At 43.3% G+C, this 144,179-nt stretch overlaps 5 protein-coding genes across 7 annotated transcripts; 2 read left to right on the plus strand and 3 right to left on the minus strand.

Moving 5' to 3' along the window:
• Window positions 1-367: 367 nt before the first annotated feature.
• LOC139422134 (dynein axonemal light chain 4-like) lies at window positions 368-3,368 on the minus strand. Its single transcript, XM_071173286.1, has 4 exons — window positions 3,236-3,368; window positions 2,571-2,654; window positions 2,371-2,454; window positions 368-1,897 (listed from the first exon to the last, which is right to left on the minus strand). Exons 2-4 carry the CDS (start codon window positions 2,640-2,642, stop codon window positions 1,733-1,735), a joined length of 321 nt encoding a protein of 106 aa, XP_071029387.1. The 5' UTR covers window positions 2,643-2,654; window positions 3,236-3,368; the 3' UTR covers window positions 368-1,732.
• Window positions 3,369-16,438: 13,070 nt separating this feature from the next.
• On the minus strand, window positions 16,439-24,735 carry LOC139421046 (neuronal pentraxin-2-like). Of its 2 annotated transcripts, XM_071171539.1 has the most exons (6): window positions 23,960-24,735; window positions 20,179-20,229; window positions 19,914-20,115; window positions 19,259-19,500; window positions 18,387-18,566; window positions 16,439-18,086 (listed from the first exon to the last, which is right to left on the minus strand). In XM_071171539.1, exons 1-6 carry the CDS (start codon window positions 24,626-24,628, stop codon window positions 17,844-17,846), a joined length of 1,587 nt encoding a protein of 528 aa, XP_071027640.1. In that variant the 5' UTR covers window positions 24,629-24,735; the 3' UTR covers window positions 16,439-17,843. The 2 variants fall into 2 exon arrangements, with proteins under 2 accessions (XP_071027640.1, XP_071027639.1); XM_071171538.1 differs by having other exon boundaries at window positions 19,914-20,229.
• A 21,231-nt stretch (window positions 24,736-45,966) lies between these two features.
• LOC139422135 (BAR/IMD domain-containing adapter protein 2-like 2) lies at window positions 45,967-62,451 on the plus strand. The gene is made up of 13 exons (XM_071173287.1): window positions 45,967-46,071; window positions 46,364-46,439; window positions 47,130-47,216; window positions 55,623-55,684; window positions 55,984-56,055; window positions 56,740-56,820; window positions 57,162-57,287; window positions 57,742-57,931; window positions 58,194-58,413; window positions 58,693-58,758; window positions 58,891-59,059; window positions 59,611-59,654; window positions 62,373-62,451. Exons 1-13 carry the CDS (start codon window positions 46,018-46,020, stop codon window positions 62,449-62,451), a joined length of 1,326 nt encoding a protein of 441 aa, XP_071029388.1. The 5' UTR covers window positions 45,967-46,017.
• Window positions 62,452-66,427: 3,976 nt separating this feature from the next.
• Window positions 66,428-108,571, minus strand: LOC139421047 (parvalbumin-7-like). 2 transcript variants are annotated; one of them, XM_071171541.1, is made up of 5 exons: window positions 108,455-108,571; window positions 69,380-69,448; window positions 67,495-67,627; window positions 67,137-67,246; window positions 66,428-67,013 (listed from the first exon to the last, which is right to left on the minus strand). In XM_071171541.1, the coding sequence occupies exons 2-5, from the start codon at window positions 69,438-69,440 to the stop codon at window positions 66,988-66,990; spliced, it is 330 nt and encodes a 109-aa protein (XP_071027642.1). In that variant the 5' UTR covers window positions 69,441-69,448; window positions 108,455-108,571; the 3' UTR covers window positions 66,428-66,987. The 2 variants fall into 2 exon arrangements, with proteins under 2 accessions (XP_071027642.1, XP_071027641.1); XM_071171540.1 differs by lacking the exon at window positions 108,455-108,571 and adding an exon at window positions 77,878-78,165.
• Window positions 108,572-128,817: 20,246 nt separating this feature from the next.
• On the plus strand, window positions 128,818-141,117 carry LOC139421048 (cytokine receptor common subunit beta-like). The gene is made up of 13 exons (XM_071171542.1): window positions 128,818-129,150; window positions 129,429-129,558; window positions 129,688-129,848; window positions 130,040-130,194; window positions 133,735-133,879; window positions 134,217-134,352; window positions 134,543-134,697; window positions 135,091-135,224; window positions 135,417-135,600; window positions 136,424-136,520; window positions 137,210-137,279; window positions 137,951-138,060; window positions 138,152-141,117. The coding sequence occupies exons 1-13, from the start codon at window positions 129,000-129,002 to the stop codon at window positions 138,945-138,947; spliced, it is 2,424 nt and encodes an 807-aa protein (XP_071027643.1). The 5' UTR covers window positions 128,818-128,999; the 3' UTR covers window positions 138,948-141,117.
• Window positions 141,118-144,179: the final 3,062 nt, after the last annotated feature.

Below are 144,179 nucleotides of genomic sequence, written 5' to 3' on the forward strand. Positions count from 1 at the left end.
AATGTCAGTCTCTCGATGTGCAAAACTGATAGAGACATACCCCAAGCGACTTACAGCTGTAATCGCAGCAAAAGGTGGCGCTACAAAGTATTAACTTAGGGGGGCTAAATAATTTTGCAGTTTGTCAGTTTTTGATTTGTTAAAAAAGTTTGAAATATCCAATAAATGTCGTTCCACTTCATGATTGTGTCCCACTTGTTGTTGATTCTTCACAAAAAAATACAGTTTTATATCTTTATGTTTGAAGCCTGAAATGTGGCAAAAGGTTGCAAAGTTCAAGGGGGCCAAATACTTTCGCAAGGCATTGTATAAATCCCCGGTCCACATACTGTCATTCACTTTCAACAAACAACACCCAAAATCGGAAGATTTGAAAAAACTCTATTTTTTTAATCACTTTCAGGAATAATTTCATGTTCAATGAATTTATGCAAACACACAGTGTTGAAGTGAAAACAACAATACAACGCATCAGTGTTATGGTACCTGGTGACATCCACAGTTGGCAACATAAAGGTTTCTATGTGGCAATGAGACTGCATGCCTAGGTTGATATTCATTGAAATGCAATGCCTAGGCCTAGAGAGGCAGAATAGCTCATGTAATATCATCAGTTGTGATACAAATTCAGAACAACGACACCTATCCATGACATTCTTATAACAGTGGTGTGACAGAAAATAACAATTTCAACAATAAGTTCTTTCATAAAAAGCCCATGACGATCCTATACAAAATCAGATTCCATCTTCACATTCAAATTCAAGTATTTACTGTACATTGAGAGGATATAAAAGTCCCTGTGCTATCTTATCAGTTATAGGAGGAGTAGAGACACAGACAGGGGTGGCTTATGGGACTCATGTCTGAAAGGTGAAGACTAAAGCTATACTACTAAAGACAGAGATAAAAAAGATATATATCTAGAGAGGATTGGAGAACAGAGATTGTGTGAATTGAGAGCAACAAGAATCTAGAGAGAGGATTGGAGAACAGAGATGGTGTGAATTGAGAGCAACAAGAATCTAGAGAGAGGATTAGAGAAACAGAGTGTGTGAAATGAGAGCAATAAGAACGACTGAGAGAGGGTGTGTGCTTGTGTAAGGATGTTTTTCAGCAGATGGCATGGCAGCCCACCGAGACGACAGTGTGCCAACGTACAGGCGGTGTGGAGGAAAGACATGGAGCTGCATTTTTTTTTCTTCTCCAAAGGTGAGCATGAGGAGATGATGAGAACACGCATGCCGCCTCGAGTTAAAGAAGTAGAGCAGAAAGTAATAGGGAAAGAGAGTGCAAGTGTTTCAGCCCCACTGAATTCCATCAGTAGGATAGTAGGAGAGACATGCAGTGAACTCACTGTTCTGTAGAAACTATCACATCTGTATACAGATAAGACTTGGTCATTTTCATACTGTATGTGCACACACAAGTCAAGAGTGTGACATGCTGATATTGAATACAATATATCAAGAGTGACTTAGCCTAATCAATCAATGACGTAAGGGACATCACACACGCTCGCAAACACGTGTACACACACACCCCCTCCATTCCCACCACACATACACGATCAGTAAATGACAAAGAAAAAGACTGCATAGCTCAGAGATGGGTGAATCATCCAGGATGTGTATATAAATATATAAACACACTCGTTAGGTAGAGACAGACTGGATGGGAGGGGTGTGTGTGTGTAGCCTGTGTGTGTTTTGTGTGAGCGCCTGTGTGTGTGCTAAGCGCACTTCCACACACACACGGCCAGGCTGCCTCCAAAGAACATGTAGAGCAGGTTCTTGACCTCGTGTGTCACCTCGAAGCCAAAGCCCTCCCCGATCACCACGTGCCACGAGCTGCCAAACTTTTTATCCATCGACTCCTTGATCATCTTCGCCGCATTCTGAAACGGAGAGAGCGAGAGAGAGGTTAGAGAACATACAGAAACCAAATCTGAAGCTGTAAATGTAAATTTTCATGCAAATTTTTCATCAATTCACGATGTTAGCGAAAATTCAGAGTTAAACGCACAGATGTTTAAAGTTATGGGATCCGGCCAATAATAACTGGACCCACTGGGGGTAGAACACTTATCCATAACAAGCACCTGAGGACAGGAACGAGGGATCCGTTTGGAATCGGACCTTTGAGGGAGGAAAGGAAGTGATGGAGGGGGTAAAATACAAAGGGGAGGAGGAGAGAGAGACAACCAGTGTTCTAGTCCAGATGGACACACAGGGTTGCTGGCATGAGTGGTGAGGCAGGCTGACACAATGCCTGACTGGCTGAGTGGGTGGATTAAAGCAATAGTGAGTGTGCTGTAATAATCTTGTTGAACAGTGTGTGTACAGACAGACAGACAGACAGAGTCCTGACCTCATTGTTGGTGGCAAACTTCTCACAGGCTGTGACACACAGTTCCATCGTTTCCACTCTCATCTCCTCTGGCATGTCTGTGTGCTGTGAAGAAATCAGAACAATACATTACAACACTCACCATTTACTCCACGAAACCCAGTCACAAAGCCTGTACTTGTGAACCACATATGTGTCACAGCAGCAAGACTCTGTCTCACCCTGATGAGTGGGAAGCTGTGGAGCCTCTTGTAATCAGCCTCCTCCTTCTTGCTCTCTGTTGTCTCTGCCATTCCCCTCTCCTTCTACAGAGAAAACACACTCACATTTGAATGGAAGCATTAGCCTTCGGGCCACAATGTTTGTCAAGTACTAGCTATGAGAAAAGGCTGAACTTAAGAGACGCTCCTAGTCCTGCTCACTTCGTCTTCTTCTATCCATGACAACACAAGCAAGGAATGTAGTGACTGCAGGGTAGGTCACTATGGCCAGGAAAGTGACGTGCATGACATTGTCAAGCATATTTAGGCAATTATCAAAAATGGGTGAAAGGTGTCCACAGGGTTGACTAGCTAACGTTAGCTAGCTAGCTAGTAACGGTAGTCTTTATTCGTGTAACGTTAGCTATGACAGCCAACTTTAACAGGTAGCTACCTAACTAGACATCTTACTAAAGTATCTGCCTTACTAAAGTATCTGCCTAACTAGCAAACTGTAACGTTAGCTAGTTAGTTATCTTGTGTGGGTTGTTGTCTTGCCTTCTCACTAACGTTCTCTTAGTTGCAACCATTGCACGCCGTTATGAGCCATTCTTCTTTGAAATGTACTTGATTATGGCTAGCAAGTTAACTAAATAGCTAGCTAGATAACCTAGCTAGCTACTTACCTCTGGCTAGTTTATCAGGAGAAGCTTGGTCCATTTATTGTTGACATGGAAACATGTCGGCCATAGCAACCGCTTCTTTCGTCCCGCTCTCCTTCTTCTCCTTGTGCGTTTCCGGCAGACTAGACTCTGTCTTGCGTATTGCTACCATTCTCAGGTCGGAGTGCGAATTACATATTCAAATATGTAATAGCCTCACACCCGTAGCAGGCCGGTGGAATGGAGAAACGACAGAAGCTTCCTTGCTATTTCGCTCTACCTCTCATTTGAGCCCAAAATCGTTACAAGCGAAAATGTGTTTATCACTCAGCCAACTAACAGAGAAAAAGTGATCCTATCCTCAGCATACCGCCTGCAACAGGACATGCTTCACTGTCTCTACCTCCCCAGAACTCACACTTCCAATCTGGGGGTTTACCCACTAACAATGACCCAAACTTAGCCTTGTCAACAGAACCCCATCCCTCATTTTACTCCCCAGGTATACCTATGACCCTCCTCACAGAATTCTGGATAGAGAAAAAAATACCTTCCCTGCTGCTCTCTCTCCCACTCACGTTGTCACTCCTGGGTCAACCCCTCCACTATGATGCCCCTACATTCCATCCCCCCCTAACAGGACCACCACATCTACCTCCTCCTTCTTCAGAGCTGCCTTCTCTACCTTATTTGCAGCAAGGCTCAGTGTAACATGGCAGTGTTGCCATTGTTTACAAAAGTGTTTCTTTGTAATGTCGAAATAGACATGTCTTCAACACCCATATCACACACTCACAAACTGTAAATATATGTGCTTATGTTGTACTAGCAATTGGTGAGAGAGAGCCTCAAATATCACATTCAATTGTACATATCCACTGTATACATGAACCGCAGCAAAGTTGGTTCCTGTTTCAATCACATCTTTGGTCATGTTCTCGTGGGTCAAACAAAAACACCCTAATGATTGGTTGACAATAGAGCTTCGCCCAATGCATGCAATGGCTGCAGGATGAAGTTGGTGAAGAGCAACTGAAGACATTTGCAGTCGACTGCAGTCATAACTTCATGACCTTTGGTCACATGCTTTTTGTAAAGTTCATGCAGTTGTTGCGTAAGTCTCACAATTTCTATCCCCATAATGCAAGGCTTGACAAAAGTGATCTGCTCGAATGCACTCACTCTTTTCAAAACACTTCGATACAGCTACAACTAAAAGTGATTTTCGTAGCAGGTTAGGAGAACATTTTCACTGAACCCTAACTCTTTTCCTAACCTTAACCTAATTATCCTACTCTGTTGAATAAATTATCCTGACCTGCTCCATAAGTTCTCCTAACCTGCTATGAAAAAGTCACTTCCGGACGTAGCTGTATCAAAATGGCAAGGAAAGAGTGGCCGTGTTTGAGCAGACCACATTTGTCAAGTCGGTTACCATCATTGCATTATGGGGTTATAATAGTTGTCGACTGCATGAACTTTACAAAAATCACTTGATCAACAGCAACTTCATCCTGCAGCCATCACCTGCATTGTGGGAGGCTCTATTGTCAACCAATCATTAGGGTGTTTTTGTTTGACACACACGAACGTGACCGAAGATGTGACTGAAACCGAAACCAACTTTGCCACAAATCATGAATACAGTCGATTATGTACAAATTAATGTGATATGAGTCTCTCTCTGTCACCAATTGATTGTACAATGTACACACATACAGTTGAAGTCGGAAGTTTACATACACTTTAGCCAAATATATTTAAACCCCGTTTTTCACAATTCCTGACAATTAATCCTAGTAAAAATGTCCTGTCTTAGGTCAGTTAGGATCACCACTTTATTTAAGAATGTGAAATGTCAGAATAATAGCAGAGAGAATGATTTATTTCAGCTTATATTTCTTTCATCACATTCCCAGTGGATCAGAAGTGTACATACACTCAATTAATATTTGGTAGCATTGCCTTTAAATTGTTTACCTTGGGTCAAATGTTTTGGGTAGCCTTCCACAAGCTTCCCACAATAAGTTGGGTGAATTTTGGCCCATTCGTCCTGACAGAGCTGGTGTAACTGAGTCAGGTTTGTAGACCTCCTTGCTCGCACACGCTTTTTCAGTTCTGCCCACAAATTGTCTATAGGATTGAGGTCAGGGCTTTGTGATGGACACTCCAATACTTTGACTTTGTTGTCCTTAAGCCATTTTGCCACAACTTTGGAAGTATGCTTGGGGTCATTGTCCATTTGGAAGACCCATTTGCGACCAAGCTTTAACTTCCTGAGATGTTGCTTCAATATATCCACATAATTTTCCTACCTCATGATGCCATCTATTTTGTGAAGTGCACCAGTCCCTCCTGCAGCAAAGAACACCCACAACATTATGCTGCAACCCCTGTGCTTCACGGTTGGGATGGTGTTCTTCGGCTTGCAAGCCTCCCCCTTTTTCCTCCAAACATAACAATGGCCAAACAGTTCTATTTTTGTTTCACCAGACCAGAGGACATTTCTCCAAAAAGTACGATCTTTGTCCCCATGTGCAGTTGCAAACCGTAGTCTGGCTTTTTTTATGGTGGTTTTGGAGCAGTGGCCTCATCCTTGCTGAGCGGCCTTTCAGGTTATGTCGATATAGGACTCGTTTTTACTGTGGATATAGATACTTTTGTACCTGTTTCTTCCAGCATCTTCACAAGGTCCTTTGCTGTTGTTCTGGGATTGATTTGCACTTTTTGCACCAAAGTACGTTTAGCTCTAGGAGACAGAACACATCTCCTTCCTGAGCAGTATGACGGCTGCGTGGTCCCATGGTGTTTATACTTGTGTACTATTGTTTGTACAGATGAATGTGGTACCTTCAGGCATTTGGAAATTGCTCCCAAGGATGAACCAGACTTGTGGAGGTCTACAATTTATTCTGAGGTCTTGGCTGATTTCATTTGATTTTCCCATGATGTCAAGCAAAGAGGCACTGAGTTTGAAGGTAGGCCTTGAAATACATCCACAGGTACACCCTCAATTGACTCAAATGATGTCAATCAGCCTATCAGAAGTTTCTAAAGCCATGACATACTTTTCTGGAATTTTCCAAGCTGTTTAAAGGCACAGTCAACTTAGTGTATGTAAACAATTGTTGACAAATTACTTGTGTCATGCACAAAATAGATGTCCTAACCGACTTGTCAAAACAATAGTTTGTTAACAAGAAATTAGTGGAGTGGTTGAAAAACAAGGTTTAATGACTCCAACCTAAGTGTATGTAAACTTCCGACTTCAACTGTCTCTATTTTCAAGTTTGTGATATGGGGGTTGGAGAAATGTTTATTATAATAAACAATGGCAACATTGACTTGTTGCACTGAGCTTTGCTGTTGGAAAACCACATCAGTACCCGACTGTCGGCTGCCGCAGATTAACCTCCCCCTACTTCACTCGACTTACAGTTGGTTGCTTGCACCTTACCGATCAAACTAGCCCAGTGTTTCTCTTTCATTCCATAGAGGAACGAGCAAGTGAGGGTATAACTTCTGGAAATAACTTCCATGAAATCCACAACTAATTGTATTCACTGTAGTCTCTAGTCAACAATGAAAACAGTTGTTAATGTCCAAAAAATGTACAACCATTGAATCTATATGTTTTGACCAAGACAGTTTATAATCTAAGGTAACACCAAGTAATTTGGTCTGCTCAATTTGTTCAACAGCCACACCATTTATTACCAGATTCAGCTGTGGTCTAGAACTTAGGGAATGATTTGCACCAAATACAATGCTCTTAGTTATGGAGATGTTCAGGACCAGTTTATTACTAAAACAGACTGCAACTCTTTGTTAAAGGTTTAAGTGATTACATTAGCTGTGGTTGCTGATTTGTATATGGTTGAATCATCAGCATACAATGGACACACATGCTTTGTTTAATGCCAGTGGCAGGCCATTGGTAAAAATAGAAAAGAGTAGAAGACCTAGAGAGCTGCCCTGCGGTACACCACACTTTTGAATTATGTTTGAATTAGAAAAACTTCCTTAAAAAAATCTCTGAGTTCTATTAGATAGATAGCTACAGTGGGGCAAAAAAGTATTTAGTCAGCCACCAATTGTGCAAGTTCTCCCACTTAAAAAAATGAGAGAGGCCTGTAATTTTCATCATAGGTACACTTCAACTATGACAGACAAAATTAGAAAAAAAATCCAGAAAATCACATTGTAGGATTTTTAATGAATTTATTTGCAAATTATAGTGGAAAATAAGTATTTGGTCACCTACAAACAAGCAAGATTTCTGGTCTCTCACAGACCTGTAACTTCTTCTTTAAGAGGCTCCTCTGTCCTCCACTCGTTACCTGTATTAATGGCACCTGTTTGAACTTGTTATCAGAATAAAAGACACCTGTCCACAACCTCAAACAGTCACACTCCAAACTCCACTATGGCCAAGACCAAAGAGCTGTCAAAGGACACCAGAAACAAAATTGTAGACCTGCACCAGGCTGGGAAGACTGAATCTGCAATAGGTAAGCAGCTTGGTTTGAAGAAATCAACTGTGGGAGCAATTATTAGGAAATGGAAGACATACAAGACCACTGATAATCTCCCTCGATCTGGGGCTCCACGCAAGATCTCACCCCGGGGGGTCAAAATGATCCCAAAAACGGTGAGCAAAAATCCCAGAACCACACGGGGGGACCTAGTGAATGACCTGCAGAGAGCTGGGACCAAAGTAACAAAGCCTACCATCAGTAACACACTACGCCGCCAGGGACTCAAATCCTACAGTTTTTGTTAAAAACTCAACTCGTCGTGTTTGGAGGACAAAGAATGCTGAGTTGCATCCAAAGAACACCTACCTACTGTGAAGCATGGGGTTGGAAACATCATGCTTTGGGGCTGTTTTTCTGCAAAGGGACCAGGACGACTGATCCGTGTAAAGGAAAGAATGAATCGGGCCATGTATCATGAGATTTTGAGTGAAAACCTCCTTCAATCAGCGAGGGCATTGAAGATGAAATGTGGCTGGGTCTTCCAGCATGACAATGATCCCAAACACACCGCCCGGGCAACAAAGGAGTGGCTTCGTAAGAAGCATTTCAAGGTCCTGGAGTGGCCTAGCCAATCTCCAGATCTCAACCCCATAGAAAATGTTTGGAGTTGAAAGTCCGTGTTGCCTAGCAACAGCCCCAAAACATCACTGCTCTAGAGGAGATCTGCATGGAGGAATGGGTCAAAATACCAGCAACAGTGTGTGAAAACCTTGTGAAGACTTACAGAATATGTTTGACCTCTGTCATTGCCAACAAAGGGTATATAACAAAGTATTGAGTTAAACTTTTGATATTGACCAAATACTTATTTTCCACCATAATTTGCAAATAAATTCATTAAAAATCCTACAATGTGATTTTCTGGATTTTGTTTTCTCATTTTGTCTGTCATAGTTGAAGTGTACCTATGATGAAAATTACAGGCCTCTCTCATCTTTTTAAGTGGAGGAACTTGCACAATTGGTGGCTGACTAAATACTGTTTTGCCCCACTGTATGAATCCACAATATGGTCGAGGTTGAAAAGCCATAACACATTAAAAAAATATATATCAAAGGCTGCACTGAAGTCTAACTGGACAGCTCCCACAATCTTCTTATTATCAATTTCTTTCAACCAATCCTCAGTCATTTGTGTCAGTGCAGTACATGTTGAGTGCCCTTCTCATTAAGCATGCTGAAAGTCTGTTTTTTTTTTACAGAGAAATACCATTGTATTTGGTCAATCACAATTTTTTTTGGGGGGGGGGGGATCGTCGGACGAGGCCACAGTGTCCCCCGAACCAACCCCTGTCTCAGTCTCCAGTATCTATGCTGCAATAGTCTATGTGCTGGGGGGCTAGGGTCAGTCTGTTATATCTAACGTAATTCTCTTGTCTTATCTGGTGTCCTGTGTGATTTTTAGTACAGTATGCTCCAGTTTCAACTGTTCTGCCTGCGGCTAGGGAACCCTGACCTGTTCACCGGATGTGCTACCTTATCCCGGACCTGCTGTTTTCAAATCTCTCTCTGCCACACCTGCTGTCTCGACCTCTGAATGCTCAGCTATGAAAAGCCAATTGCAATTTACTCCTGAGATACAGACCTGTTGCACCCTCTAAAACCACAGATTATTATTTGATCTTGCTGGTCATCTATGAATGTTTGAGCATCTTGAAGAACAATCTGGCCTTAAATGGCCATGTACTCCTAAAGTACTCCTAAAGTCTCCATCCGACACAGCCAGAAGAGGACTGGCAACCCCTCACGGCCTGGTTCCTCTCTAGGCTTCTTCCTAGGTTCCTGCCTTTTTAGGGAGTTTTTCCTAGCCACTGTGCTTCTACACTGTGCTTCTACATCTGCCTTGCTCGCTGTTTGGGGTTTTAGGCTGGGTTTCTGTATAGCACTTTGTGACATCTGCTGATGTAAAAAGGTCTTTATAAATACATTTGATTGATTGATAGTGTATGTAAGCAATGTCCCCACGTGCTCTGGCAGCTTTCATGGCTGGGATCAGTTTGATTTGATTTGATCAGTTCATCCCTCTTCTGGCACACAGCTTCAGGATAGTCATTGTTGATAAAGACGTGCTGTATGTTCCTCTCAAGTTCTTGGCTGTTTCCAAAGCAGCTACCTTGTCGTTGAACCTCAGGAACTTGACCACTATCGGCCTGGGCCTGTCACCTGGGGTGGTGGTGGTGTTTCCAGTCCTGTGGGGGCACTCCACCTCAATCATCCTGTGGTCCATATTCAGTTTTTCCGAGATAATTTCCCTCACTTTGTCCTCAGACTCCATCCAGGTTTCATGTGGAGATTCTGCAATTCCGTGTTGTTCCGCCTTGATTGTCCCTCAAGATAATCAGATTTCTCTGTCATTGTTATCATGGATTCACATACAGAATTGATGTCCACTCTCAATGACTTTGCTGTCATATTGCCGTTCTCCTGTTTAAACTCATCGAGCTGACCCTGGGAGAACTGCAAACTGTTCTTCAGGTCCTGGAACTCTCTGTCAGGTCATCCATTATTTTATTAGTTGACTCCCAGTATTTGGGCACAGCTATTTTCTTGTTGTTGTAACAACTCTTTTTGTTAATTTAAAATATCCTTAATTTAGGTTACGTTGTTACTCCTCGCAGTTCCAGACAGGGCAGGTCACAGGGAAGATTGGAAATAACAACAACAAATAGCAGAGATCTAGACAGCCACAAGCCCGGGTCAATCCACAGTCCCAGCCACAATGGCTAACCGCATTGCGGGCTGCGTTTTAGCCCTCAAGAAAACCCAGCTAGCTTGATAGGCAACTAGCTAGCAGCTAGGCTAGCTGCTACACCAAGCAGCTCCTCAGACCCTGCCTTGGTCAGCAGGATAACTGGACAGTTAGTAGCTGTCCCAGAAACTGATGCCAACAGCGTGACGGGAAGCTAGCTAGTAACCAAACTTTAAAACATTTCCATTATGCTTAATTCTATGTAAAAAACATGTTTATTTTTCTGCATATCTAAGCATACCTTTCAAGGTGTCTGTATCCTCCTGACTGGTGGATATTTATTTCAAGAAACTAAATATGCTTAGCTGCATCTCTGCCAAAATCTCGGTAAAATACTGAAGGAGTGTAAATCTTTTTCAGTAGATTTAGTAATGTCTTACTTTTCTAAAGTCAACTAACCTTTAGAGCAGGCATGCCAGCTAAAATAGTTAGTCAAGCTAGCTACTCTAACTTGATTGATAGCCTAAAAATGGCTTCTTGGTAGCTAGTTATGAGGTTGGGAGATCGGGAACCTGTCTGGGCTAGCTAAAGCCAACTTCATAAAATTGCTAGGTGGCTAGTATCATTACAAGTCTTCATGCTCTCTTGAGAACCTTGATGATCTAGTAATGGAGTCAGTCGGCAGTGGTGAGCGCTCTGAAGTTGAGCCAGTTGAGGATGTAGTGGGTCTACCTGCAGCATCAGGTGTGGTAGAGACTTCCAGCGTTTGCCCTGAGAGTCTTACCAAAGTTGATTTTGGACCGGTAGGAGTGAGATTTTTGGAAAGAGTGGATTCCTACTTTTTGTCCGACCCGTATGTTGTGTCAAGTTGGGTAAAAGACAAACTGGAAATGGTTACATCTGTGAAAGTTTTGAGAAGTGGAATTGTTGAGATTTTTGTGTATCTGCCTCCCAGAGGAAGTGGGTGCTTCGCTGCTTTGCTCTCCGGAGCAGCTCCGGAGCAGGGTGCCGCTAAACAGGGTGCTCAGTGGGGCAAAGTGGAGTGTAGAGGTGGATCAAATGAAAAGGAATATTCCTAGTGTTTGTGACACCCACCTTTAAATGTGATGTGGACCCGGTGGTAATGATGAGACTAAGAATACCCTGTCTGCCTTGTTGAGCTATGACGCAGAGTTTCTACCTGCCCTGTGAGAGAGAGACAGGTTGAGATTGTTAGAATTTGAGTGGGGAAGAAAGTTTCCTATGCTGAAGCAGTGAGGGTGAGTGAGTCGACTGAAGAGAGAGCGCCAGAGAAGAGTCATTATAGTGAGGTTGGATTTTTGCATTTATAGCCATGGTGATCAACTGCACTGATGGAGCGGAAATCACAGAAGATAGATGTGGTAGTTGCAGCAGCAGAGGAATATTATGGTGTGAGAGATTTTAGTGCAGAAGATCTACAGAAAGTTTTGAGAGGAGGTATTCCATCCTCCCAGGCTGACAATCTGGTGTAGGATCGTTTAGGGCCAAAGTAATGGGATGGGGTGCTGGGGTTTTGCTATTCTGTATAGGTGCAGGGTTACATGGTAGTGGGATGGGGTGGTAGGTTAGTGGTATGGTGTATAGGTGCAGGGTTACATGGTAGTGGGATGGGGTGGTAGGGTATGATGTATACTGTAGGTGCAGGGTTACATGGTAGTGGGATGGGGTGGTAGGTTAGTGGTATGGTGTATAGGTGCAGGGTTACATGGTAGTGGGATGGGGATGGGGTGGTAGGTTATGGTGTATACTGTAGGTGCAGGGTTACATGGTAGTGGGATGGGGTGGTAGGTTAGTGGTATGGTGTATGAATGCAGGGTTACATGGTAGTGGGATTTAAGTTGTCCCATTCCCCTTTTCCTTTTTCCGCTCTCCGACCTGCGAAAGGCACGAATACACAGTCCAGCATAATATAGTCTGCCGGAGAACCAAACGAAGAAGAATGGTTGTGAATTTCAGCCATATTCATAAATGTATACAGTGATTCTTTGTAGTAAAAGCTATATATTATTTTATCATCCTGTGTTGTGTTTTTCCATATCCTGTACCCATCTCAGGTTTCCATTGACCCTGCCCTATTCAAGCACCTGTGGCTTGAAGAAAGGGCTTCAAACTGATGCTGTGTGTGTGTGTGTATGTGTGTGTGTGTGTGTGTGTGTGTGTGTGTGTGTGTGTGTGTGTGTGTGTGTGTGTGTGTGTGTGTGTGTGTGTGTGTGTGTGTGTGTGTGTGTGTGTGTGTGTGTGTTTACAATTCAGTGTGTTTAGAGCAGTGGTGTTTTAAATTGAGCCTGTGGCGTGTGTCCTGGACAGCACAAGATGTGACTGGCAGCAGTGTGAGGGTTTGTGTGTCAGTGAGTAACAGGATGGTCACTAAGTAGCCTAACACACACATAGTAGCTAATCTGCACACAACGTCCAAATACATGCAATCACATGTAGAACATGCACAGTGAAAATCAGTTAATATAATTTCCTATTCATGTGTTATAGCCACCATCTAAGGCTGACATTATGATCAATCATTTGGAAACTGGGGGAGATGTAGTAGGTTATTAATTGACACAGAGACGAAAAGAAAGGAAATACACAGTACTCACATTCGAAATAGACTTTACTTTTGGCCATTTGAGCTTTTCGGGCTGTGCATTTCAAAACCAGTGAAGACAAGGACATAATCACACATAGAGTATACCAACTTTGACAGGAAAAGAGAGGAAAAAGACAAAGATGCCAAATTTGCCTAAACATCGACCTACACAAAAACCTGTTAAAAAATACAGGTAATTCAAAGAGTAATTTTCCAAACACCGGCTATAAGACATTGTTTGGTTAATCAAGATCTGGCTTATTCATTTTCTAAGCTGTACAGTTTGCCACAACATCACATAGACCATAGAAGTGCAGACATAAGCCGAACAAACCAGAGGCAGGCAAAACACTGATCAGACTGCAAAATGATGTTGGAATCATAACTTCAGCAGAGAAATGAATAGACATTTATTTTAATATGGGTAAAGATACCCGGACAGGCACTTGCCACTAAGTCATAACCAGGGACAGCGACAGTGACGTGCGGTCAGGGTAGGCAGTGTGAAGATGAATGAAAAAAAATAACAAAGGAAAAATAAATAAATATAAATGTTATCAATAATTTACAAAATTCTGCATGATCAAATAGATGTCAGTACTAGTACTGCTACTTCCCAAATTTGCAGTGGTCTGGTACAAAATGTACAAGGAGGCCAGGGGAAAGGCAACCTCACCGTGTACCTTTCTCCAGCACTTCAAACACCAAACTCAATGAAAGGCATTGGCATGATTTGCACATTCGTGTTTCTACCTTATACTGCCAGCTAACGGATGCCGAAAGGCAGGCAGAGAGCTTTGCAAGAGGATAGTCAGAGCTCGCCCCTGCCTACGGATGTCACACACATTATCTGCTGCCTTTTGGTGGTTATATTCATTTGACTTCTAGCTAAAGTCAGCTGATTAGGATGGCTAACACATTGCATCTGAAATAGTTTTTGAGCGAAACGGTGTGAAGACCAACACCTGAGTTTAGGGACCGGCATCTAAAGAAGGGACAGAAAGTAACACGCTCATTTCAATCTGAGTGGTATCAACAGAAAGACTGGCTCTGTGGCTGCAATGCTAGCAGCCGGCTCTACTGCTTCCCCTGCCTGCTGCTCTCCACCAGCGACAGTTTGTGGCCAAGAGTCGGTTACTGCGACTTGCACAATTTGCCTATGAAAAACCTGTCTCACCTCCAAAGCCAGATAGCTCTTAAGACATTTGGCAGCTGGCGGATAGATCTGGCATTGAATGAACAACGGAGATTGAACATCAGCATGCACAACGCAAAGGTCAAAGAGAACCGGGAGATTTTGAAAGCCCTAGCTAATTGATGTTACAGCATGCTACCTAAGGTAAACAGAAGTTGGCATTTTGCAGCAACGATGACAGTGCCAGCACATCAAACAGGCCTAGGTGCCTCTACGTGGAACTATTCCATTCCTTTATTGAATATTTTTTTTACAGTATGGTGGAAATGACAAGATTATGTTATAATGCTGTTTTTGCATCAAATGGTTGCAACATAATAAGGGGTTGTTAGAATGCTCATCTGTGTGTTCTACTGAGGATGGGCCTCTGGAAGATTTGCAATGTCTTTGGGGATACCGCATTCCAGAGCATGAGTTAATGTTCCTGTTCTATATGGTACCAGGGAGACATGGCTCCAGTATGGAGTTGGGGGGGGGGGGGGGGGGGGGGGGGGGGGGCAAACACTGGTCTCTACACAATGAGTTCTCATGATTTTACGGCAGATACTGTCTGCTGTGAATTATAAGTGTCTTTCATACAAATCTTAACCTTGTGACACATTCCATACACCTGTTGTGTGTCATGCAGACTGAAGGATTATGGATTTTGCTATAAAATGCCGTGGCTCAAACCAGCTCGTTGAGTTCTCAGTGATCACCTCCAGGGGAGATTACCAACCAGCTCCATTACTGCACTAATTAAATAATAAAGTTTGATTGTTTTGAAGAAATCTTAAAAGTTTTGATTACAATAATTCCACCACACCAGTTAGCAACCCATCTAGAGACCGCCACCGTGTTTCCTTTTTGCTCATGACCTATGATTGAATATTCAAGGATACTGATGCGCTCTCCCGTGTTCTGCAGAACAAATGGATGGATATGGGTGTCTGCCATACCCAGATCAGTGACACAATGAATGCACTGGGACGGCAGTGACACGACTTTGATCGTTTCAATGAGCGATTCGAGCAGAAATGCAATGATCTGGGCCTAGCACTTAATTTCCTTGGCCTCGAGGACTGCAAAAAGTGTGAAACAATGTCACAAAAATTTGACACCAGCAAACAAGAGCCTGTCTAAATATGGCCAAGTACTTTTGTTAGACTTAAGGCTGATCTTGTCAGATTGTACAGTTCACAAATGGTACTGGACAGCTCCTCAGCTTTTTGTTCCAGCGTGACCTAACACAGACTGTCACAAGGCAACAAAGTCACTGCAGCTGGTCCTCACCACACCAGCCACAGCAGCATCCATTGAGAAGTCATTTTCTGCGCTGATACAGATAAAGACATACAGTCGAAAGCCAGAGCGATCAAGGACCACTCTCACCCCTTGCCATCATCTCCATGGCATTGAGACCAAGAGACTTTGAAAACTGAGTGCCAACAGGGAGGAGTTTTACAGTTCAGTCACTGACGTTTTTACCCAGAAGGATAGACAAATGTATTTTGTTTACAGGTAAACAGCAGCGCTGTCTACTGTTATGACATTATATGTCTAATGACATTACATGACATTACATGTCTATCACATAGCCCAGAGATGTGAAAGTATACATCTCAGTCAGTAGTGCTGACTACTAGGCATTTTGTGTGTGTCGCGCTGTCTACAAGTAGACCTACTCGCTAGCATTTGGGTCGCTGTCTGTGGTGCTGAAAGTCGCCTGTTCGTGCAGGGCTGTTGTGTGGGGCACAAGCGATGACAGCCCATGAAAGAGTGTCGAATGATTGCGCCGCCTATCTGCTGCTGTTTGATGGTTGGTCGTGGTTGTTTGATGGTTATCTTTGTGATCGTGTCATACCGATAAACACAGCTTTTATTCAATGTGCCTACCCGGCCTCAGACCTCACCGCATGTCACAAGGTGTCGAAGATCAAGGGGGATTCCATACATTGAATTATATATGGGTGTGCATTGATACATAACGACGCATTTAAACCCATTGTTATTTCTATGACTTTTTACGTTGAATATAAAGGCATTATATAAATAACACAGTTTATACATTTCGGTACAACTTGGTACCAATACCTATTCTGGTGGTCTAGAAAGTATCAAACCTTGTGCTCTACCTTATTGTGCAACAAAGTTAGCCAATAAGCTTGAGTAATACCACTGACAAAGTCTAAGACATATTTTCTGGATCAATTCAAGCCACACATTCACATTACTGGGTACAGTTATTGAATTTAAATGAGGTCATATCTATATATCTGTAGTTCTTATTAGTCATAGGGAATGATTAGCCGTGCCGCACTACTAAGATACAGACGATTTATACAAATGTTAACGAGAAGGAATATGAAAAGAGAGACCGTAAGAATGCTGTTTTGAAGCGAGTTGATACAAAAAAAAATAATAATTTAACAAACCAATGCAATACAGACACGGTTGTGTGTTCTTAATGTCTGCATATAAAATGCTGTATAAAATCATAATGTACACTTGAGTTATCCCCTTCCGTTAGACACAAGTCAGAGGATAGAGAAAGCTATAGATACCCAATTTTTTAGCTCCTATTGAGAAAACAAAATGGGCTCCTAGGGCCTAGTGCCTTGCCACAGACCAAGTCCAAAGTAGCAGTTCAAATGTAGACGTAGGTATGGCTAGCCTACCCACTCTCTGTCCTGTAGCTCTGAATAAACTTCACCAACAATAGATGTAAAACATAGATGAATAAAACATGCAAAGCAGAACAACATTTCCCCTTGAGGGATAAATAGTCTTTATGAGTAGTTACGAAACCAGTGTTACTCCCACTTCTAACAATGTGCTTCATTCCCCTATTCCCCGACTCCCTTTCACCCGAGCTCCACCCGCCAATTTACTTCACAAATTCACAAATGCACAATATACTGAACGTTGCAGATAGAAATGTGATGAATAGAGCTCACATGATTCCTTATTAATCGACATGTCAGTTAGGCATTCCTGCTGTTCTACATAACAAGTCGTTCAGGTAGAAATACGTTACCTCCGCAGTGTTTTTGCCCTACTGAACACAGCTCAGGGCTCTCAGTCTCAAAGTAGAAATGCTGATGAAAGATCAGCTTTGCCTATTAGATCATAATAAATAAGATTACATGTATAATATGACATGTACAGTTCTACTTATGGCTGGGAATTGCCAGGGATCTCACGACTGTTATCACAATACTTAGGTGACAATACGATATGTATTGTGATTCTCACAATTCTATATGTATTTTGATTCGATACTGCGATTTTATTGCAATTTGATGTTCCAAAGATATTGCTCTCAAAATGTCTGCTGCAGAGAGACAAGAGAGCATGAGAAATGAGTTTTGACCAGTCATGGAAATAAAAGCATTGAAAACATGTTGCCTCACTATTTAAAAAGAAGATGGAGAGCAACAAAAAAACAGATTTTTGACGCAGGCATAGCTGACTAGCTCTAGGTAACGCTACCTAGCAACAATAACACAAAATATTGCTATAATATCGTCCAAAATAGTATTGCGATATGTAACTGTATTGATTTTTCCTCGATCACTAGTCCTACTCTGAGACGCTTTGTGAATAAGGTCCCTGGCTCCCTTCCCCTCACAGTGAGGTGTTGATGCGTTTAGCAGCGCAGGGCTCCCTGGGCACCTTGATGGCTCCTCCGAACACCTCTACTTCCCGGTTGGTCCAGGGGGCCACATTGCCCTTTGGCTGGGGGCCGTGCTGGCTGCAGTGGGCCAGGCTGGACACCTCGCTGGGGGTCAGGACCCGCTCCCATAAGTTCCACTGGGATAGCTCCCCCACCAGGGCCTGGGACGAGTCAAAACGTCCGCCCAGAGTGTCCTACAGGCAGAAGGAGGTGGAGGAGTGAAAGGGGTGAAAAGAAGAAGGGATGTTTCAGAGTTTGGTCTAGTGGTAACTCCGGACTTGGTATTGCCCTGAGAGACTGGGGTTTGATCTTCAAGTCCCCCACTTCAACTCTGCATGTTCCTATCATCTGCCCCCTTTCATTTCACCCCTGGGTCTATATCTCAATGAACAATAAGATATGTTCTCCTTTAAAAACAACAGGTCTATGCCGTTGCTGTCTCTTCCACCAATCACTCCTGACCTCACCAAAATACCAACCCCTCCAAGTCTTACTTGTTCCTGCCCCAGGATGAGGACTCCACCAGGCCTGATGTGGTGCCAGGCTGCCAGGCCCTGCCCCTCTCCTCTCAGCTTGCCCCCCTGGTAGGCCTGCCACGCCCCGCCTCTCTGGCTCCAGCTTACACAGATGTGGTGCCAGCTGCCCCGGGACAGGTTCAGAGGTAACTCTGCCGCCTAGGGGTGGGAGGACAACAGTGCGGGTTAGTATGAGTGTTAGTGCTATACTGCAGGTAATGCAGTGATACCGCATACTATATTAGAGTGCAAATTAAGTATTTCAAATAGCAACAACAGCAAATCAATGGACAATCAATCATACGATGAAGTGGTTCTTAGTACTGACCCTTAACCATGTGTTGTACAGAGTATCCTAGACTAAAACTCAATATTATGTTAGATAAAATAGAGTGCTTTTAAAGTGCTGATATCTTGATGCTTAACACACTGTGTGGAGTATTCCTCCTGGAATACATTAAGGCAATCATTTTATTACAGTAACATTTGGGGACTGCAGCATTACTTTCTCAAAGGCACTTCCTCAAGGGCACAGCCAGCTAGGTAGCTCTCTATGCCTTCCAGGCATTGTATTACCATAGTGACATCATGCAAATCTACACTATACTCCCAGCTCTAGCCTAAACGGTGCTTTGTCTTTGTCCCAAATGGCATCCAATTCCCTATGTAGTGCAATACTTTTGACCATGGCTCCGGTCAAAAGTAGTGCACTGCATAGGGAATAGAGTGCCATTTTGGTCGTAGACATCATTCCACAGTAGGCTCCCAGGTACTGTTATAGCTACAGCTTAAATTGTGCTGTGTCTAACTCAGCGTGCCCTAAAATACTGCTACTCTGTTTCCTCCATTACCTTGTCATTAATGAGCAGCTCCACAGGGGTGTGCATGCCCTGCAGCAGAACTAGCTCATTGGGCTGCTCCGCCACAGCGTAGGAGAAAGGGGTGCCGATGCCCCCCTCGGCGGGTCTCAGCCAGAGGCACACGGTGAAGGCACGCAGCTCAGGGATGGGGTGCTGTACCACCGCGTACATATAGTTGGTACGTGTTGGGAAGGACAGCTTGTAGCCCTCGAGGTAGGTGTACTCTGAGAGTCCTGGGGTAAGGAGGTATGGGTGGAGAAATAGAGAGGGAGGGAAAGAGTATTTGAGTATGAGGTAATTCGGTAGGGGGAATATTGAATAAACTTCTCTTATTAGGACTTTGTACTGTCTTTTGGGGGTTTATGCAATGGCTACATCACACATTTGACTTCCTTCCTGCCCCCAGGATATCTCATCTCTGTTCTATGATACTTCCACTTGGATTTTTTTTCTTATTCTGTGTCATAATGTGTTGAAGTCATCTTCATAGATTGATAATAAGTTACCTTTCAGGTAGATCATTTATGGTTCATTGTCCCCGACTTGTAACCTCCCCCACCATATCAATTAATGTCATTCAGGTATGAGTATCACTCATAACCATTGATCTTCTCTTACATCTAACCCTCTGCCCCTCCTCTCTCACCCTCCTCCAGGCCAGCGATGCGGTGGTGTAGGGAGTTGATCCCCTGGTCAATCTCCTGCCTGTGTCTTTGGGATTCCTTTCGCAGGGCCTTCCTCTCCTTCTCCAGGAGTTCCAGCTTCCTCTCAAGCTCTCCCTCCAGATCCTCCATCCGTGGCCACTGCTCTGGTCCATCCCCTGTCCGGGCCTGCCCCACTAGCCCTGCCTCACCCCAACGATCAGGGGCCTCAGAGAGCCCACCACCACCTGCCCCTCTTGAAGTCACCGCAGTTGCTGCATCCGTGTGGTTGTGAGAGAGCGCCAGCGGTCCGATATCTGACTTCATGGGAGGGAGTGTGGGAGAGAGGGAGTGTGGGAGAGAGGGAGTGTGGGAGGGAAGGAGTGTGGGAGGGAGGGATTCCAGTGCAGTGGAGGTATACAATTGATCAATTATGTCGTACAATAGTAAAATCATGCAAAATGTAGCCTACACAATTGCAAAGCAGGTGAAATATATTTACATGCGCGCCGCACACACAGCCTTGTTTCAGAGGAATATCATCTGCAGGCAGCAGGAGTGTGCAGCTGTCAACTGGTTTTATCATGGAGCAGCTCACAGAAGAAGGACATCGGTAGCCGGTAGGGTAGGACAGACGTTTCAACATATCTACTAGTAAATGCTAACTAAGGCAACAATGGGTATGTAAACCAGGTATTGAAAAAGTTTGGTACGAAGTCTTGGTTTTGTAGATTATTTGTGATGTGCAATGCAGTCATCATGAGCTGTTTGCATCGGGGGCATAGGCATGAGTGGGCCTGGGTGGACCCATCCCCTGGCCCATCCCACCCAATCAGATTGAGCAAAAACAGAAAAATAATACATTATTATTACAAAAAACACAGTTCCACTCACCAGATGATGATCATTTGAAAGAACCCTTTCCTGCAGTCAATGACCAAAAGCACCCTCGTTGGCCTCATGGGTGGAATGCTATTAATATTTGTCCTAATTTCATAATTAATGAAGTTTTTTTTTTTTTTTTTTTACTACAATCCGGTGTTTCTATGTCAAACAGCTTTGTTATATTTCAGTCTTCTGTGGTGTACATACAGTAAAGTGTAATATCGGGATGCAAACTAAACATTTTATACATTTCAACTCTATTTCTGACATGGTACAGGTTTTTTATTTCATTTGTACGTTTTGACAATGTGTATAGGTGTATACTTTTGTTTCAAAGTAGATTTGTTTGACTACCAAGAATCCCTCTGTGTGACCCTGATTAAGCCCACTGCAGTAAAAGGCTAACTTCTTGTTGAAAGTTATTCTTGAAAATGGAGAATCTCCCGTGTGGCGCATCGGTCAACGGTACTGCATCTCAGTGCTAGAGGTGTCACTACAGACCTTAGTTCGATTCCAGGCTCTATCACAACCGGACATGATTAGGTGTGCCATAGGGCGGCACACAATTGGCCCAGCGTTGTCCGGGTTAGGGGCTGGCCGGGGTAGGCTGTCATAGTAAATAAGAATGTGAATAAGAACTGACTTGCCTAGTTAAATCAAATAAAACATTTGCAACAACATCTTCTTCGATAACAGCTGCTGAAAATTAGTCTACAACAAAAGCTAGACTGTGTGAAAACTATTGCTTGCTATTGCGCGTTGGCCTGTGAGAAGAGAACGTTTTTTGTTAAAACGATCCCACCGATTACAAGTCAAAATGTGACTGGTTGATTCCACTGTCACTCCAAAATGTTGCCCTAATACAGTTGAATGGCGGATGCCTTCTATCTAGGTTCTGATGGCCTAGCCAATGGCTGACTTAGCTAGCCCCAGAGATGACCAAAGAAAAATCCTGATTGAATATGTTTTTCTCTTCAGTGTTAACCCTTTCCTTTCCAACAAAAATTGAAGAGAAATAAATCAGAACATAATTGAAAATAATAATACAAATTTGAATTATTGTTGTTATTATTATTTTATAAATCCTTTGCCCTTCTCTGAAGGTGTAGAAGGCCCCCATTGTTCTTCACTGTGTTTGGATTAGTAATAATTTGTAGAGTGGCTCTATTTGCCCTCAGCATGCATTTTTTTCACCATTCTGAACTCAACACTGGAAGCCAGTTCGGTTTTCAGAGCTGCACTCACACTGTTTAATGTGCTGTGATTAATGTGGGCCTTCGTGTTAGATAAGCACTCTAATCTCTGGAGTTCGTTTTATTTTTTATTATGCATAATCAATTATGTGCAGCGAAAAACAGAAAAAAGTGCTGGGAAAACAAATAATTAAAAGTCCGCTCAGTCATTAGTCAGCTGAGAAAAAACACTACAACTGCAGCAAAACTAAGTGCAGTCAAATAGACACACAGACAATGCCACGTCTTATTTACAGTGAGGCACATGCTGTAAGTTACACACAGAGCAGTGGTTCTCAACATGAGGTACTAGTACCCGTGGAGGTACCTCACCTTTCCACATGTAGTAAATGTGTTATTCTTTGTTAAGATCAGTTCCAACGTGACTGGAGGTTCAGTGACCAAAGATGGTTGGGAACCACTGATACAGAGGTACACCACTGATACAGTATAACAGTAGTGTGCTAGGCAGAAGCTGCAAAAATAATATGATGGTCTCTGCTCTTGACAAATATAGGTAACTGGTCGGATGAATATTTTATGATATTTTCTCCAGAAGAAATGGTGTTGTACATCACATGTTGCTAGGCAGCTATAAAGCAGCTTCGTATTACTCTACCCTCCCCTCCCTCCTCCACCCCTCCTCTTCTCCTCCCCTGGGTTAGTCATAGTGGGAAGCAGAGGTGGCTGGAACAACACATTCTCCTGTGTCTGTAGATGTTTTGGGGTTTCCATTAATCAAACTGGCTAAATTTAACTTGAGTTGTGAAGCAGGTTGAGAAGACATTGTAATGGTGCAATAGCCACAAATGATACCAAAATATGTTAATAGATTTTGGTGAAGTAACTGATTGGTTCCTCAACATTGTTTTGAACTCTAATAAGCTATTGCTAAGACGAATATAATGCATCTAATCAATTTTAATGTAATGCATCTAATCAATTTTCAGGGACAATAAGTTAAAGACATTGATATACAGGTAACTGCCAAAATAAAGGAAACACTTGAGTAAATGAGGGATATAAAGTATATTGAATGCAGGTGATTCCACACAGGTGTGGATCCTGAGTTAATTAAGCAATTAACATCCCATGCTTAGGGTCATGCATAAAAATGCCCAGTGGTCCATTATTTGAAGTCCTTGCTATCCGGGATCCTTGGGACTTTGACATTAACCCCTTGAAGTTGAAATTTAAAATGGTTTAGGTCAGGGTTAAGTTCAGGGTTAGGTAAGGGTTATGGTAAAGTTAGGGCTATGGTAAGGTTAGGGTTTAGGATAGGGACGTCCCAAGGATTCCGGATAGCACTAACCATTATTTTAACCATGTCTACAAAAATAGATCTCAGTGACTTTGAAAGATGGAGGCTCAAAGGAGCATACGAAGTTTAAAGTGTGTGTGTGTGTGTGTGTGTGTGTGTGTGTGTGGTGTGTGTGTGTGTGTGTGTGTGTGTGTGTGTGTGTGCGTGCGTGCGTGCGTGCGTGCGTGCGTGCGTGCGTGCCATCAGATGTCAACCCTTTGGAACACTTATGGGAGATTCTGGAGCGTCCAACAGAGTTCTGGGCACTTGTATAATCTATGCCAAGACTCACTGGCAGCTTGCGGTGGTCCAACGCTTTATGATGGTGTTTCCTTTATTTTGGCAGTTACCTGTAGGTGGTCATCTAACCTGTTCCTGATTTCTATTAACTGGAAATGGTCTCAATTAAACAGTAAAACCACGTAGCCACACCCACACGGACATACTGCCATCAGATACTTGAGTAGAAATTCAGAGTGAGTGCTATCGAGGTCTGCCAAGCACGAGAGGGTCAGAATTAGCCTATTCACTGCTTTATTTACAGATAAGATAACAGTTCGTTTAAAATAAAGATATGTGATAGTGGAATTCAACACCAACATACATGACACATGTTTCTCCCATTCCCCCTTACCTCCAGTTTCTCTATGCGGTCTTTCATCTGAACGATAGCCTGTTCCAGCTCGCCTACAGCCTGGGCGGTGAGCAGCTGTGCCACAGACGACGACGGAGCACTGTCCCGGACCATGAGCCGGCCCTCATCTACCCTCTTACCTCCCCAGAGCCCCGCGCTACTCTCCGGTACTCTACGCCCCTCTATCCCGCTCTCACACTCCGAAAGCTTGCCTGACAGATCCCTAATGGTCCGCTGGTCGGTGATAATCTGGTCCTTCTGCTGGAGAACTGTCTGTTTGAGTTCCTCTGCCGTGGTGCGGAGGTATCCCCAGTCCTCACCCGCGAACAGCGACGGGTCGTCGGCTTGTTGCTGAAAGTTTTTGGGGTTGCATTCTCCGGCGGGGACTGGGGTGCAGATAAGTCTGCTAACCTGCCTTGTTCCACCAATGCCGTCTGAGCCGCTGGGGACGTGGAAGAAAGTGGGCGCTTCTCCGTCCTGCGTTTCAGAACCATGGAGAGCGCCCAGTGGACCCGCTCGCGCCACGGAGCCCCCGGGGAAAGTCTGCTGCACTCCAGCGTCCGGAGACTGGGACTGGTTGTCTGCCACAGGCTGCTGCTGAGATTCGGCAGCGGAGCCGGTATGGACCGCGGCGATGATGCAGATGACTGCTCCAACGAAGGCCACCATCCCGGCGGCCAAGATGATAACGATGAACTTCAGGTTGGCGGCGTCAGAAATCAATAGTTATGAGAAAAACACATAGGATTTGTCTATCTAGTTCAACAACACTGAAAAAGCGCAGTCTGAGTCTAAAAAAAAATTGGCAGATCAAAAGATCCGTGAAGATATCACGAAAGACGCATCTTATGGCGTTGCTAGGCTATTAGTCAATACATAGGCTATGTTCCACTTCATTTAATAATTCGGCTATAATGAGTACAGCTACTTGATCCAACCGTTTCTATCTCATCCCTCTGTTCTTTGGCTTCAGTGTTGTTCGGCTTCTTTATCTCGTTATCACAAGGACAACCAGAGAGAGCGGGAGAGAGTGTGAGAGGGAGAGAGAGAGAGAGAGAGAGAAAGAGAGAGAGAAAGAGAGAGAGAGAGAGAGATAGAAAGAGAGAGAGATAGACAACCAGAGAGAGAGAGCGAGAAAGAGAGAGCGAGAGAGAGCGCAACAGCATGCAAGTCAATATCAAGAGACGGGAACGGGAGATGGTAAGAATGATATGAGACGGTGTCTCGTGTCACACAAAATGTAGATCGAGATTACAATAATTCAACAGTTTGTGGTTTAATAACAATATAGTGATAAGCATTCGATTTGTTTGTGCTTTTCATATGCTGTGATCGCTTGATGGTATGTATTTATGGCGAGGAATGCATAACCTAAATAACAAAACAGGACAACCCGTGGTACTGTAGTATCCTAGGGAATCACGCTCGTACAGCGGGTTCTCATCGTTCTCGTCAGGGACGATAGCACACAATCTAGCGTGCGCCCCTATTAGTCAAATACAAGGTTCACGGGAGAAAGGAAGACTGATGGTGTTTGTGTTGTGAGCGTTGGTGCAGGATAACGAGAAAGCGTGATAAACCCTATCAACCCGATCATAACCATGAGATCATTCCTAGCACGACCGGGTCATTTTTAGAAAAGGCAATCTCAGCTAAACACAGCACATAGGTGCAGAGTGTATGTGTGTGTGTGTGTGTGTGTGTGTGTGTGTGTGTGTGTGTGTGTGTGTGTGTGTGTGTGTGTGTGTGTGTGTGTGTGTGTGTGTGTGAGCGCGCTCTCTCACATAAGTGACTGCAAACGGAGATTGTGGTGAGAGAAGAGAGAAGAAAATGGCCTAGACTCGAAGTGCGCCAACACTAGGCTCTGGGTTCGCATAATAGAAGAATAGTAAAATAGGCTGACGTTGGCTCTTTCTCAGAGATCGAGGTTGAAGGTGAATTCAGATTAAAAAGAGTCAGAAAGGGGGATAAATTCTATGGATTTTTATTTTATTTTTTTTATTTTACCTTTATTTAACCAGGCAAGTCAGTTAAGAACAAATTCTTATTTTCAATGACGGCCTGGGAACAGTGGGTTAACTGCCTGTTCAGGGGCAGAACGACAGATTTGTACCTTGTCAGCTCGGGGGTTTTGAACTCGCAACCTTCCGGTTACTAGTCCAACGCTCTAACCACTAGGCTACCCTGCCGATGACAGCCCAACAGTAACGGGGCATGAATCCGTTTTACATTTGATCATTTCCATTAATAGATCTCAAATATGAAGTATTCTAGGCTACAGATTATCCATTAACAAATACATAGTTTGCCTGAATCCAGTCCAGGAGAGTTCAGAGGGTTCATTGGATCACCACAGGTGATGCATGCAATGACAATATAAGCATACAGCTGTGGCATCACATTGCAGTATTTATTAAACCACATCACCATTTAGATTTGGATACAATCCCTTACGGCAAAGCACATGATTTCACATGTAATGGATTTGAACTCACCAATTTGTTTTTTGAACACTTCATATATGACATTTCGAATATGAAAACATATGTGAATATGTGACATTTCACATGTGAATATGTGTTTTTGGAACACTTCATGTGACAACAAAAATGTGTCGTTATGATACACACAGTGCTTTTCACATACAGTGTTTTCAACTTACATATAAGTCAGTGGTGTAAAGTACTTAAGTAAAAATACTTTAAAGTACTACTTAAGTAGTTTTTTGGGGTATCTGTACTTTACTTTACTAGTAGTATGTTTGACTACTTTTACTTTTACTTTACTACATTCCTTTGGAAAATAATCAGCTTTTTACTCCAAAGATTTTCTCGTTACATTTTGAATGCTTAGCAGTACAGGAAAATTCAAATATTTTTTTGTAGAAATGTCCTCTGGTCTGATGAAAAAAGAAAGAAAAAGTTTGGCCATAATGACCATCGTTATGTTTGGAGGAAAAAGGGGGAGGCTTGCAACCTTCTGGACAGTCTTCGACCAGCCGCCCGAGGGTAGAGCAGCGGGTGTTTCACCTGAGGCAGGGGATGAGGAGCGCCCAGGAGTTCGCACTGGAATTTCGCACCTTGGCCGCCGGAGCGGGATGGAGCGACAGGGCCCTCATCGACCACTACCATTGCAGCCTGCGCGAGGATGTATGTTGGGAGTTGGCCTGCAGGGATACCAATCTTATCTTCGACCAGCTGGTGGACATGTCCATTCGGCTGGATAACCTGCTGGTCACCCACGGACGTCCAGAGAGGGCTCTGTCGATTCTATTTCTCAGCACCACCATTCCGGTGCCTATGGAGCTGGGAGGTGCTGCGCACAGGAAGACCGGAGGAGGCGCTTTCACATGTTCCATCTGTGGCCGCAGAGGTCACACTGCTGGTCGGTGCCGTGTTGTCTCCTCTAGGGTTCGAGGCAGCAGGCAGGGCACTCTGGCGTCACCCCAGGTGAGAAGGCACCATTCTCACCCAGAGCCCTCTGTTGCACACATGTTTTTGTTTGTTACTTTTCCTGAGTTTTCCCCGCATTCCCAGCACAAGGCGCTCGTCAATTCAGTTTAGGGATTCCCATCGTTCCCGTGGATGTGCCCTTCCCCGTTCACGCCTTAGATAGTCGACTATTAGGGTCAGGGTTGATTAGGGAGGTCACCGCTCCTATGGGCATGGTGACGCAGGGGGGTCATACGGAGAGAATTAGGCTCTTTATTGTTTACTCTCCTGCATTTCCCGTGGTACTGGGCCTACCCTGGTTAACTTGTCATAACCCCACTGTTTCTTAGTCACAGAGGGCTCTCACAGGGTCGTCGCGAGAATGCTCAGGTAAGTGTTTAGGGGTTTCCATTGGTGCCACTACGGTGGAGAGTCGAGACCAGGTCTCCACCGTGCGCATTCCCCCTGAATATGCTGATTTGGCTCTCGCCTTCTCTAAAAAGAAAGCGACTCAATTACCACCTCATCGACGGGGCGATTGTGCGATAGATCTCCTGGTAGGCGCTGCATTTCCCAGGAGTCACGTGTATCCCCTCTCACAGGCGGAGGTGGAGGCTATAGAAACATATGTCTCCGAATCCCTGCGTCAGGGGTACATTCGGTCCTCCACTTCACCCACCTCCTTGAGTTTCTTTTTTGTGAAGAAGAAGGAGGGGGGGTCTGCGCCCGTGCATTGACTATCGGGGTCTGAATCAGATCACCGTGAGGTATAGTTACCAGCTACTGCTCATAGCCACAGTGATAGAGTCAATGCATGGGGCGTGCTTCTTCACCAAACTAGATCTCAGGAGCGCTTATAATCTGGTGCATATCCGGGAGGGAGATGAGTGGAAGATGGCTTTCAGTAACACCTCTGGGCACTATGAGTACCTCGTCATGCCGTACGGGTTGATGAATGCTCCATCAGTCTTCCAAGCCTTTGTAGACAAGATTTTCAGGGACCTGCACGGGCAGGTTGTAGTGGTGTATATTGATGACATTCTGACATAGGGTATCGCATTTCCACCTCAGGGGTGGAGATGGAGAGTGACCGCATGCGTAATTGTCCAACTTCCACCACGGTAAAGGAGGTGCAGCGGTTCTTAAGGTTTGCCAACTACTACCGGAGGTTTATCCGAGGTTTTGGTCAGGTAGCGGCTCCCAATACCTCACTGCTTTAGAGGGCCCGGTGCGCTTGCAGTGGACAGCTGAGGCGGACAGGGCTTTAGGTCACCTGAGGGCTCTGTTTGCCTCGGCTCCCGTGCTGGCTCATCCTGATCCCTCCTTGGCATTCATAGTGGAGGTGGACTCGTCCGAGGCTAGGATAGGAGCTGTGCTCTCTCAGCGCTCGGGCATGCCACCGAAGCTCTGTCCCTGTGCTTTCTTCTCGAGGAAGCTCAGCCCCGCGGAGCGAAACTATGACGTGGGGGACCGGGAGTTGTTGGCTGTCGTCAAGGCTTTGAAGGTGTGGAGACATTGGCTTCAGGAGGCTAATCAACCTTTTCTCATCTGGACTGACCACCGCAATCTGGAGTACATCCGGGCGGCGAGGAGACTGAACCCTCGCCAGGCAAGGTGGACCATGTTTTTCACCCATTTTGTTTTCACCCTTTCTTACAGACCAGGTTCCCAGAACGAGAAAGCAGGCGCACTGTCCCGGCTGTATGACACAGAGGAGCGGCCAATGGATCCCACTCCCATACTCCCGGCCTCCTGCCTGGTGGCGCCGGTAGTGTGGGAGCTGGACGCGGACATTGAGTGGGCGTTGCGTAGAGAGCCCGCTCCCCTCCAGTGTCCTGCTGGGTGTCTGTACGTTCCTGGGCGTCTGCTGTCCGTGACCGGCTGATCTATTGGGCCCACACGTCACCCTCTTCTGGTCATCCAGGCATCGGTCGGACGGTGCGCTGTCTGAGCGGGAAGTACTGGTGGCCCACTTTGGCTAAGGACGTGAGGGTTTATGTTTCTTCCTGTTCAGTGTACACCCAGTGTAAGGCCCCTAGGCACCTGCCCAGAGGTAAGTTACACCCCTTACCCGTTCCACAGCGGCCATGGTCACATATGTCGATCGATTTCCTGATCGATCTTCCCCCATCACAGGGAAACACCACAATCCTGGTCGTTGTGGATCGTTTCTCTAAGTCCTGCCGTCTCCTCCCTCTGCCCGGTCTCCCTACGGCCCTACAGACTGCGGAGGCCTTTTTTACGCACATCTTCCTGCACTATGGAGTGCCTGAGGATATAGTGCCTGATCGAGGCCCCCAGTTCACTTCAAGGGTCTGGAACGTCTGGGGGTCTCGGTCAGCCTTACCTCAGATTTTCACACCGAGAGTAACGGGCAGGTGGAGAGAGTAAACCAGGATGTGGTTAGGTTTCTGAGGTCCTATTGCCAGGACCGGCCGGGGGAGTGGGTAGCGTTCGTGCCCTGGGCAGAGATGGCCCAGAACTCGCTCCGCCACTCCTCCACTAACCTCTCCCCCTTTCAGTGTGTATTGGGGTATCAGCCGGTTCTGGCTCCTGCCAGAAAGTTGGCGCAGACCGTCACTGTAGTGAGACGGCTCTCAACCCAAAACCTGCCCCTCCGCCTGCCCTGCCAGAAGTTGGATCCGCGGTTTGTGGGGGCATTTAAAGTCCTGAGGAGAGTGAACAAGGTTTGTTACAGATTACAGCTTCCCCCCGATTACCGCATTAACCCCTCATTCCATGTGTCTCTCCTTAGGCCGGTGGTGGTTGGCCCGCTCCAGGAGTCTGAGATGTGGGAGGTTCCTCCGCCCCCTCGATGCCTTCAGTACCTCGTGGACTGGGAGGGGTAGGGTCCGGGGGAGAGATGCTGGGTTCTGGTGGAGGACGTGTTGGATCCTTCCCTGCTGCGAGAGTTCCACCGCCTCCATCCGGATCTCCCTGCGCATTGTCCTCCGGGTCGTCCCCGAGGCTGGTGTCAACGCACAGCTGGAGCCGCGCATCGGGGGGGAGTACTGTCACTGTTGATGCCTCCCTTTGTTCGGGCGGTGCTCGGCAGTTGACGTCGCCGGTCTTCTAGCCAACGTTGATCCATTTTCTATTTTCCATTTGTCTTGTCTTGTTTTCCCACACACCTGGTTCTCATTTCCCTCATTATGTGTTGTGTATTTAACCCTCTGTTACCCCCAAGTATGTGTGTGGTATTGTTTATTCTGTTTCATGTTATGCGCACGTTAGTTTGTTGCGCTGTTGTTATTTCGTGTTCACTTTGCCGTGTACTTTTGGTTCGCCTAAATAAAAGGCTCCGTTGGCAACCTAATATCTGCTCTCCTGCACCTGACTCCCTTACAGCCGTTTACGCATACCTGACAGTGGGAAGCTTGTGGAAGGCTACCCGAAACGTTTGACCCGAGTTAAAAAATTTAAAGGCAATGCTACCAAATACTGAGTGTATGTAAACTTCTGACCCACTGGGAATGTGAAGAATGAAAATATATGTGAAATAAATCATTATCTCTACTATTATTCTGACATTTCATATTCTTAAAATAAAGTGGTGGTCCTAACTGACCTAAGACAGGGAATTTACTTGAATTAAATGTCAGGAATTGTGAAAAACTGAGTTTAAAGGTGTATGTAAACGTCCGACTTCAAGTGTATATCCTACCAACTGGACATGACAAACTGTAATATCTTATGTTTCACTGAGTCGTGGCTGAACGACAACATGAATAACATACAGCTGACGGGTTATACACTGCATCAGCAGGATAGAACAGCAGCCTCTGGTAAGACAAGCGGTGGCAGTCTATGTATATTTGTAGACAACAGCTGTTGTACGATATCTATGGAAGTCTCGAGGGTTTGCTCGCCTAAGGTAGAGTATCTCATGATAAGCTGTAGACCACACTATCTTCCAAGAGAGTTTTCATCTGCATTTTTTGTAGCTGTCTACGTACCACCACAGACAGATGCTGGCACTAAGACTGCACTCAATGAGCTGTATACCGCCATAAGCAAACAAGAAAATGCTCATCCAGAGGTGGCGCTCCTAGTGTCCGGGGACTTTAATGCAGGGAAACTTAAATCTGTTTGACCTAATTTCTATCAACATGTAAATGTGCAACCAGAGGGAAAACAAAACTCTATACCACCTTTACTCCACAAACAGAGACACGTGCAAAGCTCTCCCTTGCCCTCAAGTTGGCAAATCTGACCATAATTCTACCCTCCTGATTCCTGCTTACAGGCAACAATTAAAGCAGGAAGCACCAGTGACTCAGTCAATAAAAAAGTGGTCAGATTAAGCAGATGCTAAGCTACAGGACTGTTTTGCTACAACAGACTGGAATATGCTCTGGGATTCTTCCAATGGCATCGAGGAGTACACCACATCAGTCACTGGATTCATCAATAAGTGCATCGATGATGTCGTCTCCACAGTGACTGTACGTACATACTCCAATCAGAACATCATTCCACATTTGAAATTTCACTTGCACATGATTTGCCTAGCGGTTCAAGCGTTGGACTAGTAACTGAAAGGTCGTTGGTTTGAATAACTGAGTCAACAAGGTGAAAAATATGTTGATGTGTCCTTGAGCAAGGTGTGAAATGTTTCAAAAACACTTTTTCACATGGAATATCACGTTTTCCAAAAACATATGATTTCAGTTGAATGGTATATCACATGTTGAAATGTTGCATGCCCAAGTTGTCACATTTCTTTAAAATGAGATCATGTTCTCACATGTTGCCACGTGCAGTTTCATGTTATCACATGTTGCTTCACATGTTGTCACATGTTATTTCACTAACTTCACACAAGAATTCATGTGGTTTTTCCATAAGGGATTACATGCATCATAAAAAAAAGAAACATCCTCTCACTGCCAACTGCGCTTATTTTCAGCAAACTTAACATGTATAAATATTTCTAGGAACATAAGATTCAACAACTGAGACATAAACGGAACCATTTCCACAGACATGTGACTAACATAAATGGAATAATGTGTCCCTGAACAAAGGGGGGGTCAAAATCAAAAGTTACAGTCTGTAGCTGCTGCATTAAATACTGCAGTGCATCTCCTCCTCATGGACTGCACCAGATTTGCCAGTTCTTGCTGTGAGATGTTACCCCACTCCTCCACCAAGGCACCTGCAAGTTGCCACACATTTCTGGGGGGAATGGCCCTAGCCCTCACCCTCTGATCCAACAGGTCCCAGACGTGCTCAGTGAGATTGAGATCTGGGCTCTTCGATGGCCATGACATTCCTGTCTTGCAGGAAATCACGCGCAGAACGAGCAGTATGGCTGGTGGCATTGTCATGCTGGAAGGTCATGTCAGGATGAGCCTGCAGGAAGGGTACCACATAATTGCCTGCAATGACAACAAGCTCAGTCCGATGATGCTGTGACACACCACCCCAGACCATGACAGACCCTCCAACTCCAAATCGATCCCGCTCCAGAGTACAGGCCTCGTTGTAATGCTCATTCCTTTGACGATAAACACAAATCCAACCATCACCCCTGGTGAGACAAAACCGTCACTCATCAGTGAAGAGCACGTTTTGCCAGTCCTGTCTGGTCCAGCGACAGTGGGTTTGTGCCCATAGGCGATGTTGTTGCCGGTGATGTCTGGTGAGGACCTGCCTGACAAAAGGCCTACAAGCCCTCAGTCCAGCCTCTCTCAGTCTATTAAGGACAGTCTGAGCACTGATGGAGAAATTGTGCGTTCCTGGTGTAACTCGGGCAGTTGTTGCCATCCTGTACCTGTCCCGCAGGTGTGATGTTCGGATGTACCAATCCTGTGCAGGTGTTGTTACATGTGGTCTGCCACTGTGAGGACGATCAGCTGTCTGTCCTGTCTCCCTGTAGCGCTGTCTTAGGCGTCTCACAGTACCGACATTGCAATTTATTGCCCTGGCCACATCTACAGTCTTCATGCCTCTTTGCAGCATGCCTAAGGCACGTTCACGGAGATGAGCAGGGACCCTGGGCATCTTTCTTTTGCTGTTTTTCATAGTCAGTAGAAAGGCATCTTTAGTGTCTTAAGTTTTCATAACTGTGACCTTAATTGCCTACCGTTTGTAAGCTATTAGTGTCTTAACAACCATTCCACAGGTGCATGGTTATTAATTGTTTATGGTTCATTGCACATGCATGTGAAACATTGTTTAAACCCTTTACATTGAAGATCTGTGAAGAAATTTGGATTTTTACAAATGATCTTTGAAAGACAGGGTCCTGAAAAAATGGACATGTATTTTTTTACTGAGTTTAGTTATATGTATTGTTGCTGCAAAGACCTATATCTGTAGGCAGCCTTTAGGGTTCCATTGAAACTGTGAAGGGTTTTAGTGTAGGGCAGGGGTGGGAAAACCTTTTGGCTCGAGGGCCACATCGGGATTTTGAAATTCAACGGAGGACCACATTTTTTGGGGGACTAATTGTTTGTTAAAATCTATTTGTGGGATCCTCCCGAGTGGCGCAGCAGTCTAAGGCACTGCTATATTATTTGCTGCTGCAAAGATCTATATCTGTAGGCAGCCTTTAGGGTTCCATTCAAACTGTGAAGGGTTTTAGTGTAAGGCAGGGGTGGGAAAACCTTTTGGCTCGAGGGCCACATCGGGATTTTGAAATGGAGGGCCACATTTTTGGGGGGACTAATTGTTTGTTAAAATCATTATTTTTATTTTTTTTATGTCTCGCAAGCCGTATTGAAGTGCCCGGCAGGCCATACTTTGCCCCGCCCTTGGTGTAGGGTATGCTACAGCGCCGCTGCGAGAGAGTCAATGATGTTTAAAATTCCAGTCATGTCTCCGGTGGTTTTATGGTGCCACCTAGTGTACAAAGAGCCATCAGACAGACAGACCATGATTACTGCGCCACTAGTTTTATGAGAGCTCAAGGGCCTTCTCTCTCGCTCTCTCACTTTCTCACTTTCTCTCTCTCCCCCACTTTCAGCTTTCTCTCTCTGTGTCAGACCTCTTTCTCGCTCAGTTCTCTCTCTTCTCTTTCCCTTCTGTTGTTTCTTTAACTCTCTCCATCTCTCTTTCTCTCATTATATCTCTCTCTGCCCCTCAACTATATCTCTCTCTGCCCCTCTCAACTTCTCCCCACCCTTTCCCACCGACATCTTTCTTTCTTTCCTTTCCTCTGATTTTTAAAATCATGTTACTTAGATTTTAAGACAATCGAACAACCTCCTGGAAAATACACACATAATCAACATGTACACATGAACTATTTACATGAAACTGTACCTTATAGTTTACTGAAGAAAGGCCTAGTACTACACTACCTGTAAACAAAAGTGAGTTATAACTAAATATCAAATTTACAACAAAATGTATAGTCAACTTTGTAAATACAATTCAGGGATGGCCACAACTGCTCTTGAGAAGCTACAGGTTTATGCAGGCTTTTTTTGTTCAAGCCCAGTTCTACCACACCTGATTATACTATTATTGGTCTCAGTGAACAGCTGAGTAGTAGAATCAGGTGTTGTAGCACTGCTTGATCAGAAAAGCCTGCATAACGCTGTGGATCATCAAGAACAATGTTGATAACTCCTGTCATCATCAGCATGTCCAGTTAAATAGGCCAGACAGTCCATATAAATAGTGTCAAGTTGATGTGCTTATAACAATGGTTAGCGTCACCGTCTTTGGAACTGAGGACACAGTTTGACCATTCTCTTTAGTGTATAGTTTTAATTGGCTCTTAAAAGAGCCTTTGGTTTCGTGGACTGGCAGGCAAGAGGCAGTGAGTGGGCTGGTATGTACTACTGCATCCGTCTCGCAAGAACGGAGGAGAGACCAGCTCTCAGACTCTCAAGGAAGGAAGAGGTCGTTGCCCTCATCCATGAGATTCACGCCATCCCTACAGTACTGCCCAGTGAAACAGTGCTGTATGGCAGAGTAGCGGATTGTGGACATGCGCCTGGAAGCTTTTGTTGCACAATGTCTTTGTTGTTCATTCACTCAGTACTGATTGAACGTGTATTTATCTTGCTTGCTCAAAAATAAATTGTCTTAGACAGTTGATGTGTTGAAAACAGCATCATTTCAGTTAGGTCATATATAGATTTAGCTCTAACCAGGTTAGCAAGCATAGCGTTTTCTTTAAACTGCGCTCAGATTCGGTTGCACTAGCACGTTTTAACTGGGTGCACGTGTGGCAAATTCAGATTTTTGGGAACACACTGAAAAGTAATTTGACACTATTGATCAGTCAGTGCAAATTTGGATTATAATGACAGGAAGACAATTGCATTGAGAGGAGGGCGCGTACTGAATCAATGCATAGGGTAAGGTCTGTAACGTTAGCTAATGTTAAATGAGCAAGCAGGTGTTATGTTATAAGTTGAAATCTGGTTGTACATGTAACGTTAGCAAGCAAGCCAATTTTACTTTATGGAGTAGTTAACGTTAGATGAGCAATGCCCATTGCACAATGTATTATAAATGAGCTGTGTGGCAGTTTTCCAAAATTTGGTGTTGACTATGAACTTTACTTAGCTATGCTATGTGGAATATTGTGGGATATAGCTAGCTAAGTTATGGTCAACATTGAGTTTTTGCTAGTTAGCTAACTGACTATAGCAGGCAAGGACATTTAGCTAGCTTATCTGTTTGTTTACACAGATGACTTCAGCCTTATAAAACACCTTCCCAGGAAAAATATAGGTAGGTAGCTTTCCTCGCTTGTTGGTTAGCAAGCTAGCCAACATTAGTTCTCATCTGACAGGTAATTTATGCTGTGGTATAACGTTATGTTAGCTAGTTATCTAATGTTACAGCTGCTGGCTGGCTAGCTAACTAACATTAACTAATCAAAACAAAACCACATTCAGCTCACTAATAACAACCAACCCATTTTTCATGTTTGACAATTATCTGTGTGCATTTATTGATTAACCTAATCTTGAATACCAATCTATAGTAGTTTAGGTTTGTCCTCAACCACTTCTTATCATGGCTGGCTGCCTGGCTGGTAGAGGCGGCGACCTGTTTGTGTTGGCAAGTTGCTGAGCACTCTGAGATTCAGCTAAAAATATATTTTAGCATTGATTAGAAATGTTACAAAAAGTTAGCACATCATTGTTTTCTAATCGAAGGAAATGTGCACGTGATAAATGATACATTTCATAAAAACTGTTGCACCTACAAACTTAGCCTATTGTTTAAATTCAATGGTCACTTTATGGACGCTATAGTCTCGTTTTTAATCCGACTTCTAGAATTTGAGCTAGGTAGCCACAAGAAATACTCAATTGCTAATGACAATGTTTAAAAAATCTGGTATGTGGTTGTCCTAAAAGTAACTAGAAATCGCTAAATGACGTCATCGCCTACTTTGCATAATTGGCCAAGTGCATGTAATTGTGATGGATGCTGTGGGAGAGACTAAACGTGAGTAAAACAACACCCTAAATATGTTTAGAACTACAAATGAACTTTCTTCTGTTGATTCTTGTTTTTTTTTTAATGTCACAATTCCAACCCTCCTCCTTTATCAGGGCTTGGGACTGGCAAAAGTGACCCAAAAGAGACACTCTGCCACTATTATAGTCCACTATTTTTTTTGTTTTTTTGTTTTCTTAATTTTGTTTGGTTTTTAACCTTATGGTCCACTTAGGAGCCTACAACAAGTCACAGTAAAACATTAACATGTTTAACCCATAACATTTTTTGTTTGTTTTTTGTATACAATCTACATTAACAATCTAAATGAACCAAAAAGAGACAATAGAAAAAACTGTCAATGGCAATGTGAGAAAATTATGGTAACAAGTCTGGCCCTAATTCAGGTTAATAGTTTTTTTTCCAGACCCCCCCTCCACACACACACAGGCTGTGCTGGCTCACAGAAAGAGTGGGTCATCGTCATTTTGGTCAAGGCTCTCTATGGCAGGTTCAGCAACTGAGGGAGCTGACTTAAATGAGTAAGCAGCTAATGTGCCAAAATCAGCACCAAATCATTATCAGGCAGCTGGTGCTCATAGCAAGCCTCACCAGACAGCTTCAGTCCATATCGAATGTACAGGATGGAGTTAAGGGTCTGCAAGGACATCCGATTTCTAAGTTTGCTTTTTACCACACTCGTCTGGCTGAATACTCTCTCGACTTCAGCATTCGAGTGTGGCAAGGACAACACAGACACAGCAGCCATGGCAAGTTTTTGAAACGGGTTGATATCAGCTGCATCCCTGAACTTCCAAATCTCACTCCAGAACCCAGTGTGTGTTTTGTCTCATTCCATTTACTAAGTTGGATGGCACGCCATTGCTGGACAATCTTGTCTTTCTCTGCAGGGGAGTAGCCAAGGAGCTTGGCTATTTTTTTTCAATTTCTCCAGGGCTCTTATTGTGCTTTAGAGTTTCCTCCACATTGAAAACTGACATGTAATGCAATGCTTCGATGTTGTCCGGCAGTCTCACCCTCAACTCATTAGTGAGGGAGATGGTGACGGCTACACACCGCTTCGATGTTGTCCGGCAGTCTCACCCTCAACTCATTAGTGAGGGAGATGGTGACGGCTACACACCGCTTCGATGTTGTCCGGCAGTCTCACCCTCAACTCATTAGTGAGGGAGATGGTGACGGCTACACACCGCTTCGATGTTGTCCGGCAGTCTCACCCTCAACTCATTAGTGAGGGAGATGGTGACGGCTACACACCGCTTCGATGTTGTCCGGCAGTCTCACCCTCAACTCATTAGTGAGGGAGATGGTGACGGCTACACACCGCTTCGATGTTGTCCGGCAGTCTCACCCTCAACTCATTAGTGAGGGAGATGGTGACGGCTACACACCGCTTCGATGTTGTCCGGCAGTCTCACCCTCAACTCATTAGTGAGGGAGATGGTGACGGCTACACACCGCTTCGATGTTGTCCGGCAGTCTCACCCTCAACTCATTAGTGAGGGAGATGGTGACGGCTACACACCGCTTCGATGTTGTCCGGCAGTCTCACCCTCAACTCATTAGTGAGGGAGATGGTGAAGGCTACACACCGCTTTCGGACATTGTTTTCATCCTCGGGCGCAAGGTTGAGCTCAGCTGCCTTTGACTCAAAAGGTAACCAAGGTGCGGTTTGGGACTGATGTATCCATCTATTGGCCCTTTGAGTACATCAACATTTGCCAGTGGATTCAGCACCCTGCTGCTCACAGACTTGATCAGGCTAACCAAGCTGTCAAGTAGCTTAAGAGGATCTACTTGCTCTCCCTCAAAAGCCTTGATGGCCAACTGTACCTCACCCAGCACTGACCTCAAAAGTCAGATACAATATGTTTTGAGGATCACTGTACATGGAGTATAAAACCTCAGCCATGTAGCAGTGTTCACTGGACTCGGTGACTGAGAAATGCAGCCTAAGCTCCTCCCACTGGACCAAAATGTGTGGAACCGCAGGTTCAATGGAGAGCCAACGTGTGGCACACACCTTGGTTATCTGTAAAGGTTTCTCTCCCCAGTTGATGGTCTCATATAAGGCCTTGTAAGCCTCCCTGCGCTTTGGAGAGACACAAAACCAGTTATAAGTCTCTCGTACCAAGTACTCCACACTATGGGGGATGGTGTCATTGGAAGCATGACTTACAGCAAGCTGCAGAGAGTGGCACACACAGCGAATAAGAACCAGATATTTGAGGCCATACCTCTCCTTCAGCACTTTATGGACCCCATTGTTAATCCCCGCCATAACTGTGAGCCCAAGATCGCATAGCAGTTCAGACGTCTTTTGTCCTCGTCTTGTCGTGTCCTGTATATATATATATATATATTTACAACTTTTTTTCACATATTTTATTTTTATTTTCCATCAATTCATCTTCAAAACACTCTCCTGCAACCCGCCTCACCAATTTATATTTATAAAAAAGTATTATTTACCTCAGATCTGTAATCCTCCAAGAAGCTAGCCAGAAACTCCAAGAAGCCAGCCAGAAGCTAGCCAGGAGCTAGCCCAGAAGCTAATCCAGAAGCTAGTTAGCTTCTTTACTGGCAAATTGTTAGTATTCAGCTAACCACGGTTTGTGGTCATCAGCTATCCTTTAGCTCGAAAATCTATCACCAGTTTTGTACGGCGCAGCGCGGCTCGGAACGGAACATACCGGACCAATTTTTTCTCTCCATGTCCCTGGATTTCAACTGCTCTCTGGACATTCATACCCGGATCTCACCGCTAGCTAGCTGCTATCCGTGTGACAATCGGCTTTCGTCGATTCCGGAGCAAACATCAATTATTCCGGTGCTAGCCAGCTCAATCAATCACTCCTGAGTTCCATCATTCACTCCTGGGCTGCAGTCACCTATCCGGACCCGTTTTACTGCCTACACGGAGCCCCACCGGGCCTTCACAACTGGACTGCCGACGTTATCTACCCGAAGGAGATCCGGCTGGCTCCTCCGTCGCGACGTTACCTGAACGCCCATCTGCGGCCCGCTAACCGTTAGTTGTCTTACCGGCTGCTATCTGAATAGACAATCGGACAATTTATTTATTTTTATTATTATTATGTTTTCTTCTTGGGCCTCTATAACTATATCTATTGTTCTTATTTTTGTTGTTGTTGTGTGATTTGGATTAATCCCCTCTACCACACGGAACCCCACTAATCTACTGACCGAACGCAAGAGGTGGCTAACAACAGACCTCCATCCTATGCTAGCTTGCTACCGATGGCCTGGCTAGCTGTCTAAATCGCCGTGACCCCCAACCAACCTCTCCACTCACTGGACCCTTTTGATCACTCGACTAAGTATGCCTCTCCTTAATGTCAATATGTCTTGTCCATTGCTGTTCTGGTTAGTGTTTATTGGCTTATTTCACTGTAGAGCCTCTAGTCCTGCTCACTATACCTTATCCAACCTATTAGTTCCACCACCCACACATGCAATGACATCTCCTGGTTTCAATGATGATTCTAGAGACAATATCTCTCTCTTCATCACTCAATACCTAGGTTTACCTCCACTGTATTCACATCCTACCATATCTTTGTCTGTACATTATACCTTGATGCTATTTTATCGCCCCCAGAAACCTCCTTTTACTCTCTGTTCCAGACGTTCTAGACGACCAATTCGTATTGCTTTTAGCCGCACCCTTATTCTACTCCTCCTATGTTCCTCTGGCGATGTAGAGGTGAATCCAGGCCCTGCAGTGCCTAGCTCCACTCCTATTCCCCAGGCGCTCTCTTTTGACGACTTCTGTAACCGTAATAGCCTTAGTTTCATGCATGTTAACATTAGAAGCCTCCTCCCTAAGTTTATTCTATTCACTGCTTTAGCACACTCTGCCAACCCGGATGTTCTAGCTGTGTCTGAATCCTGGCTTAGGAAGACCACCAAAAATTCAGACATTTTAATTCCAAACTACAACATTTTCAGACAAGATAGAACTGCCAAAGGGGGCGGTGTTGCAATCTACTGCAAAGATAGCCTGCAGAGTTCTGTCCTACTATCCAGGTCTGTACCCAAACAATTTGAACTTCTACTTTTAAAAATCCACCTCTCTAAAAACAAGTCTCTCACCGTGGCCGCCTGCTATAGACACCCTCTGCCCCCAGCTGTGCTCTGGACACCATATGTGAACTGATTGCCCCCCATCTATCTTCAGAGCTCGTGCTGCTAGGCGACCTAAACTGGAACATGCTTAACACCCCAGCCATCCTACAATCTAAACTTGATGCCCTCAATCTCACACAAATTATCAATGAACCTACCAGGTACCTCCCCAAAGCCTTAAACACGGGCACCCTCATAGATATCATCCTAACCAACTTCCCCTCTAAATACACCTCTGCTGTCTTCAACCAAGATCTCAGCGATCACTGCCTCATTGCCTGCATCCGTAATGGGTCAGCGGTCAAACGACCTCCACTCATCACTGTAAAACGCTCCCTGAAACACTTCAGCGAGCAGGCCTTTCTAATCGACCTGGCCGGGGTATCCTGGAAGGATATTGATCTCATCCCGTCAGTAGAGGATGCCTGGATATTTTTTTAAAATGCCTTCCTAACCATCTTAAATAAACATGCCCCATTCAAGAAATGTAGAACCAGGAACAGATATAGCCCTTGGTTCTCCCCAGACCTGACTGCCCTTAACCAACACAAAAACATCCTATGGCGTTCTGCATTAGCATCGAACAGCCCCCGTGATATGCAGCTGTTCAGGGAAGCTAGAAACCATTATACACAGGCAGTTAGAAAAGCCAAGGCTAGCTTTTTTAAGCAGAAATTTGCTTCCTGCAACACTAACTCAAAAAAGTTCTGGGACACTGTAAAGTCCATGGAGAATAAGAACACCTCCTCCCAGCTGCCCACTGCACTGAAGATAGGAAACACTGTCACCACTGATAAATCCACCATAATTGAGAATTTCAATAAGCATTTTTCTACGGCTGGCCATGCTTTCCACCTGGCTACTCCTACCCCTGTCAACAGCACTGCACCCCCAACAGCAACTCGCCCAAGCCTTCCCCATTTCTCCTTCTCCCAAATCCATTCAGCTGATGTTCTGAAAGAGCTGCAAACTCTGGACCCCTACAAATCAGCCTGGCTAGACAATCTGGACCCTTTCTTTCTAAAATTATCTGCCGAAATTGTTGCCACCCCTATTACTAGCCTGTTCAACCTCTCTTTCGTGTCGTCTGAGATTCCCAAAGATTGGAAAGCAGCTGCGGTCATCCCCCTCTTCAAAGGGGGGGACACTCTTGACCCAAACTGCTACAGACCTATATCTATCCTACCATGCCTTTCTAAGGTCTTCGAAAGTCAAGTCAACAAACAGATTACCGACCATTTCGAATCTCACCATACCTTCTCTGCTATGCAAATTGGTTTCAGAGCTGGTCATGGGTGCACCTCAGCCACGCTCAAGTTCCTAAACGATATCTTAACCGCCATCGATAAGAAACATTACTGTGCAGCCGTATTCATTGATCTGGCCAAGGCTTTCGACTCTGTCAATCACCACATCCTCATCGGCAGACTCGACAGCCTTGGTTTCTCAAATGATTGCCTCGCCTGGTTCACCAACTACTTCTCTGATAGAGTTCAGTGTGTCAAATCGGAGGGTCTGTTGTCCGGACCTCTGGCAGTCTCTATGGGGGTGCCACAGGGTTCAATTCTTGGACCGACTCTCTTCTCTGTATACATCAATGAGGTCGCTCTTGCTGCTGGTGAGTCTCTCATCCACCTCTACGCAGACGACACCATTCTGTATACTTCCGGCCCTTCTTTGGACACTGTGTTAACAACCCCCCAGGCAAGCTTCAATGCCATACAACTCTCCTTCCGTGGCCTCCAATTGCTCTTAAATACAAGTAAAACTAAATGCATGCTCTTCAACCGATCGCTACCTGCACCTACCCGCCTGTCCAACATCACTACTCTGGACAGCTCTGACTTAGAATACGTGGACAACTACAAATACTTAGGTGTCTGGTTAGACTGTAAACTCTCCTTCCATACCCATATCAAACATCTCCAATCCAAAGTTAAATCTAGAATCTAGAATATTTCGCAACAAAGCATCCTTCACTCATGCTGCCAAACATACCCTTGTAAAACTGACCATCCTACCAATCCTCGACTTTGGCGATGTCATTTACCAAATAGCCTCCAATACCCTACTCAACAAATTGGATGCAGTCTATCACAGTACAATCCGTTTTGTCACCAAAGCCCCACATACTACCCACCATTGCGACCTGTACGCTCTCGTTGGCTGGCCCTCGCTTCATACTCGTCGCCAAACCCACTGGCTCCATGTCATCTACAAGACCCTGCTAGGTAAAGTCCCCCCTTATCTCAGCTCGCTGGTCACCATAGCATCTCCCACCTGTAGCACACGCTCCAGCAGGTATATCTCTCTAGTCACCCCCAAAACCAATTATTTCTTTGGCCGCCTCTCTTTCCAGTTCTCTGCTGCCAATGACTGGAACGAACTACAAAAATCTCTGAAACTGGAAACACTTATCTCCCTCACTAACTTTAAGCACCAACTGTCAGAGCAGCTCACAGATTACTGCACCTGTACATAGCCCACCTATAATTTAGCCCAAACAACTACCTCTTTCCCTACTGTATTTAATTTATTTATTTATTTTGCTCCTTTGCACCCCATTATTTTTATTTCTACTTTGCACATTCTTCCATTGCAAAACTACCATTCCAGTGTTTTACTTGCTATATTGTATTTACCTTGCCACCATGGCCTTTTTTGCCTTTACCTCCCTTCTCACCTCATTTGCTCACATTGTATATAGACTTGTTTATACTGTATTATTGACTGTATGTTTTGTTTTACTCCATGTGTAACTCTGTGTCGTTGTATCTGTCGAGCTGCTTTGCTTTATCTTGGCCAGGTCGCAATTGTAAATGAGAACTTGTTCTCAACTTGCCTACCTGGTTAAATAAAGGTAAAATAAAAACAGAGGCATTGTCAGTCCCTATCCCCAGGAGTTTCTCTTTCTTAAGACAACACTTCTCGAGGAAAGCCACAACAGCACGGGCTATAGATTTGGCATCTCCACCCTCCAACTCAACAAGCCCCAGAAATGTTGATACAATTGTCTGCTTGGTGTCACTAAATTACCTTATCACAACCCCCAGGTACTTAAACACTTACATCCGTGGACTCATCGAGGAGGAGGCTGAGCTGCTGGTCACCCACATCTGTGACCAACTTTTCAGAATGTATAGTGCTAGAACATCATTAATCATTTCTGTGCACTTTGTCCTGTGCATTTGGAAGTGGGTAGCAGCAGTGGAGTCTGAGAAAGCTGCTCTACATGCTTCTCCAATGTGATCACATGCCAGCATGGAACAGTGTTCAGAGATAGCTAATGCCATGGTGGCCTCAGGCTTTTTTGCAGACTCAATTTTTTTTAACAATAAATGGCAGCTTGCTTTGGGTGGAACTGTTATAAGGCTTTGCCCTTTGAGTATGTTTTTGAGTTGTCATGTTTTTTTTTTACATCACTAAGTTTGGCGTAGAAATCAGCCTTCCAATACAGGCAGTATGCCCATGTATCATCTCCAATAAATGGCTTCAACCAGCCTTTGAATTCAGGGTTTGATTCCCACTCCTTTCTGTATTTTTGAGTGTACAGTTTAGACTGAGACATGATGAGCTAGCCAGCTAGATGTTTAGCTTATGTTACAGAGAGGCACACACACAGTGGACAAGGTGAGTAAGTGCAGTGATTTATTTTAGACAAAGAACATTTTACATCTACATCCCATTTACATCCCGCGCTGAATGTAAGCCAGGGCGGGATCAGCCAGTGGCGGCTTCTCGCATGCACGATTCATTTGCAGTCTGGACACGTAGGGGTGAACATCTCCTGCTCTGGCTGCAGCTGGGAGTGACTGGTTTGTGAGGACTGGGCCACCTGTGAGTGCTTTGGGATGGGGGTGGGGCCCACGGCAGCACCTGCTGCTCGTTGAGAAGAGTAAGAACGATACATGCTTTCACGTCAGGATCTACAAAAGTCTCCAATAACACCAGAAAAAGTCGCTAGATTTGTCGATAGTCGATTTTTTTGAAAATGTGTTGATCATGACGAGAGGCAATTATTCTCTGTGACATCACAGGGTAGGATTAAAAGTAAGTAAACCTGATTTTGTGAGGACAGACGCTTGGAGACGAGAAGCAAGTACAGGAGTGAACATTTAATTAATAAACAGACATGAAACAAGACGTCAGCGTCTGGACATGAAAAACATAACGACATCAATGCTGACACGGGGCTCAAACTGAGGAACAGACAGATATAGAGGGAGCAATCAACAAAGTGAAGGAGTTCAGATGAGTCCAATGATGCGCTAATGCGCGTAATGATGATGACAGGTGTGTGTAATTATGGGCATAGAGGGGGAGTGGAAACAGGTGTTACAGTAGCCCCCCCTCTAGGGGCGCATCCCGACATCCCACCTGGGCGAGCCTGACGGGCTGGCTGAGGCGTGGAAGCCTGACGAGCCGGCTGAAGCATGATGGGAGCCTGCCAAACCCGCTGAGGCGTGGGAGCCTGACGAGCCAGCAGCCTGGCGCTCGAGGGGGAGCGGGAGCTGGCGTGACAGATTTTCTAAACCGGCAACTAGTTTCTAGCCAGAGGGATCGGTATTTTCTTGCTTCCCACGTCATCCGAAACCCATAGTGTTTGAAAATCACTATCTTTAAAACGCTTTAACTTTTGATGATGTCATCGGGTAGAACTTTATATATTTTTCTACAAAACGTAGAAATGCACTTTTTTCACATATGTAGACGCCGGTATTGTAATGGAGATAATGAAAATGTCCATTTAAGGCCCCTACTTACACAAATAACCTATCTTTGTAAAGCTTAGGTCACTTGTCGCTGCGTGTTTTGTGTTCGTTTATAGCTTTGACTTGATTAATAATTGACAACAGTCCTCTCTGAGCTCCAGTGTCAATTACTCACACGTTCTGTTCTGCTCCCCGCCCAGTTTCCTGTGAATTAGAACATCCGCGTTGATACGGATAGGGGACTTTCGGGACTGTCCCCCTTCATTTTCACAAAATATAAATAAATAGATTGAATGTTTCATAGGCAGCCAGTGGGAACACTTTGAGCGTCAGAATGTCTGGACAAAACAGCGACCAGTTGCATCGCTCTACTTTGGGCATATACGCGGTGAGTGAGATTTGGTTTGAAATCTTGACAATTGTTGCGTAGCCCTAGATATATGCTTCACCTGTAGGCCTAATCTGCAATGCACATTTGTTGTTCGTATATTCTGTTCAATTTGGCGCACTATAGTTGTGAGCAGTACAGTATTCTATGGATAAATACAATATCACTTATGAACAGGGTATATGTATACAGCTTACTGTTCAAGATAAGGACCACACCTTTCAATGTCTCACCGTGTGTGTCTGTCTCTGTGTGTGTGTGTCTCTCCCTGTCTCTGTGTGTGTATCAACAGAGCCTGATGGATCAGTTCAACCCAAGTCTACAGAAGTTAGTGTCTTTGGGAAACAGCTACATGCAGGCTTTCCAAGGTGAGAAAGAAAGGAAGTGAAACCGATGACCTTTGTGGCATGCATTTGAATACGATGAAGCATTCAAATAAAATAGAGTACATTGTGACAAAAGAGTCATTCTCATTACAGTTACAGTAGAGTACATTACAGTATATGACTGATTTATACTAGAGATTCTTCTCAGAACTATATCATCTCATCAATGAGAGATCATTTGTTGTGCCCTTCCTTGTCGCCTCTCCTCCCTTCTACACAACAAACCTGGAAATAAATACAAATTACTTTTCATTTTGTCAACAGAGTTCATAAGGTTTCCCTTGTAAAGTACTGCCATATCACTTGGGAATGTTTATTACGATGAACCTATAGGACATAATATGACCTACACATGTTTCTATTGGTTGAACTGCTGAATGTAAATGTGTCTGTCCAGTTTATGTTCTGTCTGCAGCAGTCCTTTTCCACTCCAAAGCAATGAGATCTGGAAATATGGAACATGTATATGCGATGGGCCCAGCTATTTGAATCAATTATAGATTAATCTGTTGACGCATATTAAACAAACTTTCTGCAATTTGCTGCTTTCAGATTCATGTGTTTGTTGTGCTTTTACTGGCATGAGTCTAACTCTGGCATGTCAGCAGCGTGAATCATATCAACTGGATATGCAATTCAATTGCTTGTTTGTTTCTGTGTGTGTGTGTTTAGCCCTTGCTGTGACCAGTGAGGCTTACTTCAGCACCCTTGCTAAGATAGGGGAGCAGGCCTTCCACACCATGTCGTCTCGCTCTATTGGTAAGAACCTCTTCATTCACTGTGTGTGTGTGTGTGTGTGCGTGCGTGCGTGTGTACATTACATATGTGCATGTGTCTGCCGTATGGTGTGTGTGTGTGTGTGTCAGGTCAGTTACAGAGTATGAGAAAGGTTAGAGATGCAGGAACAAAGCTAGAGAAACACGAAGGACCGATGTACTGTATGGGTCCTTTGTGCTGTTTATGGTTGTGGTTATTACCCCAATCAATGCAGTGTCCTTCACCGAACCACATAGAGCAAAGTTTACCTGACAGGCAGCACATTGGTACACTTCCTTTTACCGTCACAATACCTCTGGAGCTCTCTTAGACGAGGGCGTGTGTGTATGTGACAGAGGGTGGACACTGGGTTGGGTTGAATAGCAGTTGTGCTGTATGTGTGTGTTTTTTTTGTGCCATACACAGTATGTCTGTTCCTGTTTGTATAGAGCAGAGTTATAGAGCGCATAGGTGTGTATTTCTATGTTGTTTTTTCCCCATAGTGGAATATGCATTAAAATTAACTTTGCCCACATCAGTGTGACTGTAATGTTGATGCATTTTGAGGTAACAAGACAACATGTACTTGAGTCTAACCATAACAACTGGTCCAGAGTCAGTCTTCCCATTTCCCTAATAAGAGGTATAATGTAACCGGAGCCCTTGTTAGGGGGTGTTATCTGTACTATAGCAGTGGAATCAGGTGACAGACTAGTCTTCAGAGCCGTATGCATAATAGAGTGTAACAGGCTATGGGTCCTGTTTAGTTCATTTAACCCATCCTGAACCTAGCCACTCAGACACTCTGAGGCTAAAAGGAGTTACAGATGTAGGATATTAATTTGATCACCCTGTTGAAGGAGAACTTTCCTGCAATGTAGGAAATGTAAAACATGTACTGTATTTGAGGTTTAATAAGGCATGGGACAGGTAGCACGTCCGGTGAACAGGTCAGGGTTCCATATCCGCAGGCAGAACAGTTGAAACTGGAGCAGCAGCACGGCCAGGTGGACTGGGGACAGCAAGGAGTCATCATGCCAGGTAGTCCTGAGGCATGGTCCTAGGGCTCAGGTCCTCCGAGAAAAAGAAAGAGAGAATTAGAGAGAGCATACTTAAATTCACACAGGACACCGGATAAGACAGGAGAAGTACTCCAGATATAACAAACTGACCCTAGCCCCCCGACACATAAACTACTGCAGCATAAGTACATGAATGTTATACAATTGTATAATCTATGTAATTGTACTTAATAGGGCCTAATATAGAACCCCCATCCATGCAAAAAGTGTAAAATAAAAATTATACTGTTACCACTTTAACAACGTATTTTGTAGGCCTTGATATTCACATTATTATTACATTCTAAAATATGTGAGAATAACGTGGACATTGCCTGACTAAAATACTATCTGTCTTCCCAGTCATGTGAAATCAATGGATTAAGTCCCAATACATTCATTTCATTTCATTGATTTCCTTATATGAACTGTAACTCAGTAAAATCTTTGAAATTGTTGTGTTTGCATTTTTGTACAGTTTGGATTTATACATGCCGATTTTTCTGTAGCCATGTTGCCGACGTCGGCACGCATAATAAAGCCATGAATAGGGACAACATCCCTAGCCATGTCCTCAAAGTATGCGCAGACCAGCTGTCTGGTGTGTTTACGGACATATTCAATCGCTCCCTATCCCAGTATGTTATCCACACATGCTTCAAGATGGCTACCGTTGTTCCTGTACCCAAGAAGGCAAAAATAATTGAACTAAATGACTAGCACTCACTTCTGTCATGAAGAAGTGCTTTGAGAGACTCGTCAAGGATCATATCACCTCCACCTTACCGGCCACCTTAGACCCACTTCAGTTTGGATACCGCCCCAACAGGTCCACAGACGACGCAATCGCCATCACACTGCTCACCGTCCTGTCCCATCTGGACAAAAGGAATACCTATGTAAGAATGATATTCATTGACTCCAGCTCAGCATTCAACACCATAGTACCCTCCAAGCTCATCAAGCTGGAGGCCCTGGGTCTCAACCCCACCCTGTGCAATTGGGTCCTGGACTTTCTGAGGTGGTGAAGGTAGGAAACAACATCTCCACTTCGGCCCCACAAGGGTACGTGCTCAGCCCCCTCCTGTTGTCCCTGTTCACCCATGACTGCGTGGCCATGCACACCTCCAACTCAATCATCAAGTTTGCAGACGACACAACAGCAGTGGGCTTGATTACCAACAACGACGAGACAGCCTATAGGGAGGAGGTGAGGGCACTCGGAGTGCGGTGTCAGGAAAACAACCTCTCACTCAACGTCAACAAAACAAAGGAGATGATTGTGGACTTTAGGAAACAGCAGAGGCAGCACCCCCCTATCCACATTGAAGGGACAGCAGTGGAGAAGTTGGAAAGTTTTAAGTTCCTCTGCGTATACATCACAGACAAACTGAAATGATTCACTCACAGACAGTGTGGTGAAGAAGGCGCAACAGCGCCTTGTCACCCAAAACCTTGACAAACCTTTACAGATGCACAATCGAGAGCATCCTGTCGGGCTGTATCACAGCCTGGTACGGCAACTGCACAGCCCTCAACTGCAAGGCTCTCCAGAGGGTGGTGCAGTCTGCACAATGCATCAGGGGGCAAACTACCTGTTCACACCCTACTATCCAGAAGGCGAGGTCAGTACAGGTGCATCAAAGCTGGGACTGAGAGACAAAAACAGCTTCTATCTCAAGGCCATCAGACTGCTAAACAGCAATCACTAACTCAGAAAGACCCAATCACTGGCCACTTTAATAAATGGATGACTCGTCACTTTATACAATGCACTCTAAATAATGCCACTTTAATTATGTTTACATATCTTACATTACTCATATCACATGTATACTTCAACTGTATGTAGACGTCTTAATGCACTGAAATATCTCACAGCTGCTAACTGGGACAGTCAGTGTGGCCTGTATGATTGCTTTCAGTGATGGAAATATATATCACAGGGTCTAACAGTTTATACACACAGGACATGTCAGAAGCGGCATCTTTCTTTTTACGAGAGGTCATGTTTAGCAAGAACTACTTCCTCTGGCTGGAGAGCAATATGACAATATGACATGTTGTGTGTTGGTCTCCCCTCTCTCTATGTTTTCCTGTGTTCTCGCTCTGTCCTGTCTTCTCTTCTCTCTCGCTCCCCTCTCTTCCTTGCTGTCCGAATATCTGCTTTCCTGGATCTCCTATATTATTACAGAGACGGCATAATATCAGTGCCGTAGCAATATGGAGTATTCTGAACCAACGAACACACACAGAAGCAATATGCGTGCACACACACACACGCAATATGAAAAACTCTTTTTACGCTGCTGCTACTCTTTGTTTATCATATATGCATAGCCACTTCAACCATATCTACATGTACGTACTACCTCAATCAGCCTGACTAACCGGTGTCTGTAAGTAGCCTCGCTACTGTATATAGCCTGTCTTTTTACTGTTGTTTGATTTCTTTACTTACCTACGGTTCACCTAACACATTTTTTGCACTATTTGTTAGAGCGTGTAAGTAAGCATTTCACTGTAAGGTCTACTACACTTGTTGTATTCGGCGCACGTGACAAATAAACTTTGATTTGAAATAATGTTTACCTGAATTGAGCTAAAGGTAAATTCTGGGATAATTTCTGTTCTGTATTGATATTAGCAGTTCACTCAATCGTAAACCTGATTTAACATTCAACTATCTTACCCTTCACTAACAATACCTGTGTTCATTCTCTCTCTGTCGATTTAGCAACAAAATCGACATGTATTCAACCATGGGGCAAAACAGATAAGGTTGGCTTATATAGTTGACATGTAAGTTATATTTTGTCTCCAATGTTTATTGCAAACGAGTACATTTGCACAATGACCACCTGTTGTCTCAAATACATTGTTACAGTTGTTGGTTAGCTAGCTAGCAAATATTTGCATTGACATGAAATCAGTCAAAACACTTCAAAACAAGACATGGTATAAATAAGAGGATGAAAAATGCTGAAATGAGCCACTTACGATTCCTCACATGGCAGTTTGTCATTCTTGCTAGCAATCTGGCAATCCAGAATCACAACAGGCTGACTTCTGCCCCATGGAAGTGCACACATCGTTTTCGTAACATTATCAGCCAACCCTTCTATGTAGCTAGATGCTAAATAATTGTATTGTGTACACACACACACACACACACAAAATCTATTCACTTACTCCTGCAAATACAACAACCGTCTCACTCTGTGTTTGGTGAGCTGCATCTCTAGCCCTCTTCCTCAAGAATTTCCTATCTTTCATAAATTGGGAAAAAATGTTAATTCAACTATCAAGCTTAATTTTTTTAACAGATACGGTAGCTAACTAATTGAGCTGACGTTACTGAAAGTAGCTAACGTTAGCCTTAAGTTAGCTAGCTAGCTGAGCAATTTTTTGCATATTTGAACAGTAGCGTTACTTGATTAGACAGTAATTGGTTAGTTAGTGATACTTGTGGGGTGTTGAACAGCATTTTCAGTGTCTAGATAGCTAATCAATTACTGTCAAAACCAGTGGTGTAAAGTACTTAGTACTTACAGTGCCATGCGAAAGTATTCGGCCCCCTTGAACTTTGCGACCTTTTGCCACATTTCAGGCTTCAAACATAAAGATATAAAACTGTATTTTTTTGTGAAGAATTAACAACAAGTGGGACACAATCATGAAGTGGAATGACATTTATTGGATATTTCAAACTTTTTTAACAAATCAAAAACTGAAAAATTGGGCGTACAAAATTATTCAGCCCCTTTAAGTTAATACTTTGTAGCGCCACCTTTTGCTGCGATTACAGCTGTAAGTCGCTTGGGGTATGTCTCTATCAGTTTTGCACATCGAGAGACTGAAATTTTTTCCCATTCCTCCTTGCAAAACAGCTCGAGCTCAGTGAGGTTGGATGGAGAGCATTTGTGAACAGCAGTTTTCAGTTCTTTCCACAGATTCTCGATTGGATTCAGGTCTGGACTTTGACTTGGCCATTCTAACACCTGGATATGTTTATTTTTGAACCATTCCATTGTAGATTTTGGTTTATGTTTTGGATCATTGTCTTGTTGGAAGACAAATCTCCGTCCCAGTCTCAGGTCTTTTGCAGACTCCATCAGGTTTTCTTCCAGAATGGTCCTGTATTTGGCTCCATCCATCTTCCCATCAATTTTAACCATCTTCCCTGTCCCTGCTGAAGAAAAGCAGGCCCAAACCATGATGCTGCCACCACCATGTTTGACAGTGGGGATGGTGTGTTCAGCTGTGTTGCTTTTACGCCAAACATAACGTTTTGCATTGTTGCCAAAAAGTTCCATTTTGGTTTCATCAGACCAGAGCACCTTCTTCCACATGTTTGGTGTGTCTCCCAGGTGGCTTGTGGCAAACTTTAAACGACACTTTTTATGGATATCTTTAAGAAATGGCTTTCTTCTTGCCACTCTTCCATAAAGGCCAGATTTGTGCAATATACGACTGATTGTTGTCCTATGGACAGAGTCTCCCACCTCAGCTGTAGATCTCTGCAGTTCATCCAGAGTGATCATTGGCCTCTTGGCTGCATCTCTGATCAGTCTTCTCCTTGTATGAGCTGAAAGTTTAGAGGGACGGCCAGGTCTTGGTAGATTTGCAGTGGTCTGATACTCCTTCCATTTCAATATTATCGCTTGCACAGTGCTCCTTGGGATGTTTAAAGCTTGGGAAATATTTTTGTATCCAAATCCGGCTTTAAACTTCTTCACAACAGTATCTCGGACCTGCCTGGTGTGTTCCTTGTTCTTCATGATGCTCTCTGCGCTTTTAACGGACCTCTGAGACTATCACAGTGCAGGTGCATTTATACGGAGACTTGATTACACACAGGTGGATTGTATTTATCATCATTAGTCATTTAGGTCAACATTGGATCATTCAGAGATCCTCACTGAACTTCTGGAGAGAGTTTGCTGCACTGAAAGTAAAGGGGCTGAATAATTTTGCACGCCCAATTTTTCAGTTTTTGATTTGTTAAAAAAGTTTGAAATATCCAATAAATGTTGTTCCACTTCATGATTGTGTCCCACTTGTTGTTGATTCTTCACAAAAAAATAAAGTTTTATATCTTTATGTTTGAAGCCTGAAATGTGGCAAAAGGTCGCAAAGTTCAAGGGGGCCGAATACTTTCGCAAGGCACTGTAAGTAAAAATACTTGGAAGTACTACTTAAGTAGTTTTTGGGGGATCTGTACTTTACTTTACTATTTATATTCTTGGTCCCCTCCCTGACCAAGGCCCTTCTCCCCCGATTGCTCAGTTTGGCCGTGCGGCCAGCTCTAGGAAGAGTCTTGGTGGTTCCAAACGTCTTCCATTTAAGAATGATGGTGGCCACTGTGATCTTGGGGACCTTCAATGCTGCAAACATGTTTTGGTATCCTTCCCCAGATCTGTGCCTCCATCATTCCTTCGACCTCGTGGCTTGGTTTTTGCTTTGTCATTGTGTGGTGTTGCATGTAGATTGATGAGGGGAAAAAACGATTTAATCCATTTTAGAATAAGGCTGTAACATAACAAAATGTGAAAAAAGTCAAGGGTTCACGCCTTGTATGATAATGAGCCAGCGATTCTTGTCCCTCCCACAATATTTTACCACAGCAATATTTATTTACAGCAAAAAATCAATACAGTACTTTATTGTTGAATTGTACTGAAAAGCTATTCAGCAATTGCTAATAGTGAAAATGTAATTCTATATTACAGCATACCAACTGATATTTGGTGTTTTATATCACTTGTACTTTGGGCCTAACAAAGGCTTCGAAACTGACAGTGACTACAGGGAAAAAGAGACACGGTTGTGTAATTTGTTCATTTTCAGTAATTTGGTCTTCACCAAGTGAGTTAATAGGATAATGATATCCAGGAATCTTCCAATTGGGATTTCTGGAAAACCTGGGAAATTTCATCTGTATTGCATGCTGTTTGGGGTTTAAGGCTGGGTTTCTGTATAGCACTTTGTGACATCTGCTGATTTCAAAAGGGCTTTATAAATACAGTTGATTGATTGATTACAATATGTCAGTTAAATCCGTACAGCATTCTCACTAATGGGTGCAACAAATAGAGCATCTTACAAGTCACAACTAAAAATATGTTAATGAGTCAGAAACAACAACACCATGCACCCACTGGTGTTAAAGTTTTTGCGCTCCAAAAATGCAGTATGATACAGTATTTTGCAAAACAGTGAATTACTGGCAGAAATTGACCAGTAAGTTACTGTACATTTTTGGGACAAGGTTTGTATATTACTGTATTCTCTGGGGGCAGAACATTCTCACTCAACTAGAGCTTCTTACAAGGCATGCCTTAAAATATGTTAATGAGATTCTTTCCCCGCCCACAGCTTTTTCCCACAATGCACCATCATGTGTTCTGTAAAACATATTTAAGGTATGTTTCTGTGCATTCTACAGTGTTTTTATTGGCTTGTGCCATCAAACCCCTGCAACTTTTACAGAACGCTGCAGTCCGCCTGGTATTTAACCTTCCCAAGGTCTCCCATGTCATCCCGCTCCTCCGCACACTCCACTGGCTTACAGTCGAAGCTCGCATCCACTACAAGACCATGGTACTTGCCTACGGAGCAGGAAGAGGAACTTGCCCCTTCCTATCTTCAGGCTACACTCAAACCCTACACCCCAACCTGAGCAATCCAACCCTACACCCCAACCTGAGCAATCCAACCCTACACCCCAACCTGAGCAATCCCTTCTGCCACCGCTGGTCCTTTTGGCCTTCCCAACCCTACGGGTGGGCAGCTCCCACTCAGCCCAGTTCAAGCTCTTCTCTGTTCTGGCACCCCAATGGTAGAACCAGCGTCCCCCTGAATCTAGCACAGCAGAGTCCTTGGCCATCTTTCTACCTCTGACTTTTCTGATATCTATTTTATTGAGGAAAAATGTATTTGCTATGCCTGTGATATGTGGTTGACCCACCTAGCTGTTTTAGGACGAATGCACTAATTGTAAGTCGCTCTGGATAAGAGCATCTGCTAAATGACAAAAATGTCAAATGTGAATGTAAAATGACAGAACTCTTACAATGTGCTTTAAAACTCGTTTACGATATTTTACTTTGAATTCTACCGTGTTTTTACTGTTGAAATTACAGAAGTGTCTTACAGTGTAGTCAGAGATGCGTCTTGGGATGTTGTTAAAGATGATAAAAGCAGGCTCTCATTCAATGTGTGTGTATAGGGGGTGGCGGGGTAGGACTGTATGCGTGTTTTGACACTGTCTTTTTTTCTGGGATGTGTGTGTGTGTGTGTGTGTCAATGTCTGCCTATGATAATCATTTCTCATTGTGTCTCACAGGAGATGTTCTGATTCAGATTTCCGAGAACCAGAAGCGTCTCACCACTGAACTGGAAGGAATAGTAGGTTACTTTACACTCCTCATCAAACAGTAGAACAGTGGCACTGCACTAGTTATTTTACTGTATTAGAATTCAAAAGGAAAGTGTATTGCAATTGTACCTGGGGTTGTAGTTATACACCTGTCAAAACAACTCACAACTAAGCAACCCACTTATTAATATATTCTACTGTATATTTTACCAGATGGTGTAACATCACAGTTGACTCTGTAATCTGACAATTTGAGATGTGATTGTTTGGCTTACCAGTGGTGTTTCAACTACTGCGATCATAATAACCATTCTCTGTGTTGCTCTAGTTCCGCTGGTTCCACACTGAGGTGCTACAGGAGATGAACAACAATGTCAGACTGGATAAGGACTACATAGCAGTGAGTAGCCACTCTCCTTCACATACCCCTTTCACATACTGTACCCCCTTGTGTTGACAGTACAGAAGTAGTGTAGTAAAGATCATGGACTGGCACACAGACAGAATCCGAATGTACAAAAGTAGTACAGAAGTAGTGGGCAGTGCCCGGACCATTCCTGTTTGATCCTTACTGATACTTTTACATAAAGACTATGGTGGTGTTATTATGTATACACTGAGTGTACACAACATTAGGAACGCCTTCCTAATATTGAATTGTACCCCCTTTAGCCCTCAGAACAGACTCAATTTGTTGGGGGCATGGAAAGCATTCCACAGGGATGCTGGCCCATGTTGACTCCAATGCTTCCAACAGATGTCCTTTGGGTGGTGGACCATTCTTGATGCGGGGAACTGTTGAGCGTGAAAAACCCAGCAGCGTTGCAGTTATTGACACACTCAAACTGGTGTGTCTGGCAAGGGCATTTAAATGGCACAAAATCCAGCTCTCAACTGTTTTAAGGCTTAAAAATCCTTCTTTAACCTGTCTGATTGAAGTGTATTTAACAGGTGAGATCAATAAGGGATCATAGCTTTCACCTGGATTCACCTGATCAGTCTATGTAATGTAAAGAGCTGGTGTTCCTAATGTTTTGTACACTCAGTGTAAATGTATCTGGCATTGATGTAATGTGTCCTCCAGGGCAGCAGGAGGCGATATGAGATGGAGGTACAGAGCCAGGCCATATCTTTGGAGAGGCAGCTGAGGAGAGGGGCTCACCAGGTCAATCGTGTGTGTGTGTGTGTGTGTGTGTGTGTGTGTGTGTGTGTGTGTGTGTGTGTGTGAGAGAGAGAGGAGGTTGATGGCATCTTAATTGGGGAGGACGGGCTCATGGTAATGGCTTGAGCGTAACAGGTGGAATGGTATCAAACACATGGTTTCCATGTGTTTGATGCCATTTCAGTTCCGCCCATTATTATGAGCTGTCCTCCGCTCAACAGCCTCCACTGGTGTGTGTGTGTGTCAGATAAAGAGTATGAGTAAAATAAAATAAAGAGTATTTACACAGTGTGTGTCTGTGTCAGAGGAAGTTCTATATTTACACATTGCATGTGTGCTCACAGGATGAGTACATTCACTTCCTGAGGGAGAGTCAGCGCGAGGCTCTGATGGAGGAAGAAAGGCGATACCGTTTCCTGGCTGAGAAACACTGTGGTCTCACTCAGTCCATCATCTACCTCATGAACAAGGTAGTGTAGTAGTTCATTGTACTACAGTCTAATTTAATCATACACACTCAATAATATACACCATTTAGCAGACACTTTTATCCAAACCGACTTACAGTCAGGGATGCATGCATTTTACATATGGATGGTCCCGGGAAGCGAACCCACTATCCTGGCATTGCAAGTGCCATGCTCTACCAACTGAGCTACAGAGGACGACCCATAAACCACATTCATCATAGAAAGAACCGTGGCTGGTTTGCAATATGACCACCTCCTTTTCCAAATCTCCAATTTGTGGATTTGAAGGGAATGAATAAGTAGAGGCTCCACCTAGTGTGTTGCTTTCTGTTTTTATTTTTTTTGAGAGAGAGTGGTAAGTAAGAGAGTGAGTTTCCTGACCTAGATAAAAGCCAATGAATAAACAAGGTGAATGAAAGTAATGCAATGTGTGTGTGTGTGTTCAATGAGCCAGACAGGGGCAGGGGGAGGCCTACAGCAGATAGCTGATGGATGGAGAGACCAGGTCAACGCCACCAGACGACCTGGATCCCGGAACCCCTCTCACCTGGACCAGGACAACACATCCAGAACGAGGGAGGAGGACAGGGGGAGCCAATGGTCAGGCAAAGAGGAGCAGCCTCTGGGAAGAGTGCCCTCCAGAGGTGGGGGCATGATATACTGTATATCTACACTACAGTATACCAAACCTATAGTGTTAGATAGAGTACTCATCTTCGTGCCCAGTTGACTACTTTGGTGGAGCCATCAATGGCAATGTCCATGCTAAAACAGGTTAAGTCTATCTGGATAACTATTATGTACATGCCATACCCATGGTGTTCAGGTGTTTTTCCTCTCCTATGACTTGCCTTCCTGGCCCTCTGATGTTCACACATCCATGTCCGTCCGTCCGTCCCCCCCCAGGCCCATCACCCCAGAACATCCGTTCCCGCTCCAGCTCATTTGGCGAGTCCCTAGGTCTGGGTGGAGGTGGAGGAGGGAGACCTATGAGAGCTCTGGTATCCCACCCCGCTAACTCCAGCAACCCCACCCTGCTGCCCTTCTCCCGGGGGGAGGTGGTGAGCGTGCTGGTGCAGGAGCCCCGTAACGGCTGGCTCTACGGCCGGGCAGAGAGCAGCTCACGGTGAGGGAGAGGGAGGTAGAGAGAGATGCTCCTGCCTTTCAGGCAGAGCTGCCCTCACAGAACAACAGAACAACAACAAGGAAAACTTAAATCTGTTCAAGAGATACTCCACTTGATACTGTAGTCTTTGGGATATGAACCAGAAAATGTAAAATATAATTTTAATATATATATTTTTTAGCCTACTTGCTTATGACGTGCTGAATGCTAGCATGCCATAGCTCTCTGTCCTTCATAGAAACTCATAGAAATGTATCTCTTCTCTGCTTCCCCCCACAGCCAGGGCTGGTTCCCAGCTGCCTATGTGGGGACACTGGAGGAGGCCCCTAGATCAACTGGCTCCAGGTGATCCACTAGCTCTTAAATGGACAGTTCAAGCAAATAATAATTTCCCTTGAGGAGAAATTAGGGTAAATTATCCCTTTAAGAGATAGTTGCTAATGCTGTTTTGACTTTTGGTGACCTTTGACCCTTCAGTAGCTCCACCCTTAGGAGCGCCCACAGTATGGACAACCTGCTGGACCAATCAGGAGGCAGCAGCCACGGTAGACCCCCGCCCCCGCCGCCTCCACCCAATAGACAGACAGAGATGCGTCCAATCACACCCAGCATGGATAGAAGGGCAGAGTCTCACTCTGACAATAAGGTAATGCTGCCTGGGTGAATGATCACTGAGGATCGATTTTGGCCATGAAGTTCTTAAAATCTAGTCTTTACAGTGTTTGCGCTATGGTGAGCCTGCTGTACGACACTAACGTGGTGTTTCTAACAAATCAATGTTGTTTTGTTATTGTTAACATGATAGTCTGAGGAAAGTCTCTGAGTGAAAGTCATTCAAAGCTAGTTAGAATGGAGTTAAAGCTGAAAAGGTTTAATGAAAATTAGTATTTAAAATCGGCGGCATGTTTGTCCTCCGGCCAGCAGGGGCACTGTGGCAATGTGCTGTTCTCTATGACGCCACAGCCCTCCTTCTGGTGGATGCAGGGGGGAAGCTCCAGCTGCTGACAGTGTAGGGGGGTGAGGAGTGTGTGTGTCTGTTTGTGTGTGTGTTTGCATGGTGTTGGATCTTTGCATGGTGTGGATTGCACACCCGTAGGTGCTCTGCCCCCCTCTCTGGGTTACAGCTCTATATGTAAACATGTTTGCATGGGTTGGAAAAGACACCTTTTAAAGTTGTGTTCTTTCCTCCCCCTGCAGAGAGGAGAGCATCATGGTGGACCTGGGCCAAACCTCTTCCCAAAGTAAGGAACAGCCATTGCAGTTCTCATCAGTCCTATTTGTGTTTATTCATTACTAAGAAGTGATATCTAGAGAGATCGTTCAAGATTGACGTCGAAATTGGATGTTTATCCATGTCCCGAGGGAAATGCCATCAAAACCGGCAACTAGGGGCAACAGTGAACGCTATTACCATCAAGTAGGATTGGGTTTTGCTAGGGCGTGGTGGCTGGGTGTAATCCCATGATCCTGGGTCAGAAGGTTGTGTGTTCGATCCCAGTTGTGGACACTGTTTTTTTATACAGAGTACCTTCGGAAAGTATTCAGACCCCTTAACTTTTTCCACATTTTGTTAGGTTATAGCCTTATTCTAAAATTGATTCAAATGTTTTTTCCCTCATCAATCTACACACAATACCCCATAATGAAAAAGCAAAAACAGTTTTTTAAAACATTTTTGCTAATTTAAAAAAAAAAAACGGAAAAACTAAACTTACATAAGTATTCAGACACTTTACTCAGTACTTTATTGAAGCACCTTTGGCAGCAATTACAGCCTTGAGTCTTCTTGAGTATGATGCTACAAGCTTGGCACATCTGTATTCGGGGAGCTTCTCCCATTCTTCGCTGCAGATCCTCTTAAGCTCTGTCAGGTTGAATGGGGATTGTTGCTGCACAGCTATTTTCAGGTCTCTCCAGAGATGTTCGATCTGGGTTAAGTCCGGGCTCTGGCTGGGCCACTCAAGGACATTTAGAGACTTGTCCCGAAACCACTCCTGCGTTGACTTGGCTGTGTGCTTAGGGTCGTCCTGTTGTGTGCTTAGGATCGTCCTGTTGTGTGCTTAGGATCGTCCTGCTTAGGGTTGTCCTGTTGGAAGGTGAATCTCTGCCCCAGTCTGATCTCCGGAGCGGGTTTTCATCAAGGATCTCTCTGTACTTTGCTCCATTCATCTTTGCCTCGACCCTGACTACTTTCCCACTCCCTGGTGCTGAATAACATCCCCACAGCATGATTCTGCCACCACCATGCTTCACCGTAGGGATGATGCCAGGATTCCTCCAGACGTGACAAAGTTCAATCTTGGTTTCATCAGACCAGAAAATCTTGTTTCTCATGGTCTGAGAGTCATTAGCTGCCGTTTGGCAAATTGCAAGCGGGCTGTCATGTGCCTTTTACTGAGGAGTGGCTTCCGTCTGGCCACTCTACCATAAATGCCTGATTGATTTAATGCTGCAGAGATGGTTGTCCTTCTGTAAGGTTCTCCCATCTCCACAGAAGAACTTTAGAGCTCTGTCAGAGTGACCATCTGGTCACCTCCCTGACCAAGGCCCTTCTCCCCCGATTGCTCAGTTTGGCCGGGCGGCCAGCTCTAGGAAGAGTCTTGGTGGTTCCAAACTTCTTCGACTTAAGAATGATGGAGGCCACTGTGTTCTTGGGACCTCAATGCTGCAGAAATGTTTTGGTACCCTTCCCCAGATATGTGCCTCGACACAATCCTGTCTCGGCTCTCTAAGGACAATTCTTTTGACCTCATGGCTTGGTTTTTGCTCTGACATGCACTGTCAACTGTGGGACCTTATTTAAACAGGTGTGCCTTTCCAAGTCATGTCCAATCAAATGAATTTCTTAAAACCAGTTTTTGCTTTGTCATTATGGGGTATTGTGTGTAGATTGCTGAGTATGTTTTTATTTAATTCATTCTAGAGTATGGATTAACGTAATGTAACAAAATGTGAAAAAAGTCAAGGGGTCTGTATACTTTCCGAAGGCACTGTATATAACCTATCCAAAACCTTAACCCTTACCTTAAAGCAGCAATCAGCAGTAGAAACAATAACAAAGCGGACTCCCTGCCACTGGTTCGGTAAAAAGCTGAGGGATGGGGCTGGAGAAATGCAATCACTCTCGAATTCATAGGCAGACTATGGATACAAAGACTGACCATCCATGATATCAAAATGAGAGTTTTTAACCATGTTAACATTTTCTTTGTTTACAAATGTTGAGCAAAACAAGCTGATATTTTAAGTTCTATTGGGGTACGACCGTCGAACTAAGCCTCTGAGGCATTTCTAAGATCTATTCCTCAAGAATCAATGGGTACATGTCATAAATGTATAAGTCCAAAAATGGATGTAGCGATTGCTTTTATTTTTTTTCTCCCCGCTTTAACCATTCAGAATGAGTGCCTAAACGTAATGTTTTAACCCTATCCCAAACCTTAACCCTTACCTTAACCTTTGGAACGAGTGGCTAAACGCATCCCTTAACTTTGAAATGTGACGTTTTGAGAAATGGAACGATACAGAGCAGCAGGAGTCAACTCAGGGTGTCAAAAACATTTGGAGCAACTTCAAAATTGGACATTTGGAGAACGTGGAAAAATGTCTAGTTCTGCAGTGAGACTGTGGGAGCTTGTTGGGGATATTGTAATCTGCGTACACATTCAAATGGCTCTCACCATATCACACAATGTTATGCAAATGATTTACTGTATGTGATGATGCTGGGCCATGCTTGGTCAGTTAGTTTTGGAGAGGAGCCGTGTGCGTTGGGTTAGTGCTGCTGTACACTGTTCATCCAAATAAATGACAACCTGATTATTTCATGGGAAATCATCATTCTGGACTGTTTATGCTGGTTAACAAACTATGTGTGAGTTTCGGTTTTCTTTCAGGCTCGTTAAAACATAATGCGTGAGCTACCATATCTCTGTTCTCTCACTGTCTTTGTTGTATAGGGGCACCAACCCTTTCGCCACTGTCAAGCTGAAGCCCACGTCCACCGATGACAGATCTGCTCCACGGCTCCGTCGGTGAAGAGGTCACGCCCTTGGGAGGTATTGGGCGCGTTCCAGTTCGACCGACTACATTTCAGTCATTGCGTTGCATCAACAAATGGTTTCATTCCGCATGATCAACTGTGCAGTCGACTGCTATATCATATGATTCACTGATATGTTAAATTCATACCTATCCAGGCGTTGTGAGATCTGACAGGTGTCTGAAATGTAGTCATGCAAATGCAGCAGGGGTTTTAGGGTTGATGCCATAAAACTGCCCTGAATCCTCCCAAACTGTTGAAAACTGTCTTAAAACTGCCCCACACGTTCTCAAAGCAGCCCCTAATACCAATCTTGTACAGTTGGTTATTTCAAAATATGATGGAGTTTATCGGATGACTACAGCGATAAAGGAAGTTCGGCTGGCAATGACAGATGCTTGGTGCACTGATTGACCTCGCAAGTGCATTAATACTTTTTATTTAATCAGCGAGACAAATGTTTGAGGGCGCTCCTTTATGCACGTTCCTTCAGAATCAGGAATATTTTCTGACTTCATATACAGTTGAAGTCGGAAGTTTACATACACTTATGTTGGAGTTATTAAAACTTGTTTTTCAATCACTCCACAAATTTCTTGTTAACAAACTATAGTTTTGGGAAGTCGGTTAGGACATCTACTTTGTGCATGACACAAGTACTTATTCCAACAATTGTTTACAGACAGATTATTTCACCTATAATTCATTATCACAATTCCAGTGGGTCAGAAGTTTACATGCACTAAGTTGACTGTGCCTTTAAACAGCTTGGAACATTACAGAAAATAATGTCATGGCTTTAGAAGCTTCTGATAGGCTAATTGACATAATTTGAGTCAATTGGAGGTGTGGATGTATTTCAAGGCCTACCTTCAAACTCAGTGCCTCTTTGCTTGACATCATGGGAAAATCAAAAGAAATCAGCCAAGACCTCATAAAAAAATTATAGACCTCCACATGTCTGGTACTGCTCAGGAAGAAGATGCGTTATGTCTCCTAGAGATGGATGTAATTTGGTGGGAAAAGTGTAAATCAATCCCAGAACACCAGCAAAGGACCTTGTGAAGATGCTGGAGGAAACAGGTACAAAAGTATCTATATCCAAAGTAAAACGAGTCCTATATAACCTGAAAGGCCGCTCAGCAAGGAAGAAGCCACTGCTCCAAAACTGCCATAAAAAAAGCCAGACTACGGTTTGCATCTGCACATGGGGACAAAGATCGTACTTTTTGGAGAAATGTCCGCTGGTCCGATGAAAGAAAAATAGAGCTGTTCGGCCATAATGACCATTGTTATGTTTGGAGGAAATAGGGGGAGGCTTACAAGACGAAAAACACAATCCCAACCGTGAAGCACGGGGGTGGCAGCATCGTGTTGTGGGGTTGCTTTGCTGCAGGTGCACTTCACAAAATAGATGGCATCATGAGGTAGGAAAATTATGTGGATATATTGAAGCAACATCTCGAGACATCAGTCAGGAAGTTAAAGCTTGGTCGCAAATGGGTCTTCCAAATGGGCAATGACCTCAAGCATACTTCCAAATTTGTGGCAGAATGGCTTAAAGCTCATCAATAAGCTAAGGACCCTGGGACTAAACACCTCCCTCTGCAACTGGGTCCTGGTCTTCCTGACGGGCCGGCTCCCAAGTGGTAAGAGTAGTTAAGGGCAAAAAGTCAAGGATTTGGAGTGGCCATCACAAAGGCCTGACCTCAATCCTATAGAAAATTTGTGGGCAGAACTGAAAAAGCATGTGTGAGCAAGGAGGCCTATAAACCTGATTCCGTTACACCAGCTCTGTCAGGAGGAATGGACCAAAATCCACCCAAGCTTGTGGAAGGCTGCCCGAAACGTTTTACCCAAGTTAACAATTTAAAGGCAATGCTACCAAGTACTAATTGAGTGTATGTAAACTTCTGACCCACTGGGAATGTGATGAAAGAAATGAAAGCTGAAATCCTTCTGTCTACTATTATTTTGACATTTCACATTCTCATAATAAAGTGGTGATCCTAACTGAAAGGGAATTTCAGGAATTGTGAAAAACTGAGTTTAAGTGTATTTGGCTAAGGTGTATGTAAACTTCCGACTTCAACTGTACATGTCGGGTACAGGAAATATTGTGGTAGAAGGTGTCGTTTTTATCAAAGCCTTTTGCATTGTTTTCTTCAAGTAGCACTTTTGTTTAGTTTTGCTTGTACAGTAACAATATGCCAATTTAAACCAATACTTCACTTTGATGCTAAACTACAGTGAACTACAGTGAGCTAATCTTTCTCTTAGGAATGCCATGCAGGTAGATTGTTATGACAAGTGAGTTTTAGTGCTTAACTTAACAGTGCTGTTTGGTCCAGTGTCTTTAGTAAATGTACAATGAGATTTGTGTGTTTTTTTTGCTCGTGCAGGCAGTAGGGTGGCCTACTACTCTAGTGAAGAACCCGGGGTTTGTCAATTCTAATCCACCAATGGGAATACTTAACCTAAATGACCCTTAGTGTGTACTCAGCTATGTGAATGGCTGCCATGTGAGAGTGTTGAGCTAATGTAATAGCTCCAACAAAACAATGACTTTTGACTTTACTGCTAAAATAAAAATGGTAGCTGCTTTTCACATTGTTTCCGATTCCTTTAATCAGACAGAAATACATCCTCTGATTCTGTTTTTTTAGTTGCTGTTGATATTTGACACATTTCTTTTCTAGTTATCGAGGGCCAATCGGTAGTGCTGAGCGATTAACTGAAATGTATTGAACAACAAATTAACCGACGTCGGTTCACTTATTTGAATTCCATTTAGTTCTTATTTTTTTTTGTGTGAGCCCAACGCGCCGTTTCTGTAGAGAGAAATCCAATAATTCACGAGCAAAATCAAGTCAAGAACCATGTGGGACGCTTGGCTGTAGTATTAAACGTAATTCAGCACAGAAATTTGGTGATTAACTACAATGACCATAATCCATTGCGCCTGTACTTCCCGGCTTGGATGTTAGATTAGACACACACAGACCAAATAGACCGCATGATAGGAATGTACAGAACACAACGATGAGAGGGGACGGAGACAATTTGTGAAAGTATGCCTTACCTTGTTTGAAGAGCTAGTAAAAATGTTTTTGCGACATTATTAGACAGGCTAGCCTAGCTAAATAGGATGACTAAAGACAGTATGGTATATGAAGCACAGAAATACTGTAACGTTAGATGGTCGGGCTGGCTGGCTGCTACTACTTGAGCAGAGATGAGATGATGACTTTAAGGAATGAAAAATGATAAAGACATCCGATAAAAATGAAGTAATGTACACAACTGAAATATGTTATCATTATGATAGTAATTTTCTATTTTTCAATGGATGTCTACCCAATGTGAACCTTGACAGAGACTATGGAATATTTGAAATGTTTTTACAGTATAATGTTCACTATTTTTGGTTTTTAATTTCCATTAAAAAGCTTTAAAATCATTTAAATTGTTTTATTTCGTAATGCATTTAATGCGTACCCCATCCCTGCAGTCAAAGGACCCGTCTTGTGGTCTCGGAGGTGGAATGTTATTAATAGTTTTTATAATTTCACAATTAATTAACATCCTTTTTAAGAAGCTGCCGAAAATCTATGTCAAACGGTTTTGCTATATTTCTATCGTCTGTGATGTAATATTGGGAAGCAAACTCCAAAATTGAACACATTTCAACTCTATATCTGACACGGTACAGGTGTCTTATTTTTTGAAGCCCATAAACATGTGAATGAGTATACTTTTGTTTCAAAGTAGATTTGTTTAACCAGCACTCTGTGTGACTCTGATTTAGCCCACTGCAGTAACAGGCTAAATATATTATTGAAACCGAAATCGAAAACCTTTGATTACTTTTTTTGTAATCAAACCAAAACTGAACCGACCTCCAAAAAGCACTAATCAGCAATACCAATCCGAGAAGAGAAGGAGACCAACAGAGGAAGCATTCAGAGTGAGTCAGTTGTTCTTGAGGCATTTTTAAAATTTATTTTAGTTTGTTCGTTCACAGCTTCATCTTTTGGTGTGTTTTTACAACAGCTCATTACCAAAGGAGAGAGGGGAGGAAAGGAAAGGAAAGGAGCAGTGGCAGAAAGTTGAAGTGGAGATGGACAGATAAAGAGTGGGGGAAGCGGGACAGAGTAAAAGGGGGGTGAAGTAAAATAACTTTCTCTCATTTTGAAATATCTACATTATTATTTTAACTTGAGGTTATTGGCCTTCCAGGCGGTCTGATAACTATACGTAAACAGAAACACATACGTTTTGTATAAAAAGGAAAAAAATAAATAGGTTGTGGGTGGGAGTGGTGGAGAGGGGTAAGTTAGCGGGGTGGAGGGCGGGAGCCACGACCCCATTCCTCCAGTGCAGTAGTAGTAGTGCGCTTGAGTGGGAGAGAGCTGGGTGTCAGTGAGGGCAGGTGGAGGGATGAGGTGGGGGGGGGGGGGGGCTGCAGACTGGGAGAGAGGGAATATCGGGGGCCGGGTGGTGGAGCGCTAGTCGGTTTAGGGATGTGTCTATTACTCGTGCACCAGGGCAACGAACTCTGAAAGAGAACAAGGAGAGACCAGAGGTTAGAGCACTCTGTGGAGTCTGTGGAAAATCGGATGACACTATGATGACACAGGTGAGTATATGTGTCCGTCGTTCAGAGAAATAGATTACTTACCGTCGATGCCGATCATGCCGTCTCCGTCCTTGTCGGCTTCGTTTAAGAACGCTTTGGTTTCTTTGTCGGTCAGGTCCCTGCCGTCTGAGGCAAATCCCTTCAGTACGAACCTATGGACAACAGGAGGATGGCAGAGAGATTTGAATAGAGACAGTACAACAACTAGGAATGCTCTGGTGCCTAAACAGTTAAACATGAGTGTTTGTTTGTGGATATGGGATGTGGATGCATGTCCGTGTGGTCACTGGATAGTCACCACGCACTGTATATTATTTCATAAATGAAGGTGTAGTTAGTCAAAGTGTAGGTGTGTGTATCTCTCTGTCTGTGTCTTTCTGGTTGTGTGTGTGTCTCTTACTTGAGCTCTTCCTCCTCTATGAATCCGCTGGCATCAGCGTCCAGCACCAGGAAGGCTTTCTTCACATCCTCAGCTGACTTGGCCTTCAGACCCACCATCTCAAAGAACTTCTTATGGTCAAACGAGTCAGCCGCTGCACGGCATAATACACACACAGTTTAGTGAACACACACACACAGAGTACAGACACAAATGGAGGCAGGCACACACATACATATGCACGCACGCAGACAGACCGCATGGCAAGTGGTACCAGAGTGCCAAGTCTAGGACAAAAGGCTTCTCAACAGTTTTTACCCCCAAGCCATAAGACTCCTGAACAGGTAATCAAATGGCTACCCGGACTATTTGCATTGTGTGCCACCCCCAAACCCTCTTTTTACGCTGCGGCTACTCTGTTTATCATATATGCATAGTCACTTTAACTATACATTCATGTACATACTACCTCAATTGGGCCGACCAACCAGTGCTCCCGCACATTGGCTAACCGGGCTATCTGCATTGTGTCCCACCCACCACCCGCCAACCCCTCTTTTACTCTACTGCTACTCTCTGTCCATCATATATGCATAGTCACTTTTTAACCATATCTACATGTACATACTACCTCAATCAGCCTGACTAACCGGTGTCTGTATGTAGCCTCACTATTTTATAGCCTTGCTACTGTATATAGCCTGTCTTTTTACTGTTGTTTTATTTCTTTACTTACCTACTGTTCACCTAACACCTTTTTTGCACAATTTGTTAGAGCCTGTAAGTAAGCATTTCACTGTAAGGTCTACCACACGTGTTGTATTCGGCGCACGTGACAAATAAACTTTGATTTGATTTGAGACAGGCACGCACACACGGATGCTTGCACACGCACACACTCACACAAAACACAAAAAACAGCATGGGTGGCTGCCTGGACACAGCACTCCAGAGGCTAAACGTTAATGCTAAACAATCATTAAGAAATTACTATTGTTACACTCAGACACACGTTGTATCATCGTGTATGTGCGTGTGTGGATTCTGTTGTGCCAGTGGTCATATCAATTCTATAGGTTAGAGGACTGTGCCAACACCAGGACTAGCTGGCATCTTCTGGCAGATGTGTTACACAATACCAGTTATTACACTATCATAATTATGTCAGATATGATGTGCTATTACAGTATCATAATTATGTAAAAATGTGTTGATCCCAAATGGCACCCTACTTCCTATATAGGAGGGCACAACAGGGAATAAGGTGCCATTTGGGGCACGTCCAATGTGTATGTTTGACCAAGGAGCTCCTCCTGTTAACACTTTAGTATAGAGAACACATATTAGCCACTAACGTGCAATACAATAAATTAATTTGACCTTTACTAAGTATAATTAGCCATTTATTTTGCCTCTATTCAGTATTTTCTTGTTTACACATTATGGGATGGTTTCCCATACACAGATTAAGCCTAGTCCTGGACAACAACAGGAAAACTTTCAATGGAGAATCTTCATTGAGAATGCTTCTTAGTCCTGGACAACAACAGGAAAACTTTCAATGGAGAATCTTCATTGAGAATGCTTCTTAGTCCTGGACAACAACAGGAAAACTTTCAATGGAGAATCTTCATTGAGAGTGCTTCTTAGTCCTGGACAACAACAGGAAAACTTTCAATGGAGAATCTTCATTGAGAGTGCTTCTTAGTCCTGGACAACAACAGGAAAACTTTCAATGGAGAATCTTCATTGAGAGTGCTTCTTAGTCCTGGACAACAACAGGAAAACTTTCAATGGAGAATCTTCATTGAGAGTGCTTCTTAGTCCTGGACTAGGTTTAATGGATGTCTGGAAAACTGGTCCTAAATGTGATGTAAGAAAATGGAGTAAAAGGTGTTTTGGTCACCTGCGAATGCGTCTAGGGCTTTCTTGATATCGGCAGCGTTGAGAATGCTGTTCATCGCCATCTCTGCAACTGGAACGTCAAAGGGGGGGGGGGGGAAAGGGGGGAACCAAGTTAAACAAGGGTACATGAGAGCAAAGGGAACAGAGAGAGACATTCTCATATTACACTGCTGAGACTTGTGAACTAGAGCAAGAAATCAGGGCGAGAGCGAGATATTGAGAGAACAAATTAGAGAGGAGGGAGGAGGAGAAACTGGAGGGGGGTGGAGGTGCTCAGTTCTCCATTTAGTGTGTGTGTGTGTTTTTGGGGGAGGGGGCTGGGGTTATTATAAGATAAAAATGGCTGGTCTCCAGGCTTCTACTCAGCAAGGTTAGTGCCATAGGATCTGTGCCTTGTGCTGTGTCGGACATACCATAGAACAAGAACAAGAGCTGTGGAGCTAGGAGGCCGTTGGACATACCGCAGAGTTGGAGCTGTGTAGAGCTATAGTGTGGGCCGGGGGCTCCTTCTGTCTCACACTTTGAAAGGCGAGCAGTGTGTCCAACTCTGTGTGCCATTGAAGTCAATTGCTTCTTACTTATAAACGTATCACCTTACCCTTCCTACCCCAGCGCCCATCTGTCTCCGAGGATAGGAGAGCTGGGGAGTGAGTGGTGTTGACTAAGGGGTTATTGAGGAATGGATTAGTGGGTTGAGGTATGGTTGCCGTGTGGTGGCCATGCCATGCTATGATATCGTGCGAGGGCAATTTATAGTCTATTTTTGGATTCGTTTACGTCTGCAATGGCCCCCGAGGGGTGGCCCTACTCCAGGACGTCAGGACCGCAGGGCCAAGTAGGGTGCTCTAAGATATTTCCCTAAGACACAGCTGAAGCAAAGGCTCATGGGAGTGAGCAAAAAGGCCCAGCTAGACATATATAGTACAATAGAGCTTGCCAGCTTGTAGTCCTAAAAAACTGAAATGCGTTGCCTCTGGCTCGTTCAGAAATTCCTATGGGGGAAATGAATAGGGAAAGAATGGGGTTTTGGGATAAACGCCAAAAATAAGGTCTGAGGTTAACGCAGGCTTAGGAGATCTTATAAGTTTTGTTCTATCAGATAATATCAGTTAGTTAAAATGACCTTTATGAATTATGAAGCCTTTCCCTTTCAGAAAAAACACAACACTTCAAATTTTTTCATGTGATTTTCCACATGTGAAATCATGTGGTTTTTCCGTAAGGGGGATGCCAGCAATCTGAATTTCCGGCTACACAACCAGGTATGTGGCCACAGATTTATAGGCAAGAATAAAAGGTCAAAGGTACACATAAGGTACCTTCGGAGATACACAGGAATTCACATGGTACTGGCAGGGCCGGCTAAATGCAGGGGCTTACCCCAACAATACATTGTATATATTATATATATAATATTCTGCAACTGCCAACCTCAGGAGGATTCAGGAGCCCACTCTCAATGAGTGTAGATAGCCTGCTGCTGCCTGGTGCCACCCTGCTAATCGTTAGATCAAGGTTGGAGATTCATCTGACTGGTCAATTGTGTGAGTCAGGGGCAGAGGCCCAAGCCCATAAGGGACCCAGTTATTATATATACATGGGTTTTTTTTCAACCACAGGAGCCCGTCCTCAAAATACACCAGAGAGCATAATTTAGCCACAGAGGAACAATAGTTTCAAAAATATTACTGTGGATGTTATCACAAGCACATACAGGTAACTGCCAAAATAAAGGAAACACCAACATAGTGTCTATGAAGGGTTTGGCTACGAGCTGTCGGAATAGCTTCAATGCGCCTTGGCATAAAGACTACAAGTGGACCTAAAACAAACCATGCCAGTAAAATGCACACCAGACCATAACATATCATTTGAATTCCTCGTTTACTCAAGTGTTTGCTTTATTTTGGCAGTTACTTGTTGCCTACAGTCGGAAAGGCCAACTTTTTTGTCAAGCAAGCACACCAAATATACAGCTTGTGGCACCGGGGCCAATGATTTCTTAATATGGCCCTGGGTACTGGTCAATATCTTGTGTGGATAATCTAGTATAATGGTAATTATTTCTAGGTGCAATCGCTACTGCACTCCAAAAAATGCTGGGTTAAAAGCAACCCATAGCTGGCTAAATAGTGGACAGAACACGTGTTGGGTTATTGAGCTATGATCCAGCATGTCAGATCAGAATACAGAATACAGAATACTGGAGGCATGGCTTTCAGTTCTTTTTGGCCACCTGTGAAAGTAAATGCTGTTCCGGTTAATCTGTTCTGTTGTATTGTCAACACATGTTAAAGTTGAGCACTGACACTTTTTTTTTTGTAACCAAGGGAACAACACTGTACACTAACCATAGCCTTATTTTTTTGTATGTCTTAACACGTTCCAAGCAATAAGTATGAACCCGGTGGCACTGCAGAAACTTTGATGCACTCAACCAAGCGGTTGAACGTTTAAATCCCCCAAATATTTATGTATACTCTATGTCTAGCACTGCTAGCTTTAGGTTAATGCAACATTGGTGGTGATAATTGGGCAATTATTGACTTGATTCTGGGCAGGTTTTAGTAAAGTGCAGGAATGTATTATTGCCAATAAGTCTGTAGCCCTATCTCTTTTATGCTCACAGACCTGGTGGTGTAGCTGGACATTTCAGATGGCTACCAATGAAGAGGTTATACTGTGGTCACACTAATTGAAAACCGAATACAGCAGCATACTGTCATTGTATAGAAATAACACCTTGAAGTTGTTGTATGTATACTTTTGCAAACATGTATTCTTGGCAATATACAGTATGTATGACCAATCTCTTTTATGTCCACAGGCCCAGTGGCGCTGGAGGAACTTCAGGTACCTACCTACAAAGAAGTTGTGAGTTAAAATCACAACTGAGGTTTAGTCCCAAGTAATCCAGAGGACCATGACACAAGGTTCTTAAAAGGTTGTTGGTGATGTCCTGGGAACTAGACTACACTTGGAGGGGGCCATGACTGTTTAAACTGAATGCATGTCAATTATGCCGTTTAAAGTCAAATATTCTCAATGACATCCGACGCCTGTGTTTTCACGTGCTCAAGTGTTGTCACGTGTAGTTTCATGGTGTCACATGTTGAAATATGCCATCCCCACGTTGTCACATTTATTTCCCATGAGATCATAATTTCGCATGTCTTACCATGGTCACAGGTTTTCCCGTAAGGCTTATATGGTTTATGTTTGTTTTGATTAAATAAATGCTTCAAAATTCACAGAATGTGAACAAAATGTACACATTCTCCTAAGCCTGTTTACCACAGACTTTATGTTTGCAGTTTATCCAAAACCCCTCCAAACACCCCATTCATTTCCCCATAGGCTTTGGCCAATGAGCCATGGTGGAGTTAGTGCCTACAAAAAGATGCCATTACTATTGCTCTCTATAGGATCCTACAAGACCCTATTTAGTAGTTAGCCTCTTTCCACAGTTTGTCCTATGCGAATGACTCAACAGTCAGCCTCATCTTAGTGAGATATAGAGCTTTCTTCCACCCAACCCCTTTCTAACACTCCTCCATTTGGCTAACCCTTTGGCTCCAATGAAAAGTAGAAATATGAAACCCTCCTTTTTTCCTGCGTGAGAGCCCGCTGTGCCCTTCTTCTCACCCAGAGGTGAGGGAAACCCAACCGCTCCTCAGGAGAACGGACCGACTCCTAGCCTTCAGTACATCAGCTGCATGGCGTGTGTGTGTGTGTGCGTTTGGAAGAAGGGTTCTGGGGATCAAGGGAGAATGCACTTGCGTCTCAAGAAACCCGAGCCCCTTAAGTTAAGCCCCCTCGATCTCAGTTTACTATAACATGTGTAAGTTTGTACTCGGTCGTTTGTAGTGTCAGTGTGTGAGTGAGAGTGTCTATGAATGTGTGGCTTTGCTAATATGTCTGTGACGTGTGTGAACTTAGATTTGATCTTTGTGCTTGGTATAGGTTAGGTGTGCACATGGGGGGGTTATGAGGTGTGTGTGTGTGTGTGTGTGTGTGTGTGTGTGTGTGTGTGTGTGTGTGTGCATGCTCCCATGGGGTGGGGATGAGTTTGTGTGTGTTATTGTACATGCATATATGTACGTCTGTGTGCTGTTGGAGAGATAATATTTTGCAACATTGTGTGTCTGGACTCATATACAGTTGAAATCAGAAGTTTTACATACACCTTAGCCAAATACATTTAAACTCAGTTTTTCACAAATCCTGACTTTTAATCCTAGTAAAAATTCCCTGTCTAAGGTCAGTTAGGATCATCACTTTATTTTAAGAATGTGAAATGTCTAAATAATAGTAGAGAGAATGATTTATTTCCGCTTTTGTTTCTTTCATCACATTCCCAGTGGGTCAGAAGTTTACATGCACTCAATTAGTATTTGGTAGCATTGCCTTTAAATTGTTTAACTTGGGTCAAACGTTTCGGGTACCCTTCCACACGCTTCCCACAATACGTTGGGTGATTTTTGGCCCATTCCTCCTGACAGGACTGTTGTAACTGAGTCAGGTTTGTAGGCCTCCTTGACGCACACGCTTTTTCAGTTATGCCCACAAATTTTCTATTGGCTTGAGGTCAGGGCTTTGTGATGGCCACTCCAATACCTTGACTTTGTTTTCCTTAACTTCTTGAGAATACTTGACACGCAGACGTCCCAAGTATGCCCCTGGAAATGCAAATGCGCTACGCTAAATGCTAAATGTACTCGTTACAACTCAATCTTTGATCAAAATTCACAAGCAGGGTATTGAATTAAAGCTACACTCGTTGTGAACCTAGCCAGCAAGTCAGATTTTTAAAATGCTTTTCGGCGAAAGCATCAGAAGCTATTATCTGATAGCATGCACCCCCCAAAATGCCAGCTCGACACGTAAACAACAGATTTTGCGATAGCCGGCGCTACCCAAAACGCAGAAATAAAATATAAAACATTCATTACCTTAGAGCTTCTTTCTTGGCACTCCTATATGCCCCATAAACATCACTATTGGGTATTTTTTTCGTTTAAATCGGTCCATATATACCCAAAATAGCTTTGTATGGAAGTTGTGTCATTCAGAAAAAATCACCGTTTTTAAACGCTGCGTAATTTTTTTAAATTAAAAAAGTCGACGATAAACTTTCACAAAACACTTCGAAATCCTTTTGTAATCCAACTTTAGGTATTAGTAAACGTTTATAATCTATCAAAATGATTACAGGGCGATGTCTCTTCAATAGGTCTTCACTTGCAAAAACAATGCCATCTGATATCTCCCACAACTGCATCCGGGTGAAGACTGGGAAAATGGAGGTCAGATGGATGGATTTTCCAACAATTAATTCAATTGAAAATTAGGACAATGGCGCCATCGTGCGGAATTTGTATGAATTGCAGGCAGATTCCCATTAAATTCTGTTCTCTTTTAACAACTGGTGGAAGTGACTTATGGAAATTATTTTTTGCTTTCAGAGAGCAGTTTTTCTTGCGTTTTTCAATGAAACACACGATCTGTTATAGTCACAGCCGTGATTTAACCAGTTTTATAAACTTCAGAGTGTTTTCTATCCACACATACTAATCATATGCATATACTATATTCCTGGCATGAGTAGCAGGACGCTGAAAAGTTGCGCGATTTTTAACAGAATTTTCAAAAAAGGAGGGGGTAGAAGTAAGAGGCCATTTTGCCAGAACTTTGGAAGTATGCTTGAGGTCATTGGAAGACCCATTTGCGACCAAGTTTAAACTTCCTGACTGATGTCTTGAGATGTTGCTTCAATATATCCACATAATTTTCCTACCTCATGATGCCATCTATTTTGTGAAGTGGACCTGCAGCAAAGCACCCCCACAACACAATGCTGTCACCTCCGTGCTTCACGGTTGGGATGGTGTTCTTCGGCTTGTAAGCCTCCCCCTTTTTCCTCCAAACATAATGATGGTCGTTATGGCCAAACAGTTTTGTTTCATCAGACCAGACGCTTCTTCCCTGCTGAGTGGCCTTTCAGGTTTTACTGTGGATATAGATACTTTGTACCTGTTTCCTCCAGCATCTTCACAAGGTCCTTTGCTGTTGTTTTGGGATTGATTTGCACTTTTCGCACCAAATTATGTTCATCTTTAGGAAACAGAACGCGTCTCCTTCCTGAGTGGTATGACGGCTCCGTGGTCCCATGGTGTTTATACTTGCGTACTATTGTTTTTACAGATGAACGTGGTACTTGCAGTCGTTTGGAAATTGATCCCAAGGATGAACCAGACTTGTGGAGGTCTACCATTTTTTTTCTGAGCTCTTGGCTGATTTCTTTAGATTTTACCATGATGTAAAGCACTGAGTTTGAAGGTAGGCCTTGAAATGCATTCACAGGTACACCTCCAATTGACTCAAATGATGTCAATTAGCTTATCAGAAGCCTCTAAAGCCATGACATCATTTTCTGGAATTTTCCAAGCTGTTTAAAGGCACAGTCAACTTAGTGTATGTAAACTTCTGACCCACTGGAATTGTGATATAGTGAATTATAAGTGAAATAATCTGTCTGTAAACAATCGTTGGAAAAACTATAGTTTGCTAACAAGAAATTTGTGGAGTTGTTGAAAAACGAGTTTTAATGACTCCAACCTAAGTGTATGTAAACTTCCGACTTCAACTGTACCTTGTAGAGCTCTTACTTACAGTTGATTTGACATGTAAATACTCACTATGTAAGTGAATCAGAATGATTTTAAACAACAAATTGGGGACTGTGCTTGTTTTTAGCATACTTTACAGCAGAAACATTTCATTGGAGGATTTTGTTTCAGAATAATAGCCAACTTGTAAATGAATAGCTGAAAGTGTGTCGAGAACAGGTCAACTGGGTGGCTACAATACAATGCTGTAGCTCCAACGGTAATGATGTCTTTAGTTATGGCTGCTATCTTGTGCTAAGTGTATCCAATCTAATGTTTGCTATTCACGGTCCATCAGAACAAATGCTATTGATTCAGCAAGTCATTGATTTCATTATAAAAAAGTGGAGTCAGACTCTCGTCATGCTAACAATACCAAAACACAAAGAGCAGTGGTCCTAGTGGCACGGTCATAATAACAACACCCAGATGGATTGTGGGGGATCATCTTTGGACATAACACCAAAGTCCACTATCTTATCTCACGGCATTGGTGCTGAAAATAACTGCTGAGCTACCTACCTGCTGTACCACCACAGTACAACTAAACAATCAGACCGGGGTTAAAATACTTTCAAAAATCTTTTCAAATACTTTATCTGTACTTGACTAAATTTGACTGTTGCAACGGAACCAATAGAGCTGTCCGAGTGCAAACCTTGCCCATCTGGTTGTCCAGGTAGGCTGATAAAAATATTTAAAATAGTATCCAAACCCAGGTCTGGATACCAAAGTACCCACAATTCAATGACTGAGCAGCCACAACAATAGGCATTGTGTAGTAGTAGGGACTCTCCTGGCTGGCACAGAAAGGTACCGCTATGATAATGTAATCTTGTCTAATCAACTAATCACATCGTCTCATAATTCAATTTTGGACAATGGGACAATCAATAATCTACATGCAAATTCCAAACATGTCAATAACGAAACCATGTCACGAGACATTTACATAAAACACAAACAGAATAATATCATATTATTAAATAAATAGAAATGTGTAAGTGGCTTAAGCTATCCATTAGCATTTAAATCAACATCTGAAGTCTTGAAGTCGTACATATTTCATTATGACACACAAACAACACATTAAATATGTCCCTAATGGCACCCTATTCACTATATAGTGCACTACTTTTGACCAAAACCCTATTGAGTTGTTATTTGTCTCTGTTTAATTAACAAGGGCTATAGCCACTAAAACAGTTCACTGACTCCATGAATATGCATTAACATAGAGATATGAGTATCATGCAAATGCACTAATCATACTCAACGACTCAACGTAATCACATACAGAATGATAATGAGGGAAGGTTATGGTCCCGAGAGGCGACTTAGTTAAAAAATTTAATTCATAAATACAATTTCCCAGTGTCAGCAATTTGCACCATACTTAGTTAATGTCCTCTTCATCATTATTGAAAGGTTTGGTCGTTTGGTTCATATTCTTTATACAGTAGCCATTCCCATTATACAACGAATACCACAAATTGCACCTACTCATGCAATTTTCCAACACGTAACTACCTACATACTTAAACAAGAGCTTACCCTCACAACTTTGCGTATAATTTTTGTCATTTTTCCCCCAAAGTAGTTGTTAGTAAGTGTACTGCAAAACTGCCTAAAATTGAATTATAGATATTCTCTACTGTGGTGACCATTTTATGAAACCTCTTCCATGTTATTACTAGGTTTGGGGTCAATTCCATTTCAATTCAGTCAATACAGGAAGTAAACTGAAATCCCAATGTTTACTTCCTGATTTGGCTGAATTAAAATGGAATTGACCCCAATCCTGGTTGTTGACCAAAGCACGCAGCCTTACCTGAGTTAAGGTGAGGAGTAGTATGGAGGAGAAGGAAAAATGGGCCAGAGAGGTAGGGTGGAGGTCTGATAAAGAGACGAGGGTCCACTCCTTTCTTTTTTTATACTCCTCCCCTCCGCCTATTTTAGGAAGGAAAGATGGAAACTCTATCGCTTCCTTAACTAATCAAACCCCTGCTATTAATAATCACCTGCTCAGTCTCCAGCACCCATTCCACCTGACACCTTTTTCTTTGCTCTAGCTCTTTCTTGCCTTCCCTCCACCCATCTGATTTTCTTACCTTATTTTCTCCCGCTCAGGGGCTCTGTCCTTAAATCCTCCTTTGATGTCACTCTTTCTCACAAACTCTCTCTTTCTGTGTTATATCTCTCTCTCTTTCCTCCTCTCTCTCTCTCTGTCACTCTCTTCAACTCCTAAGCCCTCCGTCCGCCAACGTCCCCTGTCTCTCACACTTAACCATTCTCAAAGCAGAGATAGGTAGTAGTTCTGTTACATGTATTTGAAATGCGTATCTGAACTACTTCTGAGTATTTTGTTCGTTGTATTACACTGGGCCGAACTACAGTCCAATGTACTTTGTAACAATATATTTTCAAAAGCTGTAATTTTCAAATGACAAAATACTTTTCTATACCATTTCTTTATTGAAGTTAAAATATTTTGTGGCCCTCTTTCACCCTACATTGTTATCAAAAGTCTGACGGCACTATGGAGTGATAAGGCTATCTGTTAAATTAACTTAATGTAAATAAATGTACAGTATATGTAAAAATGAACAATTGCAAGGCACGCTGAGTATTATTCTAATGAGCACCACCCCGAAACAAGGCCAATTACGATACCCAGTGTGCTTTGCAGTTGTTAATTTTCATATATACATTTTGGTAATTTAGCAGACACTCTTATCCAGAGTGACAGTGCATTTAAGCAAGGTAGATAAACAACAACATATTACAGTCATAGCAAGTAAGAAGTTTCTGTAACCATTACTGAGAATGTTGTTTCTGTTCGTCCGGTTAGTTGAAAATGTATATCTGTATTTTTTAATACAAAAGACATGTATTTCAATAAGATACAATACTTTGCAAAGGTATCTTATATTTTATTTTGATACATTGGTCTTTAGGGTATTTTGCAGTTTTGTTTTCTAATTGTAATTTCTAATTTACGCCCATCCCTATCTCAAAGTCTCTCTCATCTACCATTCTTTCTCATGGGGGATTAAAACCATTAGCCAACTTCCTTAATCCGTCCCTTTATATCCACCTTCGTTATCTTATTCCTTTCTTTGTCTGTCCCTAATGAATCTATATTTAGCAGACACAAGGCAAAGCCAAATTGAAGGTAAATCCTGAACAATCATGACTTATTTTTACGTCCATGATCATAACTGTAACTGAAATCTGATATCCGTGGGCTACCTTATGCGCTATGCTCATATGAGTTTGTCCAAAAAATGGCATCCTATTTCCTGTATACCGCTGGTAAAAATGAGACTACATGAAAAGTGCAATACTGTTGACATGTTTAAATGTGAATTCTCAGCAACAAAAGAGTGATCAAATTAAGATGTTATGTGTGTACAGTGTAGGTGTGGTCAAAAGTAGTGCACTATATAGGGAACAGAGTGTCATTTGGGACACAGGCTATATTAATTTGTGGGGAGAGAATCCAAACAGGGTCTCGGCATCAATTAACCACAAAACATAGAGGCTTGGGTCACTCTGGCGCAAGCAGCACCCTGTCAGGAATCTCCAAAGCCTGTCGTATATAGATATGTATTACTGATTATAGCTGTACCAGTGGACTGCACACATCAGCTGTTTCCATGTCTGTGATATTATTGAAGTGTGTGTGTTTGGGTGGGGGGGATGGGGGGGATTGTGTGTGTGTGTGTACAGTGTGTGTGTGTGTGCGCAAGCATGCATGTGTGTTTAGTCGTTGACCTTTGGAAAGGTGGGTTTTGAAGGCTTAGAGATAGGGACTGTGATGTGGGCTGCAGTGCAACTCTACTGTACATAAAGAGGGCAATAAACAGGTTTACTATTGGATGGGGGGGGGGGGGGGGTGTAATGGTGGTGGTTGTGGTGGTGGTGGTGTGGGCCACTGAGCTCCCATGTATAAATGTACTGGGACATGGTGTGATGAGGAGGGATTTTCTGCTCTGTAGGGGACCTCAGTGACTGTTGCTATTAAACCTTCTTACCTTACCTCATTGGGACCGTTTATGGAGCAGATGCTGTACTTAAAAAAAAAAATTAAAACGGATAAAGTTTTGTTTCTGGAATGACATGCATTTCTCAAACGAGGTTAATCACACAGTTTGATTAGACGTTGAGTCATCGTGACATATTTCCAATCAATGACTTTGATGTGGAACACCTCCCCATCTGTACTTCTCTACAATTTACCACTATCATTTACCACTCTATAATTTCTCCCTCTGTTTCTCCTGTCCCTTATTCCCTCTGGTACCACTCATGGGAACGTTATTCCCCCGTCCAATTCTAATGCGCTCAAGCACTTTAATCTTTTCTTTAACTCTTTCTCTCCCACCAAGAGGCTTGACTTAACCCCACAGTGTGCTTGTTTTTTGTCTGGGTCTCTCTCGGGGAGGGATGACAGTGGTGCTCAGTGGTGAAGCCAGGGTGGTGGCAGAAACGGACTGGCCATAGAGAAGCTCGGGAAAATAACAGATAGGCTGGTCCATCTTTAGCTCAGTGGGTCGATGATACATTTTTGGGGGGGCTAATATTGAAGGGTCTGGAAAGAAAAAATGGGTTGGTGTGTGGACCTCAAGGAAATGCCCGGCCGGTTTCTGGTCACTGACTTTCCCAAGGTGGTGGGGTGGTGCTAGGGGGAAGCGGGAAGCAGAAAGGCAGGCCGAAAGGTGGTGAGATACATAAACAGGTTGTATGGAAATCAGTGTTGACCGGGGGTTTTTCACCCCAAGGTGTCAGGACCTGGAAGGTGGAGGGTGAAATGACATCTGTTCTCTTCCAAATCTCAACCTCTACCCCAATGCCCTGGCTGTTATTAACAGGCATGGCACCAGACACCATCAAAAACCTTTCGAGCAAAATAATATAACACATTTTGACACGTCTTGGTTTTGTAAGGGATTTTATGGAAGGTGATAGAATTATCTGCTTCTTTGATTCAAAATGACTTTTTATTTACATTTCTGTTCATTTGAAAGGTTTTTGTTGAGGTTGACTTGAAAATGGATGTATCAATAAAATGTGTTCTGACTAGCATGTTAATGAGGAAATCAAAAGTTCCTTGTTGGTTCGTTTAAAGGGTTGTTGTTTATCCCCAACAAAGCACACAATGCACATCGACGGGCTGTTGTGGAACAGGTCAAGAGCTGGTATTTCAGGTTTTTATGTTTAATAAATGTGCACATATTTTTTTTTTAAATCTGTTTTTAGCTTTTTCATTATGGGGTATTGCGTGTAGATTGAGGAGGGGAAAAAATAATGTAATACATTTTAGAATATGGCTTGTGTTATTATTTTAGATTTTTCTCTACTATTTCTCTTTTTTTTCCCTCTGTATTTTTGGGAAGGGCCCGTAAGTAAGCAGTTCACTGTTAGTCTACACCTGTCCTTTACAAAGCATGTGACAAATAACACTTGATTTGATTTCAAACTGTAATGAGTTCAGTTGTAAGTCATTTCCAGTAAAGGTCTTTTGAGTGTTTGATTTCAGTCTGTCTCGGCCAGTTTGTTGAACACACTGACATGTTCACACTTGGCCTACTCTTAAACAAAGTTGTAATATGAAACACACTTTTTCCAAACCACATATTTAGTTTTTTACATTTCTGGTGGGTGACTATCGTTCCAAGGCCTTCTCTTTAAAACACACTTCCTAACGAGAGACACTTCCTGTGGCTTGAAGAAAGCACAAATATGTTTAGATATTTACCAGTTTCCCTGCCTGGAATAACAAAGACAGAGTCATTCTGAGGAAGACAAAGTGAGAGAATAAAACTGAATACGTTTTAGAGGAAGCCGAATTCCAGGGAGAGAAAGAGAGGGGACGGGGACGGAGGGAAGCTTTGAAAAAGTCCTAAAAAAAGCTCCGCTAAAACAGACAAAATCTCATTCCCTTTGAAACTGACAGCTTTTGAAGAAGCAGAAGTCAGGGCTGTGCGGCTGGTCCAGGGTGAGATGAGAGGTAAATGGGATCTCCAAATGTCATCTTTGCAGAAAAGTGTGGGTCTGGATGAAAAGTTGGACGATTAATAAGGCTTGAAACAACCACAGTTTAAATAAACACGTTAGCATTTTTTTCATTTTTCTTTTATGTACATTTTGGAGTACTAGCTCTTTCTTGCCACCTGGTTTACTTACTGTATCATCAGTATCCAGTGAAATACTGGTGAAGTCTGTTTCAGCAAACCACTGAAAGCAATGCATTGTTTACTTGTTTAGCTGTGCTGTGCTGAGTCTTGCCACCTGGCATTAGGTGTGGGTATGTAGGGGCATGACTGTTACCGGCTGTCTGGCCTGCTGTGGGACATCACATGACAGACCCATTACAGAGAACCATCGCCCTCCCTTCAACTATTACATTTCTCTGTTTCAGTATTTTCTCCCAGGGAGACGCAGAGCGAAAAATGACACTGACAGGGATGAAGGGAACAAGGGAACAATGGATGAAGGGAACATGAAAGGCGTAAGGAGCGAGAGAAAGACCAAGGGTAGGAAATGGAGAGGCAATGGAATGAGATAATGTCCAGAGAGAGAGAGAGAGAGAGAGAGAGAGAGAACAAGATGGACAAGGACATCCATGGGTCCTGACAGAGGGAATGAGAGGAGAATGAGAGCTGGACGCCCATGGGACAGAAATTAATTAGTTATTTAATAAAGGAGCTACTGGGTCGTCCATCTGCAGGGATCCTCCCTTAGCCTTATCAAATAGGAGTCTGCATTTGAAACATTAAGACGGCTGGGCTTCTTCTCTCACTCCGCATGATCAGCCGTCCCGTTGCAATGATGTAACGCTATTTCGCGCCGCGAGCATCTTCTGATGCAAGAAAAGACAGAATGCTGCAGGGCTGAGGAATACCAAGAGACACACAGAGACAGGAAGAATGATGGGCCAGTCAGGAGGCTAGGAGAGAAGCAGTGTGCAGAAGATACAGAGGAAATAGACAGGAAGAAAGAGAAAGGAGAGGCAGGGAGTAAAAGAGGTCAAATAGAGTTTTGGTTGGATGTGATGAAGGAAGGTTGCTCAATCTATAAGGAAAAAAATAAGATGGATGCCAGTGACTTGTCGTCAACCTCAATCAATTACCAATGATGGACAGTGTAATGGAGGTGATTCGGTGAACTGCGCTCGCATGATTAGTAGCCTAACCTTTTCTTAGACCTGAAGACTTGTGTCAGCTCCTCAAGTTAGGCTTTAGGCTTTAGCTTAGCAGGCTAACAGACCCCGTTTGTCACACCAGTATGGACAACCAATGTGAATCGCGCCAACAAATCTGAACTAAATCATTTCAATAAGTCTTGAAAGCCCTTTGAGATGACGGTGGCCGCAATAGAAAAGCTGAATCTCAACATAGACGATGGGGTGGGTTATTCACACGGAGTATACGTCCCAAATGGTACCCTAGTCCTATATGCAATATACTCCTTTTGACCAGGGTCCTAAGGGCTCTGGTCAAAAGTAGTGCACTACGTAGGGAATAAGGTGCCATTTGGGACGCTGAGAGTATCAGAGCTGGTCTGTACTGGACTTGGCACAGGGAGGTGTGTAATCCCTTCAGCAGGTGCCTTGGGACCAGAGAGACAGGCTTTGGGAGAATATGAGGTTGTGAAGGGGAGATATGAGGAAAGGGGAAGAACACGGGGAAAGCGATATGAGGAGAGGGAAGAGAGGGAGAGTAGAAGTGTGTGGGGATTTGAAGAGGTAGGTATAAGCGAAAGGAAGGTGAGGAAATGTGAGTTTGAGGAGGGAGGGAGAGGGAGGGAGAGCGAGTGAGCGAGAGGGAGGGAGGGAGAGAGGTGGGGGAGATGGAGTAGAGGGGTGAGGAGATTCCTCAGGAGCATCTGTCGACTTACAACTCAAGAGATAGGTGTTGAGTTGCACCCGGCGATGCTACAAATGTTTTATGGGAGACAGAAACTGTATCCCTGGCGATGTCGTCATAACTAATGTTGGATGCTGGCCAGTTTGCATTTTTGTCATACATTTTGTAGCTCTCCTTGGGTTCTAATATCAGTGTGTTCCTGTTTGTTTTAGGAAGGATGTCAGCGAGTCAGTGATACCTTCTCTTCCTCTGTAGGCCAACTGACAACATGACATTTATAACCGTGTCACTTGAGAATCACACCACCACGCAAGCACAAAAATGCAAGCATGCATGTTGATACACACACACACAAACACGCACACACACACCAAGATCGGTTTGACCTTGAAGTCCTAGGCTACATGTGTCAGATGTGTGGGTGCAGTATGTAGTGTGAATGAACTGTGATAAGACTGTAAATAGTAGCTCTAATATATACAGAGAGCACAACACCAGCTCAAGGCCTGAGGCAGCAAGAGCACTAAAGTTCACTTGACATTAGATGCAGTCAGGCTTAAACTGCACCCCCAAATGGCCACCACAGCATTATAATAACTACAACAATGATCATTATTCCCCTAAATGTATACTGAATAAAAATGTAAACGCAACATGCAACAATTTAAACAAATTTACTGTTACTGTTCATATAAGGAAATCCGTTCATTAGGTCCTAATCTATGGATTTCACTTCACTGGGCAGGTTCGCAGCTATGGGTGGGAGGGCATAGGCCGACGCACTGGGGAGCCAGGATTTTCAATTAGAATGAGTTTTTCCCCACAAAAGGGCTTTATTACAGACAGAAATACTCAGTTTCATCAGCTGTCCAGGTGGCTGGTCTCAGACGATCCCGCAGGTGAAGAAGCCGGATGTGGAGATCTGGCGTGGTTACACATAGTCTGCGATTATGAGGCCAGTTGGATGTACTGACAAATTCTCTAAAATGACATTGGAGGTGGCTTATGGTAGAGAAATTAACATTCAATTATCTGGCAAAAGCTCTGGTTGTCCCGGATCCTTCTGGAACTTTCTTCACGCACACCTGTCCCCTATTCCCACTGATTAGTATTTGTATATATGTGCCCTTTGGTTTCCATGGTTTTGACGATTATTGTTATAATGCCCGTTGGTGCGTGTGAGTACCTGTGCTGTGTGTTTTGTGCTTTCGTGCCCTTGTGGATTGCGCAGATGATTACAGGTCTCGTCCCGTGGGTTAATCATTGTGCTCATGTGTTATTTATTCGAGGTACTCCTCGCTCTTTTGTTTCTACCCTGTGTTTTGTTCCGTGTTTGTTTGGTCTTTGTCCCCGTGCCTTTACACGGCACGCCGTAATTTGGGCTTAATTTAAAAAAATGATTACGCATTCCTGCATCTGCCTCCCGATCCTTCATGCCAACGTGACCCTGGTAGACATTCCTGCAGTCAGCATGCCAATTCCACATCTGTGGCATTGTGTTGTGTGACAAAACTGAACATTTTAGAGTGGCCTTTTATTGTCCCCAGCACAAGGTACACCTGTGTAATGATCATGCTGTTTAATCAGGTTCTTGATATGCCACACCTGTCAGGTGGCTGGACTATCTTGACAAAGGAGAAATGATCACTAACAGGGATGTAAACAAATTTGTGCACAACATTTGACAGAAGTAAGCTTTTTGTGCGTACGGAAAATGTCTTTACATGTAGCGTTTATATTTTTGTTCAATAATAGTTGTTGTTGAACAGATTTGAAAGGCTGCCGTTGGTTCTGACACGTGTCCATTTAGGGGGATATGCTATCTCTGCCTGTGTTGCCAAATGTACCACATTATAAAAACATTAAAGGCAGCGCTCACAAAGACAGAACACACACCACTTGAAATTGAAACATCAAACACCGACCGACTGGCCCGCACATCCACTCAGTCAGGGGTACGTCCATTTAGAACGCAGACAAGATGTTGGATTGGAGTCTCTTCACATGTGAACAAATACAATAGGCTTCTTGAAGGGCCCTTTAACAAACCACTGCCGTTAACTCTACGCTCCCTGTTCTTCCCCGGGACCCAGCCGCATTGCAGTTAAAATCGAAGTCTGTTCGCAGGTGAAGGATGCCTTGAGTCGCTTGGTTAGGAAGGTCTGTATTATTACTTCACACAATCAATTAGCTGTTACATGAGCTATGAGGGCGGTGTGTGTCTCTCTCTCTCTCTCTCTCTCTCTTTCTCTCTCTCTCTCTCTGTCTCTCTGTCTCTCTGTCTCTGTGTTTGTGTGTGTATATGTATGGGCAGCGTGTGTGTGTGTACTTATGTGTGGGCAGTGTATGGGAGCCAAGGAGTGGCCACCATAGAGCAATTAAGCCAAGTTAATGCACCCCCGTGCACATCGATCCACTATACTCTAATATCCCTCAGCAGTGCCAGTCATTAGAGTGTGTCCATAATGGCACTATATAGGGAATTGGGTGTCATTTGGGATGTACCCATTATATTTATCATGGTCGACGCAATAGCACCATAGTGTAATTACCTAAAGAAGCATTAATTGCTTTAGGCTATTTATTTAGTAACATATACTGTATGTAAAGTATAGGCGGTGTTAGGTTTGAAAGTGTGTCGCAGATTTTGAAGTGGTTTTTCAGATGTGCTCAATATAGGGAATGAGCTTTACCCCAGTAACTGTTGTTATCTCGCTCAGAAGAAATTACATTCACAAAATATCACATTTCAGTATCGGAGAAACTAACCAAAATGTTGGTTCATTTTTATTCACACTTATTTGGGAAATTCCAGTCGACACAATCCCAATTTAATGGGCCACACACACACACACACACATGTACACATACACAAACGCGCACACACACACACGCATGCACGCACACACACCGCACGCATGCACACACAAGCCATTGTCTTCTAATTGGGGTATCGGGTGATATTTCTCCGAGTCTTTGAACAACTCTCTTTCTGAATCATTCATGATTTGTATGAACAAACGGAAACAATGAATCTTTTATCAAAAATATAGAATATTCAACCCATGCTGTTACATCTGAGACAAGTCATAGAGGGATCACTGGTTAAAAAAGATAAAAGAACATTTTTGAAACAAAATAAAAGTAAATATTCCCAGCTTCAGTTTAATCTTTTAAGATAGAATAGTAGCTGACTGCACACCAGGGACCTCATTTCTCAGTCATGCATAGGCCTAAATCTGTGTGTAAACCATGGGTGAGATCATTTCCACTTAAAGTGTGAGATTTATCCATATAAATGTTTGCTTGAGAAGGTGCGTACATTTACACACAGCCATGACCATGTGTACACACAGTGCCAAGTGGTGGAATAAGGGAACTGCTTGTCAAGCGTAGTCTAGTGACTGGGGGGAAAAATACAGTGCTTACAGAAAGTCTAACCCAGCTTCTGTCTGTATCGTCCGGACCGCTTGGGATACCCACTAATACCGTTTGGACTACGTTTGGGCTACCCACTAATACCGTTTGGACTATGTTTGGGCTACCCACTAATACCGTTTGGACTACGTTTGGGCTAACCCCTAATACCATTTGGACTACGTTTGGGCTACCCACTAATACCGTTTTGACTACGTTTGGGATACCCACTAATACCGTTTGGACTACATTTGGGCTACCCACTAATACCGTTTGGACTACCTCCTCTGTGCAATGGGGAGACTCTCACGAACACCCACAGGCCTCACAAAACTCATCTGAAGGTCCCGCTACCAGTTGAAAACATGTCTGGAAGTATAGCATATATGGAGACTGTTTAATGGCAAAAATATGGAGTTAAATACAAATAAATGTTTCCTGATCTTTCTTATATCTCTCAGATATAGGAGAGACACTTCAGAGCAAACTTCCTTTTGATTTTTTTGGGGGGGACTATATGTGGTTCCATGTAGTGAATATGTTATCCAATGAGTTTGTGTGGGCTAATAGCAGGCCAAAAATACTTTTTTCATCAAATAATTTTAATGAGCAATTTTGACAAAAACAGTGCCTTCAGAAAGTATTCACACCCCTTCAACTTTTCCACATTTTGTTGTGTTACAAACTGGGATTCAAATGGATTGAACCTTTTCACATGCACCAACAAATGGGTGTGTTCATTCTACAGTGGTCCCTGGAGCGTACGCTCAAACCGGTGTGATTAGAACGCTTATTTAGAGCATCTAGTTTTGATGGACACGACAGCCAGCATTTGAGCTAGCTGTTTTTGCACAAACACAGTCCTTACAAAGGTATGTCCTGAATGTGACCACTTTATTTTTGGATGCAATGTTTAGACATTCACAGAAGTAGCGACAGCATACACAATCATCCGAACCGGAAAATGTAGAGCACATTAATCCTATAGCTAACTGAGGAAAGATTGACATAACACAAGCGGTCATATTTATAGAACTCTCGGCTGACAGAAACTACAATATGAATTAGCTAATAGCAATTACTATTAAAAGTAATCGCATCACTGGTGAGATCAACATGGATCAAAATGATTGAGTAAAACACTTTCTAGAAATCAAAAGGATTCCAATGATGGGTAGTTTGTGCATGCCACCATGTTTATTTTTTCACGTCAACCAAAGATAATACAAGGAGACAAGATAAGTTTGGTCTGTTTGCATTATGCATGTTGAAGGGGGTGTGTCGTATACGATCATTCCTTTCCCTTCATTCAATAGCGTAAGTTTATTAGAAAGATGAGTGAACCATTCCTTCAACATCTTTGGTCTGATAGACGTTTACGTGACACCCAGAATGCATTGTATAATGTCAACAAACATGGCGCCACACATAGCTGGCAAATTGATTAATATTAGCTCATTCTAATCAGTACAACCTTCAAAAAAGTATTTTACACACATCATAGGTGTCCATTACAATCTATGCAATAATCGGAAAGCATGATTTGTCACCAGAACTTGAAAACGTGAATAAAACTGTAAATACATTATGCTCTATACATACATACATACTGTACATACTGTATGCTCAGTAGAAACAACAATTCCAGTGTATATTTGGTGTTTTAGGTTATTGTCCAGCTGAATGGTGAATTAATGGTGAATTAATCTCCCAGTGTCTGGTGGAAAGCAGACAGAACCAGATTTTCCCTGTGGATTTTGTCTCTGCTTAGCTCCATTCCATTTATTTTTTATCCTGAAAAACTCCACAGTCCTTAACGATTAAATGCATACCTGTAACATGATGCAGCTAACAAAATGCTTGAAATATGGAGAGTTGTACTCAGTAAAATGCTGTATTGAATTTCCCCCAAACATAACACTTTGTATTCAGTACTAAAAGTGAATTGCTTTGCCACGTTTTTTGCAGCCTTACTTTAGTGCCTTGTTGCAAACAGGATGCATGTCTTGTAATATTTGTATTCTGTACAGGCTTTCTTCTTTTCACTCTGTCAATAAGGTTAGTATTGTGGAGTAACTACAATGTGGTTGATCCATCTTCAGTTTCCTTCTATCACAGCTATTAAACTTTGTAACTGTTTTAAAATCCCGATTGGCCTCATGGTGAAATCCCAGTTTCCTTCCTCTCCTACAACTGAGTTAGGAAGGACGCCTGTATCTTTGTAGTGACTGGGTGTATTGATACACCATCCAAAGTGTAAGTAATAACTTCACCATGCTCAAAGGGATATTCAACGTCTTCTTTTTAAAAATTTTACTCATCTACCAATAGGTGCCCTTCTTTGCGAAGAATTGTAAAACCTTCCTGTTTTTGGTGGTTGAATCTGTGTTTGAAATATACGGCTCGACTGAGGGACCTTAGAGATAATTGTATGTGTGGGGAACAGAGATGAGATAGTCAAGAATTATGTTAAATACTATTACGACACACATAGTAAGTCAATGCAACTTATATGTGACTTGTTAATCAAATGTTTACTCCTGAACTTATTTAGGCTTGTCATAACAAAGGGGTTGAATACTTATTGACTCAAAACATTTCAGCTTTTCGTTTCTAATTAATTAGTAAACATTTCGAAAAACATAATTCCACTTTGACAATATGGGCTATTGTCCGTAAAAACAAAATCTATATTTAATACATTTTTAAATCACCCTGTAACAAAACAAATTTGGAAAAAGTCAAGGGGTGTTAATACTTTCTGAAGGCACTGTATGTTGCCCTAAAAGTTGGTAGAATCTTAATGAAAATGATTCACAGCTGTAATGGCTGCCAGAGGTGCTTCCACCAAGTTTTACCTCGCAGGGTGGAGACTTATCCAATTATGATACTGGTATTTAATTATTCAATTTTTTTTGTGGAACACTTTTTTTCACTTTGAAAATGTGGAGTAGGTTGTGCAGATTTGTAGGACAAAATCAAATGTAACCCCTTTTTAGATTGATCTAATTTAGGGGCTTCATAGCAAACGCACCACTTTTCCATTATTTTTTTGAATTTGATGAAACAAGTAATTTTTTTCATTTCACTTCACCAATTTTGACTATTTTGTGTATGTCCATTACATAAAATCCAAATAAAAATCAATTTAAATTAGGTTGTAATGCAACAAAATAGTAGAAATGCCAAGGGATACTTTTGCAAGGCACTGCACTGTAACTATTCAGACCCTTTACACAGTACTTTGTTGAAGCTACTTTGGCAGCGATTACAGCCTCAAGTCTTCTTGAAATTGGCGGTACAAGCTTGGCACACCTGTATTTGGGTATTCTCCTGTTCTTCTCTGCAGATCCTCTCAAGCTCTGTCAGGTTGGATGGGGTGCATCGCTGCACAGCTATTTTCAGGTCTCTCCAGAAATGTTAGATCAGGTTCAAGTCTGGGCTCTTAGCTGGGCCACTCAAGGCCATTCAGAGACTTGTCCTGAAGCAACTCCTGGGTTGTCTTGGCTCTGTGCTTAGGGTCAATGTCCTGTTGGAAGGTGAACCTTCGCCCCAGTCTGAGGTCCTAAGCGATCTGGAGCAGGTTTTCATCCCTGTACTTTGCTCCGCCACCACTATGCTTCACCGTAGGGATGGTGCCAGGTTTCCTCCAGACGTGACGCTTGGCATTCAGGCGAAAGAGTTCAATCTTGGTTTCATCAGACCAGAGAATCTTGTTTTTTGGTACCTTTCCACCAGATCTGTGCCTCGACACAATCCTGTCTCGGAGCTCTACGGACAATTCCTTGGACCTAATGGCTTGGTTTTTGCTCTGATATGCACTGTCAACTGTGGGACCTGATATAGTCAGGTGTGTGCCTTTCCAAATCATGTCCAATCAATTGAATTTACCACAGGTGGACTCCAATCAAGTTGTAGAAACATCTCAAGGATGATCAGTGGAAACAGGATTGACCTGAGCTCAATTTTGAGTCTCAGAGTAAAGGGTCTGAATACTTATGTAAATAAGTTATTTTGGTTTTCACTTTGTCATTTAGGGGTATTGTGTGTAGATTGATGAGGACATTCTTTTATTTAATCAATTTTAGAATAAGGCTGTAATGTAAAAAAGTCAAGGGGTCTGAAACACTCTTTTTGGAAGTCAAGAACATTGACATTCGCCTGGCTTGCGCAGCTTTCTGATTCTGGCCGTTGAACAAACTGAATAATATGGTTAAAAAATGTGGTTTCTCCTCAACTCTCTTTTTATCTCTCACACATTCTCCCTTTCTATCGCCGTCTCTCTCTCTCTCTTTTTCTTTATCTCTGCCATCTTCATATGTCCTTTTACTACGCATTCTATTACTCTTTCTTTGTTCTCGGAGGTGACAGAGAGCACTATTAAATGTGCACAACACACGTGCACATGCGCACACACATGCACACTCTTTTTGGAAGTCAAGAACATTGACATTCGCCTGGCCTGCGCAACTTTTTGATTCTGGCCGTTGAACAAACGAACGGACGCAGAGTCCCGGGAGAGTAACGGATACTATTCAGCCATATCGGCCCAAAGGTCGAGCTATTGATCAAGCTTTAAACCCGCTCACACCCTCTCATGCTTCACAGAGCCTGACGGTCAGAGGAAGGACTAGGGTTTGATATTACGCCCATACTGTCAGCAGCTAGCGAGCAAGGACCCGATAGTGCTCACTCTTAGATTACCTCGCCACTGTAGGCAATTTTTTATGCCTGCCGTATATATTTCTCTATCTGCCAGTACATTGTGTTTTCTTCTGCCTACACAGAGAGATGGAGTCATAGAGTAGACCCATTTCGGCTCACATTATAGGCCTGCCTATAATGATGAGGATGGTTCATGGCCCTGTTGGTGCCCTCGGGTCAGAAGTCAGTGAGTCGGTGTAGGATGAGGATCACTGTCGTGTTAACATGTAGGATGGGTCCACGTCGCCTAGGGATGAGAGGAGAGGAGAGGAGAGGAGAGGAGAGGAGAGGAGAGGAGAGGAGAGGAGAGGAGAGGAGAGGAGAGGAGACAAGTGTAGTGTAGTGTAGGGTCGGAGGGTTAATTCCAGGGTTGGGGTCAATTCAATTTCAATTCCAGTCAATTCTAAAAAAGTGAACCAAACTCCAATTCAAGTTCAAATGTTTCCTAATTGAAAAGCATTGAAGTTAATTTGAATTTCATTGTACTTCTTGAATTGACTGGAAATTAAATGGAATTAACCCCAACCCTGGATAATACAGACTCATAATAACTAACTGAGTCGTAAACTATATTGCGACTCTTTCCACACAATTACGGGTTGGTGAAAGGATATGAGTTATCTTGGAGGTTGTACTCACTGGCCAAAAGGCAAGCCAGTGGAGGGACAACAATGCATTTGAGAAGGAGCCTGCTTTTTAAAGACATCACGCTAGATCAGAGAGCCACGAGAGCTCAGCTCAGTTACTCACATACTAATGTTGCCTGTTTCTCCCGAGGCACTTAGATGCCCACACTTTCACACGAGCTGTCTCTCTCTCATATCCTTCCACCGGCTTGCTCTCCCTCACTTTTTTTTTCATGTCGTCCTCCTATTTCTCTCTCTATATCTTAGTCTCACAGATATCGGCAGAGGGGTTTGAATGTGAACACAAAGACGGGACTAGTTCATCTGTAGCCAGGCTTGGCTAGAAGCTCTTCTACTGGTGAAAGACACACCTGATAAAGACTATCAGACTGAGGGCAAAATACAAATATTTTTGGGGGGTTGTAAGGACATTTGATGCAGCCAAACTTTTTAACCAGTACTTTCTCTATGTCTCGTTCCTCTTACAGAGCATAGGCAGTGGGTAAGTCGACAGAACATAGACAAGGATCACCTGGGACCTCATATATCAATTTATCTCAAATACTATTTACGAACGGAATTCAGAATGTTCATACGCATATGAGTGTCATAAACGCACCGATAGGAGATCACCATTGATAAATGGCAATCGTTCTCAGCCTTAGTGCTCGCGCATGACCTTGGCTATTTGCATTTCGAAACAGCCCCCAATTCAACAAGGTAATCCCAAGGAACTGACCAGGGTTCAGAACAATGATAATCTATTGAAGTTGGCCACTGTTGTTACCATTCTGATACCAACCTGTTGCCAACTGTTGCTGTGATGATACTGGAATCTGCTCAGAATGCCAGCATTGGTTTTTAACCTGAAGTGGCCCTGCCAATAAGCCACCTGAACTAGAATTGGAGGTGACAAGATGAGTGGGGGGAGAGGGAGAGAGGAGGAAGGGGAGGCTGGGAGACAGACAGGGGGGCATAATTAGGAGAGGCGTGTGAGGCTTGTGAGGTGGCAGTGCCCCGGAGGGAGGAATGGAAGTGAGGGAAGCCTCGGAGGAGAGGAGCTGATAAGCTAAACTGCTTCAGTAACAGCCCAGTGGATGCTGCTCTGAGCAGAGATAGATACGGTGTGATTGAGGTGCCATGCTGCTGGCTTGGCTGAGTTTTCTCCTCATCGCTCTGCTCCTCCAAATGCAACCAGCGCCAAATGAAATGCAAGAGTGCATTTCCTCTCTTTTACTCTCCTTTCCTCCTCTGCCCCCTGTATTTCTGTCTATTGTACAAATGGAGTGGAAATCTATGGAGCTCAGTAGTATTCTACCTGCCAGACAGGAGGCACCTCACCTGCCCTCTCCCTGTCAAGGGCCTGTTATGCATATGGAATCACCAGTCTCTTCTCGCAGATGCCTCAGCTAGCTACAGTACATGTTTAATCAGCCCATTTGAAGGACTCTACTTATTCGCTACTCTTTATTAAAGAAATATATGTATATTTATAATATATATATATATTCCGCTCTGCTCCTTCTCCAAATAGTTTTTGGTTTGTTGCATCCAACTCTCCAGTCCTTGGCTCCCTCTCTCCGGTTTCTGACATATTTCCTCTCTCTCTTTAGCTTTCTTTATTGATTGCTTGCTCTTTATCTATTTGTCAAATGCCTTCTCAGGAGATTCTCTTGAGCCTCTTGAAACAGCAGAGATTAAGATATTAAGAAATGATGTGACTGTCTGCCAGCCATGTTGACAATCCTCTCTCTCTATCTCTCTCTCTCTCTCTCTCTCTCTCTCTATCTATCTATCTATTATCATCATGACTGTATCATTTGGCTCCTGCCCCCTCTGTTCCAGGTGGGTTAGATATAATAATAACAATGAGGACCAGATGTACCTTGGCAGAGAGTCGGTGGCTTTACATTACATAACATCAGGGTCGTATTCATTATCAACTTGTATGGTTGTATGGCTCCCTGGGTGAACCATCATAACATTTAAAACTATATAAATATACAAAATATATACAAAAATAAGACTCATAAATATAAAGTCATAAATAAAAACTCAGAAATAAAATCCATACAAAAAGTCTTACTCACTCACTCACTCTCACACTCACTCACTCACTCTCACACTCACTCTCACACTCACTCACGCTCTCTCTCTCTCTCTCTCAATCCATTATCATGACTGTATCATTTGGCTCCTGCCCCCTCTGTTCCAGGTGGGTTAGATATAACTCCCCCTACCTCGGGCATTCAGTGGGGAGACCTCAGGTCAACCAACCCCCGACCCCCCTCCCCATCTCGTACTTCTGAGTGGGAGACCTTCCCAGGCAGTAGCCTGCCTAGCTCACAAACTAGAATCAGGGTGCCCACTCCGACAAGGTTAATTGATTAATTAATTAATTAATTAATTATTATTTATTTAATTTTTTGGTGAGAGCGCCCCGTGCCGCCCACGGCAAGATGCCGCCCTGGTCGGCTGCCAATGTCGCTAACGCCTAAATCCGCCACTGATTATTGCACTTTGTTTTGCAGCGGGAAAACAAGCGTTCCTTATAAGTTCAGGCAGTCCCTTCCCATCTGTTTTCTTCAGTTTGTTATCTAGTGAATATGACCCTGGTTTTTATGTTACGTCATTTCTGCTTTGTTTTTCTTTCCTTGCTTAGTCATCCCCTCTCCCCCGCCCCCTCCTCTCTTGGTGGAAGCCAGGCAGTTGGGTGACAAATGTGAATTCCTCACGAACACTCCCGGGTTTCCTTCCAAGTCGTTACTAGATACACTATTTCTGAATGCTTCCTCTCTCCGGTCTCTCTTCTCTTTCTTTCCAAATGGATAAATACATCTTCTCTTTTAATAACCCTTGTTTAAAGATGGTCATACCATGGCTCATTTAGCTATTTGATTTGGATTTGTAGGACCCCTGTCGGTATATATAGTACCAGTCAAAAGTTTGGACACACCTATTCATTCAAGGGTTTTTCTTTGTTTTTACTATTTTCTGCATTGTACAATAATAGTGAATACATCAACACTATGAAATAACACATATGGAATCATGTAGTAACCAAAAAAGTGTTAAACAAATCAAAACATAGTTTTGATTTTAGATTCTTCAAATAGCCACCCTTTGCCTTGATGACCGCTTTGCACACTCTTGGCATTCTCTCAACCAGCTTCACCTGGAATGCTTTTTCAACAGTCTTGAAAGAGTTCTTGTTGGCTACTTGTCCTTCACTCTTTTCCTTCACTCTTCACTCAACTCATCCCAAACCATCTCAATTGGGTTGAGGTCGGGTGACTGTGTAGGCAAGGTCACCTGATGCAGCACTCAATCACTCTCCTTCTTGGTCAAATAGCCCTTAGACAACCTGGAGGTGTGTTGGATCATTGTCCTGTTGAAAAACAAATGATAGTCCCACTAAATGCAAACCAGCGGGGATCGCTGCAGAACACTGTGGTAGCCATGCTGGTTAAGTGTGCCTTGAATTCTAAATAAATCACAGACAGTGTCTTCAGCAAAGCACCCCCACACCATCACACCTCTTCCTCCATGCTTCACGGTGGGAACCACACATGCGGAGATGATCCATTGACCATGAAGCCTGATTCATGCAGTCTCCTCTGAACAGTTGATGTTGGGATGTGTCTGTTACCTAAACTCTGTGAAGCATTTATTTGGGCTACAATTTCTGAGACTGGTAACTCTAATGAACTTATCCTCTGCAGCAGAGGTAACTTTGGTTCTTATTTTCCTGTGGTAGTCCATATGAGAGCCAGTTTCATCATAACACTTGATGGTTTTTGTGACTGCACTTGAAGAAACTTTCAAAATTCTAGAAATGTTCCACATTGACTGACCTTCATGTCTTAAAGTAATGACGGACTGTTGTTTCTCTTTGCTTATTTGAGCTGTTCTTGCCATAATATGGACTTGGTCTTTACCAAATAGGGTTATATTTAGTACACCACCCCAACATTGTTACAACACAACTGATTGACTCAAACGCATTAAGAAGGAAATAAATTCCACAAATGTACTTTTAACAAGACACACCTGTTAATTTAAATGCATTCCAGGTGACTACCTCATGAAGCTGGTTGAGAGAATGCCAAGAGTGTGCAAAGCTGTCATAAAGGCAAAGGGTGGCTACTTTGAAGAATCTCAAATATAAAATATATTTTGATTTGTTTAACACTTTTTTAGTTACTACTTGATTTCATATGTGCTATTTCATAGTTTTGATGTCCACCATAATTCTACAATATAGAAACCAGTAAAAATGAAGAAAAACCCTGGACTGAGTAGGTGTGTCCAAACCTTTGACTGGTACTGCATATAAATTGGCCTTTATTGCTATAGCCTATAGAAATGTATTGAATAACCAATTTATAAATGGCAAAACAGACAGTCCAAAAATAAATCATAAGGTTTTTAAGTGTCTGTCTTATATCTAGGTGATATAAAAAAGCTCAGGAATTATTTATTATTATTTTTTGACACATATATTTAACATATTTGCACAAACCGAATTACATACTTCCGTATTTTTTTAAAACCAGTACCGGGTTACCTTCAGAACAGTCCCGTGAGATCATAGTTGGTTTTTAGGCCAAACTAACAGACAGAAGTTGGCACATTGGCGGCACCGACTTCAGACGAGTCCCATGAGACGAGTCCCATTTTTGTGAAAGGATCGATTTTCGGGATGTCTCCTGGTCTGACAAACAAAGCTGTAGCTCTGCCACTTTCCACCATGGTTGTGGAAGGCGGACTTCGGCGGATGTGCTGGATTGAGACGCGGCCCATACAAAACAGATTTCTCTAGCTTAAACAGACGGATTTTGGTGGGGATTTTTTTCATTATGTTAATTACTCAACTCAACTTTTTTTTTTAAGAGCCAGTATTTCCAATAGCACTTAAGACCATTCCATCACTGTCATGCAGTGCTTGACTTGGACTGAAACAGGTTCCGGGAATTCATTTTGGGTGCCGGTATTGTTTATATTTAGGTGCTCCTGTGATGTTATTCCGCTGCTACTTCATCCGATTTGATGGGTCTTGATTTGCCTTTATTGGTAACGACATCATGACATGTGATCTCCCATATAAACATACATATTCTGTGATTATGGGTAAAAAGTTTAAGTCTGTAGTAATCCCCTGGCAGTGAAGGGTTTATGGACAGCCAGTATGTGACAAGTCTCATCTCAGCAGGGGGCAGGAGTACTCAGAACAACTCTGAACTGAGCATCAATTCACCACATGGGAACAACTCCCGAACAAATGGGCTCATCGTAATAGCTGCAATGGAATGGATGGAAAGGTATCAAACACATTTCCATGTTTTTGATACCATTCCATTCCAACCATTACAATGAGCCCCTCCTATCTATTCACCCACCAGCCTCCTCTGGTTCAAATTGGCTCCCCCTCCAAATATGCTAAGAGCGTTTGATTGAGTCTCGAGTGACAACTGCCAGATGGGCAGGGATGGGAAATGCTCTTTCGGTATTGAACCCCTTCTGTACCTTCATGGACAATATGTATATGACTGCATTCCACTAGTCAATGTTAGATTGTCGTGATATTTACAGATAGCTATTCACACCAAAAAAGTGTCCTATAGGTGCACGCCTAAGAGGACTATCTGCAAGGACAAAAACCACAGTCCCTTTCAAGCATGAGTGCCTTTACACGGTGTGATGTAAGGGCTTTTTTTTCCTTCTGAACTATAAAACTCTACTGTTCACCCCAATTTTCCTTTGTGTATAGAGAAAGACACTAAATCAAGTGAGACAGATGTTGTCATCCCCCAATGCTGTGTGTGTGTGTTTGTGTTTGTGATTGAGCGCGTGTGTGTGTGTGTGTGTGTGTGTGTGTGTGTGTGTGTGTGTGTGTGTGTGTGTGTGTGTGTGTGTGTGTGTGTGTGAGAGAGAGAGAAGGAGAGCTGTATCCACAGGGGTAGGCCACTGTAGTGAACAAAGGAGGCTAAAAGAGGTCATGGTGGTGTCAGGAGAGTGTGTGTGTGTGTCTAAGTGTGCGTGTGTGTGTCTATGTGTATGAAGGGGATTCCTGTTTCCTTTAGTATAGTGTGAGTGGCAGCCAGGCCTGTCCAGGATGAGTCTGATGGGTTTGGATGGCTGCTGAGGCTTGAGTCACACAGCCCTGTGTGCGGAGTAGAGGGTGACAGAGGATCCTGGGGGAGGCGTGAGAGAGAAAGAGAGAGAAAGAGACTATGGGGAGGGGCTGGATATCAGGGTCCTGTGTATCACTTAGCCAACTAGCATGGTGCTGAGGCTGAGGATTCATACATCCGCAGAACAGTGCCTGTCCATCCATCACACACTCCTTCATCTTCCTTTATTTTCTTGTCTTTTATCCCTCGCTCCTCTGGCTCCTCGCCTCTGTCTCTGGTTTGCATTTTCCTTTTCTTATCTGTTTCTTTCTTCCTCTCTTTCTTTCTTTCTTCCTCGCATGCCCTCCAGCACCTCCCTTTCGACGGTTCTCCTCCTTCCTCTTCCCATTTTCTCTTGCTCTTTTATTCTCTGTTTCTCTCATTTCTTCTCCTCTCAGCTTGTTGTCTGCATCAGGCTGGTCTAAGCCTCTCTATTGTGCTGGATCCTTTCTTTCTCTTCCTGGGACAGATTCACTTCTATTCCCCATTCTCCTCATGCCCTAGGCTTATGGTACCAAAAAACTAAAGCGCAACACAATTTGTATTCTGCGCTAGTCTTTGATAAGGGGGGGGGGGGGGGTAGAAGAGAGATGAAGGAAGAGGGAGACAAGGTTTAAAGCCACAGTCGTGGGCTGCTTAAAATTGTTGAACATACAATTTGTTTGGGCGTTACATTGTCAGCACATTCTCTGTTCGTCTGGGATTTAACCCAAAGGTCCTGCAAGCTGCGAACACAAAAGCCCAAAACCCTATAATGGTGTTGTTATCGTAATAACTTGTCATTCAGTCTTCTTCTTCTTGTACGGCGTAATTACGGGATTATCGGCTAATAAGTAGTACATTACATAAGTGGCCTATCCGTCAGAACTTTGACATGACAATATGTCACTTAAATATGTTTTGTTGTGTGTGGTTGTTTGCATCAGACTAAATATAAACCAGATATTGAGTATGTGTTCATGTATTTGCATTAGCTCTTGATGTGTTTCCTCGTGCAGTGTGGGTGACTGGGTGGGTGACCACCATCCACGCAGATCTGCACATTCCTCTGCTCATGTTTTTACTGAGTGTGTGAGTGAGTCAGGGTGTGTGTCCGTGTGTGTGTTTCAGTGTAGATTGTCGGAGTGTGTCTGTGTATTCAAACAGAGAAGCTGAAGCCCCTGTCCCATTGACAGTGGCTTGCCTTGTCAGCAGTAGTGGCAGCAGAAACTCTGCCGCCTGACAGCGCCTCTTGTCTTGCAGAAGTGTGTGTCTGTGTGTGTGTGCGTGTGTGTGTGTGTGTGTGCACGCTCGGCTATATAAACCCTACATTGACCTTTCATCATAAAAGCCAGTCCAGCACTGGGCTTCCACTCCTCCTCTACAGCTCTCCTCTCTTACTCTGACACAGTCTTCACACTCTGCTGGTGGGAGCCGGGGCCGAGCCTGGGGCAAGCTGAGTTGAGTGTGTCCAGCTTGCGCTCTCACACAGAGAAGAGGGAGGGATGGGGAGAGAGATGGAGAGGAAAGAGGGAGAAGGGGATGCACACATTAATGGTTCTACAAAGGAACGATATGCGTTGTCATTCATAAAGATAGAAAATAGAGAGAGATTAACACAATCTACAAGAGCTAAAGTGGCTGTTGGCAACTGGGCACACACACACAGCATGATTGTGTGTGTGTGTGTGTGTGTGTGTGTGTGTGTGTGTGTGTGTGTGTGTGTGTGTGTGTGTGTGTGTGTGTGTGTGTGTGTGTGTGTGTGTGTGTGTGTGTGTGTGTGTGTGTGTGTGTGCGTGCGTGCGTGCGTGCGTGCGTGCGTGCGTGCGTGCGTGCGTGCGTGCGTGCGTGCGTGCGTGCGTGCGTGCGTGCGTGCGTGCGTGCGTGCGTGCGTGCGTGCGTGCGTGCGTGCGTGCGTGCGTGCACAGTACTACAGTATCATGACCAAAGCCCATTCACAGATAAGGCTTCAACCTAACACTCCCAAATAGAGAATGACATTCAAGTGAAATAAGCTCATCAGTGTAATACGTGATAAACAGAGACATTTAGCGCTGGCTATACTGCAGGCCCCTTGCTCACACTGACATAACGATTGCATCCAAAATGGCACCCTATTTGCTAGATAGTACACTACTTCTGACCAGGGCTCATAGAGAACTATTAAAAAGCAGTGCACTATGTAGGGACATAGAGGATTTTCGGACACAGACGGGATTGCATGTTTCCTGCATTCAGATGATCTCTATGATGATCAGGGGCCAGTCCGGAACGCTCCCAGCTCCCGTCTAAAATGTATTAACAGGCCGGCAAAGCAATGGGAGAGAGGAGGGGAGAAAAACGTCCATCATCCTCTTTGCGCATTTTCAGATAATATGACAGCTGATGTGGAATATGATGTATATTGGTCACAACGAATGCTATTCCAAGTCCTGCTTATCTGCTTATCTCTTGTATCACACTGATAATGCAATGACATCTGGTCATCGTAGTCATCGCTAGGAATAGAATAGAACCCATTGGAACGGAATAGAATAGAGTTTGGTAACTTTTGCATTTTGCCCACTAAGTTGTCCTTTCTTGGCATCTATTCTCTATGCAGGGAGTAGAGAACAGTAGTTCTAAGAATGAACTGTTCAGCCAGGGACCAGGCAGCAGTCTTCTGTAAGGGACTAATTGTGTAGCCGGTGAGTGAGAAACCATGAGAAACCTCGGGAGGAGATGGAGCAGAAGTTTGAGACCTCATATAGGGAATGCAGCAGCATCTCCATCGACTCATCCACTTGTCCGTGAAACAGTGCCCCCTGTCTCACGTAGATGAACCGTGGTGCAGAGGGATGCTGTTTTCAGGTCACAGAGCAGGAGTACGCTTTTGAAAATGATGTTGGGTAAGAAGTGTCATTTGTTGTGCGGTGCATGTGTATGTGTCTACATCTATGTCTATTTATCATCCACATCCACTGACTCTTACTCTTACTTACTCCAAAAGAGTAAGGAGTTTAAAGTCACACCGCATCAAAATAGGTCACAATGTTACATTATCATCCCATTTATTTCACCAAAAACTCCCTCCCTCCGTGACCCATAAAAATAAAAATCTCAATCCACTTTCGTCTCCCCTGCCTCTTCCCAGATGACTTCCATCCATCCCATCACACTAATGATCTCATTTAGGAGTTTGTGGAGGTTTTAATTGCTCGGCCTGACTCCTGCAGCGCTGCGGTGGCCTCTGTGTCACTACTAAAGTTAGATTCGCTCTAAGTGACCTCTGTTGCTCGGGCGGTTTAAAAATACATTGGCCTTAAAAAAAAAAAAAAACATGGCCAAATCTCTAAAATAGATCGACTGAACTTTGGCACAAATTGAGAAGTGTCCCCTTTTCACACCTTCGTTTGGACCGGCAGAGCGCTGGTGATAGAGAGAAAGTAAGAAAAGGAGTGAGTACGACAGGAAGAGAGAGAGAGAGAGAGTGAAAGAAGATACAAGAAAGGGAGGGTATTGCAGGTGTGGTGGCAATTACATCAGCACCTGGATATTCAACAACAGAAAAAAATCCCTCTTCCATCAAAACAATACAACAGTTTACCCCCCTCCACACATTAATACAGGTACTGCAAGATAACACAGGTAGTTTGTAAAACTAGAATGTCTGAAATCTAGATGCAAAATGTAGGAGGAACAACAGCTGATGTTCCAGCACCATGCATCATTAGCACTAGCCTGGGAGCCAACCTGTTTCTGCTCTCTTGCCAACTCCTTATGGAATGCCAATGGGGCAGGGAAAAGCACAAACAGATCTGGGACCAGGCTACATTAGCACAACAGTCGTAATTCTCTATTAGCAGGTGACTCAACGTTATGGCTCCCTTCCAGCTTCTGGCTTCCAACTTCCAGCCCTGCAATGACACTTGGTCCCACATGTGCTTTCATCTGATCAGTAACACACACACACACTGCATACATACACGCACACATACACACAGTCTTGTATAACTAACCTTGTTGGGACACAATTCAGTCCCATTCAAAATCCTATTTTATTATAACCCCTAAACATAAACATAACCCTTACCCTAACCCTAACCCCAAGGCATTATGGGCATTATGAGTTGGAGGATGATGTCTAAGTGAATTTTGTTGGCCAAATCTCAAGAGATGAATGCATTGCATAGGTGACCTGACCGTGAGAGTTCATGTAGGTGGGGCTGGAGGGATGGAGGGATGGAGATGGTATTGTGCTGTTCTGCTGAGCAATGGAAAAACTAAACGTCCTCCTCCGGAACGGTGTGTGTGACCTCTCGCTATGTGTGCATCTAGGTGAATGGGTTTATAAGTGTGTGTGTGTGTGTGTGTGTGTGTGTGTGTGTGTGTGTGTGTGTGTGTGTGTGTGTGTGTGTGTGTGTGTGTGTGTGTGTGTGTGTGTGTGTTAATGCAAGAGTGTCTCAACACAGTAATGAATTGTCATGAGTGTCAAACTACATTGGGATCAATCCCCACGATGCTGACAGGCAGGCAGGCAGCAGCTTCTGAGTTTCCCACTCCTTACAGCAGTGGAGGCTCCTCAAATGAGGAAGAGGAGAACCATCCTACCCAGTGATTTTTGTTGTTGTTGTTGTAAAACATTTAAAAGTTATCCTTTTTAAATCAATCTCTACTAAATATATTCAAATGTCACCAAATAATCTTTTAAAACACACTTTTTTTGCAATGAAGGTCTACAGTAGCCTCAACAACACTCTGTAGGGTAGCTTCATGGTGTAGCCGGAGGACAGCTAGCTTCCGTACATTGACTTCAATACAAAACCTACTGTAGGAGGCTCATGGTTCTCACCCCCTTCCATAGACTTACACAGTAATTAAGACAACTTCCGGAGGACACTCTTACAGCCTGAACTGACATGTTGCCCACCCAATCACAGGATCAGAGAATTAATCTAGTACTGAAAGCATAAGCTACAGCTAGCTAGCACTGCAGTGCATACAATGTGGTGAGTACTTGACTAAAGGAGAGAGAAAGACAATAGTTGAACAGTTTTGAACAAATTTATTTATTACAAAATGAAGGACAAGAAAAAGAGAGATAGAGAGAGAGAGATTTCGTAATTTAAAAAATAATCTGTTTCACTTACTTAGCTAGCAAGTGCAGCTAGCTAGTTTAGCCTACTCAAATACCCTGCTCAAACAGAGGGATGCTATTTTAGCTAGCTGGCTATGAATTGCCAACACAACACTGGAACTCTTCCAAGTCAAGGTGAGCTGCTTACTGACTGTGCACTGTAGCGTTACTGCATGATTGTAGCGGGTTTACTAACACATTAGTTCTATTAGCTATGCTGACTATGACATTACTTTAGCTAATATGGTGACATTGATGCAAGCTGTGTGTAGAGGTTATGATATGGTTTGGCTTGAAAAGGTTTTTTCACCTGGTCACATACAGCTGATTTGTTGTGCATTGAAGTTCACAAACAAAGAGAAAAGGTGACAGGAGGAGAGCTCATGGATGCGAGAAGGAATACAACGTGGCTGCTATGAAAATGAACTGTGTTTACGCGTGATCAGGGTTGTATTCATTCTGCTGATTCTGTTGAATTTTTTTTTTCTTAAACGGATGCAAACGTTTGCAACTGTTGGACTAAGGATTACACCCTAGATCAGCTAGATGCAGGCAAGAGAGTGCAAGATGGTATTGAGTGTGTCACTGTCTGTCCATGTGTCACTGACTGTCGTCTCAATTTTTTTCCTCCGCCAGTGTGCACCTACATTGTAAACTTTCATTCATAGACTAGGTTGTACCATCCTCATGATGGGTATAAGGAACATTGATGGGTATAAGGAACATTGATGGGTATAAGGAACATTGATGGGTATAAGGAACATTGATGGGTATAAGGAACATTGATGGGTATAAGGAACATTGATGGGTATAAGGAACATTGATGGGTATAAGGAACATTGATGGGTATAAGGAACATTGATGGGTATAAGGAACATTGAGTATTATGTATTAGATCGAACCTATTAATGTTATATTGAGCTGAGTGAATGGAATATGAACGACAGTCATCCAATATGCTATAATAGAAATAAGGCCATGCTCATTAAAAAAAAGACCCTTCCTTATCTTAAACGTCACCGACTGCCACTCCCTGACAGTATAACTACAGCCTGCCACTTCAGCAAAGAGAGAGGAAAATACTCTCTTCTTTCTCCTCCCCCCATTTATTCTCCTCTTTATAATGATGGCGATCTGTTTTTTAATTAACGCTCTGCACCGGAGGCCGATTAAACTCTGTGTCAATTCCCTGTTTTTAATGTCAAAATCTATCAGCGCAAATTGAGAATAGCTTTGTTTAAATTCATTCAATTTCATCTATCAGAAATGCACATAATGGGTGTGGCTACTTGCAAGTAGCCTTTTAAGTGGGGGAGGCAACATATTATAGTCACATCCCTGTACACTCTTAGAAAAAGAGAACTGAAAAGGATTCTTTGCCGGTCCCCATAGGAGAACCCTTTGAAGAACCCTTTTGGGTTCCACAAAGAACCCTTTCCACAGAGGGTTCTACATGGATCCCAAAAGGGTTCTACCTGGAACCAAAAAGGTTTCTCCCATAAGGACGGCCAAAGAATCCTTTTGGAATCCTTTACTCTAAGAGTGTAGTTGTGGGTGATGCCTTTCGGACCATAGAACGCAGCTGTGCTTTAGTTTCATACCGTTCAGTTTTGAGGCTGCCCACATAAAAATTCAAACATGCACTCTGGATCCGTCCGCACACAATTAGCTGGTCCGATCTTAACATCTAACAACCTCTCACCTACACAATCCCACACAACAAATTTCTCTTCTTCCAAGCAATCATGACATTCTCCTATTATTTCACCCACTGGCACCCAGCTAGCTACCCACTCACTCAAACTCACTCAAACATACGTTCGCTGCACACGCAGAAAGGCACCCACACACGTCTATGTGGAATTGGAGAGAATATATAGATAATAAGTAGATCTGTAGTTTGATGTATGTGGGGCTGCTGAACTGGTAGTGGTACTAGCAGGCTAGATTGATCATCTCTGTTGGATTGGTACTCTAATCCCATCCATGTTCCATGGTGTCATTAATCTGCCCGTGCCTGAATCAGAGACAGGGATCGGGGATGAGATGTGCTTCATTAACTGCGGTGCCACATTGCGCTGAAGAGGCCTGCTCTGGTCCGGTTTGTTTGCGCACACGCACACGCGCACACACACGCGCACACACACACACACACGCACGCACGCACGCACGCACACACACACACACACACACACACACACACACACACACACACACACACACACACACACACACACACACACACACACACACACACACACACACACACACACACACACACACACACACACACACACACACACACACACACACACACACACACACACACACACACACACACACACAATTACATGCTTGAATGCTTGAATTACTCCACTATTTCAGACAGGGTTTGTGGAGAGACGCCTCAAGAAGAAGGAGGATGAAAGTCACTCTAACACACACTGCAGCGGCAAACCATACCAGAGGCAGAACCCTTGAACACATAGCTGCCACCAAGCGTAAGGTGTACCCAACAAGAACTCAGTTCCCCGCACTGACACAACCCTGAAATCTCCCCAGAGTCCCACCCTTCCACCACGCTCCCGTGCACATCCCCATCACTCCTGTCCTGTGCTGTTCTGGGTATCCCAGCGGATCCCAGCTGCCATGAATGCGACAGACACTTCGGCGGTATATTTCACAAGGTTGTATTTCACACTCCAAAGAGCCGCTCGCCTCTAAATCAGTGAATCCCTAGAAATTCACGAGATGATATAGACTAGAGTCATGCATCACACCCCTCACGTTCACTTCTAATGAAAGAGGAGTGATGGGGTGTGAAATACTATATGTAGTGAAAAAGAGATGGAGGATGGATGGAGCAGGGGAAAGAAGTATCTTTCTACACACTGGGCACCGACGTCAATTCAACGTCTATTCCAGGTCTTTTTTGTGAATGGGTTTTTTCCGGAGAGGCAGAGCTGCCGCTGCTTCCTGCTTTCTGCAGCTGCACAGCTGATACATCAACATTTTCTTGACATTCTCTCTATCCCTCTCCATCCCTCTCTCTTACAATCCCTATCTCTCCCTGTCTCCCTTTCTGCATTTCTGCCCGCTGCATGCATCAAACTGTTCTCTCTTTCTCTGTTCTCAGACAGTTTCCTCAAGACACACCATTTCCATCTATATTCCTCTCTTCTCACAAGTAACAGTGCACTGTATTACCGCCTACCTCTCCACACATCTCTCTCTCTCTCTCTCTCTACTCCCTTTATTCTGTCTGCCCAACCCTCCTCATCTTTTTTTCCTGCCATCTCATTATGACCCTCATATGTCAGTTAATTATTTATCTCTTCTCTCTCTCACACTCTTTCTTCTCTCTCTCCCTCTCCCGGTCTCTCCTCTCTGTCCCATTAGCTCCCTTGTGTTTGCTGAAGTTCTCCCCATCGCTCTATCCCTCTCTCTCCATCCCTCTCTCTCCCTCCCGTATGTACTTCAGGTTGCCCGTACTTTGCCGCACCAACGACAGTTTCCCAGAAATGTAACATCACTCTTACAGACTGCTGTTTGCATGTCAGGAGTGCAGCTCTGTTTCTACAGATGTTATGAAAGGGGAGCAATCTGGAGTGAGAGATGAGGCAATCAGGGAGAAGGGGAAAGGGAAGGGGGGGGGGTTGAAGAGGGAAAGTGTCCCAAAGTCTGTCGCAAAGTCACACTGATCGTCTCTGTATCTATAGCCTGCATTATGACAAGCGTACCAACCCGCCCCAGCGACATCACTCATTATTTCCATTTGGACACCCCCACCCCCCCCCCCCCCTTCCTCAATACATTACATCTTGTATTAAAGTGTACACGCCTACTCAGCCCACCTATCTCTCTCTGTTAGTCTGCATGGTGTGTGCTGCTGGAGCAGCCGCTCAAGCACAGCATTAGCACCAGACCCACAGAACAGCTATCTGATAGACTTTCTATTCCCCTCCTCCCTCCCACTTTCCCACTTTCCCTCCTTCCCTCTCACCCTTTCTCAATCTCATTCTCTAATACAGTACACACGCACATTGAAGCAAACACACACCGCTCGGGGACCAATCGTAGTCGCCAGAGTTCAGTTCTTATTTGTGAATGGGATTTTACGGAGAGACAGAGCTGCCCGCTGCTTTCTGCAGCAGCACAGCTGATACACCAACATTTTCATGACATTCTCTCTATCCCTCTCCATCCCTCTCTCCCTTTCTCTAATTCTCCTCGCTGCATGCATCAAACTGTTCTCTCTTTCTCTGTTCTCAGACAGTTTCCTCAAGACACCTAATTTCAGTCTAAACATCTCTTTCTATATTCCTCTCTTCTCACAAGTAACAGTGCACTGCATTACCGCCCCTCCTCTCCAATCCCCTCTCCCTCTTCTTTTTCCACTTCATCTCTTCTCATTTCTGGTTCTCCCCATTCCCTTTCTCTTTCTTTCCCTCATCCTGTCTGCCTCCAGCATCAGTGATAGTTGAGGGAAGCAGAGCCCCTCTCATCTTCCCTTATTTCTTACCTTTGTGAGAGTCTGTGTCCCGGGTTGGTGCTGGAGCTTCACTGGGATCGTCGGACGGTCAGGCAGACGGGCAGAAGGACAGACGGACGGACCAGGAGCCTGGGAACCTTCTGTGAGCCAAAGAGAGAAGGAGAGAGAAAGAAAAGGGAGCGAGAGAGAGAAAAAGGTAGAAAGAGAAAGAGAGCGGGCGGTGCTGCTGAAGAAGGAGCGCTGAGTGGCTGGAGGTGAGATGAAGGGGAGAAAGCGAGAGGGAGGGAAAGATAAATGGAGAGGGAGGGAGAGAGGGAGAGAGGGCTGGATTGGGATAGGAGGGTATTTTGTGATGTTTAAGAGGAGGGAGGGATTGCAGCAGTGGAGGGAGATAGTGGAAGAAGGGATGCGGAGAGGGAGGGTCGCTAGGTAGATGGAGAAGAGTGGAGAGAGGAGGGAGGGAAGTAAGAACTTGAGGGAGAAAAGGAATGAAAAGGTGATGGAAAAGGGAACAGTGAAGGAGGAGTACAATGTGGAGCGAGGGATGAACCCCATATAGATGAAGTGCTGATGGAGAGATGGAGAGAATGGCAATGAGAGATAAGAGAGCATGTCAGTTTGTTCTGGGGCCTGGGGTGAGTGCACTTAGGAGTGGAAGGTTACGGGGAGGAGGACAGAGGAAGAAAATAACAGGCTATTTTGAGGCTATTTTATACAAGATGCCTCTAGACAGTAGAAGTTCCTGTTACAACCTGGACTCAGGGGTAGATGTAACATAGTAAAAGTCAATTATATGATATGTTACAAATTCAAATGATATGTTAACAATTACAATTGGTTGTGTCTAATGTTAGCTAGGTGGGTAAGTGACTAATGCTAACATTAGCTAGGTGGCTAACATTAGCTAGACTAGGGCTTAGGGGTTAAGGTTAGAGTTAGAGTTAAGGTTAGGAGTTAGGTTAAAGAGTTAAGGGTTAGGGTTAAGGGAAAGGTTAGCTAACATACAAAATAGTTTAAAGTAGCTAAAAAGTAGTAAGTAGTTGCTAATTAGCTAAAATGCTCAAGTTGTCTGTGATGAGATTCAAACACGCAACTGCCGGGTTGCTAGACGTTCACATTATACGCCTGTCTGTCTTATGCAACTATACCAAACGTAACATATCATACTAATTTGAGTGTCCCAGATTTACATTTAGTATGTTATGTCTAGTCTATAAGATTTGGCTGGCTGTTCTAGACCTTGGCTCAGTGTTAGTTCTGGAATTCACAAAGTGTCTCAGAGCAGGTGCTGGTCTAGGATCAACTTAGAGTTTTAGATCAAAATGATTGAGGGAGGACCTGATCCTTGATTAGCAACCCTATCATAAGTTGCTTTGTGAATAGGTGAAGGTCTCTCAGTTGATTTGCAGTGAGTGAGATGTCGAAAAGTCAGAGTGGATTCTACCTTAGCGATTGGAGAGGCTTTAGGGTGCTGCTCGCTACAACAGTATAGGACATAAAAGAACACAGAATTGTCTATGAGAAGCCAGATTATGAAAGCCACATTCAGCCACTGCCCGAGCAATGGAGAGTGTGATTGCATCATCATCCTTCCTCTAGTTCTGTGGAAAGAAACGACATGCGTACATTTATTTTCACACGGTCATGATGGGTTCTACGGAGATGTACAGTGGGGGAAAAAAGTATTTAGTCAGCCACCAATTGTGCAAGTTCTCCCACTTAAAAAGATGAGAGAGGCCTGTAATTTTCATCATAGGTACACTTCAACTATGACAGACAAAATGAGGGGGAAAAAATCCAGAAAATCACATTGTAGGATTTGTTATGAATTTATTTGCAAATGATGGTGTAAAATAAGTATTTGGTCACCTACAAAAAAGCAAGATTTCTGGCTCTCACAGACCTGTAACTTCTTCTTTAAGAGGCTCCTCTGTCCTCCACTCGTTACCTGTATTAATGGCACCTGTTTGAACTTGTTATCAGAATAAAAGACACCTGTCCACAACCTCAAACAGTCACACTCCAAACTCCACTATGGCCAAGACCAAAGAGCTGTCAAAGGACACCAGAAACCAAATTGTAGACCTACACCAGGCTGGGAAGACTGAGTCTGCAATAGGTAAGCAGCTTGGTTTGAAGAAATCAACTGTGGGAGCAATTATTAGGAAATGGAAGACAAGACCACTGATAATCTCCAAAATATAACTTTTTGGTAAAAACTCAACTCGTCATGTTTGGAGGACAAAGAATACTGAGTTGCATCCAAAGAACACCATACCTACTGAGAAGCATGGGGGTGGAAACATCATGCTTTGGGGCTGTTTTTCCGCAAAGGGACCAGGACGACTGATCCGTGTAAAGGGAAGAATGAATGGGGCCATGTATCGTGAGATTTTGAGTGAAAACCTCCTTGCATCAGCAAGGGCATTGAAGATGAAACGTGGCTGGGTCTTTCAGCATGACAATGATCCCAAACACACCGCCCGGGCAACGAATGAGTGGCTTCGTAAGAAGCATTTCAAGGTCCTGGAGTGGCCTAGCCTGTCTCCAGATCACAACCCCATAGAAAATCTTTGGAGGGAGTTGAAAGTCTGTGTTGCCCAGCAACAGCCCCAAAACAGCACTGCTCTAGAGGAGATCTGCATGGAAGAATGGGCCAAAATACCAGCAACAGTGTGTGAAAACCTTGTGAAGACTTACAGAAAACGTTTGACCTCTGTCATTGCCAACAAAGGGTATATAACAAAGTATTGAGATAAACTTTTGTTATTGACCAAATACCTATTTTCCACCATAATTTGCAAATAATTTAATTAAAAATCCTACAATGTGATTTTCTGGATTTGTAAAAATGTTGTGTCATAATTGAAGTGTACCTATGATGAAAATTACAGGCATCTCTCATCTTTTTAAGTGGGAGAACTTGCACAATTGGTGGCTGACTAAATACGTTTTTGCCCCACTGTATATCAAAACATGTTCATTCCTTCTTCTTCTATTCTCAGGGGGACCTGAAGGAAATGAGAGGAAAAACACAGATATCTCACTACTACATGTCATTAACTGTGTGTGTGTGCGCGTGTGTGTGTCTGTGTGTGTGAGAGTGTGCTTGCGTGCTTGCATGCGTGCACATGTGTGGATATGAGATAGCGAGAGAGAGAGAGAGAGAAATGGCGCTGCTTTAAGACAAAGTCGACACGATGTGCTGTGGATGCGCATCCGCTCCCCTCTATATATCTAATTCAAATGCAGTTTTAGAGAGGTATCTCCTCCGCTCTGCCCGTCCGCTGCCATATCTCTCCAAAGCACTTCACTTAGATTAAAACCCCAAGTGCCTTATAATTATAATAATGTATCTATAAAGGGGAGGACGAATTTAACAGCTCTCTCCCATTCATCCCTCTCTATCTATTGGTCTAAATGGTCCTATAAAGTTGCTCCCCATTTATCTTCAGAGGTTGTACTGTTAGGTGACCTAAACTGGGATATGCTTAACACCCCGGCCATCCAACAATCTAAAATAGAAGCCCTCAATCTCTCACAAATTATCATGGAACCTACCAGGTATAACCCTAAACCCGTAAACACGGGCACCCTCATAGATATCATCCTGACCAACCTGCCCTCTAAATACACATCTGCTGTCTTCAACCAGGATCTCAGCGATCACTGCCTCATTGCCTGCGTCCGTAATGGGTCCGCGGTCAAACGACCACCCCTCATCACAGTCAAACGCTCCCTAAAACACTTCAGCGAGCAGGCCTTTCTCACCGACCTGGCCCGGTCATCCTGGAAGGATATTGACCTCATCCCGTCAGTAGAGGATGCCTGGTTGTTCTTTAAAAGTGCTTTCCTCACAATCTTAAATAAGCATGCCCCATTGCAAAAATGTAGAACTAAGAACAGATATAGCCCCTGGTTCACTCTAGACCTGACTGCCCTTGACCAGCACAAAAACATCCTGTGGCGTACTGCATTAGCATCGAATAGCCCCACAGGCAGTTAGGAAAGTTAGGAAGGCATTTTCAAACAGAAATTTGCATCCTGTAGATCAAACTCAAAAATGTTCTAGGACACTGTAAAGTCCATGGAGAATAAGAACACCTCCTCCCAGCTGCCCACTGCACTGAGGCTAGGAAACACTGTCACCACCGATAAATCTACTATAATCTAGAATTTCAATAAGCATTTTTCTACGGCTGGCCATGCTTTCCAACTGGCTACCCATACCCCGGTCAACAGCTCTGCACCCCCCACAGCAACTTGCCCAAGCCTCCCCCATTTCTCCACCCAAATCCAGATAGCCAAGCTGCAAAATCTGGACCCTTACAAATCAGCTGGGCTAGACAATCTGGACCCTCTTTTTCTAAAATTATCCGCCGCAATTGTTGCAACCCCTATCTTTTGTATCGTCTGAGATCCCTAAAGATTGGAACGCTGTTGCAGTCATCCACCTCTTCAAAGGGGGTGACACTATAGACTCAAACTGTTACAGACCTATATCTATCCTACCCTGCCATTCAAAAGTCTTTGAAAGCCAAGCTAACAAATAGATCACCGACCAGTTCGAATCCCACTGTACCTTCTCCGCTATGCAATCTGGTTCCCAATCTGGTCATGGGTGCACCTCAGCCACGCTCAACGTCCTAAACGATATCATAACCGCCATCGATAAAAGACAATACTGTGCAGCCGTATTCATCGACCTGGCCAAGGCTTTCGACTCTGTCAATCACCACATTCTTATAGGCAGACTCAACTGCCTTGGTTTCTCAAATGATTGCCTCGCCTAGTTCACCAACTACTTCTCTGCTAGAGTTCAGTGTGTCAAATCGGAGGGCCTGTTGTCCGGACCTCTGGCAGTCTCTATGTGGACAACTACAAATACCTAGGTTTCTGGTTAGACTGTAAACTCTCTTTCCAGACTCACATTAAGCATCTCCAATCCAAAATTAAATCTAGAATTCGCTTCCTATTTCGCAACAAAGCATACTTCACTCATGCTGCCAAACATACCCTCGTAAAACTGACTATCCTACTGATCCTTGACTTCAGCGATGTCGTTTACAAAATAGCCTCCAACACTCTCCTCAGCAAACTGGATGTAGTCTATCACAGTGTCATCCGTTTTGTCACCAAAGCCTCAAATACTACCCACCGCTGCGACCTGTATGCTCTCGTTGGCTGGCGCAACATATTCGTTGCCAAACCCCCTGGCTCCAGGTCATCTACAAGTCTCTGCTAGGTAAAGCCCCACCTTATCTCAGCTCACTAGTCACCATAGCAGCACCCACCCGTAGCACGCGCTCCAGCAGGTATAGTTCACTGGTCACCCCTAAAGCCAACTCCTCCTTTGGCAACCTTTCCTTCCAGTTCTCTGCTGCCAATGACTGGAACGAATTGCAAAAATCCCTGAAGCTGGAGACTTATCTCCCTCACTAACTTTAAGCATCAGCTGTCAGGGCAGCTTACCGATCATTGCACCTGTACATAGCCCTTCTGTAAATAGCCCACCCAACTACCTCATCCCCATATTGTTATTTCTTTTTTTGCTCCTTTGCACCCCAATGTCCCTACTTGCACATTCATCTTCTGCACATCTATCACTCCAGTGTTTAATTGATAAATTGTAATTATTTTGCCACTATGCCCTATTTATTGCCTTACGTTCCTAATCTTACTACATTTTCACACACTGTATATAGACTTTTCTTTTGTGTTATTGACTGTACGTTTGTTTATCCCATGTGTAACTCTGTGTTATTTTTGTCGCACTACTTTGCTCTATCTTGGCCAGGTCGCCGTTGTAAATGAGAACTTGTTCTCAACTGGCCTAACTGGTTAAGTAAAGGTGAAATAAATTTGATTTTTTTTATAATTATGATCTCATTATCCATATAGGAAGACTGAATAATAACCTGCTATAAAACAGGAAATTAATAGGGTGAATCGATCAGATGATATGTTGTGTGTCATGCTGTGGGATCAGAGGAGGCTGGTGGGAGGAGCTATAGGCGGATGGGCTCATTGTAATCAATCAATCAATCACATTTATTTATAAAACCCATCTTACATCAGCTGATGTCACAAAGTGCTTTATAGAAACCCAGCCTAAAACCCCAATCAGCAAGCAATGTAGGTGTAGAACCACGGTGGCTAGGAAAAACTCCCTAGAAAGGCCAGAACCTAGGAAGAAACCTAGAGAGGAACCAGGCTATGAGGGGTGGCCAGTCCTCTTCTGGCTGTGCCGGGTGGAGATTATAACAGAAAATGGACAAGATGTTCAAATGTTCATAGATGACCAGCAGGGTCAAATAATAATAATCACAGTGGTTGTCGAAGGTGCAACAGGTCAGCACCTCAGGAGTAAATGTCAGTTGGCTTTTCATAGCCGATCATTCAGGGTATCTCTACCATTCCTGCTGTCTCTAGAGAGTTGAAAACAGAAGGTCCGGGACAGGTAGCACGTCCGGTGAACAGGTCAGGGTTCCATATCCGCAGGCAGAGCAGTTGAAACTGGAGGAGCAGCATGACCAGGTGGACTGGGGACAGCAAGGAGTCATCAGGCCAGGTAGTCCTGAGGCATGGTCCTAGGGCTCAGGTCCTCCAAGAGAGAGAGAGGGAAAGAAAGAAAGAAAGAAAGAAAGAAAGAAAGAAAGAAAGAAAGAAAGAAAAGAGAAAGAATTAGAGAGAGCATACTTAAATTCATACAGGACACCAGTTAAGCCAGAAGAAATACTCCAGATATAACAGACTGACCCTAGCCCCCCGACACATAAACTATTGCTGCATAAATACTGGAGGCTGAGACAGGAGGGGTCGGAAGACACTGTGGCCCCGTCCAACAATTCCCCCGGACAGAGCCAACCAGGCAGGATATAGCCCCACCCACTTTGCCAAAGCACAGCCCCCACACCACTAGAGGGATATCTCCAACCACCAACTTACCATCCTGAGACAAGGCCGAGTATAGCCCACAAAGATCTCCCCCAAGGCACAACCCAAGGGGGGGGCGCCAACCCGGACAGGAAGATCACGTCAGTTACTCAACCCACTCAAGTGATGCACCCCTCCTAGGGATGGCATGGAAGAGCACCAGTAAGCCAGTGCCTCAGCCCCTGTAATAGGGTTTGAGGCAGAGAATCCCAGTGTAATGGCTGGAATGGAATAAATAGAACGCTATCAAACACCTCAAACATATGGAAACCACATGCTTGACTTTGTTCCAGAAATTCCATATCAGCCATTACAAGGACCCCTTCCTCCTATAGCTCCTCCCACCAGGCTCCTCTGTCTGGGATGTTGTTGGCTCTAATACTTCATAATGATGAAACGTTAGGTAATCACACATTAGTACAAGTCATAATTGTGACATAGTAGCGTGGAAATTATGCATGATGAAATGTCTGTCAGTAACAAAAAGAAGAAGCCCTGGAGAAAAGCCATTTTTTTACGAGACGTGTAAAAGTATCTCCTGAAAATTAAGGCTTCTTCTGAAAATCTATTTCTGAGAAGAGTGCCTATTAGGAAAACTGTCCATATGATTGTGAACTCACTATGGAATGGTTTTCTAAAAAGAAACATTAAATCAAATCAAATCAAATGTATTTGTCACATACACATGGTTAGCAGATGTTAGCGAAATGCTTGTGCTTCTAGTTCCGACGATGCAGTAATAACCAACGAGTAATCTAACCTAACAATTCCAAAACTACTACCTTATACACACAAGTGTAAAGGGATAAATAATATGTACATAAAGATATATGAATGAGTGATGGTACAGAACGGCATAGGCAAGATGCAGTAGATGGTATCGAGTACAGTTACATTGAAAATCAACTGAAAATGACATTTCCTTTTCTGACCAACTGGATGAGAGTAAAGTTTTGTGGTCACTAGATGGGAGTGGTGAGGCTAATATAAATTGCGTTTGCCTAGGGGCATTTTCAGAGGTCTATTGGCCTAAGGGCATTAACGAGGGAGCCAGTTTCCCTGATGAGACGTTAACGTCTAAATAATGCTAATTTAACCATTTTCCAATTTGTTTCAAATGCAGTGGTAAATATATTTTACAGTGGTATCTATAAAAATAAAATATTTCAATGAAACAAACACCCCCACCTCTCTGGAATGGTTTGGAGGACCATTTATTTTTATGTGGCAGAGTTGTTCATCCAGTAGTGCTGCATTTCGGCCTCAGCTGAGCTCCTTTGCACATAGATTTTCCTTTGTGTGTCCTCATTTTCGCCATTTGTTTGCCATGCGTCCTTGATAAAAAAAAAAAGAATAGCCTTTATTCCAATGCATTCGATTTATTCATTGATTTATCATTGTTTGCTTTTGTCAGTCAACTGTTAAGAGAGCTCTTTGCTTTTGTTTGTCAGGTGCGCGCGAGTACTGGTGTTCTCCGTGCAGTCTGTCCAGAGGAAGTAGACCATTTATCTTTCTTCATTCTTTTCTATCATTATTTGTTTTCTTTCCTTGTATCAGCTGATGATGGTTGACAATAGTACTAGACAGCAAGCCTACAGCTAGACACCAATGCACATCCATTCAACAAGTATAGACTAATGACAGTTGGCCTATAGTTGACTCTTTCGGTTAGAAGCGTGACATTTTGCAACAGCATAGGCCTACATTATTTTAGACTTGTGTTCCCATGAAAACTGTTCTCACAGCGAAACGTAATGAAACGTCACGTAGGCATAGTTTACACTTAGACCTGCAGTGCATTTTTTGTTGATCTCCAAGATCCTTGATTTGTACAGTGTTTAAGTTCAGTTGTTAAATGCTTAATAATGACCAATAGCACTGTCCATAAATGTCATTAATGTAAAGAAAGAAAGGGATGTTACACGATCTGTGAAGACTCCAAGCATTAACACATGAACTATGGACAACTCATGTCCTAGGGTGTAAAACACGTTTTGATTCAACTCGAGTTAGTATAATATTGAATGTAGGCTACCTATTCCGGGTGTGTTCATGTGGCAGTGGTGTACGCCTAGTGGAGGGTAAACACAAGCAAACACTGTTAACCACTTTTTTTTTTATGCATTGAAAGTATGGGGAGTATTACTTTTTTTTCCCGCGCGACCGGTAATCAGAGTTTACTGACATATATTTTTTGAACAATACATCACTGGCTACTGGTAGGCCTTTTTGAAATTCATGGTAATACACATTGTAGCCTCGTCTAGTAAATTGACCATGTGTGTTAGGATGACCATCCTGTATTTCCCGGGCCAGTTCCAGACCCATTTCAGGTGTCCCAGCTTTTCAGGCTATAAAAAAGATTCACTTGTCAGCAAGAGCATCAATTAATGTAGGCCTAATCAATATAGAACTAATTCATGTAGGCATAATCAATATAGAACTAATTCATGTAGGCCTAATCAATGGCAATCTGCAAATGTCATTAGGCACACTTTTTGGTGTTTTGTAACAGATGTCTATTTCCATTCATCAAATGGCACAGGTATACGCCGTTTGGATGATGGAATCATTTTGGAGTGGACGAACATGCCTACTTTTTGAAGTGATTTGTTTGACAATCAGATGAAAATATCATGACTGGTTGTGTTCATGCCACATTAAAAGGTCATGCATTTTTTTATTATTAGGCCCACAAAAATGTTTCAGTACAGAGACCCCGAATGTCATGGTTTAATTCGCACAGAAAAATGTATACATACAGTAACTAAGGACGAGGTCCTTACTGTTCTCAACACAAGTTCACAAAGGCCCTCGCCATCCTAGATTATAATAGTGATTGATATAGTGATACTGTTACGTTTTTCAAAGGTGTTATGTGTAGTATTGTAATTCGCACTCTGCATAAGGGTGATATAGAAGTATGCCTATTATGCAGAGTGCGAAATACAATACTACACATAACACCTTTCAAAAACCTAACAGTATCACTATATCAATCACTATTATAATTTAGGATGGTGAGGGCATTTGTGATCTTGTGTTGAGAACAGTAAGGACCTCCTCCTTAGTTACGGTATGTATACATTTTTCTCAACACTGTGATAACGTGTGAAATGATGTACAGTGCAACCGATTACTATATTTGATGATAGAATATCTCATTCTTTGGAAAGGCACCGAATACCCACAAGACAATTCTAAGAGCACATTTATTTCAGAGAAAGAAAGAGGAACTACTTGCTGCTTAGTTTGGCACTTGCTTCCAGGAAGTTAAAGCAAGTGAGACACAACAACACACTAAGAAACTTCAGAGGGCTATACTACAAAGTAGAATCTAGCCAGCTAACTTTGATAAATAACTATTGATTTTCTGGTTAATTAAGAAAGCTAAACTTAGATATGTGTTTTTGGTTGTTGAGCCAATAAGACCATACCCATGTCAAGCTCATCTTTAAAAAATAAAAATAATGAAAAAAAATATTTAGGCAAGTTATCTGGCTAACTCTTTGATCCTAGTTCTGCCGGTCTCTAGATGACAGATAGTTACAATGTGTCACGTTTACTCCTACTCCGTTATGGTAACCCATCATTGCGCACACCTGGCAACCATTATTACACACACCTGTGCCCCATCATTACGCACCTGGACTTCATCACTACCTTGATTACTCCCCCTTTATTTAGCCCTCAGTTGTTATCAGTCCTTAGGTGTTATTATTTTCTCTCAGGTTCAGTATACGGCGCATGTTTGTTCCTCACGGCGTGTACGTTACACAATGTTAAAGCATTTAATTGGCAGACAGATGGTGAATGGAAAAGGGAGTTGAACACAAACAAACTGCAATGTACTGTTACATCCCATTCACACTCTTTGACTTTAATCAACCAATCAATCACATTTATTTGACAAAGCCCTTCGGGGTGGCAGTGGTGTGAGTGTTGGACTAGTAACCAAAAGGTTGCAAGATCAAATCCCCAAGCTGACAAGGTACAAAATCTGTCTTTCTGCCCCTGTACAAGACAGTTAACCCACTGTTCCTAGGCCATCATTGAAAATAAGAATTTGTTCTTAACTGACTTGCCTGGTTAAATAATGGTCAAACAAAACATCAGCAGTTGTTGAACCCAACCCAGCCTAGACACCAAAAAGCAGAAGTGAGAACACAGTGGCCAGAAAAAAACTCAGCAGAGGGAAGAAACATAGAAAGGAGACCCAGGTCAGACGTGTGGTCCATCCTCTTCTGATTGGACTGAGTAGAGATTAAGAGTATGCCAGCTTGTTTAAACCTAAACAACAAGGTCATAGTCCAACATAGTATAATTGATAAGCCACAGAAAGTGACACTTTTGTGAAAAGTCAAATGGTGTTTTCTGAAATGCTAAACAACAACCATGTCTGACTGACTAGAGTGGTGTTTCTGAGTACGTGACCAGGTGGGGTCTGGTGGGAGTGAAGTGAACAGCTTTGCTGAGAGTATCTGATCTGAGCTCAGTGACTCGGGGGTTAATTGTCTGTGTGGCTTGGATACAGACGTGCCAGGTTTGTCATTAGAAGGGCACTGTATGACTGCTGCTCATAAGGGATAGGGGTGAGGGGCCTTACAGAAATAGAATGTAATCAAATAGAATTGAATTGAATAGAACAACTTTATTTGAATACAACAGTAGAACAGTAGTTGTTCAAAGAGGTTACAGCCGGGGACAGATGGCACAGGACTATGGCTTGTTTGTGGTAGTTATGGAGGTGAAGTAAAAACAACATAATAAGGACTTGCTGCATCCCAAATCATTTTCTGGGTAAAAGTAGTGCATAATGTAGGGAATTAAGTCCCATTTGTGATGCAGACCCTGACTTTATCACAGGCCAGACTCTAGAGGAATATGAATTGAAATGGGGAACTTACGGAACTGGGTGTCATTTTATTTCAATGTCAATGTCCTACCGTCCACTAGGGGCAACGCGAAGTCTCAAAATGAAGTCCTAAACTTAACCGTCAAGGTAAGTTTTGGTTTCACTTTTGCGCTGTTTGACGACTGTCAGCTAACGTAGGGGAGACAGGGGAAGGTTGTAGCACTTTTAGCATTTGAAAAAGTTATCAGAGATTGTTGGAGCTACTACAGTACATTCAAAATGCGATAGGACCAGCTTCCATCTGTCTGCTACAAATTGGCATTAACTCTCTAAATCAAACAGACAAGGTGTGACTTTGTCTCAAATACAAGGAGTAAAATGTTACAATTTACCCCACCTCCCCGGTCAGTAACAGGGCTGGTAGTGAAACGTAACCGTTTGAAAAAAATTCTAAAATCATAACTGTAATATTTGTGTTGTGGAGAAATGACCAGGCATTAGACGGGAGTACAGTTAGTTTTCGTTTAGTCAAAACCCCTCGTGCTCTACAGTTCCCGGCACCCCAGTGCGCATGTGCATTTCCTATTAGGTGTAGTAACGTAACACTGCCGTAATGCATTACTGCTTAGTAACAGCACAGTAACTAATATAAACAGATGTAGATCCCAGATACTACACTCCTCCCCCATAGTGTTTAACTCCCAGAGAACAAGGTAAATATGTTAGGTAACTACTAATGCAATATCTGAACAATGCATTCTTAAACATTTTTCAACTACTGGGTTGAAGCAGACTTTTCAGAGCCCAGCACAAATCCAGGGGATTATTCTGCCCCGAAGATGGAGTTTGTGTCCTAATAACTAACCCAGGTAATGTCCTTTTTCTTTCCTTTTATCTAGGACATATTAAAGTGTTTGTTTTACTGTCCGTTACCTCCTTAACCAGCTCAACTCACAGGTCAAGCTTTTGAGTTGCCCTTCGCTGTCAAATAGGATATCTCAGCTCCTCCTGGGCTTCCTGTGGTGGGCCAGGTTCGGGTGGAAGGTCAGGCTCTGTCACTCCCGTACGTACACAGTCAGGAGAATAGTCCTGGGGGTCGTTATTGTTCTTGTTCTCTCGGCATGTCTCTGCTGGGGCGTTGGACCGTAGCAGATGATCCACATGAACGTTGACCTGGCGATGACCAGTTTGGACTTGGTAAGTCAAAGGTCCTCTGCGTTGCAAGATCACAACTGAGTTCCACAGGCGCTTAGGGTGTCTGAAATCACGTACCATCACCCTCTCTTCCTCTTTGAATTCTCTGACAGTCTTTGAGTGTCTGTCATGAGCTTTCTTCTGCTGTAGCTGGTGCTTTGCCACAGTGCTTGACAAGTCTGGTTTTAACAATGTCAGGCGTGGTTGGCGTTTCAGAAACAGTTCAGCTGGTGTACATTCCGTTACTGTGTGTGGTGTGTTACGGTAAGTAAACAGGAAACGCGCGGAAGCCTTTGGTGGGTGGGCACAGACTGAACCTCGAGTCTAGTCCAGGCCTTCTTAAAGGTTTGCACGGCTCTCTCCGCTGCTCCGTTTGATGCCGGATGGTAAGGTGGTGACAGGATGTGCCTTACTCCATTGTTCTTGAGAAACATTTCAAAATCGTTTGACGTGAACGGAGGGCCATTGTCCGATACGAGCTCCTTGACTAGTCCAAAGGATGCAAACAGGTGTCTGAGAAGATTGATGGTCTTCTCAGCTGTGGTCAGTTGAGTAGGGAACACTTCCATCCACTTGGAATGGACATCAACGACAACAAGGAAATGTTGCTTGTCAATTTCGGCGTAATCCACATGGATGCGTTCCCAAGGTGTAGCAGCCCAGGACCATGGATGAAGAGTCGCAGCAGCAGGCTTGTTGCGAACAGCTTCACAAGGTGAGCAGTGGCCTACATGCTGTTGAATGTCCTGATCCAGTCCAGGCCACCACAGATAACTGCGAGCGAGTGCTTTCATTCGAGTGATCCCTGGATGTCCCTCATGCAGGTCAGCTAGCAGTCTCCTCTGGAATTTGTGAGGTACCACCACCCTTGATCCCCACAGAACACACCCTTGATCAGTGGACAACTGGTCTTTCTTGTTGATGAATGGACAAAGGTTATCGTCATTTACGAAGGTTGGCCAACCGCCTAATGTTAAGTCCAAGACTTTGGAAAGCACTGGGTCTTTCCTTGTTTCCTCTGCTATGTCAGAAGCAGATATGGGCAGTTCATCAATGAGAGAGATCTGGAAGACTGCTCTATCATCTTCACTGTCGGAGTCACTATTGCATGGTAGTCTTGATAGTGCATCGGCTTTTGCGTGATCACTGGATCGTCTGTACTCAATCTCGTAGTCGTAGGCTGACAATATCAGAGCCCAACGTTGCATTCGAAGTGCAGCAAGGGTTGGTATAGCTGATTTTGGTCCAAGGATGGCCAACAGAGGCTTGTGATCTGTCAGCAGTTGGAACTTCCTTCCGTAGAGGTATTTGTGAAACTTCTTCACTCCGAATATTATGCTCAGGGCTTCCTTCTCAATTTGAGCATAATTTTTCTCACTTGGTGACAGAGTCCGTGATGCAAATGCAATAGGGTGTTCTTCACCTGACGGTAGAACATGTGAGATGACGGCTCCTACTCCGTATGGAGATGCATCACACGCGAGTCTCAGCTTCATCTCTGTGTTGTAGTGGGCAAGCCACTTGCTCTTTAGCAGACACTGTTTGCAAGTCTTGAATGCTTCTTCGCATTGTGGGGACCAATTCCACTTTGTATCGGCCTGCAGCAGTTGGTGAAGCGGATGCAACAATGTAGACAAGTTTGCCACAAACTTTCCATAATAGTTCAGGAGCCCCAAAAATCAGCTCTGAGATATTTGTGGGTGCTGATGCGTTTACGATTGCTTCCACCTTGCTGTTGGTTGGGTGCAGGCCTTGTGCATCAATCTTGTATCCGAGATACTCCACTGAGTCCTGGAGGAACTCACACTTGCTGCGTTTCATTCTCACTCCGTATTTCTCCAGTCTTGACATCACTTTGTCCAGCACTACAAGGTGCTCTCCAATGGTTGGTGCTGACACGCGGATGTCATCCATGAAGCACACAACATGGTCTATACCGTCCAAGATCTGATCCATTGTTTGTTGGAATATCGCTGGAGCTGTTGAGATTCCATAGGCCAAGCGATTGAATCTGAATAGCCCCTTGTGTGTATTGATGGTCAGATACTGTTCTGACTCTGGATCCAGCTTCAGTTGCTGATAAGCGAATGCCAGGCTCAGCTTACTGAAAACCTTCCCACCAGCTAGAGTGGCAAACAGATCTTCAGCGTTTGGTAGTGGATATTCCTCTGTATGCAGCGATTTACTGTGACCTTGTAGTCACCGCACATTCTGACGGTCTTGTCTTTCTTTAGGACTACAACAATCGGAGCGGCCCAGTCGCTCCTCGATACTTTCGGGATTATGTTATTCTTCTGTAGGCGGTCCAGTTCCTTCTCTACTGCGTCCTTAAGAGCATAGGGAACTGGACGTGGTTTGTGAAAGATAGGCTTGGTTCCTTCTTGCACTCTGACTTTTGCTGTGAAGTCTTGTATTTCACCGTAGCCATCTTTGAAAAGTTTTTTGTGCGTCTCCAGCATGTTAGGGAGTGTAGCCTGACTCACTGGTTTGTCATTTCTGAGACTGAAGATTTCTCCCCAGTTCAACTTGATCTTTTGTAGCCAGTTTCTGCCTAACAAGGCTGATTTTTCTCCTTTAACAATGACAAGCGGTAGCGTCCACTCCTTCCCCTCATACCGGACTGGTACCTGGATCTGCCCTAACACAGGATTAGTGTCACCAGTGTATGAAGAAAGGCGGATGGACGCAGGCTGAAGAGGGCACTCTTTCAGTTTTTCTTTGTAGAGTCTCTCTGGAACCAGAGATACAGACGCTCCGGTGTCCAGCTGCATTTTAACCTGTTTTCCCGCTAACTCCATGTTGAGATAGATTCCAAATTTTAGTTGTTGAGCTGTGTACACTGTGAACAGTTCCAATACTGTTTCAGTTGTACCTTCCTCTTCTTGTGCTGCGTCTGACACTTTGTGCGCTCTTGCTGTGCGTTTCGAGGCTTTACACACTCTCTGTAAATGTCCAACCTTTCCACAATTGTGGCACTTTTCATTTTGGAATCGACATTCACTGTGCTGATGATTATCTCCCCCACATCTGTAGCAACTTGGCTTAGACCTTTGAGATGTGGGCTGCTTTGTTCTTGTGTAACCTTGAGGACGGGACTGAAAAAAGTGTGACTTTTGTGAGCTTTTTCCACCACGTGCATCACTGACCTTGTGAACACCTTTCTGACGTTCTGCATGTCCCGATAGCTCAATAGTATCCCTGTGGGCAAGCTCGAGGCTATATCACAGGCTTTCTTAAAGGTCAGGTCCTTCTCTGACAGGAGCCTTCTGTGATATGTTTCACCTGTGAGACCACATACAAACTTGTCTCGGAGAGCATCATCAAGAAATCGTGCAAACTCACATGTACTTGCCAGCCTTTTCGAAGCAAGGATGTAGTCAGCCACGGTTTCCCCTTGACTCTGGTGACGTTAGTAAAATCTGAAACGTTCTGCAATGAGAATTGGCTTAGGCTTGAAATACCTTGAAAGAGTTTCAGTCAGTTCTGCATAGTTCAACTCCACTGCTTTCATTGGTTCAATGAGACCTTTCAGCAATCCATACTCAGTTGGACCCAAAACACTGAGAAATACGTCTGCTTTCTTTCCATCTTTGATTTAATTTGCAGCCAGCCAATGCTCAAAACGCTCCAAATAGGAATCAAAATCTTCTTTTGTAGCCTCAAACTCTGGTACTCGACCAATGATTGCCATTTTCACAGTTAATTGTTCAGTTTCCTTATTCCTTGTATTCCTTAATTTTCATCTAATTCTTCACTTCCGAAGTTTCTGCAATTACTTCATTCACTGCACTCATTTGTAATAATGTACACACCGTGTTACGTTCCTTCTTCCTTTTTTGGGGGGGGGACAATATTTCTCCACTGAGATCGCCTAATTCCAATGGGTTCAATGACAGTTTCTTTTATTTAACCACCAGAGGGCAGTGTCGCTATTCTGGACTCCAATAGTCTTGCTACTTGGCATCTCCTGAATACTGTACTAGCAGTGCTAGCAGTGCTTAGCCTTCTCTACTGGCGAAAGAAAAAAAATAACTGACGAATTACATAATTATTTTGAGTTTCATTACTCACGCAACATTCTTCCCTTCAAGCAATGTCCGTTTATGTAGTTTAATCACCTCGTCGCCACTGTAATATTTGTGTTGTGGAGAAATGACCAGGCAGGAGACGGGAGTACAGTTAGTTTTCGTTTAGTCAAAACCCCTCGTGCTCTACAGTTCCCGGCACCCCAGTGCGCATGTGCATTTCCTATTAGGTGTAGTAACGTAACACTGCCGTAATGCATTACTGCTTAGTAACAGCACAGTAACTAATATAAACAGATGTAGATCCCAGATACTACAATAACATTGCCATGTTTCAAATTTTGTGCGGCAGAAATAATAAAATAATAATACAAATCCTAATTGTTTATTTTTTACGTTCCATTAGCTGCCCCTTCTCAACTAAACAACATCTGACAACTAATCAACAACATTTGGACTAAACATTTGAATTCCTCACGTGAACACGTGTGATCTTGAGGGATCACATGTGCTTTTATGTAAAGTTAATGTGATAACGTGACAACATGCGAAGCAACATGTGATAGCATGAAACTACACATGTGACATGTGAGAACATGATCTCATGTTAAATAAATGTGGGGATGCAAAATTTCAACATGTGATACCATGTGATACCACGAAACTACACTATTTGTGAAATGTCACATGAGAAATCATGTGCAAGTGGAATTTCACATGTGAAATAATATGCAAATGTGTTTTTGGAACACCTCACATGAGATATTGAGGGGATTTGAGTATCGGACACAGGTTGCCCCGGTGTGAGGAGTTTGCCCCGGGTGAATAGAGATTGCATTCGTTTTGGAAATGTGAAGTGTTCTAAAAACACAGCAAATGACATGTGAAATGTCACATGGGAAGTTTTCCAAAACCACATGTGTCTTTCCATGTTTGTGTGTGATTGGTGTGTGTGTATGAGTGAATGCTGGACATGCTCACTGAATCAGAGTCACAGTTGTAACCTTGGTATGGTAGTACTGGGGTACAGGCTTGGAGGGCCCATAATTTGTATTCCCTTAGGCTTGTTACAACTAACCCTGACCCTTGCAGCCATTAGTTATCTTCAAGTTTAGCTAAGTTCAAACTTTAGCATTGCTAACTTACATCAAATATATCTACACACACCGGTTATAAACCTGATGTAGGTTTTGTGATTCTAACAACAAAGCAGGCGATGCCATCACCAACAAACATTTGGTAATGGCATTAGATTTATTGATTTTTTTACCTCAAAATCATATTTCTGTCAATAAAATCTGCAAAGTCTATCACAGGGCCTTGTTTCTTCACATGAGGATTGAGGACTAAACTGACCATGTGCACAGTGAGTCACATGATTCTAGCTTGTTCCTGATGAGAGATATTGAGTGTTACAACTATCCTGTGTTACAACCATCCCCGGTCTCCCTTATGCCAAAATATGCCTTAAATAAGACACTCACACAGTCCATAATCTACAGACAGCACCACAGCCTGTCCCACACACCATCATTAAAATGGCTATGGATGGCGTATCTCTGTTGCTGCATTTATGGCGGTGTTTTCTTTGGAACTTGTGTTGCTTTATCATTATTCTCAATTGTCACTGTTCTTTCTGTGTTGTGTCGCAGTAATGATGTTCGATTGTAGGTTTTGGCCTTTGAGTCAGCTTAAAAACCTCATCAGTGGTCTATGTGAGTAACATACACTTAACGGAGTCAAATCGTCACCCTGCTAGGGACTAGACAGGAGTTCTTCTACAGATATCGAGCCTCTCCCTTCACGCCACAGTGAGCAGGATAAGCTGCTCTAGCAGCCCAGCACAGCTCCAGACTCCCGTCCTGAATGGCACCCCATAGGCCTCTGTTCATAAGTAGTGCACTATGTAGGGAATGGGGTGCCATTTGGGACACTGGATCCAGACTCAGGCGTTTCCCTGTCTGTCTTTGTGCTAGCTAAGGACCCGTGTATTATACAGTGGATTTGCTCTGCTACTGAAGTGCAGTCCTGGCAAGCCAAAGGGACATAAAGGACATCAATGGTTTGCGTCCCAAATGGCACACTATTCCCTATTTAATGCACTACTTTTGACTAGGGACCATAGGGTTTTGGTCAAAAGTAGTGTACTATATAGGGAATAGGGTGCCATTTGGGACGAAGCTAATTACTATACTGACATGACACTGCCTGAACCAACTAAGACACTTCACTGATCAATCTTCACACTGTTCAGTAGCACGTCACTGGAAATCCCCATCACCCATAAAAGGCCTGGGCTAGAAGCTCACTCTTGTGTAACAGCAAGACAATTATAAGATGACAGGAAAGGAATATGTTATTTTAGATAAATTGTTTGAAAGTGTAATTCATAATTTATGCATACTTTACAGACTAAGCTACTTATACTACCCTCGGGGCAGCATTTCATTCCATACTATAGCCCTCTGAGCACAATACGTGAAATGATGTTGAAAAGACACCTTTTTTTGTTGAAAATGTTGAAAAGATACCCTTTTGGTTGAAACTATGTATTTGTAGTTGAAAAGTGTTTTTTCAATGTTTTGTGCTCACTGGGAGCGTACGGATCACACTGTTGATTAAGTGTCATTTTTGACCACATGGTAAACAGCCAAATGAAAAGAGGAAGCAGATAAAGTTGAGGCAACAGACCGAACACATTTGGCATGAGTCTTGACGTTTCCTCGCACATCATAACTTCTTGGAAATAGAAAAACAGAATTCACTGAACACTGAATAGGAGACTAGGCGAGAACAACTTAAGTTGTATCAATTAGCTTATATACAAGTGTTAATTTTGGGGGATTCTTACCATCTCTTTGTATTTTAACCTCTATCCCACAATGTATTCTTAGAATGCTTATTTAGAAACGCACGCACAGACACAGACACACACATACACACAGACACAGACACAGACACAGACACACACACACACACACACACACACACACACACACACACACACACACAGTATCTGATGGGGATTTCTCAACGCCACTACAGTCACAACTCTCTGCCACTTTGTTTTCATGCTTCTCTTCCAAAATGTCTGTGCCTGATAGAAGGACATCACAGTGAAGACAGTAACACAATCATAAGAAACAGAGGCTACGTCCAAAATGCCACCATAATATAAAGTTCTATACTATTGACTAGGTCCCATAGGGTAGTGTGCACTTTACATAGGGAATAGGGTGCCATTTGGAACACGAACGGATGTGTGGTTACAGCGGATGGTGGGAGGAACATCAGAGTCACTTAGTGAAGAATATACTGTAAGGGAAGTGAGTGGTAATGATGTCATTTTTTTCCGAGAATTGTGATATTTGCGTGTGTGGCACGTTCATGAGAGAGAGAGAGAGAGAGAGAGAGAGAGAGAGAGTGTGAGTGAGTAAGACTTTTTGTATCTGAGCCATTTTTCTCTGAACTCTGACAGGTATAGCAGTCAGTCCACATAATGCGGGCCCAGGATGGTCTAGATCTAGAAGGTTAATTACTGAGACCCACCTGCTGAACCTTACCCATGTTCTTCTGCTCCAGGGGACCTGTCCTCCTGCGCTCCCCGGGAAACATGCTCCTCTTCTGGATGTCTTGTGGATCACTTCTCCCTCTCCTGGTCCTTTGCAATAATGGACAAGAATGCTGCACCATCCAGGACAACACACAATATCATGGTAAGGTCAAAGTCTAAGACTCTTTTTTTAGCAGATATCGATGACAACAAAATGTATAATTTAGACATATGGTTAGATGTTTCATTGTGGACATTATAGAAAGTCTCATTAAGATACAGACACTAGCACAACACTGCCACCCACTTGGAAATGTGTTTTTTCCAGAAGTGATTGTAGATCATATTTTCTACCCATATAGAGAGAACTGTACACCATACAGCACAATGTGTTCTAATTATATTGTCTATATCCTTCTTCCCACTCCGTCTCTCCCATAGTGTCCCCTGTGCTTGAGTCCCTGCGGTGCTACAATGACTACAGATCCTACGTCCGCTGTAGCTGGGAGGAGAGTCCACACCCGTCCTCACAGCCGTTAACCCTATACTACTGGGACAGCCCTGAGAACCGGTAAGGATAGAGCTGATGGGGTGATGAGAGGACAGAGAGAGAGAGGGAGGAAGGGAGGGAGAGAGAGGTGGACCCCGAAAAACAATGTACTCAATGAACTCATGTCTCCCTCTTTCTCCGACCCTCTAGTGAGTCCTTGTGTAACCCCTATGGTCAGCGAGCACGGAATCCCAACAACATCAAGCTCACTGCCCAGTGTCAGTACAACACTAAATACTTTGGCATCAATACCAACCATGTCTTCTTCTTCAATACCTCCTGTCCCCCTGCCCTGCTTCTGTCTAAGAATGGTGAGTTTAAACATTGCAGGACACCTGTCATTGGTTCTCAATTATTTTACATTTACATGTTTCATTTTAGTTACAAGTTAGCTAGCAGATGACCAAATTCAGTCAAATATATATAGGGTCCTATATCTGTATTTCACTATTCATGTATGTGTTGATTTGTTTTTGACAGTGTGTACATGTGTGTATTACAGTGAGGGTGCGTACACCAGTCCACCTATCACAGCAGCGTGTAGAGAGAGGGGGCCGTTTGCTCAGCTGGGAAAGCCCCTACCCCCCATCATCCCTCTTGACCCCCACTCTCAACTACCAGGTCAACTACAGGAGGTCTAACCAGGATGACTGGACAGTATGTACTGGAGTAACAAACAATTAGCTTGAGTGCCATATCTTGTTTGTGCTATATATTGCCAACTCATTGTCAAGGACAGCAGGCAAAAAGCGCAAACAAATCTGGGACCAGGTTACATACAACGTGCTCTTAAAGACTCCTATTCATCTAACACATGTGCTTCTGAATCATCATAAATACAGTATACACTCTTAGAAAAATGGGTTCCAAAAGGGTTCTTCGATTGTCCCCTTAGGAGAACCCTTTTTTGGTTCCAGTTAGAACTCTTTTGGGTTCCATGTAGAACACTCCAGGGGAAAGGGTTCTACGTGGAACCCAATAGGGTTCTGCCTGGAACCAAAAAGTGTTATTCAAAGGGTTCTCCTTGGGAACAGCCAAATAACCCGTTTAGGTTCTAGATACTACCTTTTTTTCTAAGAGTATTAGTAAACATATTGCTTATGTTTTCCGACCCTCTTGTAAAAAAAGACATGCTAACTCTCATGGTTTTTCATCATGGCATGAGATATCCCCCGGAAAACAAGCACAAGTTTAGGGTAGTTTTGCTCGGTGACAAAATCATGAATCACTTCTTTAAAATCATTAATCACTACCCCTTTGCTGAATGCCCAGTGGTATCACCAGAGTTTCATAACATTTGGGGGCTCAGTCCTGAAGACCAGGGGCTGAGGGGTTTGTGGGTGAGAAAAATAAAGGGCCTTTTCTAAAATCACTTCCTGTAATTTCCTGTAAATCATTTTATATGACTGGAGACATTACAGTAATATTTTTTTTATACCACACAAAGTATCTAAATGTCAAGCTGCTAAAACAAACAACCCATGTCTTAAATGCAACAAGAAGATAGGCCAATGAAAAGAGTGGATACTCAGATCTTAGGTCTACAAGATGAGGAGGACATTATAGTCCACCAACTTGCCAGTGTTTACTCACTAATTTAATCAGAATTGTTCCTCAAGTGTATTTTTAAATATTGTGAAATACCTTCTAGCTGCTGCCTGCTGTACATTGACAGCCACAACTCAACAATCAGCTGTTTTATATTTGCCGTAATCGCCCACAATGTGACAAAACACATTCTACAGCAATTATTTTAAATAATTATATAAATATTTCATGTATTTTTATAGAGACAAGGAGTAATTATATCACTTGTCAAATTTAATTTCAATTTATCTGCAGCACTTCCAGTACCCCTTCCTGCAGCGCTATGGTTTCTTCCATGTGCTATGCTCCCCCCAAGGCCAAAAGATCAACACTTATTATTATTAATTAAATGGATTGTGGTCAGTAACCCCATATGAGGTTGTTGTATAGGTAGGCCTACTGTTACGATAATATTTTAAATAATCAAGCAGCAAATAGCCTAGCCTAAAATTACAAGAGAATCAATTCAGTAAATCAAATGAAGCCAATAGTGGTTTTCAGCTATATTGTTATTAAAATGATGTAGGCCTTATGACTTTTTAAAACAATAACAACAACAAAAAACATGTCAAATTACTTGCATAGACTATAAGGAAAAGTGTACAATGTGTATTCACATCAGTACGCTAAGGGACTGAAATGCATCAGAAAAGTATTGGAAAGTTCAGGAAAACATCAGGGAAGCTCATCAGGTAGGCTATATAGGCCTAATGTGTGTGTGTGTGTGTGTGTGTGTGTGTAGAGAACAGCTGCATTACTTTTAACTGTTAGACTAATGATCGTGAGCACTCAACTCAACTTAGCTAACATTACCTAGCATAATTGTAACCTAATATCTAAACAGAGATTCAGTGAAAACCAAAAATCGGGCATTGATTGATTTATCAAGATGAGTTCCCACGTTGTCCCAATCAAAACGGTGCTGGAATGATCAGTTGACCACACATGGAAATGGCTTTACATTTATTATAGCCAGTGCTATTGTTTTAGGTAGCCTACCAGAGCACGATTTTATCAATTATTAAGCCATTTCTGAATGAAAGTTGGTACCAACGTGAAACCTTTCATTCAGAAAATCCCAAAACACCAAATTAGGCCTACCTTATTATAAATTAGGCCATCATCACTGTCAATCGTGAATGATAATTCACGTTTTACAGGTTAAACGTCCATGCTGCATGCATGCCAACAGTTCGATCCCAAACAGGTTGATGGGAATATGCATTTTGATCTTCTTGAATATGTAAGTAAGGTTGGCTAACCGGCTGAACTAATCACATTTTAGAGCAGATAGAGTTAAACACAGCAACCGCATGAGAAAAAAAATGCTGCATTTCAAAATTGTCATATGAAATTACATTGTGTTTTTGGCATAACCGTAGCCTGCCATTATCATTTGATTATAGTTGGTTTGTTATGTAGAATACTAATTAATCATTAAGTGATCTTGCGAGACATTGCACCATTCTGAGAAATGGCTGCAGGAATGTCCACCACTGCAGAAATGTCCACCAGCACTTGCCAGAAAATGTCATGTTAATTTCTCTACCATAAGCCGCCTCCAACATCATTTTAGAGAATTTGGCAGTACGTCCAACCAGCCTCACAACCGCAGACCACGTGTAACCACGCAAGCCCAGGACCTCCACATCTGGCTTCTTCACCTGCGGGATTGTCTGAGACCAGCCACCCAGACAGCTGATGAAACTGAGGATTATTTATGTCTATAATAAAGCCCTTTTGTGGGGAAAAAGACATTCTGGTTGGCTGGGCCTGGCTCCCCAGTGGGTGGGTCTGGCTCCAAAGGGGGTGTGCCTATGCCCACCCATGTCTGCGCCCCTGGCAGTCATGTGAAATCCATAGATTAGGGCCTAATGAATTTATTATAATTGACTGATTTCCTTATAACTGTAACTCAGTAAAAAAAATTGAATTTTTTTCATGTTGCGGTTATAGTTTTTTGTTCAGTATAAGTGTTACATTCAGTTGACTACAAAAAAATTCACACCATTGCAACAGCGCAAAAAAATTGGGGCTGCCCCAAAATCCTGGTGACGTCCATGTTCTAGCTCGTCACGATCCTTACCAAAGATTACCACGCCACTATCTAAGACTGAGAGGATATCACACGGCAATAGTATAGAAAACAAATCCACCGGTGGGAGTCACATAAAGATCAGGTCTCTGTCTCAATAGTCTGAAGTGGTTTCCACCCTTTCAAATGCACTGATTCAAGCCACAGGATAGGTGGAAGCAGTTTGGAAGATTCTTTCAGGAAGTCTACATTCACCTGTCCAGACCAGGTGCTTCACACTAGTGCAGATGAAGGGAAGGAAACAAAGAAAGGAACCCACTGGGGACTTAAATCAATGCTGATTCCATGTTATTTCAATGATGTTTATGTTCAATTATGTTGAACCAACGTGGAATAGATGTTGAATTGATGTCTGTGCCCAATGGAGAGCCACTTTCGTAGATTGAGATGCACACATAATGTGTGTGTCAAATGGCATCCTATTGCCTTTGTAGTACACAACTTTAGACCACAAGCCTTGTGGGGCACTATGCCATTTGGGACTCTATATTCTTTGTCTGTTTCTCTCTGTGCAGGCAGTGGAGGTTCAGGACACCCAGCTGAGTGTGAAGGCTGATGCTCAGGTGCCCGGCTTCCAGTATGAAGCCAAGGTGAGGGCAAGGAGGAAGACGGGACTGTGGAGCGAGTGGAGCCCCCTAGTGACCTGGTTGACTGAGGAGGGTGAGTGGAAACCCTACGTATACATAAACATACTCCATCCTCCGTCCTCCATAATGTAATGTCATACAATGAAATGTATTAGTTTCATGGCATTGTAATGAGTTTGTAATGAAATTGTAATGAGGGACTTGCGATGGCATGTGATTTGCCAGGGAGTTGTGATCGCGTCATGTTAGCATTGCTCAGTCGTGCATCAATGTCTTCTTTCCTTTTGTTCACTCCCGTCCTCCCTAATTCCCTCTCTCTCTCTCTCTCCATCTCTTTCTGTTTCTCTTCCTCCTGTCCTCCTGTCCTCCTGCTCCCTCCCTCCCTCACCTCCCTTCCCTCCCTCACTCAGACCCTGTGCCAGGCCCCTCCAATGCGCAGTGTGTGTTGGATAATGAGACTGCGGTGACATGCAGTTGGGAGGTGAAGAGAGACCTGGCTCAGTTCCTTACCTTCCACCTGTCCTGCAAACACAACCACACTGCACCGTGAGTTAAGATCTGTGTGTATGCCTTTGTGTTTGTGCGCGCTGCATGCGTTCATGTGCACGTGCCCATGGATGAGACAGAACAGTTGACTACACTTCAGTCTCATGGATGACTACTCTCTTTCACAGCATTGTCCTCCCTCTTCTCCATCCATCCATCCATTTCTCTCTTCCTTTCGCCATCTCTGCAGAGCCCAGAAATGCTGTGATAACACCATGGTCGGCGTTCCATCCAGGGGTCCAGTGCTCGAATACAGCTGCTCCTTCCATGTCCAAGACTTAGAGCAGCTAGAGGTGGAGCTTGTACCCACACGCAACAGCAAAACGTTTAAAACACACAAGAACAGTGAGTCATTTTCACACCGAGACAGGGGTGATATTTGGGGGAGAATAAAATCTCATAGCTGAGACTCCATTTATGATGATATTTGTTTTGATGCAAAAAAGAAAGAAAATATACTACCTCAGTGATTGTGTATCAGTGCTGCCACCTGGAGTTTATATTGTGGTATTACAGGCACAATTTTCTAGAAGGTATCATTTCAGCCAGTAGTTTAGAAATTAGTGCTCATGAGCCAAAACGGGTCCCGGGAAATTGTGCACAACTGTGTACAACGTCATCAATTTCGTACGATATGTTACGTCCTGCAAAAAATAAATACATTCGTAAGTGCTTAAGATCCCGTTCAACTCTTTAAAGATTCTTGATGTCTGATTCTTGATGTCTCTCTCCACACAGTTCGTCCAAACCGTCCACTCAAAGTGCAGATAGAAGAGAGAGATGGGAACTGGATTCTAAAATGGAATCCGCCTCATTTTTATCTGACCGATCATGTGCACTATCAGGTGCAATACTGGAGTAATGAGACTCAGGTAGGATGATCCAAAAGCAATGTCTTGTCATTTTCAGTATTACATTTGATCATCTCTAGTTCATCAGGTAAAGAACGCTCATCAAGCGAGATAGACTGTTGCAATTTTAAGCATCCCATGAATAGATCATTTGACAATGACTGATAATTCTACTGTGTCTCACTTGGTTCTGTCCAACCTTCTCTTTTTCAGGAGGATACTACGTTCCTCAATGTCTCCCAGGGGTCCCGCTCGCTCTCCATCCTGGGGGTGTCCCTGCGCCCCTCTGAGTGCTACCTGGTTAAGGTGAGAGCCCTGGTGGTCCCGGGAAAGCGTGATACTTTTGACGGAGCCCCCTCAGAATGGACCGACCCAGTGGAGTGGACCACACAACCAGGTAATGGACCTAGTAGGTATCTCCTGGTTGAAGCAGGGTTTTAATAGTATTCTGAACCATTGTTGTATTCTATTCTAGCCTGAGAGTGTCTGTTTTTGCTATTATGCCAACTCCTTGTCACTCATTGTCATGTCAATTGCTGTATATGCTTGACAATGACAGCAATGGACTTGACAAGAGCACAAACTTGGACCAAGCTAATTCTATTATTATTATTTTCAAATAACTCTGAAAACATATTTTATCATCAGAGATAACCAGTCTGCACTGAAACAAGTACAAATGGGGGGATGTGAACCATATTTTATTATTTACAATTCATCTAGTCGTGCCAGCCATGCGAGTCAATATAGCGGAGCTCTAAAAACTATAATATGATTATCTATTCATGAGATGCTGAACGAAAAAGCACCAAAGTTAATTTCCCTTGAAGAATGTTTTCAAAAACAAATGTAAAGACCTTCATTATGTATTAAAGAGTGTTTTTTTTTTGCTTCCATGTGTCAGTCTTATGTGCAGCCACGATATTTGCTTTCATGTGAAAAATGAGAGAATAAAAAAATGAGAAAATAATATTGAAATGTGTTGAACACGCCGTTTGGAGGGTTCGGAGAGTGAAATAAGAAGAAATTAAGACTAGACTTGATGAAGGCAGCATACAGGAGCTGATATAATGTGACTTTGTTCTCTTGAAGCAACGACCATCTCAATCAGTTCACATGACAGACAGGAATATCCAGACACTAATCAATTACTCATCGATGATCATCAACTACATTTTCCACTCTTACATTTGCATCTTTTGTCCCATGTTTCCTGGTAGCTTCCTGGTCCATCACCACCTTCCTCTACGTCTTCATCAGTATACTGGTGGCCATTGTCTTCATCGCTCTCTATGTTACCATACCAGCCTGTCACAGGTGATTACTCAGACTTCTCCAACTGTTTCTATTCTTTTTCTACCATTTTAATTCACCCTTCAAATCAAACTTTATTTGTCACATGGGCCCAATACAATAAGTGCAGACTTTACCGTGAAATGCTTACTTACAAGCCTTTAACCAACAGTGCAGTTCAAGAAAATATTTACTAAGTAGATGCCCTTGTGTTATTACTAGTGTTAGAGTCAGTGCTTCCATACAGGTGTGGTCAATTAACATCCCATTAAGCAATTAACATCCCATCATGCTTAGGGTCATGTATAGAAATGCTGGGCAGGCCATTATTTTGGCTACCATGGCTATGGGAACACAATACGATGACAATGGCCCTATCCACAGGGCACGAGTGGTCACTGAATGGGTTGATGAGCATGAAAACCATATAAACCACATGCCATGGCCTTCTCAGTCACCAGATCCCAACCCAATTGAGCATTTATGGGGGATTCGGTAGCGGCGCCTGAGACAGCGGTTTCCACCATCATCAACAAAACATCAAATTATGTCATTTCTCATGGAAGAATGGCATCGCATCCCTCCAATAGAATTCCAGAAACTTGTAGAATCTATGCCAAAGTTGTGTTGGTGTTTCCTTTATTTTGGCAGTTACCTGTCATTTCATTAATTCGTCCATCCCATTGATTCATTCGTTCGTTTTCTGTCCGTAGGAGGGTAGTCCTGTGGGAGGTGTCTGTCCCGTCGCCCCTCAAGAGCAAGGTACTGGGAGAGGTCATTAAGGTAAGTCTGAATGCATCTGAATGGCTGAGTATTCAATCAGCATTATTCACAAAGCATCTCGCTGTAGACTACTCAGCTATTGAATATATGACAACTGCACTCAATAATAATACAAATCATCTAGACTGTGCACAAAGATAATTTTTCATAACCACTATAAATTACATTGTGCGTATCCAGGGCTGTGCACAGACCTTTTAGCGGGCAGGTGCTCAAAATGAAGAAAAAAAATGGCAATTCATATCTCGAAATTCATAACATACTAACTGCCTCTGTAGCGAACATTTAAACATGCTTTAGCATTGGCCTATTTATTTCTACAACAACACACTCACTTACAAGATTGTAAGCAGGCTAGTTACAGTGCCTCCAAAATAAATGATTGACATCGGGAAAAGAGGGTCGGCTATCAGCTAATCATTTGTGTCGATTGATGAAAACCTGCTAGTTTGTGATCTTGACAATGTCACTTCGACTTGGGGGCAATGGGTTCAGAACAACAACCGACAAAAACTGTATACAAAAAATATACCGCCACCCAAAAGGGCGAGTGGGAGGGCAAAGGGGCAGGTGGGAGAGTAAAGGTAGACCCCTATCTGTGCACGTGCCTGCATGTATCCATCTTTCATAGTTCATCACTCACAGATAATGGTATGTCCTCTCTTTCCCAGAAATCTCCTGATAGGTTGTTATTCCATGAGAGTGAGAGAAGTGAGAAGACCTACATCTGCAGGGTACAGACACAGGAGAGCAGGGAGGAAAGCAGTCTCTGCTCCAGCTGGTAAAACTAGCTCACATCTTTATACTTATTTAACCTACACTATCCACCACTTATAAAATACTAACCCTTACCTCACTATGTTGTGTTGCAGCTCTTCAGATAGTCCATTGTGGTTGAACTCAGATGTAAAAGCACATGGACTGTTCCATTCCATTACCAAGGAGGGGTGGAAGAAGTATGACCCAAACTCTTCCTCCCTCCATTTGCTGTCAGTGGACAGATCTGGCCCTCCTGCTCTAGACTCATCCGGCTTCAGCTTCAGTGGCCCTTACATCTTCTGTGGCGACAGTTCACCGGCGCCGAGTGAGTTTCTGAGTCTGGAGCCTCCCTGTGAGGAGTTCGACATCACTCTCTCTAACTCTGAACCCACTTCTCCGTCCTCCTCGGAGAGGTCTGCCCCATCCCTCTCAGAGTCGAGTGAGGGCTACGTGGCGATGCCTCAGGTCTGTGCTGGCCTGTCCAGATCAACAGAGGGAGTGTCTGATGGTGTTACGAGCGCTGTAGTAGCGGACGACAGTAAGAACACTGGTAACAACAACGGCAACAACGACATCATGGCATGGCCCAAGTCAGAGCTCCTCCCACCCGGACCTAGCTCTATGCCCACCTGTTCACCACCCAGTGAGAATGAAGACCCTCCTCCAGCGTACACACCCCCAACCACCACAACCACCCCTCCCACCTTGCCCCCAGTGGGCCCTACCCTACACACCTCTGGGTACTGCTTCCTCCCGGCCCTACAGGCACTTGGGGGCTGGGGCCATGTGCAGTCTTCTGGACCACCTAAAGGGGGCAGTGAAGAGCAGCAGGTCTGTAGGAGGGAGATGAGGCAGGAGGAGCAGTGCAAGGAGGATCCATATGTCAGACTGTCCCAGCTAGCCACTTAGCTAACTAGCTAACCTCATCTAATGCTGGACTACATGAGGGACTACATGAGGGTCACTGTTCTCAATATTTGATCCATTCTAACACTAACACACCTGTCTCAACTAATCACAAGAGCTTGATTATTAGTTGGACTAGTTCATTCAGGTGTGTTAGTGTTGGAATGGACCACATGTGTAAAACTACTGATTTGTGGTCACTGAAGACTGGGTTGAGATTGAGAAACACTTCTATTTCTGGGAGGGAAAACTGTTGGAGCCTCATAGAGAAGCCTCCCTTGATTACTCACAATGCCCAGCAGATGGCATTACTGTACTTACTGTGTATCTGTTGAACTCACAAGAGGTGGCCTATGGATTCTACTGTGACTAACTACAAACACAGAAGCATACTGCAGTAAGCCATTCCTCTCTGGGTGGTAAGGGGACTGAGGGCCAGATTCCCAGGTTTCCACCACATCACATAGATGGTACATGTGTAACGGGGTGGCACTGTTGAGTTGGTGAACGCAGCCTTATGCCTCTGTCAGTGCCAGTGGCTGTTTCTGTCGTTCCACAGCAGGGGTTGGCCCGCGGGCTGCAAAGTGCTGTGTTACAGAATGCGAATGGTGATGACGGTCTCCTGGTCGAATGTAATTCGTCACAAGCTTTGTAAACAACTGGTGTAGACTTACAGTGAAATGTTTAATTATGGGCCCTTCCCAACAATGCAGAGAGAAAATATAGAGAAAAATAATAACACAAGGAATAAATCCACAATGGTTATATACACGGGGTACCAGTACTGAGTAGATGTGTAGGGATACAAGGTAATTGAGGTTGATATGTACATATAGGTAGGGGTAAAGTGACTAGGCAACAGGATGGATAACAAAACAGTAGCAGCAGTGTATGTGATGAGTCAAAAGAGTTAGTGTAAAGAGGGTCAATGCAGATAGTCTGGGTAGCTATTTGATTAACTATTTAGTAGTCTTATGGCTTGGCGGTAGAAGCTGTTCAGGGTCCTGTTGGTTCCAGACATGGTGTATCAGTACCGCTTGCTGCGTGGTATCAGAGAGAACAGTCTGTGACTTGGGTGGATGGTGTCTTTGACAAATGTTTTCCTCTGACACCGCCTGGTATAGAGGTCCTGGATGGCAGGGGCATACACACTACCCTCTGTAGCGCCTTGCAGTCGGATGCCAAGCAGTTGCCATACCAAGCAGTGTTGCAGTGAGTCAAGATGCCTTTAATGGTGCAGCTGTAGAACTTTTTGAGGATCTGAGGGCCCAAGCTAAATATTTTCAGCCTCCTGAGGGGGAAGAGGCATTGTCGTACCTTCTTCGCGAATGTGTAGGTGTGTGTGGATCATGTTTATTTGTTAGTGATGTGGAACTAAGGAACTTGAATCTTTCATCCTGCTCCACAACAGCCCCATCGATGTGGTAGGAGCGTGCTCAGCTCCATGATCAGCTCCTTTGTCTTGCTGATGTTGAGGGAGAGGCCGGGTCACTGACCTCCTCTCTGTAGGTGGTCTCAGCAAACTTAATGATGGTGTTGGAGTTGTGCACGGCCAAGCAGTCGTGGGTGAACAGGGAGTACAGGAGGGGACTAAGCACGCACCCCTGAGGGGCCCACGTGTTGAGGGTCAGCGTGGCAAGCTTTTTGCTTTCTTGGTTAAATGTGAGGACACATTTTAAAAATTGAGGGGAAAGATGTAACAGGGTGGAACTTTTGAGTTGGTGAATGCAGCCTTGTGCCTCTGTCAGTGCCAGGTATGTGAGATTGTTGATTTTAATTAAGGGTATGGCCTTCAGTATTTTACCTGGCTGTTCTTGTTGTTCTACAGATATGCATTACCATGAGAATTCCAAATTCTGAAGCATATCCGGGGATCTTGTGTTTATGGCAAGAATACCCGTATGCCAATTTGACCCGCTCTCCTTCACCCATGGCATGCCCTCCTGAGAGTATTGTGCAACATGTCCTGTGACCACGAGTAATTGATCTGATCTGTGTTATGCCATAGCTCAGGCATATATTGAATGTAATTGTGGATTTGTATGTCAACTAAAGTTTTTTTATGTCCTGTGATAGGGAATCAGTATGAGCTAGAGCTTCCAAGGAACATGTATGCCTGGAGATGAAAATATTGTTTTGTTTGCTGTAAAATAAAGTCATGTTGTTCGCTATACCTCTTCCTACTATTCCCATGCTCCACTCCCTGATGTTAGAGAACCTGTATGTTTTAGATTAGTCCCGAGGACCTCCCCTCGCGTATATGAAAAATGTGGCGTACAATCGACCCCAGGAAGAGATACATGTAAATCCCCCTTGTTACACATCAGAAGAGGTTTGATTCCCAAATGAGTCCCAAATGCCTCCCCATTCACTATGTAGGGAGGTTTAAGTCACAAATGCCTCCCTATTCACTATGTAGGAAAGTTTGAAACCCAAAGGCGTCCCTATTCACTATGTAGGGAAGTTTTAGTCGCAAATGCCTCCCTATTCACTATGTAGGGAAGTTTGAGTCACAAATGCCTCATTATTTACTATTCAGCCTTAGCTGAAAAGTTATCATAGCCATGATACTTAGAGGAGAGCGTGGATGGTTACAACACAAGATAGTTTTCTCTCAATATCTCAAGTGAGAATCATGTGACTCACTGTGCACATGGTCAGTTTAGTCCTCAACCCCCGTGTGAAGAAGCAAGACCCTGTGATAAACTTTGCAGTTTTTATTGACAAAAATATGATTTTGAGGTAAAAAATGAAAGAAATTGACCAAATGTATTTTGCCGATGTTATCACCTGCTTTGTCGTTAGATTCACATATCTTATATCAGGTTTATAACCAGTGTGTGTAGATGTATTTGATGTAAGTTAGCAATGCTAAAGTTTGAACGTAGCTAAAACTGAAAATAACTAATGACTGCAAGGGTCAGGGTTAGTTGGAACAACCTAAGGGAATTCAAATTATGGGCCCTCCAAGCCTGTACCCCAGGACTACCATACCAAGGTTACAACTGTGACTCTGATTCAGTGAGCATGTCCAGCATTCACCTACACACACTGCTCACACGCACACGCCCACACACACATAAACATGTGTTTCATGTGTTTTTTGAGAACACTTCTCACATGTGACATTTCACATTTGAAGACGTGTTTTTGGAACATTTCACATGACATTTCACATTTGACATAATGTATTTTTAGAACACTTCACGTGACATTTCACATGTGAAAATGTGTTTTTGGACAACAAAAATGTGTCTATGATACACACACATTGCTTTTAACATACAGTGTTTTCGTCTTACATATTTGTTTATGTTTAATGTTTATTTATACAACAATTATTATTCAATGTGTCGTCATCTGGTATTTGAACTCACAACCTCTTGGTTCACGGCATTATGATATTTCTGCTACACCACCACACCTGTATTGTCACGTCCTGACCATAGAGAGCCCTTATTTTCTATGGTGGAGTAGGTCAGGGCGTGACTGGGGGTTTAGTCTAGTTTATTATTTCTATGTGGGGTTCTAGTTTTGTTTTTCTATGTTGGTCATTTTGTATGATTCCCAATTAGAGGCAGCTGGTAATCGTTGTCTCTAATTGGGGATCATATTTAAGTAGCATTTTCCCCACCTGTGTTTTGTGGGATATTGTTTATGTGTAATTGTATGTGTGTGTAGTTGTATGTCAGCACTCCATTGTCGGCACGGTTCGTTATTCTTTATTGTTTTGTGTGTTTCACTAAATAAATATGTGGAACCCAGATCACGCTGCACGTTGGTCCAAGTATGCTTCCAACGACCGTGACATGTATTCCTGCAATTTGGACTTCAAAGAAAATCTCAGCTTTGTTAACATGCTGTCACATTCACATGTTGTCACATTAAAATGACATGTGATCACACAAGATCACACACAAGATCTTGTGGAACTCATTAGGGACACCACAAAGATTCCGTTGTTTATTCCAGATGGTGTTGTTTAGTTGTCAGATGTTGTTGTAGTGGTTGAGAAGGGCCAGTTAATGGAACATAAAATGATATTTTATGATTTTTCATATTTTATTATTTCTGCTGCACAAAATGTTAAACATGGCAATGTTGTTCTCATGTTCTCAATAAGGCTTTCAATATTTAGTTGTATGTCATGATATATGCATTTTTTAAAAACAGTTTCATTTCACAGCAAGCCATGTTACAACTGACCTGGGAGGTGACGTAAAATTGTAGCATTTTACTCCTTGTATTTGAGACAAAGTCACCACTTGTTTGTTTGATTTAGAGAGAAAATACCTATACCCATTTGTAGCAGACAGATGGAAGCCGTTCCTACCACAATTTGAATGTAGCTGCTCAAAAAATCTCAGAGAAAATGACAAAAATGCTAAAAGTGTGACAACCATCCCCAGTCCTACGTTATGAACGCTTCGCCAGCACAGAGTAAATGTTCATCTTTGGCACACTATATATGCCCTGTTGGATCATCTGGTGCCCTTAGCAGAAAGTTAACTATTTGTCTGTTCTATTTATTTATGAAATATTTAATGTAATATTCATTTTATATTATGCTTTACATGAGATATGATAAGAAGTTTGATATATGAAAAGGTATACAAAGTTTTTCCTTTATTTTATGTATTTTGTTCTGTAGGCCTATTTCTAAGCGATCATACAAATAGATGATGTTCCTATAGTCAGAGGTTAATGTATACTTTTATTATTATTTAAGAATAAAATGACTATGGCTTTGGCTATGACCTATATGTCACATACAGTGCATTCAGAAAGTATCCAGACCCCTTGACTTTTTCCACATTTTGTTACGTTACAGTCTTATTCTAAAATTGATTAGATAAATAAAACCGTGATCAATCTACACACAATGCCCCCATAATGACAAAGTGAAAACTGTTTTATAGAAATGTTTGCTAATTCATTAAAACTAAAATTAAAATATCTTACTTACATAAGTATTCAGACTCTTTGCTATGCGACTTCAAATTGAGCTCAGGTGCTTCCTGTTTCCATTGATCAACCTTGAGATTTTCATACAACTTGATTGGAGTCCACCTGTGGTAAATTCAATTGGTTGGACATGATTTGGAAAAGCACCAACCTGTCTATATACAGTGGGGCAAAAAAGTATTTAGTCAGCCACCAAATGTGCAAGTTCTCCCACTTAAAAAGATGAGAGAGGCCTGTAATTTTCATCATAGGTACACTTCAACTATGACA

Source organism: Oncorhynchus clarkii, chromosome 12, assembly GCF_045791955.1.
Source record: "Oncorhynchus clarkii lewisi isolate Uvic-CL-2024 chromosome 12, UVic_Ocla_1.0, whole genome shotgun sequence".
NCBI lineage: Eukaryota > Metazoa > Chordata > Actinopteri > Salmoniformes > Salmonidae > Oncorhynchus > Oncorhynchus clarkii.

Excerpts from the sequence above, each read along its gene's own strand:
- LOC139421048 (XM_071171542.1), top strand. The coding sequence starts at position 129,000 with ATGTTCTTCTGCTCCAGGGGACCTGTCCTCCTGCGCTCCCCGGGAAAC. Across the intron at positions 130,195-133,734 it reads CTAACCAGGATGACTGGACA|GCAGTGGAGGTTCAGGACAC; the intron begins GTATGTACTGGA and ends CTCTCTGTGCAG. Across the intron at positions 134,698-135,090 it reads GTTTAAAACACACAAGAACA|TTCGTCCAAACCGTCCACTC; the intron begins GTGAGTCATTTT and ends CTCTCCACACAG.
- LOC139422134 (XM_071173286.1), bottom strand. The coding sequence starts at position 2,642 with ATGGCAGAGACAACAGAGAGCAAGAAGGAGGAGGCTGATTACAAGAGG. Across the intron at positions 2,455-2,570 it reads ACAGCTTCCCACTCATCAGG|CACACAGACATGCCAGAGGA; the intron begins GTGAGACAGAGT and ends ATTTCTTCACAG. Across the intron at positions 1,898-2,370 it reads AGTTTGCCACCAACAATGAG|AATGCGGCGAAGATGATCAA; the intron begins GTCAGGACTCTG and ends TCTCCGTTTCAG.
- LOC139422135 (XM_071173287.1), top strand. The coding sequence starts at position 46,018 with ATGTCTGGACAAAACAGCGACCAGTTGCATCGCTCTACTTTGGGCATA. Across the intron at positions 47,217-55,622 it reads CATGTCGTCTCGCTCTATTG|GAGATGTTCTGATTCAGATT; the intron begins GTAAGAACCTCT and ends TGTGTCTCACAG. Across the intron at positions 58,414-58,692 it reads CGGGCAGAGAGCAGCTCACG|CCAGGGCTGGTTCCCAGCTG; the intron begins GTGAGGGAGAGG and ends TTCCCCCCACAG.
- LOC139421047 (XM_071171541.1), bottom strand. The coding sequence starts at position 69,440 with ATGGCGATGAACAGCATTCTCAACGCTGCCGATATCAAGAAAGCCCTA. Across the intron at positions 67,628-69,379 it reads AGCCCTAGACGCATTCGCAG|CGGCTGACTCGTTTGACCAT; the intron begins GTGACCAAAACA and ends TATGCCGTGCAG. Across the intron at positions 67,014-67,136 it reads CGGCATGATCGGCATCGACG|AGTTCGTTGCCCTGGTGCAC; the intron begins GTAAGTAATCTA and ends GTTCTCTTTCAG.
- LOC139421046 (XM_071171538.1), bottom strand. The coding sequence starts at position 24,628 with ATGGTGGCCTTCGTTGGAGCAGTCATCTGCATCATCGCCGCGGTCCAT. Across the intron at positions 20,230-23,959 it reads ACCGCATAGAGAAACTGGAG|TCAGATATCGGACCGCTGGC; the intron begins GTAAGGGGGAAT and ends CCTCCCATGAAG. Across the intron at positions 18,087-18,386 it reads TCATCCTGGGGCAGGAACAA|GACACTCTGGGCGGACGTTT; the intron begins GTAAGACTTGGA and ends TTCTGCCTGTAG.